This window comes from Gavia stellata, chromosome Z (genome assembly GCF_030936135.1).
Source record: "Gavia stellata isolate bGavSte3 chromosome Z, bGavSte3.hap2, whole genome shotgun sequence".
Lineage (NCBI taxonomy): Eukaryota > Metazoa > Chordata > Aves > Gaviiformes > Gaviidae > Gavia > Gavia stellata.
The window spans coordinates 23,865,857-23,987,752 of NC_082637.1; the positions used below are offsets into that span (position 1 = coordinate 23,865,857).

General features: G+C 39.3%; 1 protein-coding gene across 1 annotated transcript; it reads left to right on the top strand.

Annotated features, from left to right (window-relative positions):
* Positions 1-30,720: 30,720 nt before the first annotated feature.
* RNF180 (ring finger protein 180) lies at positions 30,721-112,591 on the top strand. Its single transcript, XM_059834219.1, has 6 exons — positions 30,721-30,822; positions 33,101-33,196; positions 36,817-37,752; positions 81,290-81,515; positions 86,306-86,431; positions 112,274-112,591. Exons 1-6 carry the CDS (start codon positions 30,721-30,723, stop codon positions 112,471-112,473), a joined length of 1,686 nt encoding a protein of 561 aa, XP_059690202.1. The 3' UTR covers positions 112,474-112,591.
* The last annotated feature ends 9,305 nt before the right edge of the window (positions 112,592-121,896 follow it).

A 121,896-nucleotide genomic window follows, 5' to 3' on the forward strand; every position in this document is an offset into this window, starting at 1 on the left:
CTAGTTTGAGTGACAAAATGCACTCACAGATGCATTTTAAGAAGCAGGATCAATGCTTTCACATTAGCAAATCCTGTGACTGAGAGCTGGCAACACTTTCTGTGATTAGTATGCAAAGATTTTGTTACAGTGAGCATCATCACTTCTGGTTGAGATTTGAGGAAAGGAGGTAAGCAGATTTGTGTATCAGCTGCTCTTAGGGTGCTCAGCCAGATGTCAAGGAGCTAAGGTCATTCTGGACGGCTACTCTGAAAGGGGGAATACGTGAACCTTACAAAGTGAGATTGCTACTAGGCCTTCATTATGCCAATGAACAAAATAATGTAGTTTGTCTTGTGTCACTTGATATACTGTAAGTTTAGTTAAGTGTGCCTGCCTACCAATTGCTGACACCAACTAGGAGGTAACAGCTCACTTCCACATTACTAAATTATCGTAGCCTCTAAAGCAGCATGAGCACATACAAACTGCCTAGGGGAAATGATCCGTAGTATATCACAAACTGGGCTGGGAAATTGTTTGGAACAGTGCAAGCTTGCGTGGGCCAAAAATATACTAGGAACCACACTAAAAATTTCACAGCATGTACAGTAGAAATTCAGTGCTCAGGAGAGTTTCCTTCCACTGTTCAATTTACTAGTATGTTTCAAAAAGACAACTGATTGTAACAGTGAAGTTCTTTTGCCCCTTAGAACTGTTTGAGGTAGTTTGCTTGGTTAAGCATTGGTATAATCTAGACAGTGATGGAAGTGCCTGTGTACATGAAATGTAATGGCTACATCTACTTCCTGTAACAGAATAACAACCATTAAGACAAGGGATGCATTAGGTAGTCATCACACTGAAAGAAAAATGGGATTGCTCATTGTTTTTCTCTGCAAGAAAGTGATATATACAATTTCAACCCTTGCATGAGCAATTTCCCACCATTTCTGTGCAATTGTAATAATAACTACATGGTAAACAGTGTCAAGAGCTTTTTTCAACATTCCTGTTCACACTTGTCAGGAGTTCCAGACAGTCAGCCAGTCTCTGATGAAGCAAAAGTTATCCAGAGTTTCCTCAAAATTTGCAGAAGATGGAAGAGGGAAAAAAGCCTAATCTGAAGCATCCTGAATTCTCAAAGAAATTCTGACCAAAAGAAAATGCCTGATATTAGAGAAGGCTAACTGACTTAAGTTTGTCCTTACGAGCCATGCCCTTGCTGCTTATCTGAAAGTTAAAAGCATTTGGGGCATTACTGCTAAAGCTGCATTTTAAAAAAAATCTTAGAGATTAAAAGGATGTACTCAGAATGCAAAAATTTTTATTCCCATCCACCTTCTAGAGTGTCTTCTAGTTCCATATGAGCCTGAGAATTCTCAAACAAGGAAAAAGTGGAACAAATGAGCTTTCTAGCAGAAACCTTCAAGGAGGAAAATACTGTCTTACTTAAGATGCTTTCAGTTTGGAAGTATACAAGACTTCTCAACAATGAGAAAACACTCTAAGAAAGATAAGCATAAAATGTTACGGAAATGTAATTCAACCAAACAGATTAATGGTCTATCTGTGCATTTTCAATATCTCTCAAATTTTTACCTAGTAACTAAACCTTCTCTCTTTCTCTTTTCAATTTTGTTTTGGTTTCTTGTTTTCTTACAAATTTCCCTATGTTTTCTGAGTTTCAAAGATTTCTATCAGGACTTGCTTAAATTTTGTGTGCTTAGCAGTTTTGCAGATCGGGCCTTTCAGATTCTACTTCCTCTATCTGCAGCTGTGGCTCTGTGCTTGAAACCTATGTGTGATCCAAATGAGAATGCAGATCAGTGATGTGGAACAAGAGTTCAGAGAAAAGAGTTGAAGTGCCTCATTTATGTCTGAGGTCTTAACCCTGGAGGCAAATGTAGATATTTGAAATACCAATACTGTCAATTAAGTTATATTCAGAGGTGAAAAATGAATCTGAAAGGACATTCCAGTGGACAACAAAGCATTAGGGATTGAGGGTGTTATGCCTCACTAACAGCACAATTGCCAGTTCCAGAATTTGAGGCACTGTAGACCTTACACTGTGGTACTTGCTCACCACTGGGGACTGCTGTCCTCCAGTTAATTGATCACAGTTAGCGAGGGTAGAAACAGAATAATTAAGCTTTGGAGATACTGATTCAGATTCCTTCTACAGAAACTGAGATTCTTCCACACGTTTCCAGTAGTCCAGCAGCAAATGCACAGGCGTGGAGCAGGCTTCTGGGGAAGGCAAGCAAATCACTGCCCCTTCTGAAGAGGTGGAAAATAGCTTCCTTCCAGTCTTGCTTTGCTGCATGGAACTGCAGCTCAAAAATAAGGACTTTTAATTGAAGTTTAGGAAAGTACAAAGCACTGAATTGACCTCATTTTGCACAGAGGTAAATCTTACTTATATGTAGAAGCAACTAAGTTAGGTTGCTGTGTAACACCTGGGACAAAAGGGCCCCACTGTGCAGACATCCCAGTTGCAAAAAATAGCCATGGCAAGGTGAAATACTAGCTAAAGAAGACAGTGCTGTGCTCTCATTCTGTTGCCTTTCACCTCTGTTTGCAGGCAGGGAGATTATTTTTAGAACCAACACCTTAGATATCTTCCATACACTGAGGAGGTTCAGACGGGCAAGCCTAGGTACAAGGCATATTTCAGCCCAGCTAATTTTATTACTAGATGGTGGAAAAATCCCTTTCAGCAGGGGCTAACAGGGTGGGTAATCTAGCTGTTTGTCATCTAGTAAGCAAGAAGGGAGTCTGTAAATCTTAGGGCAGATGGTAGATTTATGCTACAGTCTGTGTTCTTTTCATGGGATTTATTACCATATGTGCTGCTTCTATTTTACCATCCTTCTGTTTTGATTACTGATACAACTCTGTTTGAATGCACGAAGGATTAGGGCTCAGTGTAATGAATCCAAGTCAGGTTCCAAAAGAGCAATAACAGTGCACTCATTCTTAATGTAAAGATGGTACCAGATCAAAAGTTAAAATTGTAAGAAAGAAATTATCGAATTGATTTAGTTATCTAGTTTTTTATATGCTGTACCCTAAGATACGAATTCTCAAAGAAGGGGTTAAAGGCCACCATAAGCTTTTAAGAACATTAATGCTAAATTAGCATTAATTAGCATGAGTGTTAGCATTTAGCTACACACTCAAATCCATAAGACAGCTGGCAACTTCTGGAAGCCTTCTTAGGGAGACTGCTAGACAGGTGTCTCCTCTATGTCTCTTCATTCCTACCTGCGGTACTATTATTCCTGTTCTTCCACTCCCTTATACCCTTCCTGTCTCTTTCTTCATTTCAGGTAGTTGACTTCAACAGATGGGAGAAGAGCAGCCAAAAGGTAAAAACATACCTTTATTTCACTGAAGAAGTAAGGGCCTGTCACCAGGTTGCAGAATAAGAAAGAGAGTTAGTGTTCCTCACTGAAAGTCAGAAATATTTTTGCAATAAAAGCAGTGCAAAAGACATGTGATTTCAGTATCAATTCTAGAAGTTCGAGAAGAGGCTCTGTTTGACATCCTATGGCTCAGTGTTCTCCTGCATACCTTTATAATGAGGAAAAGGATGGCCAGCATCTAGCCCTTAAAAAACAACTACGGTTGTGGTGCTCCCTGTGTTGAGCTATAAGGTGCCCTAAGCCTGACCCATAAAAATCATCATCTTTCCTGGTTTTCATTTGGTTTAGTTTGGTTGAGGAAAAGGGGAATCTACCTTTTCAAGGATCTGTTTTGGGTTTTTCCCCCCATCAATATTCTGGAATGGAAGAGGTTCACTGCACACTATTGATGTCTCGTTATGGCCTTTTTCTATTCAGGGAAAAATCTGTGACTTCTGGACAGCCTAGAACAGCTAATAATCAAAGAGTTGTGTATTTATTTGTCCTGTTTGTTTATTGTGATATAAATACTAAAGTTATGGCAGACATGCTGGAGAGGGCAATCACAGCCCACTCAAATCTGTATATACTTTACACATGAAACCTGGCAGACCCAATAAGAGTCAGTAAATCCCCACTCGGAGCATCCATTACTGACAGACTTTACAGTTTGTATTTAAAATAGAAAGACACACTAGATACCAAGAGGTGCCAAAAGAAGGTTTATTCTTCAAGTTTCTTATATTTTTGAAGTTTAACATCTGAAAGCACTTGCCGTGCCACAGGGTCAATTCTAACAAAAATCAGTCAGAAACACAAGACCTCACCTAAAGTTCAGTTACCATCTATCAAGGCACTTTATAAATAAAGTTAACCTTTAAACAAATTACAGTAACAGAAATGGAAGCCACATTTCAGTGAAAGCCTACTGCAATGATGCTTGAGAAACTCTCGAGTATACATGTCTGCTCATACTCAGCACCATTCAGCAGCAGTACTAGCAATCATCATGCTAACTTTAAAGAAGCTAGCTCAGGAACCTTTCATAGTCTAGTCACAGTCACACAGCTCAGCAGAAGCTAAATTTAGCCTGGTAAATACCACTTCTTAACTCAATGCTGCTTTGAGTGGACAGCTCTTGATTCTCAGGCCAGGTTTGGTATACCTCTGCAGTTTAGAGCAAGTCATAATCTTTAATAGCCTGTAGAAAAGCACCCCAGTATGACCTGAAAAGTATACTGAGTGGAAGATACTGCCTGATCTAGGAGAGGGGACAAATTACTTTCTGAAACAGTTATGAAAAGGACAAACCTGAGTGCCAACCCTTATCACATCTTTGCATTGGAGAGTAAGATTTTTATTTAACTGGTATCCATGTGTGCAAATGTTTATTAAGCATATATTCATACATTCGTTAGTTCTCTCACATATTGAACCTCACTTTCTTAAACATTGCTCTCTTAGAGCTTTTAGAAACTACACAATTACTGTACTTTGGCAAACACATTGCTACCACATGACACTCCTACTAACAGTGGGCTCCTGGGCGATAAATAAAATTTGTAAGCTGACATATGAGTCAATATACAAAACAAGCAATAATATCCATCTTCATCTTTTTAAGCTACTGCAAGTTCTTTTCAAGGTAAATACTACTGGTAGTGAGCCAACAGCTAATTATACCAAATATAAAATGGTGGCTACAGAAACAGTGACAACGAATGCACCAAAGATTACTTTAGGTGAATGTCTAGAACAATGCATGCCAGAGCAAGGAAGGCTCTTTGGGGAGGAGGAATGGGGAAATAACACCTCTGCCAAAGGAAAATACCTATTTTTACTAGAAGTAGTTGCTCTTGGGAAGTTACAATTATAAACACTCTTTCCCCATTTCTTTCAGTAGGTTCCAATCTCTTTTGAAGCCTGCCAAAAGCATCTACCAAATGATAAGTTATTAACTCACAGAAAAAAACAGAGAAAAGACAATGTGCCAGTCATTTTGACTGTTCTGTTATCGTAAACCTGATGTCCTTTCAAAAACATAGAAAAAGCTGAATATATGCTTTTTAGTCAACTTGCATTAATGGTCTCTTCTACCACGTATTATTTTCCTTGGAAAAAGTACCTCCAGAATACAAATAATACCCGGTGAACTATGTATTTTGGAGGATATTTTGGAGACAGTTTGATGGTAAGACAATGGTGGGAGTTAACATACGTGATTAAAGTGTCATTGATATATCTGACATAAAAAAAAGATATTTCATTAGACAATTATCTAAAAGTTAATTAACCTTGGGGTGGTGCATGTAGAAGATGCTTTTTGATGCCCAAATATCAGTGAAAATTCCTATCATTGATGAAAATAGCACTGTGGGTGAAGATAAAGTAAGTAAGTATAGCAACATGTCTGAATAAATTCTCGGTCTTGTTCTCATAAATACTTAAGCCATTTATATCATGATATTGGAATGTTGTCTGCAGTCTGATGATGCCTCTTTTTAAAGAAGGTCAGCCTTCTGAAACACTGCTTGATTTTTTTCTGATCATATCAGTCAGTCAAAGATAAGCTATTAACCCTCCCTAGACACCTGTTCTCTCCAAACAGAAGGGACTGTCTCAAATTTTAAAAAAAGCTTAAAAATGACACTTGTTGGCAAAACATTTCTGAACATTCAGTTTGTCAGAAATACTCCTTCATATATTTAATATCATATTATGTCTTTCAAACCCCATATCTATACAAACAATTCACAAGAATTGGCTTCCTTAATTCTATATCAAAATAATCACAGCAGCTACAGCCAAAAATAGCTAGTGGGTCACCCATCAACCATCTCCTTGCCAATATTTAAGTTTGCTCTTGTGGATGTTACATGTTGACCAGACTCAATGACATAACATAGAAATCTTTATGTTAATGTTCATCATTTGAGAGTGCCAGTGCATACAGTCTTTGCCATTCCTTAATACTTCAGTTTTAATGTTTTTCACTGCTAACTTCAATCTCCTTTACCTTTTGAAATTTTAATTTTCTGTTAAAATCCGAATTACGTGTGTTCTAGTCAAGAAAATAAATTAATATGAAAACATTACCTAGTATCCCCTCCCTTTCTGAGGAGAATACAAATTTGGCTGATGTTATCAAACTGCTAACTCCAAGCCTTATTTTCAGATTGCAATAGACTGTTAAAATAAGAGCCACAGGTGTCCATCACTTGATTTAATGCTCCTATTTTATTAGATGACAATACCTGTATGACTTTGTTCATTGATGGTTCCCAGCTTGAGACGGGATTTTTAGGGCATTCTATCTCAGTGTGGTACTAAGCACAATAGGCCTCTCTCCCTCAGCTGCAGCTACTGTGAAATTACTATAATATTTTGCAATTAATTATGGTGAACAAGATGTTTGTGTATTCTCCCTTTGAATGTTATTACTAGATATCCTTAAAGTAGCTCCTAATGACCAAAGCTGTTCTGAGTTCTGTTGTGGCAGTTGCTGAACAAGTATATAGAAAGTAATTAAGCAATGTTGATAACTTTCAGGTGGATTTGCTGGGGCGGGGGGGGGGGGTCGTCCATCTTCTTTGTAATGAATTCTAGAAGCATTTCCATGTATGAAATGAGTAATTTACGTGCACAGCTTATAATATGTTTTTGATATATCGAGAACATGCTATCAAAACAGAGTAACCCCCTCTCAAGAAAGAAAAATATTCTTTCACTACCCATCCCAATGACAATAGTCTAGGTAAATATTACTTCGGCATTCGGCATAACCTAAAGATCAACAACAGTAAACCTCCTTTCTCACCCAAGTTTCAACAAATCTGTACATATTACTTACCCAGAACTCCACTGTGTGTGTTTTAGGTTGTGATTTACTATTGCCTATTGTTAACAAACTTTGTTACAGTATGCTTTCTGAAAATTACACACTATTTTATGATTTCCTTTTATCTTGTGATTTTATCTAAAATGGCATGCTATAACATTGCCAATCCATAAACTAAAATGTTATTTGAATCATTAACAAGGGACATTGAATGGTATTGTTCCTAGTATTGACTTTTTGTTGAATCCCGACACTTACCTCTGCACAATTAGTTTGAGTAATTATTCTTTTGCTCATAATAACCAAGCCCATTAATTTTGTTTCTAATCTAGAGGCACAAGAGGGCTGTTGCCCAGCAGCCCTATTTTTAATAGAACTGAAAATTAATTTCAGTAAATTATGGAAGGAAGGGAGGATACCAAACATAATCACAAGGTGGTTTGGGCCAGTTTAATTGCTGGGCTGTTATTCAGGTCAGTCCTCTTTGTCGGTACCTCTATTCACCCTTCTCTGTTTCCTGTAAAAACTGAGAGAAAGCAATAGCTAAAAACTTCAGCACAGTCCACACCTTTCTTAGAGCTCCTTACATCTGCTTGCAAAATGCTGATGGCTCATGGATAAGTCAACCTGCCTTTTCCATTCATTCCCAGGAATGTACTTCAGGAAAATCTTTAGAATCGTTAAGAACAAACATTCTGCAAAAACATCTAGAGATTTTTACCTTGTTACTTGCTCAGAACATACTGATTCAAATGAATTTCATAATGTTCCAGGCACTACCAGGGAATTAATTACTCACTACATAGGTCGGCTTTTATGACTTGTTTGCTTTTATCATTTGTTTACATCATTTCCATAGTTAGTGGTGAGATTTTTGTTAACCAATTAGCATTTCAGCAAGAAGATGTATCATTTCAGTTTATACTCTAATGAACCGATAAGAAAAATTACATGTTCCAGTAATGAAATAAATTTCCCTATTAAAGACTTAATCTCACTTCATCAATACTTGATTTGTAGCAATCGTGAAGATAAATATTGCCACCATTTATCAAAATTATTTCCTCAGTAATGTCTCACACTTCCAGTCAGCTAACCATTATTTCTGTATTCTTACCTCCTAAATCCCTCTAACTTTTTACTAGTTAACTAAGAATTGCAGCCCTCTCATGATAGATAGTGCTTTCTGTTTAGGCAGTTCACATGTTTTGGTTTAGCCATCTCTTTTTGTCACACATCTCCTCACAAGCTTTGTGTTTGTGCCTCTGCTGGCACTGGTGCTCGCTCGTTGGGGCTGGAGCCAGGGCATCCCTAACAGAGGGGTATTGACTGTGGAAATCACTCCCTCTGCTGGTCTTTGGAGCCTCTTGCTTTTACAGTTCACAATCTCAACCCAGCATTTACTAGATGGATCTCATCTACGGTTTTATCGTTTCCTAGCTGTTTGGTGGTCCACTGTCTGGAAGCACAGTCAGTACTTTTGCTTTATGTAAAGCAATCTCATAGGTATTTTTATAGTGAGCAAGAGATACTGTCCGCATGTTGCTGTTGAGCTCAGAATATGAAGAGAGAGATTAAATGGAAAGAGGAGATACTTAGTAAACAAATAAAAGAAGAAAAGCAGTGCCAGATAGAAAAAATACCGAATGCAAATAGGAAAAGGGTAGATAAAAACCAGAACACAAGAATATTAGCACCTTGACAAGATAAGAGGTACAAAAGATTGCAAAGGGGACAAAGAAAATGTTTTAAAACTATTACTATAGAAAAACTACACAGGCTAAGCATGTATCAAAAAGTGCATAAAAAAATGCAGTTAGGAGAAACATGGGAAATACAAAAAAACAATGGCAGATACCTAGAGATGGATTCTGTCGCTACTCCAAGCAGATGTTTTCTACAAGACAGTGTGAAAAAAGTATGTATCCTGTGTAGTGTAGGATTGTAACTGTGCAGAACCATCAGTTTAGATCGGGGCAGTACTACGCTTGATCATCGATGATTCAACCTCTTGGAAGATTATGGATAGCTGAAAATACCATTTTCCTGACATTTCTACTTTATTTTAAAAGTGTTATGTTAAAAAGATGCCAAAGCACACATCTGATTTCTCGTTAGAAGATGTCTGATTTCTCAGGTTAGAAGACATATGAACATGGTTCTTCACTATGAGGGTGGTGAGGCACTGGAACAGGTTGTCCAGAGAAGTTGTGGATGCCCCATCCCTTGGATTATTCAAGACCAGGCTGGATGGGGCTTTGAGCAACCTGGTCTAGTGGAAGGTGTCCCTGCCCATGGCAGGGGGGTTGGAACTAGATGATCTTTAAGGTCCCTTCCAACCCAAACCATTCTATGATTCTGTAATTCTATGATTATGGGCACGGGTCTGCTAATGGCATCTAGTTGTTCCTTCCCTTGGATGCAGAAATAGTATCTTTAGCTCTTTTGGTCAGTGATGTGGCACTTTAATGCTGCACCACAGGTGGGCTGCTTCAGGAGATATCTGTGTCTCAGGATCATTCAGAAGCATCCAGAGCAGTGACAGATGTGCTGCCTACACATGGTGATTAATCAGGAGCAGAAAACTGAAGGGAAGTGTGTGCCTAGGAGGGAGAACTTCAGTCCACAAGTCTCTCCAGCTGTTCTCCTGGAGCTCTCCAAGCACTAGCCCAAGCAGGCTTTCACTGCCAGCCTAAGAGAGGCGATACTCCAGGTGGGGAATGTGATTCTTTGACCCATCACTTAGCTTCTCCTTGGCACATTGCATGGCTGTGAGAACATGAAGAGCACAAAGGACTTTCTGACATTATTTAGATTCTTTTAGCCATCTGCTTAGATGCTTTAAAGACATAATTTCTCCCAATGTTTTAAATGAATCCCTGTTTTCAATAAAATACGAAAATATTTTCTTTCTCCTTTTTATTAATGCAGAATTACACTTTTAAGAATTCAGCTTTAAAGGACAGTAAAATGTTACTACATGCATTTCTACAGTCCTGTTAACTGGCCAGAGACTGTTGTAGCAAACTAAATTTGCTTGGAAAGTACTAACAGCTCTTATCACTTCACCTCACCTTACAATGTGTGAGAAGAACTAAATATTTTTGTGGAGGTATAGAAAGATTTTGCTACTCTTTATAAAATGAAAGAACAGCTTGTTATAATCCTTATTATTTACATTGCATATTAATTTACAATGATTTTGCTGTGCTGCACTTAGCATGAGGAACCACAGTCTCTCTTGTAAAGTGTAACACTGTTAATACAGAAATCCACAAATACTGTTTCTCATATGTCGTTAATATTAATAATCTAACCAAATGGGAAAAAAATGCATCAAAACAAAAACCTGAAACACACAATCACAGATCTTAGATTCCTGCAGCAGAGAAAAAGAGGGGCTGTAGCAAGTCTTCGGCACATTCTGAAACAGTGGTATCATGGACCAAAGGACAAAGCATTGGCTGAAGACTGACATTTAATATAAAATTATTAGATACCAACTGTATATTGCATTGCCACTGTTACACAGTAGCAGCATTTAAGAGTTCCAGTCACAGATCCAGTCTCTGTCACACTCATTCCGGAAGATACACCCAAAAAAATCACTGCAGCTGCCTCGAGGATTTTCAGTTTGAGTAACGTGAGTGGACTATCTGAGTGGATGTGGGAAGGGGGAGCTGCGTGTACTATTATGTTATAAAGAGTGTACAGATCATGTTGATTGTAGATTATGTTGTGAAGATTTTGTTTTTCATATTACTTTTGCTATGTCTTGACTGACTGAACATCTACTGTGACAAAAGAAATTTTATTGTTTTTAATTTGGGTAAAATAAGACAACTCAATAGGAAATTTTTTAAGAGGGAAAAACTATGGGAATAATTGAAAGGAAAAAAATCTCCTTTTAATTAAGTGGCTAACCTCCAATGCTTTATCTGTGAATGAATAATTCTTTTAAGCTTGATAATTTTAATAAATTAAAATTCTTAATGAGAAAAGACTCAGTTTCCCACCTTTTATTTGTACCTGGTATTTATGAACTCAAATATTTCTGGAGGCATTTAATCTGTCTAAGATCATAGAATCATAGAATCATAGCATAGTTTGGGTTGGAAGGGACCTTTAAAGGTCATCTAGTCCAACGCCCCCCTGCAATGAGCAGAGACATCTTCAACTACATCAGGTTGCTCAGAGCCCCATCGAACCTGACCTTCAATGTTTCCAAGAATGGGGCGACTACCACCTCTCTGGGCAACCTCTTCCAGTGTTTCACCACCCTCATCATAAAAAAATTCCTCCTATATCTAATCTGAATCTACCCTCTTCTAGTTTAAAACCGTTACCCCTTGTCCTATCACTACAGGCCCTACAAAAAAGCTTGTCCCCATCTTTCTTAGAAGCCCCCTTTAAGTATCGAAAGGCTGCAATAAGGTCTCCGTGGAGCCTTCTCTTCTCCAGGCTGAACAACCCCAACTCTCTCAGCCTTTCCTCATAGGAGAGGTGTTCCATCCCCCGATCATTTTTGTGGCCCTCCTCTGGACCCACTCCAACAGGTCCATGTCTTTCCTGTGCTTAGGACTCCAGAGTTGTATGCAGTACTCCACGTGGGGTATCATGAAAGCAGAGTAGAGGCGCAGAATCACATCCCTCGACCTGCTGGCCATGCTTCTTTTGATGCAGCCCAGGATATGGTTGGCTTTCTGGGCTGCGAGTTTACGTTACTGGTCCATGTCCAGCTTTTCATCCACCAGTACCCCCAAGTCCTTCTCTGCAGGGCTGCTCTCAGTCCCTTCATCCCCCAGCCTGTATTGATACTGGGTGTTACGTTGACCCAGGTACAGGACCTTGCACTTTGCCGTGTTGAATCTCATGAGGTTGACAAGCTTGTTCAGGTCCCTCTGGATGGCATCCTGTCCCTCAGGCGTGTCAACTGTAGCACTCAGCTTGGTGTCCTCTGCAAACTTGCTGAGGGTGCACTCAATCCCACTGTCTATGTCCCTGATGAAGTTATTCAACAGTATTGGTCCCAATATGGACCCCTGAGGGACACCACTCATCACTGATCTCCATCTGGACATTGAGCCATTGACCACTAGATGTGACCATCTAACCAATTCCTCATCCACCAAACAGTCTACCCATCAAATCCATGTCCTTCTGATTTAGAAAGAAGGATGTTGTGGGGGACTGTGTCAAAGGCCTTATGGAAGTCCAGATAGATGACATCCGTAGCTCTTCCCTTGTCCACTGATGTTGTCACTCCACCATAGAAGGCCACTATAGGTTGCTCAGGCAGGACTTGCCCTTGGTGAAGCCATGCTGGCTGTCTCGAATCACCTCCCTGTCCTTTATGTGCCTTAACATAGCTTCTAGGAGGATCTGTTCCATGATCTTCCCAGGCACAGAGGGGAGGCTGACAGGTCGGTAGTTCCCAGGTTCCTCCCTTCTACCCTTTTTAAAAATGGCTGCAATGTTTCCCTTTTTCCAGTCACTGGGGGCTTCACTTGACTGCCATGACTTTTCAGATATTATGGAGAGTGGCTTGGCAACTACATCAGCCAGTTCCCTCAGGACACTGGGATGTATCTCATCAGGTCCCATAGACTTGTGTATGTTCAGGCCCCTCAGGCATTCACGAACCTGTTCATCTCTTACAGTGGGAGAGGCTTTGTTCCCCCTGTCTTGTGGCCCATCCACTTGAGAGAGGTGTGGGAAGAGAGGCTGCCAGTGAAGACTGAGGCAAAAAAGTTGAGTACCTCAGCCTTCTCCTCGTCTGTTACCAGATGTGCTAACACATATTTCCCTGATGGATTTGTTTTCCCATGGTAGAATTCAGTAAGGTCTTTGGCTGATTACTGTGAAAAGAAAAATATTTTTTAGAAATACAGATTTGTCATAAAGAGGGCTCTGAGTTTAAATTCTCTTTTTTCCAGTAGAAAATCCAAATGTAAAACCCAAGACTATTTTTTTAAATAATGAGCTTCTCTCTTTTATTAAGGCTTGACACATACAGTAATTTGTTAGAGAACCTAGAGTGCCTGGATGTTTGTTTTATATCAAAGTTCATCTCACTGTACCAGTTTCCATATTTCAAAGTTAAAAAAATTGTTCTTTGTCCCCATAGAAAACACATACAAAAACATTTTATATGCCTGATGTGAGAATATGCCTTGCTACCATGTATAGAGGTTGCAGGAATTGTTTTCTTTTTCCTTTTTCCTTTTTCCTTCCTCTCCTCCTTCTCCCTTTCTTTTCCCCTCTCCTCTTCCTTCTTTTCATTTTCTTTCTCCTTTCCATTTTTTAAATTTATTTATTTTATGGTAATCCTGGTAATTAGGTCAAGTTTCATACAGAATGGGGAATGGCAGGAAACGTTTCTTGAAATTCAGTCTGCTATAGCTTTTCTACCTCATATCTTTTAAAGATTCTGCTGAACAGTGTCAAATATTCATCACCTGATCAGCTCGCTATAAATTCTGACATTTTTTTCATATTTGGAAAGTCTTGTGTTTAAACCATTATGACTGACTACTATTTATTTTGGGCTCATTCAACAGTACTGTGTCCTGACTGACAGGAAAGCACATTTATCACAGTGTGGAACATAAATGATGCATATGAACAGTCAACTCTACTGGACTAATGAAAGCTGTTTAATATCAGGATGCCGAGTACACTTTAAGTCTGGGTTTGGCAAAGTAACCAGCAGTCGGGGAAGTGAAGGCAGATGGAAATAGAACTTAACTGCAGACAACTGGTATCCTACAGAAGAACAGTGTGCTGCATGATCACATTTTCATTATTTTCTGTGGAATGATTTTTATCTGCAGATTTCTTCCCCCGTATAAACAGTAGTTATTTTTTCAGTGTCTTGTTACTCATTAGAAATTTTGACACTATGCAAAGTTCATAGCCTCAGCATAATTTAAGCTTCATGATTCAATTCCTGGGCATATTTTTTATTATATACACATAAGAGGGAAGTCAAGTATGATATCAAACTGCATTACAAGTTCTGCATCGCCTTTGCAACTGCTAGAAGTTGTCTCTGGGTCTAAGAATCCCAGGAAAGAGCTCACGTTGTTCCCAACTAAATCCTGACATACTTGGCCACTTAACAACTTAGGTTTCAAAACAGCAGTTCTTACTGATTTGTTGATCTAAAGGTGGATTTTGGATACCTTCTTCCAGAAATGATGTAATAGTTGATAGCTCTGAAGTGGGGAGGACAGTGTCCCTGTGCTCTCACTCCTGACGAGAAGGCAGGCAGAGGAGACAACAGGCCTTTGGGGGATGGCACAAGGACAGACCAGATGATGGTACATCTCACCGTGAGGGACAAGACCATCACAGCCTTTTTTTACACCAGTTACAGAGAGGCAGAGAAGTCTACGGTAACTTAATTACAGTGAGGTATTTCCATGTAATGTGTAAGGATAAGACAAGTCCCAGCAACTAGTATAGGAAATCTCAAAATAACTATTTCACAACTTTTTCAGTTTTCAAAAAGTGAAGCATAAAGTGGGCTTTCTTGAAAGAATACTCTTTGCATTAAGGAAAATCTAAAAAGTTAAGTTTATGTCTAGCTCCTGCAGTACCGACCTAGTGAGATGCTACAGAACTACTGAGAAGTGGCTGTCAAAGAATGCTGACTACAATGTGATGTTACTGTATTTTTCAATTCATGCATAAGGCTAGACAACACCGTAAGGTACATGGAGGCAGATGAAAAATGTAATCATTCCCATATTCCCTGAACTTAGAAACTAGCCCCTCTTTTATGGCTTGAATGTGTTCAATTGCAAGCAGAAGTTGCCTAGAGACGACATAGCTGAAGCATGACAGATGAGAAGAAGCCATTAGTAATCTTTACTGCCTAAGAAGCCATGTTAGGAAGTCTAAAAGCAAAGGCACAGTTTGCACAGAAAACATCCTGGATACTGCAGAAGCACAAATCTCACTTTCAGAGATTTGCAGAGAGATGTTCACTACAGGAAACTGATGCCCAAAAAGTTTTTCTCTGACTTTCTTTTTCTATTCATCATCCTTAAAAACTGAAATACTTGGGCAAATAAGAACAGCTACTTTTTAGGCATCTCAGATACACTTCAATGGAATATTAGGACTCCATTCAGCTGATGGTAAATAAGTTCCTAGAGCCATTTGAGATGCCCTCAGGTACTGAACGTGGCCTCCAGCTGCTGCTCCAGAGGGGCCATGTCGTATCTGCCAGTATCCTAAATACGTGAGCATTTTAAGTAGCACTGAAGACATATGTGTGGGTATCTCAATCGAGCCTTGCATCAAAATCATATAAAAGACTCAGAATACGAGCTTTCCACAGCCAAGCAGCTCTTAAAGTGCCTGCAGTTTATAATGTCCACATTTTGAACCACAAAATTTTCTAAATATTTAAGCCTAGTGTCTTGCTCAGAAACTGGGCACATAGCTTTGTCCTCAAGTCTGCTGTGGCTTAAGCCTGAAGTGGGCATGTGACTAAACCACGTCAAAGGCTGTAAGAGCGACTGCTCTGTTAGTTTGTAGCATAAGTGCTTCTACCTAAAGGGAGTTCAGCATCATGATAACAAGGGCGTATGTTCTTACTAGCTCTGGCAGCATTCTGCTCAGTGCTGGAACAGAGAATCACCCTTTAAGGAATATCACTCTTCACTGGCTCTGTGAGGCAGATATAGCTGCCCTGAATCACCTCACTAAAGCAGGGAGTTTCCTTTCAGCCCATCAGCACTTAATTTTGGCAACCAAAATGGTCACTTTAAGAAGTCCCTTTGTTGGGATAAACCAAAGTTTACATTTAAAAATTACAGAACGGTTTACATGGCAAAAGCAGTGAGGTAATGCTCAATTTATACAGAATGTGGTAACAGATAAATAACTAAAGTGAAAACATTGTTTACTGTAGCATCTTATTATATTACATATTTTAGATGTCTATATGACAAGAAGAGAATTTTGGATCTCTGTGAGATCTGGCAGGAGATTTCATAAGCATCGTATTTCAGTAATAGTAAAAATATTAAGCATAATCAGGCATGAGTGTAGGAGGTTCTTTTGACTACAACAAAAGAGTATTTGAACACAGTATCATGTTAGAAAAAATAAAGCTTCAAAGTCCTCTGCTTTTGCTTTTGTTATGCCGTCAAATTGCAAATACCAAGCACAACATAGCATTTGTCAGAGCAAAATTCTCAACTCAAAACTGTGAAATACAAACAAGTAACATAATTTTCCAAAAAGTAAAGCTAGACATTACCTCAGAGTTATTTCTGTCCTCAACTGAAACTGATATCTGAATGAGGATATCATCCTCTGAGCATAAGACAAGTAAGTATTTCATAATTGAACATTTTAATTATCTAACTTAAACTGGAACATGTATGTAAGCAAGCTAACTCTGAAGTAATTTAAAGATTTATTATATACCAAGTTTTTTAGTTGATACATTCCAGCAATTTAATAGGCTAAAAAGAGTTCAGAATGTCATTAATATAAAATAAAAAATAATTTAATACAACTGCAAAATCTGCGTAAATCATTATTTATGCAAAAATACCTTGTTCACAGTATATGTCCACTTAAACAGGTCTTATAAAATTCTGATCTGTTCTCAAGAAGAATGAGATACCTTAACCTAGGGTGTCTTCTACAATTAAAAACAGATTACATCATTTTTTTTAGCAGTCAGACAAGCTGCTTATTCTCTCTACTTCCTCTCTATTTAATATTTGTAAGGTATAAGATTAAATATATCAGGCATACATACATTTATATAAAAGAAAAACACTGCTTAAAAGCTAAACTGATTTAATTATCCTATACACAAGAAACAATTTTCAGTTTAACAGGGTAATGAATTTAATTCCATCTCTGACTGAGAACAAGCCTGTTACATGCGGGCATTAGCACTAATGAGTGAAAGAAACTTTCACTGCTTTCTACCAATTCCTAGTGAAAAAGTGAAACAGATAATTCTAGAAAGGGAATTAATTTCAGGCTGCTCTCATAAACTATATAATCCTGAAATAAAAAAATATTTGCAAAGATTTAAGTTAGACAATGGTAAAACACCAGATGATGCTGGAGTCTTATAAAAGCTAAAACTTCACGAAATAGAAATTACTGTGCAGAGCTGTTCAGAATGTTTGAAAGACAACAGCATTGAAAAAACCCAAACTCTTTTATATCCCTTCTGAAAGATATAAAAGATATAAAGATATTTTTACACTTCTTAGGAAATTTTATTTTTATGTACATATTAAGCACTGACAAGTGGGACAGGAAAATCAGGACTAAGCACACAGAGACACACTCAGTCACAAGGTAGCAAATTACCAGGATAATCTCCTTTACCCAGAAAGTGTAAGATTAAAAAAAAAAAAAAAAAAAGGGAAAACAAACCAGCCAGGAGTGTAGTAAGAGAGGGCTGGAAAGAACCTTCCATATCTTCAAGTCCCACCACCAACTGCTGTAAGCTTCATATCATACAGCTGTACTTCATCTTCAAATTAGTTGGTATTTTTCTCCAATACTTTTCTTAGAAAGCTCTTCCAGTAATATGCCTGGTGGAACAACTACAACTTTTCAATTTCCACCTTAAATTTCTTGATGGCCAATTTATACCTACTTTTTTACATACAACTTCTAGGCTATATAAGGCTGTCATAATCTTTTATTTCCTCACTGATGACCTATCAAGAAAAACTTTTCTGAGCGTTTATTTTACTGAACAAGAAAAGCTCTTTCTGTCTTCCCATAAGGCAGGCTCTCTCCATTTTGATCATCTTAGTATTACTTCTTTGTGTCTACTCTAGTCACAATTTCTTTCTTGAAAAATGGATTATTACAACTATCTGTATTATTTCAAATAAAAAATTACCAGAGCATTGATATTTCCCTGTATGTACTAGATATACATGCACAGTCCAGGTCAATTTGCCTTTTCAGAGCTACATCACACTGTCAATGCACAGACATCGTGTGACCCGTTAGTATACTCCAATACTTCTCCTCTTTATTGCTTCCATTTGATGAGTCCTCAGCTGATAACAGAAATTCTTGTCAGCAGTCTCCAAGTACATAACCTTGCACATTATTCCCCTGAACCTCATTCGTTTTCCACTTCTCTAATAGCCAATGTTGTAAAGTTCTTTCACGATATTCTTTGCGAGTTCTAATTCAGATGTGATTTGAACAGTTTTTATTCCTGCTCTACATTCTAAGAAATAATTTTATTTGCTGATCAGTATATTTTAATCCTTTTCCATTTTTTTCTATTCCTTGTAGGTGTTCATGTATTTCTGAAATCCTTCTTTAAGTAACTATCCATTTTGGTTTGGCATTATTTCTGAAAGTCTTTTTGTTGGTCGGATATAAATTCTTGGTATTTTAAATAAATTTAACTTCAATTTCAGATACCCTCTCCATTCAAATTCCCGAGCAGTTCAGACTGACTTAGTTATCACTACAGTTTATTTAGCTTATTTAAGCTCACTCTTCAAGTCAAGCACTTCACTTGAAGACATGTTTTTGTTTGTCTTTCCATTTAATCTAAACTGAATCAACTTAATTAAAACTCCTGATCAAAATTTACAATGACTGGCTTAACTGTAATGTCCTCCTTATTCACCTAAACTAAACATAAAATAGTACAAAACACTCTTCAAAGGGGTGCTAATGTATTTTTATCTGCTTAGTGTAAAACATTTAAGTTGGTCCTTGAAGATGCCTGAAATTCCCTTTCCCATGTGAGTTCTACAATTCTTTGGGCACAGGCATGTTCTCTTCCATCCCTTATAGTCCACAGATCATAAATTCTTTGAAGCTGTGCCACTGTGGAGAAAAAGAAAACACGCTTTTATCTTTAGCTGGGTAACTAGTATGTTCTCTGAAGTCACAGGAAATGTGGGATGAATACGCAAGTTGTAGAGAAAAGTGACCTTAGGTCTCTTTTCTGTATGAGTACTTTCACGTCTAGGAACTAGTTCCCAACAGGTGATAAACAGAACACATTGAATAAACATCACTGATCTTAGTCATTTGCAGAACGTGTCTTCTTTATGGCATTTTCTTTTATGCTACCTCAAGATAGTAGGATTCCTTGATCAGCAGGATTCTGAAGCACAGAGAGGATCCCTGCATTTAACACAGTTATGGATTCCATTCCAGGGAACAAGTGACCACAAGCTAAGAAAACGGTATTAAGAATTACTTAATTAGATCTAGTCCTAAGTGACTTAAAAAATGTTTTTCCTAGCTCTAATACAGCCTATGACCATAGGCAGCAATTTTAGACTGATCTGATTGTTTTTCAAAAAGAAGCAAAAGGAAAGCACATGATTCGTTAACTGATGGATATGCTGTACAGGCTTTAGATTTCTTATAGGAGTATGACGAGCTTTACAAATCAGATTTGGAACCTTAACTGCAAATAGAAACCATTATCTTCAAGGGAAAGGGGAAGAAATATCATTTTCTTACCATTTACTTTGTAATAGGAAAAGCTCTTCAATGATAAGTTACATTGAAAATCAGGGTCTATTTTTGAAAGGACAATAAAGTGCAGTGAAATGTTATGCTTTATGGTTATGGTAATGCCTAGTGTTACCAAAGTCTTTTCAACAATGAATCCTATAGCGAAGGGTGAAACATTGTGTTGCTTATTGGGCTTCTCCTAATACAATGCTGTTCAAGTATGCAAGCTGCTTAGAAAAAAAATAGGTAATGGCAACAATAAATTTGCTCCTGTGCCCCGTGTCAAGTCACGGAAGTTCTGCCCAACAGTTTCTATTTCTTCATTCATTTCTCCTAATGCTCCCCCTCTGACCATTTTTTAAGATACCTTCCTCCAGCACAAATGAAACCTTCTTAGTGATCATTTTACCCACTCTTAATCTTGCACAGACCAGCTGCCCTGTCCTCATCCTGTGACAAACACTCTCTATAAGATAAAAGATATAAGGTAATAATTCAGCTAACCAAACAGCTGAATGGCACATTCCCCTTGCTTAATAAAATCAAATATGCTGAACAAAATTCTCAAAATATAATCTTAGAGCAAGTAGCAAGGTTTTATTTCTCCTCATTCTATTTGCTGTTGCTGTGACTTGAGCCATACGGTGCCTTTCATTTCTTTCACCCATTGCTATCTTCACTGCTATTTCTCTTTAAGAACGGGATGGCATTAAATTCAAACAGTCCAACCCTACATCTTACTTAAGCAGAAGTAAATGAGATAACAAAATTTTAAAAGCATAAAAGCTCTCTCCCCTAATAGTTTCAATATCTTTTTATGTCAGAAGGTGAAGCCTTAAATCAGCAGCTAGTCATTTTAACCTGTATTTTATTTCCTCCATTCAGCTCCCTATTTTGCTTGTTTCTATATGCCTTTACCAATCAAGTTTGCTACAAAATGCCTTATAACCTGCAACTCTTTATGACTGATAAATAGTGCTTAAATAGTCCTTTCAGTTTAAAGTTGAGCATACATACCACACCAGAAATTATTTCAAAATAACAGTCTGCCTCTTCTACATGAAATTACTGTACAATCATGGCAGAGCAAACCAGAATTTAATTATTGTGAGCACCCTACTTGTGAACTTCTTTATGTAGACCTTCTTTACTGGATCTAATCAAGCAAGAAAAAGTAGCAATTAGCACATCTTACCAAATGTAAAAATCACTAAAAAGACCCTAACAATCCTGTCCTCAAAAATAAAAACAACAGCTTTTCTAAGCATGGAGTGGGAAAACAGTAAGACAGGAAAATGGTTCATCATAGCATAGGGTAATTGTGTTTTTTTAAAAAAAACCCACCACATCCAATTATAGTGTTTAAGCACAAACAAGTATAAAGTAATTTAGTTAGCTGTAATTACCAAAAAACATAAGGCTTTCTGAATGAATGTTGTTACATTGTTATTTAATATATTTGTATCACAACGTTGTTTGAGAACTTTTCACATGACTAGGACTCTAAATAGCATGAACTGAATAAACCTATACTCTCTCCCAAGAAAAAACAAACTAAAAAATTCTACTCTTACAAGGCAGTCTGTTAGAATAATAACAGGATAGCGAAGAGCAAAAATTAGCAAAAAATTCCGGTAAGTGAGGGCACTGAAAAAAAAATGGTGGTAGCGCACTCCTGCATCCATGAGAGCCCAAATCTTACAGTGAGTCCTACATCATCCAAGAGCTATCTGATAACAAAACCTTGTATTGACCTACAGGGAATGTACATTGAAATGCAAGAAAAATCACAGAAATTAGATATCATAAATGTAGGAGAAACAGTGATACAGAGGTTTCAGTGTTTCAAACCACCTCAACAGGCCAAAAAGCGGGCAGACTAAATTTTCTTTCCTTGCCAATCTTCCAGCCTTTCTTACGTTCACACTGCTCTAATAACTCTGGTCCCTTCCTGTGTTTGAAGCGGAGCAACTATCTGCTAATAAGCAGATTGTCAGCTACAAGCACATGTTAGCTCCTGATCAAGTCAGAGTATCATCACTAAAGTCCAAAATGCTGTTGAGGTGGAAACACAGCCCATCTAGTTTACCAGCTTTTGTTCACTACTGAGGTATAGATGCTCACCAGCAAGTGGCCCATGATGACACTCTCTGCTCTCTGTTGCCCACAGTCTTCAGAGCGGTATGCCTGCCTTTTCTCCCATGCAGCCCTGCATGATTTGCAGCAATTCATAGAATCATAGAATCATAGAATTGTTTAGGTTGGAAAAGACCTTTAAGATCATCAAGTCCAACTGTAAACCTAACCCTGCTAAGTTAACCACTAAACCATGTCCCTAAGCGCCTCATCCACATATCTTTTAAAAACCTCCAGGGGTGGTGACTCAACCACCTCCCTGGGCAGCCTGTTCCAATGTCTGACAACCCTTCCAGTGAAGAAATTTTTCCTAATATCCCATCTAAATCTCCCCTGATGCAACTTGAGGCCATTTTGTCTTGTCCTGTCACTTGGAAGAAGAGACCGACACCCAACTCTCTACAACCTCCTTTCAGGTAGATAGTTGTAGAGAGTGATAAGGTCTCCCCTCAGCCTCCTCTTCTCCAGACTGAACAGCCCCAGTTCCCTCATCTGCTCCTCCTAAGACTTCTGCTCCAGACCCCTCACCAGCTTCGTCGCCCTTCTCTGGACACGCTCCAGCAACTCCATGTCCTTCTTGTAGTGAGGGGCCCAAAACTGAACACAGGATTCGAGGTGCGGCCTCACCAGTGCCAAGTACGGAGGGATGATTACTTCCCTGCTCCTGCTGGCCACACTATTTCTGATACAGGCCAGGATGCTGTTCGCCTTCTTGGCCACCTGGGCACACTGCTGGCTCATATTCAGCCGGCTGTCAACCAACACCCCCAGGTCCTTTTCTGTGGGGCAGCTTTCCAGCCACTCATCTCCAAGCCTGTAGTGTTGCATGGGGTTGTTGTGACCCAAGTGAAGGACTCAGCACTTGGCCTTGTTGAACCTCACACAATTGGCCTTGACCCATCGATCCAGCCTGTCCAGATCCCTCTGCAGAACCTTCCTACCCTCAAGCAGATCAACACACCTTCCCAATTTGGTGTCACCTGCAAACTTGCTGAGGGAGCACTCAATCCCCTCATCCAGATCATTGATAAAGGTATTAAACAAAACTGGCCCCAATACTGAGCCCTGGGGAACACCACTTGTGACCAGCCGCCAACTGGATTTAACTCCATTCACCACAGCCCTTTGGGCCCAGCCGTCCAGCCAGTTTTATACCCAGCAAAGAGTTACCCATCCAAGCCATGAGCAGTCAGTTTCTCCAGGAGAATGCTGTGGGAAACGGTGTCAGAGGCTTTACTAAAGTCCAGGCAGACTGCATCCACAGTCTTTCCCTCGTCCACTAAGTGGGTCACATGGTCATAGAAGGAGATCAGGTTGGTCAGGCAGGACCTGCCTTTCATAAACCCAAGCTGACTGGGCCTGATTGCCTGGTTGTCCTGCACATGCCGCATGATGGCACTCAAGATGATCTGCTCCGCAATCTTCCCCAGCACCGAGGTCAGGCTGACAAGCCTGTAGTTGCCTGGATCCTCCTTCTGGCCCTTCTTGAAGATGGGCGTCACATTTGCTAACCTCCAGTCATCTGGGATCTCCCCGGTTAGCCACGACTGCTGGTAGATGATGGAAAGTGGCTTGGTGACCACTTCCACCAGCTCCCTCAGTACCCTCGGGTGGATCCCATCTGGTCTCACAGACTTATGGCTGTCTAAGTGGTGTAGCAGGTCGCTAACCATTTCCCCTTGGACTGTGGGAGCTTCATTCTGCTCCCCATGCCTGTCTTCCAGCTCAGGGGGCTGCGTAGCCACATAATAACTGGTCTCACTATTAAAGACTGAGGCAAAGAAAGCATTAAGTGCCTCAGCCTTTCCCTCATCCTTTGTCACTATGTTTCCCCCCGCATCCAGTAAAGGATGAAGATTCCCCCTAGTCCTCCTTTTCTTGTTAATGTATTTATAGAAACATTTTTCTGTTGTCTTTTACAGCTGCCACCAGGTTAAGTTCTAGCTGGGCTTTGGCCCTTCTGATTTTCTCCCTGCAAAACCTCACGACATCCTTGTAGTCCTCCTGAGTGGTCTGCACCTTCTTCCACAGGTCATAAAGTCTTTTCTTTTTCCTCAGTTCCACCCAAAGCTCTCTGCTCAGCCAGGCCGGTCTTCTTCCCCGCTGGCTCGTCTTCTGGCACATGGGGACTGCCTGCTCCTGCGCCTTTAAGAGTTCCTTCTTGAAGAGTGACCAGCTGTCCTCGACTCCTTTGCCCTTCAGGACCGCCTCCCAAGGGACTATGTCCACCAGGCTCCTAAGCAGGATGAAGCCAGCCCTCTGGAAGTCCAACGTAGCAGTTCTGCTGACCCCCCTCCTCACTTCTCTGACAATTGAAAACCCTTATAATTTCCTTCCACACAAAGGTTCACAAGCTTACTTCATTTTTCCCCCCATATTTCATTTAAAGTTTCCTCTTTGCTCTTGCTGCCTGTTAGAATAGTCAGGGGCTACTGATGACACCCTGCCCAGTATGTGATTGCTTGCTGGCACTCGTCAGGCACTCTGATGTCCCTCGCCCCACTTTTTGGCTGTAAGCTCTCTGGGTCTGGGCCTGCTCCTCGGGGCTGGACGAACATATGGTTTTTTGCCCCAATTTTATTGAAAAGTTTTCATTCCGTTCCCTGTAATTCACCACCGCGCCTCTTCACCCTTGTCACAGCTCGCCGCCGGGGCTGACCCCACCCCGGCTCCATCTCTGCCAGTCAGGACGCGAGAGGACGTGCCAGCCTCAGGCCTCGGCACGGCGCAGGCTGGCGCGGCCGCTGGCCTCTTCCCCGGCGACAGCACGGCCGGCCCCGCAGCCGGCCATGGGCCCGGCCTCCCGCGGGGACGAGGGACGCAGCAGCCGCCTGAGAGGACTGGCCTGCCCCAGGGTGACTTCCACGGCTGGCCGGGCCGGGCAGGCGCCGCGCTAGCGGAGCGCTTTCTGCCGCCGTTTGTCTCCCGTCTCTTCCCGTTCGCAGGAGCAGCTGCCGCTGCGCAACCCCTTCCCCGCCCGCCCGCTCGCCCCAGCGGCGTCGCCTCCTCCTGTCAGCCTCGCACGGCGCGGCCCGGTAAGCTGAGCGGGGCTGGAGGGGGGTGGGGCGGAGGGAGGTGCCGCCGCCGCCCGTTGGGCCGCGCCGGGCCCGGGGCTGGGGGGCAGCCCGGCAGCGCGGCGTTGGGGCGCGGGGCGAGCGCTGAAGTAAGTGCGGACACCTGCCTGGAGCTGGGGGGGCGGCGGGGCTGCCCGTGCCGGGGCGAGCCCAGCGCCTGCCTGAGGGGGCGCCGAAGCGCGGCGGCGACAGCCCCGACTTCTCAGAGTTAACTTAGCGGTGCCGCCGCTGCCGGCTGTCAGCGCCCGAGACGCCCCGGGAGCCCACCGGCCTGCGGGGCCGCGCGGGGCTGCCAGCCCAGCCCTCGCTGCGCCGCTCGGGGGGCGGCTGCCGGGCCCGCCGCCGCCCCTTCCCGCCCAGCCGGAGGCGCGTCCAGGAGGCGGTCGGTGCCCGGCCGCCGGGCGGGCTCGCCGCGGCTCCGCTGCCCTGCGGCGAGGCCTGGCTGGGCGCAGGAGGTGTCCGGGCACCGGCGCGGGTGGCCGGGGGCAGCTGCTGCGGCTGTGCTGCCTGGTGATTGCGGTCAGGAGCTCGTGTTGCGCTGGGACGTGGGCACCGTATTCCTGTTTGTTTAGTCCTTTATTTGTGCCACAGCTCATGTTTGTACATGCAAGAATATGAAGCGGGCAGTACTGGTCTGCGGGATCTCATGCAAGAAAGAGATTATGTGCGGATCCATGGTTTTCCATTGACCTGTTAGGTCTGTTCCCTGTCAAAGCAGTTTAAACGCTCCACATTCTCGTGTTAGATGTGGTAGACCTGTTGACTTCAGCAGCAGGCAGTAGGATTTTTTAGCAAGTTAAGCAATATGTTGCAAGTAACATTCTTTCCCATTTTTATGTTAACTGTAATTACATTGGCTACTCTTGCAACAAAAGAAAGAATATCGCACACTGGCCACCCTCTCTCATCAGCCAGTGGTCCACGATACGGAAGCTGATCACACAACAATAGCTGAACTGGTAGAACAGTTCATAACCGAGCAGGAGCTGGCACAGGAGCAGATGGCACAGCGCTTCATGCATCTTGCTTCTTTGGAGATCAGAAGCTAGCAGCAAGTTTTTATGGGTACCCGAATGCCTTCCACGATTGTTTCTCTGCCCAGTGAAGTGCCAGTTCCTCCCTTTCTGGGAGCAGGAATTTCTGGTATGGACACTTGTGGCTAGGACAGCTCATTGAGCTTCTCTGTCATCCTTCTTCAAAGCTGCCAATCATCTAATATTTTTTCAAGACTCCTGGTAACTAATGCTCAAGTTTCTGTGCCCTAATTTCTCGCTGCAACCTAATTATTATTGTAATCTTCATGGCTGCAGTGTTCTGGAGGGATCACAGGTGACTTGAACACACAGGCATTGAGAACTGCTTGTCCTGTTGTATTAATTTTCTTATTTTTATGCATTTGGGGATAAGGGCAAGCTAGTTGAAAAGAAATTCTAGACCAAGTTTTCAACAGAAATTTAGGGTTTTGTGTTTAGGTCTTCTCTTTGAACATTTCGGAATTTTTTCTTGGGGTTTTGCTTCATGTTTTCTAGCAGTCTTTTTGAAGAAGAAATGACCAAAGCTTAATACATTATACAGTCCGGAATGTATAAGAAACTTAGATCTAAATATTGAAGGGGACTTCCTACTAGTGAGAGGATGCCAGAAGGGAAAGTGTCCCATTCAAGGAGTGATGAATAACGAGGAAGCTGGTCGTCTTTGTACCATTTTTCTGACTGCTACATCTGCTGCTTGATACTTCACCTATTTTTTATTGTTTTCTTTGTGAATAGTTCCACTAGCTTTTTGTGGTGTTGCTCATAGGTTTTCCAGACAGGGTGGGAGGAGGGGAAAAAATACAATTCCTGTTTCCTCTTCCCTTAACATATTGATGAGCATGTACAAATCTGAATATCTTAAGGCTCTCATGCTGAAATTACTTAAAAATTGTTTCCTGCTGGGAAGTTGTTATTTAATCTTCCCGTGTTTCCTGCCCTTATAAATGTAAGAATCAACATTTTCAAATGGATCTAGTGAATTTTGTGTTAGTTCCCACCCTAGTAAGGCATTGTCCATTATTTTTTTCCCTTGAAAATTTATGTGATCTGTCTAGTCTACTCAGTGCTGGTAAAACTTCATTTTGAGTTCTGCATCCAGATTTGAACACTGCTGTGCAAGAATAGCTGACTCATTTGAAAGAGTTCACAAAATAGCAGTAACAGCTGGAGATCAAGAAAATGATCTGTGAAGAAAGAGGGAAAGAACTGGATTTATTTAGCCCAAAGACAAGTTTGAAGGGGACCTAATACATAATAAGTGTTTGAAGTTGTAAAATGTTCTTGCATGGAAGAAAAGGAGCTATTTTGTTCTCTGTATTCACAGTGAGTAAGGGAAGTTGCAAGAAAATTCAGGTTAGATGTTAGGGGAAAAGTTAAAATAATAGAAGATAAGATAATTAAATAGTTTGGGAAGGCTGTGAAATCTCCGTCAAAGGTCTGTAAGAGAACGTTAGACAAATGGTTTTCAAGAAAGGAAAATGAGACTCTGACTTGGGAAGGAAGTCTTAGGAACCTCTGCTCCTGGCTCTTCTGGGACACAATCATAGAAAAACATTTGAAGGACATAAAACAAGAGTCATGGAGGAGCGTAGGCTTTTTAACACTCAGATATATCTACATGCTATTTTGGAGACAAACATGAGCTCACACAAAGCAACTGATCTGAAAGAAGTACAGCCACAACAAACATGGCCCAGTGCCAAGCTGAAAAGGCTCACTGAGAGTGACACTATCTAGTTTCTGAGTGCCAAATTGCAATCTTTTATCTTTATGTTGGCATTTTTTGCTGAAAGACAAGCAAGGAGGGAACAAGATGCCTTTTAATAGTTTTAGATGCAGAACAAGACAAATAAAAATTTATTAAAATATATCCAGAACACTATGGTTAAACCGCATTTAACTATAAAAACACTTCAAAATCCTGTGTTTGTATGCTTTTATTTGAGTTCCAGTTGAAGTTACGTGCAAATCAAAATAAGAATGAATGCTTATGTGACAAATCAGAAATATCTCATTTGCTGTTTTCTAGAATCTTACATGCAGAAACCTCTGCAGTGTGTTAGTCTGCATTTGTAGCATTTCTTCTGTCCTCTGTAAGAAATGCAAAAGGCATGAATTTAGTACATGCAGAATTTTAATAGACCTCCAGGAATTTTCCTTTTTAAATTCTGCTAGGCCAGAAAAACACTTCAGCCTACTGTAATATAGTCTTAAAAAGTATTTGCGCTTTGAGGTGTTTTTTCCATGTAGTTCACTATCAGCATTCTTGGTTACACAAAATACAACCTGTGCTGTGCAGGTTATTTCATATATTAAATATTATACATTCATTTCTCTTAGGAAAGTGTATTTTTAAATGAAAAGTATATGCAGAACTAAGAAGAAACTTTTTAAGTGTATAAATAAAAAAAAGCTTTTATCTTGCAGTAAAACAGTGCTTGCTTGCTAGATATTGTTCAGGTGAGGGGGATGTTTACATCACTTCCAATGACAGTGATCCTTAGACAGCCTTTGTTTGCATGACTTGAACCTTGTCTTTTAAATATAGTAAGTGCATTTATCCATCAGTCCTTTCTCTGTTTGTTCAGAGGTCTGTCACCAATTGTTTTATGCCCCGCTCCAGTAAGCATCAGCAGCTTCAAATGCAGCAGCTGTTCAACAGATAGCAAAACAGCTTTTTCTATAACAGTTAGCATAAGGGGAACAGAATGTATACAGAGACTTAAATATATACCATTTGAATACACAGATACAGCATATAAGGTGTGCAAGATGTATATCACTAACTGTAGTACGTTTCAATAATGTGTTTTAGCAGATGGGGATATGGCTGTACCTGAAAAGCACATCTGCCTTATGCAAAAAGTCTTTCAGTCCTTCCTGGTTGGTCTTAGATTTGAGGTTCTCACTAAGCTGTTGTAAGATTAAATTAATTCTAGAAGTGTGTTATGAAATTGTGAAGAATAAATAAATTGGAACAGCTTTAAGTTGTTTGAATGATACAAACAAATTCATAACTGGTAATCATTCTTTCAATACCCTGTGAAGTCTAATGCTGCATATATCACAGCAAAGTGATACACACTGCTTGTAAAAATCTTTCAGAGCCTGAATTTACTTCTTTTTTTTTTAAAAAAAGTCATTCATAGAGAGGTCCAGCATTTTTATACATTCCACTTTTGAAATGTGTCTGGTACAGAAAGTAGCAGCACTGACGTAGCAAGGTTAATAAAAACTTGAGAGACATTCTGCTTAAGTCAAGGCGTTTAAGTTATCACATTTTTGTCATGAACAAGACAGGTTTCCAGCATAAATTCTGCCTTTTTTGTAAGTGTCTCTTCCATGATCTTTTGCTTGGCCATCTCAACATATGTTAAGACACGTTAATGGAATCTTAACAAAAATTAATTTTAATTTATTGTGACATTGCAAGAAAAGATTTAACGTTTGCCTTAATTCCACTTTCTAAGCTTAGCATGGATCTGGTTATTAAAAGCTGCATGTACACTTGAGCTAGGAGTCTAATGTATGCACACATTGTTTCTGTTCTTCCTTGTCAAACTGTACTTCAGACTCTTTACATATGTAGAAAAAATAGAAAATCTCCTGAAAGAAGACCTCAGATATAAATGAAAAATAACCTCTTTGTGTGTGTTTCATGGTCTTTGATTAATTCACAAAACAAGGCAGAAAAGGGAAAGGTAGAGATGGGGAAAATGCAAAAGTCTGTATGGCTCAATAAGCCAAACTGCTCTTCAGACAGCCTATACTGAAGACCTCAGAGTTTCTTTAGTTAGTGAAAACTAAGTAAAAATTAAATTGTTGAAATAATTGCAAAATCAGATGTATGGACTGTGGAAGAACAGAGATTCTTTTACTATTTTTAACTGTTAAAAGTTTTATGCCCCAGCTTCTCTGTCAGTAAGCGCTATGCGCTTTAGCACTGTGAGTAGACATAACCCTAGCATAGTGCTTGAGTTGACTGTGCAGATGTAAAATATTTTCTTATTTTTTTCATGTAGCTAGCACAAGGGGGTAAAAACAGAAGCAGGTAGGAAGAAGAGTTTGAGGACCTTTGCAGAAAGCATGGCGAAAAGGGAAGGCTTTGGAAACAGATTAGAGAAGACCAGAGAGACATCAGAACACAGCAGGGCACAAAGAGAGAAAAATATTTGCCTTGTCCTTCTGGGTGTCTTAATTTAGGTCTCTGTTTCACAAGGAGGTTGATTCAGGTCTGTGAAAAGCTCTGTTGCACCAATAGTACTGATCCTCCGACACAAAATAGTTTAAGGGAGCAAGCCTTCAGGGGCACACTGAGAAAACAGTCTTCTGTGTTTTTATGTCAGCATTCATTTTTGTTACATGGCATTGCATATAGGTGTATGTGTAGGATAGCAGTGACTTATTTTTATGGACATATTCTGAGAAAACTGGAGTTCTCTTGTCTTTTGTCTAAACATTGAGGGAGTTACGGGGTTTTTTAATTTGTTTTGTTGTTGTTGTTGCTTTCTAGTTCTATATACAGCCTGGAGATAAAACCAACTGTTTTGTTTTGCTATTTAAAACATCTAGGTGGTGTGCTATACAAGATCAGAGAATGTTTGTAAATAAAGTATTAGTCTCCTCTACAGTGAAGAGACTACTGATAGACTTCTGGATCGCAAGAGGAAAGCATGTGTGGTTTCAACAGGTGACTGAATTGTCTGTTTTGTGGTCTTTACAGATAGACATACAAAGCTGAAGAATCACAAGTTGAGATGAGTAACCAAGAGGTTGATGTTCTACATTGCTGGAGATGTAGAAAATACATAGCAAATTCTGTCTGCCTTGCAAAATGTCATGGAAAAGAACCATCTGAAGTACGTATATCATCTGGAGGGAGTTTGTAACTTTTTCCAGTGCCATTTGTTTTAAGTAAAGGAGAAGTATTAGACTTACCCTCACTTAGTAATTAATCTCCTGTGGAGATAAGTGCTAAAATACGGACAATTCCACAGAGAGTAATGTAAGCAGTAATGCTAGTGAAGCCAAGTAGACAGTGATCATCTTTATGTCCTGCAACACAAAGGATGGTATTCATGATACATTTGACTGCTAGCTTGTGTAGAATATAGTGTTACCATTTTTCATATAAAAATGGGTTCTGTTCTTGACAGTTTTAATGCAGTAATTTTTTGTTTTAATATCTCTTAACAGAGAACTCTTTGTTTCTAAGGTGTATTTTAAATACCGATATTAATTTCCACTGCAGTTGTTAACTGTGTGTCAAATATTCCTATATCAGAAACTTTTGCTTTTAATTTTGAAAATGTGAGGGATAGCCTGTGCACAAAAACAGATCAGAAGATTGGCCTACCCTGAGGAGAGGGATGCCCTGCCAGGCTAAAATACCACTTAGTAATTTACATCATCTTTATTAAAATAAACAGAAAAATAATCATACAGAATAAAACAGTGACAGAGTATTTCCTGCTGCTTTATAATGGCAGTTACTAATCATAAAGAATCTTTCCAAATATGCCAAGAAGACTGTGCTTACATCTTATGATCTTGAATCAAAGCAAAAAAGCAAATAGAAGGAAGGGTGTTGATAATTTTTATTAACATGCTAGAAATGCAACAACATTCTTTCTGGCACTGGAGAAGGGTATAACCAATAGAGGTAGAAACCAAATTATTGTTTTTTAAGATCCTGATATAATTAGTATTATTAATAAACCCCATTTTAATCATTCCGCTTACAGAGCTTTAGGTTCTGGAATTTTTTTCATACTTTACACTTGAGGAGTTTTTATGTTGTGCATGGTTTAAAGCATTTTTTTGGGAGTGTGTGTGGGGAAATTTCAACTCCTTTCATGGAAAAAATGTAGCGTAAAGAAGGAGGTATCTTTGTCCATGCCCCATGGTGGAGCTTTTAATTGCTAGTGGACATCCACCATTATTGTGCACAAGAATGAAGTAGCTCCTTCTCTAGTTATGTAGATAGCAGATAAAACCCCATATTTTAACGCTACTTACCGAAACATTGGGGGGCAAAGATTGTACTATGGGTAATGTTTTCAGTATGTTGGCTTTCCCTGACGAATTTTAGACCTTAAGTCAAAGACATAGCTGAAATATGACTAAAAGAGAAAAATCTTAGAACAAATCTTAAAACCAAATGTTGAAGTTACAAATGCAGTATAAACGCTTTAAATCAGAATTATATCCAAGTTGAAGTACAGGTACTCTCCACAGATAGGAGGAAGATGATAGCATAGACATGGCAAATGGATCTATCTGTCTGCTGTCATTACTTGGAGAATTTCTAAAGGCTTCTATGTTCTGTGTATAGCCCCAATTTCAGTTTTCAGTGTAATGAAACTTTTATTCCCATGAGTTTCATAACATAGCAGTCAGTGATTTTCCATATTCATAAATTTTAACAACTGATTTTAAGACTTTAACACTAACCAGAGTCTCCTTATATTTTTAGCGATCTTTATAACTTTACTGACATTCTAAACCATATTAAAAGATTTAATTACACTTGTGTCACTTCTGTGATAAAAAGTAGTTAGGTAATTGTTTTTATTTTAATATCAGTTAGTGAAATGCTACAGTTTTTTAGATTTTGTTTTCTATTCAGTTGGTCACATCATTGTAGTAAAAACTCAAAAGTTGCTAAGAGTCCCTGGTTTCTCTGCTAGTTATTCTAAGAAGCATTAGAAAATTAATTTAAATCTATTTGTGGCATAGTTGTGCAGTACTGACCACAGTCTTCATATAAACTAGAACTTAAGTTTCCCTGTCTTTACTGGAAAATTTTGACAGCTGATAGTGCTTTTGGAATCAGTTTCTGAATATACTTGGAAGGTCAGCAATTGCATACTTTCTGCTCTTGTAAACAAAACAAAACCACCTCCAAACACCTCCGTCTCCACAGTGGAGTCTCTCCAATGTCCTTAAATTTAGAAATAGAGAATAACTGATAGCATCTACCTGATTTTTAGCTTAAAGAATGCACCAACATCTTTGAGATTTATCATTTGTTAATAAAATATTTACTGCATTTGGGAAGCTGACTTCTGGCTATATTCAAACAAAAAAAGCATACATGAATGTTGAATATCAAGACAATAATTCTTTTTTTAACAGAGATCACAACCTTCAGCTGCTGCTCAGGCGTCTTGCAATGTATGGCATGTGAACTTAGAAGCCATTCCAGAGTGGGTGAAATGTGTCATTGAAAAGGTAGATCTTCTTTTGCTTGCATCTTTGTCATTCAAAATGTGAAATAAGTAAGGGGAACAAATTTCAAGGGGGCTTTTCTGCCAAGGTCCATGTATATTGCAGAGACCTTTTAACTGAGGGAATTTTTCTCAGTAACCTCTATCATCACCATTTACAGAGGCTTTTTTCCCTTTTAAATGTTTTTTTAATGTATGCACAAACCCTACAAGTGATACATTCTGTTCCTGCCCATTTATAGATGAATGTGTTTATGTTTGTCCAAATAACTGTCATGGGCACCTCTGCATATTTTGTCAATGCTTAAAATCATGTTAATTATGTAGGCTTTGGGTTTTGGTTTGTCTTGATCATCGTATCTTGCAGTACTAACACTTACGTTGACAGTGGCAGTAAGAAGCATGTTTCTCCATAAAACAGGACTGGGAGTTTGTTAAGAGATCAGTTGTTGGAATATGATGTGATGTCTTTTATATTTAACGTGCTATTATGTCATATGAATAGAAAGTAGTTACCTTCCTGCAAATTCAAAGATCTGATGACAAGCCGGTGTCACTGCTTTTGAGTTTTAACCACCCATTTGAAATTACAAACCATATCATAAGTTTCCTGTTGTACTGTTTGCTTCAGTTGAGTATTTTCTTTAAGTTATTTGAGGTCCAGATGCTAATGTTGTTGTAAAGATACAATAAGCAGAAAGACTGCTTTTCTTTTGCCCTACAGTTTTTCTCTGATGAGTCTTTGATTTTGAGAGACAAATGATATCTGCATTCCTTTCTGCTTAGACTTCGGTGTCTAAGTTTTACTATATTACAAGTAACCTCTGATCTAAGCACCCTGAAAATGGTACACAAAGAAAAAAATGTCATGACTGTAAAACTAAGCATTAAAAAATTAAGAAAATTTGTTTCATCTTCCATCATTTTTTTGCTCTATGTTTTATTTTGTTAAACATTAATTAAAATATTTTTTAAATTAATGATCTCTTATACTTCAGTAGTGCGTGACAGAATAGTGCATCTGTTTCAGAAACATTAATATTGGGGGTGTGTGTAAAAATTACTTGTGATGAGGTATTTCCCCACTTTACAGAATTGCCTAATCTTGAATGCCTGATCATAAGGATGCAGTTTTTTACAGTACTTTGCATGTTATGTTATTTCAATAAAATCAGATTTGGTATCGATACTAATATTATTTTTTTCACCTTTACCTCTAAATGGCCAGCCTTGTGCATTTGAAAGCCTAGAGGGTCAGGTTGGAGACTTGGGAAATACAAAACTCATAGACTGCTCAGAAAAGGTTCAACAGATTTGCTCAAGATTGCAGAGGAGCAATGCCCCTTTGGTGGCAGACGCAGAGAACACAATTCTCTATGAACACTTTCAATATCTTAGCGTTTATTTTGTCCTTTAATAACCGGGGAACTCTTGCCTCATTCACTGCTGACTTCTCTGGAAAGTTCCTGTGGGTTTATGGATAAAGGTGTGGGGTTTTTAGACAATTCTGACTTATTACCAGATTCTCCCGGGCTCTGAATAATTTTGTCATCATGTGCTATCTTCTCCTGTTTGACTCCTGAATCAAAGGCTAAATCATTTTACATACGCACAAAGTCCATTTGGAGGCTGTAAAAACCCACTGCTTCCCAGCCAGTTCTGTTTTGCCATCTGTCCCTGTTCTTAACCAATCTCATTGGGTTTCATGCACACATTAGTGTATAGATAATCTTCAATAATTATAAATATCTAGCTAGTGCTGCTAGTAACCTTTATTGACCTGCGTTTTCTTTTCCCAATCACTCATCACTTGTTTTAGCTTCTTTGGCTAACCCTTCCCAGTTTTTTCTCTTTATGCAGTCCATCATTAAATCTGTGTACCCTCAGCTCCTTTTCAGATCTTGCTGATTTTCCCTTTACCACCTCCTCTACTGGTAAGCTATTACTTCTTTTACTGAGTCAATGCTTCCACAGTCCATTGCTAAACTCTTGCTAAATCAGTCCCGGACTCCCTTGTGTTGTACCTCATCACCTGTGAACATAGGACATAGAGATGTCCTTTTTCTTCCCTACCGTCTCTTGCATTCCCATTTTTGCCGGGTTCCTAGCCTTAGTAGGGTATAGATATTGGAAAAGACAGCCTTCTTCCCTAACCTTCATGAATCACTCCTCCTCTCCATTTGGAGATCCAGGTTACTATTCCATAGTGCCTGATTGCCACAAAGACTTACTAAAGGCACTAGAAAGTGCTTTTCCATGAATTTTAGTGCCTAGCCCATGGCATCTGGGAAACGGAGTGTGAGAGATTACAGTAAATCTCTGAACCACCTTAATTCTTCTTTGGGAATGGCATATGCACTCATTGGTCAGCCTTATAAACTGAGAAAGACTGTGCATGTTCAAGGAATTTTCAGGGATTTGAAAGCATTTGGGCATATGTAAACTGAGAGGTTTATTTTCTCTAAGTTAAAAACATGTCCAGATTTAAACAGGTTCTCATAGATGCAATGAAAGGCACATCTTTGATACTTTGTGAAATTTTGAGGTTTTAACCCACAAGGCAGGAGTAAGTTTCTCAAAGAAGTACTTCCAGAACTTTTTCTAGCATTGCATGTGAAAAATAACCTTTTTTCTGCCTAGGTTTTTTTTTTTCTGAAACTGCAAAATCGGTTTTCCTGAAATTTTCTGAAGCTTTCAATCAGGCAAGCAGCAGTCATGGAATCATCTTCCCCAACTACCTTGCAACTGAAAGCAATGCTCTAACTAGAAATGTTGGGCAGCTTCTGTATTCATGGCTTAACCCCACTGTAGGCACACTAGTGAGTAATGTGTGACTGGAGTTGATAATGTTGTTTCTCATGTGAGCTTTGATCCTACAAACGCTTGCATAACTTTGATCCTCAAAAATGTTTCTGCTGACAGATTAATATATTTACTGAGAATACTAATAGTTGTGCAAATATGTAGGAGATTATAGATCTTTGATACATATTTTCTTTTGAAAAAGTGCCTTCAGGATTGAAATGAAATTCACAGAATAACAAATAATGAAAATAACCATCTCCTTATAGATAAAGGATTTGTCATGGTATCTGCACACAGATTATGTTGTAATACTACATACATTTGGTATACAAGTACCATTTCAAGCTTTCGTGGGGTAAGCAAAGTAAAAAGCTATATTCTCTTTGTAAGAAACCTCTTTCCACTGTACTTAGTATGCAAGAAAGGTATCAGCACTCAGAAGACTCAGCTGAGAAACTGTGCTTGCCAATTCCAGATTAACATGGTAAATTGATTTCGCTGCTTTAAAGGATCTAATGTTTTCATTAGTATTGCAGCATTATTCTATCTATGGACAAATTATAAACATATTTCAAAGCCCCTACATTTTGAAACGTGTGTTCCAGATTTCTTGGAATTAGTTATCACTGCAGCAAGCAGAGTTTTGACCACAACATTATTCATGGTGGATTTTCTTTCTGCTGTGAAGTGTCTTTTACTGTGTTAGAAAAACAAAAAGTAACCCTTTTATTAAAGGAGAGAAGTAACTCTAGTAATGATTTCTTAATAATTTATTTACAATTAATGTATTGGGTATTTTTTTTCTTTTCTTGTCAATAGGCACAGTGGACAATTGGAAAACTGCACTGTCCATTCTGTGACGCCTGCTTAGGGGGCTTTAACTTTGTTTGCAACACAAAATGTTCCTGTGGACAGTTAGTAAATATACATTTCTTCAAAAGTCAGACTGACTATCAGCCAGCTTTCTCTGTTAAATTGGCAAAATCATCAGGAAAACACTTACCTCTCCTCAAAATTAAGTCTGGTTTTAGCAAGGATACCTGTCGTGAAGTGGTAACTGCAACCTTGGAAATCAAAAATCAAGGGCTTTCATACATGGCCAGAAATAGATTAACAGAAGCACTTTGTCTGGAAGTAACAGCTCCCAGATTTGAGATGAAAAGTAAAAAACTTCCCTTAAAGGCATTAAATCAAAAAAGAATTATTTCTGCTTCCTATCCTGTGAGTGATGCATGCACTGTAAAACCTTTTCACAGAAGATCACGTAGTTTGGATTTAAATATCAGAGAGAGACTTGTTTTGTCACCCGCATTCTATGAAACTTGCGGTATGGGAACAATTTGCTGTGGCCAAAATGAAAATCCGCCTGTTTACCCACAAAGTGGCTTGCAGTTAGAGTCCAATAGGAAAGATGGTAGTTCTTTTCAGGACCTATATAGTTCCAGTGCTGACAAACTACAAAAAAGGTTTCGAGTTACTTCCTTCACTACATTACTACATAGAGAAACAGGAAGTGAGTGTGATTTTGAAGCTACTGGACAATCTTCTGGGAGTGCTATTGCTGATGGATCACCTTTTGTGATGAACCCTTCTTCACCTACAAGTGCTGTAGAAGAGGAACAGTACATCACACCTGTTGGTCTTGTGCAGCCTACAAGTATTTCCTTCAACCAAAAGCTGAATAAGAGAGAAAGAAACAAGTTGAAAAGCTTGAGGAGAAAACAAAGAAGGCGAGAACGGTGGCTACAGAAGCAAGTAGGTGTTTAAAGTTAATTATGCTACTTTTTTTTGTAAAGTTTGGCTTGCTTTTATGTATCATTCTGACTTTTCTTAATGCTGTCTCTTAATATTGGTTTAACGTGGTACTACTGTCTAGGGCCAGGTATCCTGCAAACAAAGATTTATGTCCTCTTCTTACAGGTAGTTTTTCTAATTCAACCCAATCAGGTTTTTTCTGTATAAAATCAAACCTTGGTGGGTATATATAACTAGTTTCTGTTGGCCTTCTTATTGTTTTGTGATGTAATAATAAATTTGAAGTGAGAAAAAAGACAGTAAAATTTAATCAGTGTGATTAAAGCAAAGCTAAACGTTCAAATCTTCTATGTGAGAAACTCTAGCATTTCAGGTTTTCCTAACTTTTAAGTAATGGCATTTTGAGTTAACTTTACAGTTAAGAAAAATTTATGTTTTAAAAGATGTTTGCATTTATTATTTATTAGAACACAAAAATTTTTTCTTTGAGTAAAGAACTTATTGTTGTTATTTGAAATACTAGTCTTTAGTAGGTAAATATTTTATCTACAAATCTAACAGAAACGTTACATATTCTTATCAATTATACAACCATGGTTTCCCTCTTCAAACCATCTAAAGCAGAACAGAATTAAAGACCATAGATGGTGATGCAATTTTTGGTGTTTGGGGAGGGCAGAAAGACAAGGAATATATCTTAAAATTAATAATACAGTTTTTGTTTGCTCTGAAATTCAGTAGAAAGACTATTGATATGTATGCCTTTAAAAGAAAATTTCTCATCATAAAATTCCTGCTACAAAATACTGTGTTGCCAGCAAGAGCAAACATACTAATGCTCATCAGAGAAGTAGTATTTAGTCAAGAAATCATTCCCACTTTGGGTAGGTATGTCATTGTGATGATCTTAGAATATTCCAGAGATGAAGTGTAGTGACATGTAAAGCTCATGTGAACCTTATTTCACTTTTTTTTTTAATGTGATTGCTTTACATTTTATAGTAGTCACATCTAATTTAATATTTATGCCTTACTGAAAAATACTAAGCTTATTTGAATGGACTATGGTTAGGTTAGATATTACATTGTTTTCATTGGTTTGCATTCAGTGCAATAGGTTATGTTATATAGGATCAATAGTTCATGTATGGATCTTTTGTTAGTCCTTTGGACCTAAATGATTTTCACCCTTAATATTCTGCTGTTCTTAAACAGTTCCACTCCACCCAGGCACCAAGTGACTTCCAGCTCTTTCCTACATACAGTCAACAGACCCTTTAGAATATAGTACAGAATTGAAGCAGAGCAGTGAATTCAGAGAGAGAGATACATAGAGATACATAGAGGCTGTCTCTCTCAATTAACTGTAAGAACCAGCTTGAAAATGTGATGGGTCTGGGACGTATTATGAGACTTTTCGCTATGGCATGCATATAGTCTTTCATCTTTGGGAAGGTTTTTTGATTTGTTTAAAAAGAGATTTAAATTGGCATTGTGATAGTTTGAAAACTTGTCCTTATTTTGTAAAATGCTTCTCTGAAACTGAGAGTAAAGAATTTTTCCAATTCTGGATGTCTTAATACTGAATACTTGTTTTCTAAGAAGTCTAAAGATTCTTAGGTGTGCAAGTCCCTAAAATGGCTTTAAAAATTCCAGGCCTCGTTGTTCTTGTTAAATGAAATGATGATGCAAAAGCACAGTATATATGAGCATTTGCACAGTTGTGTCATCTGCAGTCTCTCCAGCCACTTTAATCTTTGTTAGATGTTACTTCCAAGAATAAAATATTGTACAAATATTCCAAATCTGTGATAGCTAAGAAAGAAAAATACACTTTCAGATCTTTTTCTTGTTAAACCATGCTTAACCAATTCCTACACTATTTTTAAGTTTCATATAGCAAATGATAGACAGTTGTTAAATCTGGTGTGTCTAATCAGTAAGCATACAGTTTACAAAGTACAAAAAATTAAAAAACAAGTATGTAAAATAAATCATCTGGTTTTGAATAGTAGTTTTGGGGGCAAGATATTTTGGTTTGGCATTGGCATCTTTAACCTTGGTGAAAGTCTGTGATCATGGCATGGAATGTTTAAACGAGACTACTTCTCAGACTCTGTGTCAAGCAGCACACGTGGCTAGTGCAGCTGTGTTTCCCATCATTGTGGTATCATCCCAGGAAAACATGGATCTAGAAAATAGCATCCTCTGTACATTACATCCCTGTCACAAAAGGGGATGCTCCTCTGCCATGCAGTCCTTTTCGTGACTGCTCCCCTCTCTGTGCCAGTCTAGGTATCCTCCCTTTTCTTGCAGGTTCCACTTGCCATTCTTTTTCTTCAGCGTTCTGACACCCCTCCTTGTAAAAATGTGCATTTTGTTACAGTGGTACTAACAATAGGAAGCTGATCTGTGGTACTTTGTAACCATGGTTTGCAGCATACTTACCACATATGCTTAAGCAATCAGATAGTAAAACTTCCCAAAAAGAAAAAGCATAAACCGCTGAGTGGATGGAGCGAATGTCATAAATGGCAATGGCAAGTATTTCATTTAAGTGCTCTTTTAAGAAGTGCTTCAGTGCAGCAGAACCCTGATGTGAGGTGAATCTCTTCTAACCTCTCTCTGTTAAAGGTACTGTGCATCTCATTTTTATCTTTAATTAAAGCTTTTCTGAAGAGCAGTCTGAGAGAACAGACCTGTTCAGACTTTGGAATTTCTTTGTAAATGCATAGGCTGCTTCTCTAAGTTTATTTTGTAATGTGATAGTTTTATCTGTTAAACGTTTTTTCTGTCTTGCAGTAAGCCAAAATGTGCCCATAAAAGTTGCGTTGTGGCAGAATGCATTCTATTATGAAGTTGAAGTATATAAACTTTGGATTGTAAATAGGAGTGATTCTGTGAGCTCCTGACCTGCAGTTGCCCCCAGAGGCTGGCACTGATGCAGGCTCTGCGGTGTAGGTGGGGGACTGAGCTAGCCCGGTGACAGCAGAGGGACCCAAGCTTCCTCTCTCTGCTCTACAAGGAAAGCTCTTAAGGCCTGTGAGGGGGATACTTGCATTTTGTGTGTGTGCGCAAGTGTGCGCACACGTTCGTGTTCATGGGGGATTTTTCGGTTTCTGGTGTATTGTTAGGGCATGATAATAACTACTTAAGTCTAAGAATTGTCGGTATTAATAATGGTTCTTGTCATTGTTGCTATAGCTAAGAAGATGAAGTATTTCTGTTATAAATTCCCTTTTGTGTCTATCTTGTTATATGTTTGCATTTTTTGCTAATGTCTGAAGCTTGTAATAATTTTCTGAAAGATCTCAGACAGAAATAATACCATTTGTGGCTCCTCCAGTTTTATTTCATTTCTCTTCACAATCATTTTACATAGAGGAAGACTATGTAGCCAGCTTCAAAACTGCAGTATCTTCTTGGAAATGATCCTGATCCATCCGAAAAAAATTTATTGGCCTTTTTGCTTCATTTTATAACTTGACACATTACCAGTTCTTTTGTATCTTTTTTAAAACATGAAAGTTTTGTCTTACAAAGGTGACTAGTGGTCAGTTTCCATGAAATGAGTTTCCTTTCATGCTCCCAGTGTTAACCAGAACTCAGGATAAACAGGTGGGTGAGATATTGCATTGTTTATCCACACTGTCAGGTGCTGTTATCTTGCCCTACAGCCTTGAGTTTTCAAGTCCATACTGATGTTCTCTAGCAACTAACAGTCTTTTAGTGAAAGCGCTAGGCTTCAAAGGTTTAACTTGTGACCTCAGTTCACTTAATCTGTGCTTGTCTCTTTTTCCTGTGTGCATTGGTTCATAATTCTTTTTCTTGCACTGTCATATTTCTATTTAAACTGTAAATCCTTCAGGTGTCTCATCATGCGTTTATGTGCTTGGATTTCAGTCACTCTTTCTATGATGCTACTTGTAACAAGAATTATCCTCAGATTGCTTATGGATTCCTCAACTGGCTGTTGAAGGGCTAAAAGCATTATTTAGTGTTGGTACCAACGTAAAGCAGAAAGAGAAGGAAATGAAATTAAATCACAGCTGGAGGATGCAAGCGGCAACTACAAGGTCTCAGTTGTGACCTTTGTTAGGGAAATATGAGGCCTTGGAGAAGTTGCTTGAAGTAAGGGAAGAGGAGACACAGGGGAAAAGGGGCAGTCCTAATCCCATACACTGAGATCTGTACCAAAAGATACTAGATTTAATATGAAGTAATACACAGTTGCAGTGACTGACTAGCTGTGAATCCCCGGAATTAAGATTGAGGGATGCAATAGTGGGAGAGCATTTTGAATCTCTGCAGCTCATACTGTATCCACAGCAGCTTTCTCATTTACTTCCTTGAATGACTGTAAGAGAAATGAAGATCAAATATTAATATAAAACTTTCTAACTTGGGAAAGGTGGAAACTGTGATTTCAGTGTTCAAAACCACTCCTGCTCTGGATAAGTTCTCAAAATAACAGCAATTTTTGAATTCTGTACCGAACTGGTTGAACTTAGGTTTAAAGCACAATAAACTTTGAAATAAAGAAGACTGAAGTGCTTCTGTGTTAACATGCAGCTGCAGAGTTCACAGTCCCTGGCCTGATAAATTTATGATTTACTCTTTCTGAAATAGTAGTATTACACTGATGGTGCTAGAGCATTAATGATTTAACAGCCATTGAGCAGCAAGGCTGCAGGGTGTTACACTCGCATCTTGTTTATGGGCAAAGAAGAAACACACGTTGTGTATATAAAGCCAAGAATTTATTCTTCATGTAACTGAAATCTTCAGAGTGTGATTATTGTTAGTCCAGCTTAATTGTTAAAGAAAAAAGAAAGAATAATATTGCCATTGAGACTGTTATACGCACTCACTTGTTCCTCCCTGATTCCTGTGCTTCTGCCCACGGCGCTGCGCCTCGGGGTCTGCGGGCTGGCAGCAGACCTTGGGGTCTGGTCTTGGGGGGTGTTACTGCAGCTTGCGAGCCTCTGGAGTCCTTCGCTGGGAGCAATGTGATGTTCATGTTGATGATTTCTTTTTCTTTACCCCAGCATCCACTTGAAGTCATTTTTGTGTGTTTGGTAACACACTTTTATACCTTTGCTCTTTCTTCACTGGTCTGCATCTTCCTGCTACATCCAAATTACCTTATGTGATGCCTTTTATGTATTGAAGATACAGTTTCTTTGTTCTGTTTGTTACCCTTAAAACCAATTCTATCTGGGCCCAAGTCTGCATTTCTGTTACAGACCCCTGGGAAGTTGCTCATAGCTGTTGTGGTCTCCAGTGCCAACCCTGTGCCCCATCTCGTGTGATCCCATGCCTGTACTCCTCCATCTTGCATCCTGGGTCTCCATTTCTCAAGGTCTCTGCTATCTTTAGCAGGCCTGTATTTCTTTACACTACACCATTATATTAGAGTTGGAAATACCTCATTCTACATGGAATAACTGCTCTCAGTGGTTGTACCATACAAAGATAACAGAAGTAAAACAGATTAGCCACAGACATCTGGTCCATGAGAGAAACTGTTGTCAGAGCTAAACCAAGTAAAACCAGTGGCAGGCAGGGCAAGGGATGTTCAGCCAGAGCAAGCACGGACAGCCTTGGCCCTGAGGCCTCGCAAGTTCAGTACAAAGCTTGTGCCTGTTCCTAGCAGCGGCAACACTGCATTACAGGGCTATGTGGTTAGAAGTAAGAAGCAGTATCTTTTTTTAATTAGCTGGTACAAGGAGGGGAGAAATTTTGGGTATGAGGAACGTCTGAGCCAAAGCTTGTCTATCTTTGCTTCTGCTTTGGTTCTAATTGTTGTTACTACATGGTGACTTTTGTAATTAGGAGATTAATTCTGTCACTGATTATAAACTGGATTAACAGGAAGCTATTAAGAATGATGGATTCATGCCCAAATGCATGACTTACCTTCGTTAAATTGCAGTTGTGGTTTCTATGGAAGTTGTATCTGAGGGAAATAGCATGCAAAAGCTACTGGTTTCTGAGGTGCACCTGGAGCTCCTGTTGCAAGCCTTTAAACCTCAACACTTTAGAGTTTAACTACTTTTAGCTGCAGTCTTTTCACAGAATCACAGAACCACGGAATTATAGGGGTTGGAAGGGACCTCTGGAGATCATCTAGTCCAACCCCTGCCCGCCACAGCAGGTTCACCTAGAGCAGATTGCACAGGAATGCCTCCAGGCGAGTTTTGAATATCTCCAGAGAAGGAGACTCCACAACCTCTCTGGGCAGCCTGTTCCAGTGCTCTGCCACCCTCAAAGTAAAGAAGTTCCTTCACATGTTTAGATGGAACTTCCTATGATCAAGTTTGTGCCCATCACCTCTCGTCCTGTCACTGGGCACCACTGAAAAAAAGACTGGCTCCATCCTCCTGGCACCCACCCCTGAAGTATTTAGAAGAATTAATAAGATCCCGCCCTCAGTCTTCTCTTCGACAAAGTAAAAAGACCCAAGTCCCTCAGCCTTTCCTCGTAAGAAAGATGCTGTTATTTTTGATTACAGCTTTTGAGAGCGTTGTCTGACCTGACCTCTTCTACTGTTTTATGTCTTTTACAGAATTTGGTGTTAATAATAACCAGTGGGATAAACAGCCTCGCAAATTTGCCAGGGATTTGTCAGAAAGAAACTCTGTTTGTCTTCTGTCATGGATTGCATTGTAGACTACTTAACACTTCACTCATATGTTGGAAAATTACTCAGGGAGCTACCGGATAAATACAACGTGTCAGGATTGTCTCAGTGTATCTGTATATACTCTAAAATTTTTTATGATCATCTTGAAGCTAGAATATATAGACTGGAATATAGGGTAGCTACACTGTCATAATATAGCTTTACTGAAGGCCAAAATAGCTGGCTGTGCTGTGAATATATTCCTTCATTTAAGTGAAATATATATGAGTAAGCGGCTTGTCTGTAAGATACTTTCAGAATGTACAGATACTACAGAATAATCTCAGCATAGCAAAAATCTATGAGCTGTTGTGCATTAAGTGCCCATCTTGCAAAAGGGGGGATCATCTGCTACTTCATGTGTCAGGCCACCTTTGGTGGTTAGTACGCTAAGAAGAGGAAATGGTTTTCATTGACCTTTTTATGCTTTTCCAGCACCCTTGATAATGTGTAGTTTTTCTGAAGAGAGACACACGAAGTCTCCAAATGCAGCCACCTCTACCTGAAATAGTAATGTTGTACTGGTAGTGCTACAACCCTAAGGATCAACAGCTGGGGTAATGCGCCATGCCAGGGATAACATCCTGATCCATCCTCGCAGACATTGTATCTTGCTGAACAATATCAATACAGGAAAGAAACTAAGTCCAGTGAAGTGAGTTGCATATTTTATTGTTGACTGTCTGTCAAAAAAGTGGGCTTTTTTAATAAATAACATATGGATCATTGCTGCTGTTCTCAAGTTATATTGATTGCTATTCCAAGAAAATATTGATAAAGAGTGTAGAACTATTGAAATTCTGTATGCTTTTTTCTTGTAAAAACTGTAAGTATTAGAAACTATTATTTTAGTTTTTCCAGAAGGCCACAGACAACTTAGATCATAACAACTTATGAGACTTGCTGTCCCTCAGCTAAGAAAGACCATGATCCCATTCATGGAGGTAGGTTGCAATGGTGTGCAGTTAGGTGCATCCAATAATTTCAGTATGGATTCTTATTACACAGCTAGAGTGAAGAGCAGATTAAATTGCAGTTATATAAGATGACTCGTGGCAGATAAAAATCAAAGTTCAACAATGGTATGAGCAAGAATACAAGAGTACTTTCATATTTATGAGATGTACTGTGTATTACCAGAAGGACCACATCAAATACACAATAAGGAGAGAGTTTAAGATGAGACCTTACGTAAGAAAAGAATGTATTGTTATAAATTTTATAGAATTTTGTGCCCCAGGCCTGTAGTCCTTCACTTCTACAAATTGTTACCAACTCAGGACTAAAAATTTGAGTAAGTTTCATATTTCTGATTGGTTTTCATGGTACTGAACTGTCTGAATACATACAAACTGAGGTAAATTAAATGCTGCTTGCATGGAGATTTAAGTAGAGTGCAGGGCTTGGTTCTTCAAATTAAAAAATAAATTTTTTTCAGGAAAAAAGAAATTCCTAACACCTGGGAGAATTAAAGCTCCCCACCTTTTTTTTTTAAAGAACTATTTCTTCATGCTTTGTAGCGATCAATGTATCTATGAATGTTTTTCATTCATGACCCCCTTTTAAATTTTATGGTACCCAACTTCTAAGCATTTTTTTTTCCTGTCTGCATTTGGATCAAAATAATGCTATCTGAAAAGAATTTTTTTTTCTTCACATTTTTTCAACTATTTTAGGTAAAACTGTAGTCACTGAGAAGTAGAAGTCACTGTACACATCAAAAAGATGCCACACAAACAGAATAGAACAGAATAGATTTCATACACACTTACTGTTTCTGAAGTTGATAAGCAATCAGTGATTCTAGTAGGAAATGGGAAAATTAAAGTAGCAAATTAGTTATAATATATAGTACTGCAGAATACTGAAGATATGTCATATGGTACCTGTGTTTCAGAATTGAATGTAAGGAAAGATAGCATCTACTGTTACAGCTGAAGAAGTTGGAAGTCTTTTGGGCATATGAACATCTTTTTCACACCCAAAGTACAAGCTTATACCAATAAATTAGATAAAACAAAAGTTTCCTATGTTATGATCTAACACCCTTATGGCTGTAAAGCTGTGACAACATGTGTTTTTTAAAGCTAGCTATTGCTAAGGTTTTATTTGGTACAGTGTTTTTTCTGATATCATGTGCTTCCCTAATGCTTTATATCAACACTAAATTAAAGTGATTGTACATCAGAAGGGAAAGGTTTCCTATATAGATGACTTAGCTAAAAACATGCTTCACGTTTAAAACAATTTAGAATTATGGGGGACAGAATGTGTGGGGTTTTTTTTTTTTTTAATTTTCTTTTAAGAGTATATCAGCTTTTTGTGAAGATGCTAGAAATCTGTCAGGTCCCATTAGTAGTAATTTGCAATCAAGCTTCTAATTAGAATTATTTCACCTTTCATTTGAGCATTAGGAGATTTGATGTGTTGTTTCTAAAGACTGGAGATTGGACTATGAACAAGAAAACCTTTGGACATAGTGAACATGAAGAAGAGAAACATTCTGATTCAGTAATGATCTCACATTTTTGAAAATGCCATCAGTCAGAAAGAAATATACTCATCTTCATTAAGTAAGGCTTCCTCCCCATAGTCTTTATAAAAGAAATTCAACAGTTTGACAAAAGGGTAATCAAATCTTAATCTTTCATGGCTCAAAAAGTTGAAAAATTTTAAGTGATCTTATTTTCATATTTTGTATATCTCATTTTCTTCTACGTACAGAGTGCGGAGAGCTTGCACTACTTTTACTAGTCAATTTTTTATGATTATTAAAAGTATGTAGAATCAAATAAATATTAGACGTTATGAACACTTACTCAAAGAAATAAATCATTTGATGCTTCTCCCAACTTTTAATGGCATTATGTATTTCATTTCTGTTTTGTTCAATAGCTTTTAAAAGCCATTTTGAGTTCTGATTGTGATTTAGACTTTTTGCTAAAGTGCACTACTAATACAGATTCTGAAGCCATTTGCAAATAATTAGCTAGGAGTTTGAGAACTAAAATGTTATCTTACCTAAGGGAGACTGAGAGAAAGCAACTGGTAAAGAAAGATGAATCTCTAATTCTTCCATAAATGCAAAAATTTTAATTCATTGTTTGGTAAAAGCTGTATGAAGAAATGTCTAACAAAAAAAATTGGGATAAGAAAAAACAATTTTGTGGACTTTTAAAAAAATAAAATTAGAAGATCCAAATAGATCTAATTTATAATATCTCAGCTTTCATTTTCAGATCTAGAATTACAGTACAACTCTGAAATGCACTTTACTAAAAAAGTAAAACTCCAACTGTGTGCTCACTCCACTATTATTCTTGTCATTGTAGTTTTCATGCAAAGCGATCAACAGGTTAAGAAAATAAGTTATAGAAAGCTATTTAATTCATAAGAAACAGAGCAAAGAATATTAATTAAAACATAAAAAAGGGCTTGACTGCAGACATGGTGAAGGAAGAAAAAACATGAAATAGTGAAAGAAACCGTGCAACATAGCATGCGGCATTCAGTGGGCTCCCTGAATTGGAAAAAGTAGATGATTTTGGATCATTCTGACTGTTTTCCAATTGGATCTAGCAGAAGGTTTGTTTTAAAAAAAAAATGGCATGTATGATTAGAACGAAACATTACACCTGAGATTCTGGAAAAAGGTAAAAACTGTGTGCCAGTCATTCATATGGAAATAAACTTACATTCTTCCTTTTTGTGTGTTTCCTCAATATTTTTTACCCTCTTTGTTAATTTTAGCCACAATTCATGGTGTGGTAAGTTTTATCTTCAGATAATTGCTCATGTGTAGGAAATTTTAGGAAGGTAGGTAAACATAGGAGACTCCTAAGTGCTCTAATGTGGGAAATGCTGTACATGAACTTTGCAAAAGGAAAAAATACCAGTCATAAACCAAAAATCTGTAGAAACCAAGCCCCATCGTAGCAGACCTGCCAGCACTGGCACATGCAGAAGCAGCATGCCCTAGATAGGACCTGTTCTTCTTCAGTCAGATTAATTTGCTTATATTCCTCAAGTCTGATGCATACCAAACACACTTAACTTATCATACCTGTTAAAATCACCGAGACTTAATCTTGCACCTTACAGAAGCAGAAACTGCCAAGTATATTCTTCCTTCTTAGCAGCAGAGTTGGCAGATTTTCTATGGTTTAGAGAACTATTTGTTTGTCTTACTGACAACAGTAGAAAAGTAGGATTCTAGAATAGCGAAGAGAAAAATGTAGCATTGCATATGGACAATTGTATATGGTTTTTATTATCTGCATTTTTTCCAGGTGTTAAGTGGGTTCAGTGCTCAATCTCACTTGCTACAAAACAGGCAAGGCTGTATGAAAAGATATGTAAAGAGATTCTTTGAAGATTAGATGCAGGCAGACCTGGTAGTTCCTCTTGGCTGCATGACACAGCTTGAACTGTTAAATAGTACTCCCCTTGAGGTGAGTCCAAAATCCAGACTGACATGACAACGTCAATTGTGTTACAGTAAAGATGAATGCTGGTTTTGGTATACTAGCAAACTCAATTTTGGTTTTATGCAATAGAAAAAAATGCTGAACAGAAACAGATTTCTTCTGGATGATCAAATCTTTTCTACAGCGAACTACTAAACTGAAAAGCAGAACACCATTTTTGTAGTTGCTGTGGCAATATGTTATTGTTTCCCTCTGCAGCACAGCACAATCTGGTTTCTAAAGGTAAGCTGGTTTAGGAGGATATAAATAATGCATTAGAATTACTACTAGATGAATCTTTCTGGGTTGAAATCTGTTAATCTATGGAATATAGCCATATTTAGAATGGTATTAACCACTGTGTGGATGTCTGTCTTTTGGATTTCTTTTGTTCTAAAAGTATCCCAGTTCCCTTTTGCTGAAGTACAAATGTGGCATTGACTCGTGCACAGATACTATTTTTATACAGATCTATGAGTAGTCCTGAATTTTAGAGACATGCTGAAAAGTACAGTATGTGACCCACCACAGTGGGGACAGAATGTGATGAGGATCTCCTGGGATTAACATGATCTACTATTAGTACAATATAATCTTGCTTTTTAATGGAGAGCCACGGTAGGAGGTGATTGCTCAGCCAGAGTGATGAGATGGTATCCCAGTTGTTGTCCTCATGTTCTCTAGATGTAAATTCTGTAAAACATCTCTTGGGCAATAGTAGTGGAAGATCTTACTGAATTTTATCTCTAGCAGCACGTTATGTGAATTCTGTGCTTCACTTTATCTATACCACTATTTCATCACCTTCAGCTACAAAAATACATTTTTTCTCTTGCTTCTAACACAGATTTTGTTCAGCATTTTGAACCTCAACAAATCCAGTGATCTGGTTAGATGAGATTCAGAGCATCTGTTTATCTGCCCTAAGTTTCTCTACCTAATCTTCTCCCTGTGCTCTTGGCAGCAGTTTGTCTCTTTTTGCCCTTCCATGACTACACATGGTACCATATCAAAAGGCTTTGGACCACTGCAGTTGCTTCTTTAAAGTCTCATGTGTGTTTTCTCATCTTCTTATCTTCAATTTCTTATTTGCGCTTTAAGACAAGTTTTTTTCCTGCTTGTCTTCCATCAGTCTTCTGTAATTTTTCAAATATGAGTGTGCATGTTTTGTGCTGTATTTTTGCATGCAGTATGCTTTTTATCGTCATTTATTGCAGGTAGAGTTCAATTGTTCAAGTAATTCTTCATGAAAAGCAGGCAAAAAGTGGGATTTTGAGCACAGTGGAAGAAAACAATTCTTAAACCTCAAAATGGATACTGTAAAAAATGTTTGTCAGTATTTTCCTAGCCTTATAGGTGATGTATAGAATGTGTGCTAAAACAGTACGTTTTAGTGCCGTAGATATTGAAACCTTTGCAGCAAGACCCCTCAACTAGTAAACCATGGCCCAAATGTAGCTCACATGTCACCTTCTGCACTCCTTTGTGACCCAGAACAAAAGGTAGTGGAGCTGGAGTGCAAATGCATGTACCTTCCCTGCTTCTACTGTGCTTTGTTTTGAAGCTGGACTATAAAGAAGAAAGGGAAGGGGGGGTGAAGCGAAGCAGGCTCTCCAGAGGCTATGACTTCTTACATAAGAACAAGTGAAATCTAAGAAATAGAAAATAGAGATGATTATGGTTGGACTTGATGATCTTACAGGTCTTTCCCAACCTTAGTGATTCTGTGTGATTCTGTGAGATAAAGGGTGGTGCCTGTCAACTCACACTTATATTTGGGTGTTGAAGAAAGAGGCCAGGAAGTTGTGGGGGGATGTGGAACACACAGAATGGAGAGTGTCTTTTATTCACTTGGCTCTGTTTCTACTTTTAAGAAGGAGGTAAGTTAAGACATATTAGTAAAAAGCAAATTGTGGCCATTTCCATGGTTTATCCAAGAATATCCTCTGTATTTTCATATGATCCTAGAAATTCCTCTAAGGAAATCCCCCTAGACATTTTTCTGTTTAGTGTCAAATTTATTCAGAAAAACCCAGTGCTTTGTCAAAATTTTGTTTCAACAAAAATTTGTGCTGAAGTGCAAACTTCTTTTCAATGCCAATAGCTGGCCTCTCCTAATTTAGACCCTGTTGGTGCAAGATGCATCTTCTATGGGGCATTAATCTGGAAGCTCACTAGGAGTTCAAGGTACCTGTTAGTTTACAGGATGGTCCTTTTGACAAGCTTACTAACCAAGCTAGAGTTTTGGCACAAGACAGAGCAAAAGGTATGATACTTGTACTACCCTGAATCTTGTGCCCTTCTGCAGGGTTCCTACTAGCGACTTTGCTTAGGCTGTCTGAAGAACACGGGCCTGTCAGAATGGTGGACTGCCATGGTGGATTTGTGACTGAACCAGAACTTAACAGGAATTGCGTTTTGCTTTTGCCAAGCATGTGTAGCAAGGAAGGTATATGACTCGCCATGTCAGTGATATGCTGTTGCAACTTAGTTTTATGAATGACTTTCTGGACAGTTTGCACAGTTCTTTGTTCAAAATACCAACATAGTCAGAAACACATGGCAGTGCCAGAATATGCCAGCATCTAATTATCTTTTTAGTTTAAATAATGGTGTGAGTAGGCAATGTAGGCAGTGGTTTCATGTTGCAGTGGGTGAAAAGGAATCCCCATACAATTCTGGCCACAACTGTCTACCTCTCTTGTCTCATCTGACTCCACAGTGCCCCAATTCAGAGAGGGAAAAAAGGCAAAAACTAAATAGTTCTCTATTGATTTTTCTGCCACATCAGCTCATGCTGGGTTCAGTAGGTTGCTGCAGCCAGCATAAGAGTATAGTTGGAACTGTGTGGTTGGAGGTAAAGAAATGTTATCTGACAGATCAGCTGAGTTATAACATGAAAGCACGGCTTTATACTTACTATTTTTGCTAACTATTCATTTGCTTCATATTCTAACAATCCTGCTAGAAAATATGCCAATGTTAAGAGTTTTGGTCGTTTGCAGTCGTACTGCTTCCTGTCAGCAAATCATCTTCACTTGATGGATGTTTCTTATGATGGCTATAGCAATGTAATTATTCTCAGTGGAAACAGATGAGATGTTATCCAGCACTGATTTGCTGTGAATGGAATTAAGTTGAGGGCTAGTGCATAATCACAGTGTATTGATATCCTGACTCTATAATGTGAATATAAAAACTGATCCATCTTTTATCTTCATAAATTTTTAAGATGGACTTTTGTATCTGCTTTGAAGCTTTTGTTGCCTTACATATTCAATGTATTTAATAATTTGTACTTAAATAATGAATTATTCTAACCTAGCATGTCCACTGATACATTGCTTTGCAGTATAGTCAGGGAGTTTGTATTTTGGCTATATAGTATTTTTACACTGCTATAGAAATTACTGGGTTTAGGGGGTTTTTTGAGAAGGACTACTTTTTCAGCAGCAGAATCTGAAACGTTATTCAGAATGTTAAGAACTCTGAAAGTAAATGTTCTCCTATGTGATATATGAAATCTTAAAATGTTTGCAGGGACTGGGATGGGGAGGACCAGTACCGTGGAAAAAAGCATATGTTGATTCTTATTTAATTAAGATCAGCTTCAGTAACAGTGCAGTACCATTTATGTGGGGGAATTTGTAAAAGGTATTGATACAAATATATATTTATTTAATTCTGAATGGGCAAATCTGAGACCCTAGTTCCAGCTGTCTGTTCCACTTCTGTAATGAAAAGTAATTGGCAGTGATCATTTTACAGAGCACTTCTTAGGCACTAAGAACAGCCTGCCCATCTAGTTATGTACAACTCTCCACAAGGCACTGACCATATTCTTGGGTTAAAAAATGGGCATGGTAACAAATCGCAAAAGTACAATGCAAACTATGTATCTGGTGATTCCAGTGCTTCCTAAGAAACTAACGTATCTAATTCTGTGGGGTACATTTGAGTTTCCACCCAGTAATGCAAAAACAGTCTATAGGAGCATCCTACCTAGTAATTGTGCCTGGGTGACCTGCATGCTGATAACATTTGATAATCAAAGTCTGCAGATGTACCCTGAGGTTGAACTCAGTCCTCAGTTGATTCTAGGAAAGACAGATTTTCACTCTTCACGTTTGGCTCCTTACTTTTGTGCTAAATGTCGCCCGAGTGGACGTGACAGTACATCATAAACGTAATTACAATTAAGTACTCTCTACAAGTATTTTTAAAACTAATCTGAAATTACAGAAGTTACTGTATTTCTATAATTTTATAGCAGAAAAAACGTCCAGCCATATTTTAAAGAACTTCAGTCAGTGGCATTTTAATTTTATCTCTGTAGAAAATTTTTAGTGCCATGTTGGAATTTTTGAAAATGAAAAACATGCTCTGAAAAAGAGAATGTGTTCTGGGAATACTAGCATAACTTTACCTATTGCACCACCTCATTAATAACAATTATATTACACAGTAGCATGCTGTACTCTTGTATTCTATCAAGCAGTGAGAATGTTTTTCCTGCTGTGTTTTTTTTCTTAGGAATAAAAGATTTCCAAAACATGGTTGGTCCACTGCGGTAAGCACCATTGATAAATTAGCAAAAGGTATACAGCAAACTTATTTCAATGCTGCAGAGTTGCCATAGAATACTGCTCTAGCAATAATGCCAAATTACACTGATGCCAAGTATGTGGATACCAACAATTACATGATTGAAAGTAAAAGGTTTGCCAGTATATTAAGGCTACATCTTGTGCTTGATTCATTCCCTCCGTAAGGAGGACTTGGTTTAGCTTAGCTTCATTATACTGCATTAGGCATTCCTTCCAAAGCCTATAAAAATTATTTAGTATTCTTTTTTCCATAGTGTTGTTCTGGAAAAGAGTGCTCTATATCTAAACAATAGCCATCATCACAGATGATTTGTAGCCCACAAATTATGTTACTTCTTGAGGTACCTAAGCTTGCTTACGCTAGTCACAAATTGGAAGAAAGGACATCGCGTTCTGGAAGGACAGATATGAAGTTAAATGTACAAATGTACCAGTGTACAGTGTGCAGTCACACTAAATACACAGTGATGGTGCCTAAGAGCATAAGAACCATAAAAGCCCCACGTAAAAACTGCTATACTGTTTGTTTCAAATATTGCTAAACTCATACTAAAGCATTTGGTTTGTAAGCAACATTCTTAGTGTGTAGCTTTTCTGTAGAAGTGATTTGTAGCATTTGCAATGAAAGCATTAGGACGTAGAATATCCTAGCATCTTTATTTGTTTCAGAGAACTTCAGAAGCGTTTGATGCTTTTCAGTGTAGGTAAACTCAATAATCCATGCCTCAAGGGCATGCAGTTTGCTTTCAGTAATGATTCAGTGGAGGAGAACACCCAACTAGAAGAGTGAAGATCAGCAGAAGTAAAGAATAAAAATTGGAGAAATAAAATTAAATACTCAACACCTTGCATATGAACAAGCACATGACAAACTGAATTTAGTTAACAAAATTAGAAATAAGCAGTATATTCTTTACTCACTGTGGCTAAAATAGGTGCTATGGAGACCAATGTTAGGCAGTGCAGGGAGGTTACAGTGGGAGAAAAAGTTTTTAAAGACTCGTGGGAGGAAAAACGCATGCTGTGGTGAGGCTAGAAACACTGACAGACCAGGGGCTGTGAGATAAGATGGATTAGTTATGCTAATTCAAATATAAATTTGATCTGATGCAAAACTAAGCATGTCACGTTTTCCAGACAGAGTTTTTTCTTTGAGAATACTGAGCAAAGTGTAGGTACTTCATCTGGAGCACTAGGAATCCTGGGGTATTTCATGGGATGGAAATTATTAAAAACCCAAGTAAAATGGATTCTTCAACCATGTCGAAAAGGCACTTCGATTGTTGCATATATAATTTTTCTGCATCTGGCCTGACCAGTGCTGAACTCGTGTCCTATAAGCCTGTCTCAGGGAGCAGGATGAATTCTGCAGGTGTTCCTGAGTTCCTTTACTGTCCTCTCCAGCGTCAGAGGACAACTAGCGTGAATGCACTGAGGGCTACACACAAGTTGATTCCATGGTTTGCACTGTCAAGGAAGAGCACAATGCAGGACCATCTGAGAGCTTCTGTATGAATCAACCTGAATCCAAGCAGCGTCACTCAGGTGTCTTCACCATACATTCCTGTTTCTGGGTTCATCATGCAGAAGTATTTGAGCTAACATTGCACAGAATTGTCTCTGATGTGCTAAATTTATTTCTTCGCACTGTATGAAAGTGGCTAGACCGCTCATTTATCTAACACATGCTGAAAGCTTGCGATCAGCTTTCATGTGATTCTGGATCTGTCCTGTGAGACCCGCTAGATATAAATGACTGTGCAAAGAGCCACTTGTCTTTACGCTGATGACAGTTAATCACAACCCAAACAGACGTCCCAGAAACAGATACTTGCCCATGCAGAATGCAAGACTAGTCCATATCAGAATGGCAGCAGACAGCGGCTAGTGATTTTTCATAAGGTATTTCCAGTGTTACAGTGTTACAAAAGGTTAAATTTCAGGAAGCAATGATATGTTTGCTTTGCAGGGCATTTGGGATATTCTTGTTTTCTTACATAACCATCTTACCCAATTGCAAGAATTTTCTTTTACATACAAATATGTGTGTATATATGTAAGTATATGCCTGGTACAAACCACAAATCATCTCCGATTTGAAAGATCGTAATCTTATGAAGTATATTCTTCAGTTGGGTTAAAAGCTGCTGCATTGATTGTGGTGTTTTGGAGCAGTCTGAATTATTAATTTAGTTTTCATTTCATACATAAAATAGTTTTTAATTGATTATGTTATAAAAGATGATATATGCTTTCACAGAGCTGTTATCTGCATTTTAAAGATATTAATGGATATTTAATGTTAAGTATGCATAAATTAGTATGCCTAAAAACAAAGCATAGTCTGAAACTAAAAATCAGACTCGACAAAAGAACAGTTCTGTGAAAACAGTATTTTATAAAAATCAAAAGTACGTAAGAGGGTCTAGTTCAGGTAATAGATTTCAAATTTTAAGAGATGAGTTTTTTGCTGGCTAACTGTTACAAATTGCTTTGGAATAAGTAGTTTTGTTTGAAGCTTTAACTAATTGGCAAATAACCTTTGTCAGGGTGGGTAAAATGGATTCACATTTTACAGTAGCTGTCTAGAAACGCAGTTTCTGTTGGTAACATACATTTTTCTGCTCTACTGAAAACTGAGGTTAAAATGGATATGCTCAAACCTGGGAGAGTAGAGGTAATTATTGTGTTCTCTGAAGACTTTTGCTGGATTGTTGACCAGAATATCTCGATGCCTTGTATGAATTGTTCCAATTTTTAACTGAAATAAGTTAGGTTATAGTTGTTTTAAGAATTGTGTTAAGACTTTGGATTCTGGAAAGAATTCCAGCTCTATTACAAGGAACTATATCAGATTGCCGCATGGCAATTATAATGTGTACAGCTACACATTTTGTGAAAACAATAGTTGAGGATTTTTTTCCATTATAAAGTTCAGGATCTTGACCTGTAATCTCATTTGATATAAGTGAAGAACTAAATGGTAGTATCTGTTCTGTAAATGAGTGTAAGGAGAAAAATGAGACACCAGCATCTGTTTCAAGTTTGTGTGTGTACCTTTTAAACTTCTGTGAAGGCCTTTTGAAATACAGACCTAGAAAAGTGTATCATTCAGATTGTCAGATTATGTGCTCTTCTTGTAAACAGAGAAAATTAAATGTTCTTTTTGTGAAAAATAAGAGCAAAGTCATATTCTAAAGAAACTATTTTGTCAAAGGCAGTGTCTGAGGCCCTTTCTTTTCAAAGTATCATTCCTACCATGGCAGAGGTAGGAAAGATTTATTTTTTATACCATTGGATTTGAGTTTTTGAACCACGCTTAGGCACTTAGAAAGTCACCAAGCATTGGAAATCTACCACACCTAGCGATGAGGTAGGCAGAATGTTTTGGCATTAATTTCTCAGATTCTGGGTTGATGGGTCATCTTTGCACTCTTAGGAGTAACCTAATAACTAGATTTGGTGCCAGGAAGAAATTTTTCACACAAGTTGAACTGGTGAAAGCAGGTGTGTTGTACAGACCTCTGGACAAGTTCATAGTTTCCTTCCCAACATTATCTGTCATTGATTTCCTTCCTTTTAGTTTGCTGGCTTCTTGGTTTTGCTTTTGCCTTTTGGTGCAAACCTAAAACTTGTTTCAGGATGTTGGAATGGGGTTTAGGATCTGTGGCTGTGGAGAGGCAGTCTGTGGACCTCCTGTCTTAGTACTCACAATTCTAGAATAATGGGCTTAGTGATCCAGAGAGTCTTTCGGTCCTATATTGTATAATTCTAAGACCTTTTAGCCACTTCAGATCATACTTCCACCCTTCACTAGTTCAAATAGATCTAGGTCAGGCACTTAGACATACTGGGTACATTTGTAATTGCTGAAAGACAGCCAAGGAGTCATGCTCTGACCTGAAGCCTGGTGGCCCTGGTCCTGTCACTCTGCTTAGAGCTCACCTGCCCCCTGAGCATGCTGGTTGTGTCCATCCTGCAAACCATTTGGCTCTGGGTCAGAGCCCCAGATGGTGCCCTGCAGTCTGAAGATGTAATCAGGTCTTGGATGTCTCCTTTGTCAGGTCAAAGTGGCCATATATGCTACAGCATACCAGTGTGGTGATTTTTACAGCGTGAAACTATGAGTAGGTATTGCATGTCTAAGAGTATGGCCTGAGCCTATGGGATGGTATTTGGGATGCAAAACCTGAAGTTGTATAAAGGAAGATGTGTCATTCTCCACTTACACATATACCACAGTTCCTCCTGCAAAAATAATTTATTTTGTTAACTATTCATGATTACTATCTGTTCCCCTACCTGTAAGCTAATTCTGGCATAATTAATATAGGTATTCAGAATGCAGTGCTTCTAAGCACTTGTCACATGTGGAAGATACAATAGAATTTCACAGAATCATAGAATAATGGTTTCAGTTGGAAGGGACCTTAAAGATCATCTAGTTCCAACCCCCCTGCCATGGGTAGGGAAACCTTTCACTACATCAGCTTGCTCAAAGCCTCATCCAACCTGGCCTTGAACACTTCCAGGGAGGGGGCATCCACAACCTCTCTGGGCAACCTGTTCCAGTGTCTCACCACCCTCACAGTAAAGAATTTCTTCCTAATATCTAAACTAAATCTACCTTCTTTCAGTTTAAAACCGTTACCACTCATCCTATCACTACACTCCCTGATAAAGAGTCCCTCCACATCTTTCCTGTAGGCCCCCTTTAAGTATTGGAAGGCTGCTATAAGGTCTGGCCAGAGCCTTCCCTTCGTCAGGCTGAACAATCCCAAGCTCTCAACCTGTCCTCACATGGGAGGTGCTCCAGGCCTCTGATCATCTTTGTGGCCCTCCTCTGGACCCACTCCAACTGATTCGTGTCCTTCTTATGCTGGGGGCCCCAGAGCTGAACGCAGTGCTCCAGGTGGGGTCTCACCAGAGCAGAGTAGCGGGGCAGAATCTCCTCCCTTCACTTGCTGGCCACGCTTCTTTTGATGTGGCCCAGGATATGGCTAGCTTTCTGGGCTGCAAGCACACATTGCTGGCTCATATTCAGTTTTTCATCCACCAATACCCTCAAGTGCTTCTCCACAGAGCTGCTCTCAATCCACTCATCACCCAGCCTGTATCCGTGTCTGGGATTGCACTTGGCCTTGTTGAACTTCATTAAGTTCACATGGGCCCACCTCTCAAGCCTGTCCAGGTTCCTCTGGATGGCATCTCTTCTTGTCTAGAGTATCAACCACACCACTCAGCTTGGTGTCATCTGCAAACTTGCTGAGGGTGCACTCAATCCCACTGTCCATGTCCCCAGCAAAGATGTTAAATAATACTAGTCCCAATATGGACCCCTGAGGGGCACCACTCATCGCTGGTCTCCACCCACACATCGAGCTGTTGACCGCAACTCTTTTGAGTGCAGCCATGCAGCCAATTCCTTATCCACCAAGTGTTCATCTCTCAAATCCATGTCTCTCAATTTTAGAGACAGTATCAAATGCTGTGTGAGACAGTATCAAATGTTTTGACCTTTTTAGAACTGGTAATGACTTAGAAGTAATAATTTGATTTTGCAAATTAAACTAATTTTGCATTTTTGAATTCACTTTCTTAGATGCTGTCTAATCTTTTCAAAAGCTAATGTGAATGTTGTCTGTTGGCATCTTTATGGTGGCATTTTATGTTGATTATATACAGTCTTATCTAGTAAGCTTGTATATTTTGAAATGGGAGCACACATTGTATAAAGTGAGATGTTATATGGACTTCATTTTTGTTTAGGAAACTTATACTCCGTGTATAGTTTCAACTACTCTGAGTATTATTTTAGAAATACTTGGAAGTAATAAAGCATTCTTTATACTCAGGAGTTAACACATGCTGTTTTCTACCACTTACTTACAAAAATTACATTTGTAGTGTATAGTATGTCACTTCAGTCTGCCTTTTCCTGAATGTGGAAGTTTTCTCTGTAGTTTTCTATTGCAGCTATGCAAATATTGTGCAAAAGAATAGTTTTCACAATTTCTTGTCATTTTAAAAGGTGGACGATTATGTTTTTGAGTTACTGAATTAAGAACAGCATTTTGGGGTACTTATGACGACATTTTGTATAAAAATTATAGGAGTAAGATCTAACTGGATTTTACTACATTTTAGTAGGGCTTCTTACAAGATCTTTTAAAATAATACTTTAAAGCGCTTAGTGTGAAGTGGTCTCTTCTGGTATTTAAAAAATAGCTGTTGAAACTCAAAGTTTGAATGCCGTATTGTAAGGAGCAGTGTGAATGCACTGTGATTGCAGGCTAAAGAACCATTTAAAACTTGGGTACATCATTTACTTTAGTACACAGAGCAAAATCTATAATGCTTTCTTATATTCTTTAATTGTATAATTCTCCTCCACAATTACGCAACAGGTGACTTGGGTTTTGTTTGATGATACTTTTTTCTTTTTTAAAGAAAATTATTTTGTGATTTGTATGCCTGTTTGTTCCTGACAATATGCAGTCTTTGGAAGAATAATTATACACTTATTTAGCAATATCTGCTCAGTATCTTCAGGGCTGTGGTGGCCTGACCCCAGCCAGCAGCCAAACACCCACCCAGCCTCTCTCGCTCACTCCTCTGTCCCACAGGGTGGGGGAGAAATAGAAGGAAGGCAAGAAGACTCACGGATTGGGATAGTGACAATTTGATAGGGAAAGTAAAAGCTGTGTGCGCAAGCAAAGCAAAAAGAGGAATTTATTCGCTCCTTCCTATCAGCAGGCAGATGTCCAGCCGCTTCCTGGGAAGCCGGGCCTCAGCACACGTAATGGTTGCTTGCACAGAGAAATGTCATAACCACAAACATTCCACCTTCCCTGTCATTGCCCTGAGGATTTATTGCTGAGAGTGACATCCTGTGGTATGGGTCAGTTGTTTTGGCTATATCCACTCCCAACCTCAAGCCCCCCCAGCCTGCTTGCAGTGGAGGGGAGAAAGGAAGCATTGACACTGTGCAAACACTGTTCAGCAGTAGCCAAAACACTGGTATGTTACCAGCACTGTTCTGGCTACAGATGCAAAGCACAGCCAAACACAGATTGCTATGAAGAAATTTCCTTTTTCCTCTCATTGGTAATTGTTTTTTGACACACCTTCATGCTTTTCTGTGCATTTTCTTCCTAGCAGAATCTCCAGTTCCCAGCTGAGTCTGTTTCATTACCATTTCATACTCCATGTATCCACTAAATGATCTGTGGTTAAGTGACTAAAGTTGACAGTGATGGACTTCAGAGCTAAGTCTGCGCTCAGGCTTAAGAAGGGCAGAGTTCGCATCACTGAGTTTTTCTTTCAGGCTGTCTCCACCAGTTAAATTTTATTACTTTTGAAGGATTATCTGCAGAATGTGGGCTAAGAACTTCTTTTTAGTAACAAAATGTGGGGTACTGGAGGATTTGAATTTGTCATGTGCACTCGAAGTATTTGTGCTGGTCATACCCTTCACAAAGGCTTTATGTCAGATCTTCTGCTTGAGGGCTTTAGCTTGCATCCTTTAAGACCCAAACTAAAACCATAAAATGAAAAGTATGTAGCCTAACAAGTTTTATTCTTTTTAAGATGGGCAGGTCTTTGAGCAATATAAAAGTGAGCTTGGTTGCTCCAAACATGCCCTGCTTTTGCCTGAAGAGCTGACATAAGTACATCTAAAAATGGTCAGTTTATCAGCTACAAACTTACATTAAGGAGGCAACCAACCCAGCACAATCAAACTAAATGGCATTGGTTCGCTTTGTGTGCTTCGTTGTATTGGGTCTTTGTCTTTGCCTGTTATGTTTCCTCATTAGAAAAGACTTTTTCCATTCTGCTAAACTAGGACATAGGATGCTGCTCACATTAAGGAAATTAAAATTAGTAGCTAACATCGGAAGATTTCCAAGACCTCACTTGAGGGTCCTGAATTATGTGGGATGCTCTTGTGCAAGATCTGTCCTCTACTGAAGTCTAGTAAGATAATTTTGATACTTTCTCCTTTTTTCCCCCACTGTTTTACTAGATGCAAAGTAGGAAGTAGTGTCCTTTCTTACTGTCAGTATAGATAATTAAAAATAAAACCACCTTTAACTAACATGTTAATAGTAGTAGGCAGTATTAGAAACCTATTGAATTTTTCAAAAAGGGGAGATATATATATATATTCTGATATCAAACTAGAATACACTGCTTTGCCATGAAAATAATTTGCAGTTCATTTTGCATCATTTAGGGCAATGAGTCTGAAATAACCCTTTCTGATATTCCTTTTTTCCTTATGTATATTTTGAACTGTTCTTCACATGAAAACATTGCAAGCTGTGTGTTCCGGTTTGGTTATATTTCTACAAATTTCCAAACTCTTTTACATCTTCTTAGTGGCAGTCTTGCAAGGACTTTCAGACTGTCAGCACTGAAATTTTTGAGATGCCTTGTCTATTGATGATGAGTTGTTTTGTGTGTTGGCTACCATAGTCAGATTTGAGTATTCATCTTGTCATATATCTAAGTTGAGTCAAATGTGTAAAGTATAGGGCAGTGTATTCACTTCTGTAAATCTGGGTATCTTGAGACTTTTAATAAATGTATATGGTGGTTTTGCTGCATGAGCAGTTAAGCTTTTTAGATAAGGTGTACCAGTGCTAAGATAAATTCAAAAGCTTGAGATACATTTTAGATATGAGAAGATGAACATGTTTAAGGGGTTTTTTCTGGACTACATTTTGAAAAAAATTAAACCTTAAACAAGAATCTTGCCTGCATCTAAGGATCACAGATAATATTTTATGGTTATGTTGCTTTTGTTGAAAGATAAATAACTGCTAAGACTTACTTTGTGCTTCCATTTATATCATAAAATCAGTACATTTATAAATACAATTTTTTGTGTAATAGTTCTAAATGAATGCATGCTATACTGCTGTAATAAATTCCTACTAGCCTGCTTAGTCTTCTTATCTAATGCTGCAGAACAAAATCCTAGATCTGTCCAGGTGACTTTAATGGGACATTCGTTTCACCCTATTGTTTACCAAAGTGCCCAAAGTACTGTAGCTTTAAAATGCATTGTTGTAATTACAGAAGATTTTGTGCATTTTATAAATTTATACTTGCTGTTTGGTGAAGTTAAATCGCTTTGTTTCCTGTCGTCTCATCCTATGTTGTATTTCAGTTTTTCAATAAAAGAAATTAATTCTGTCCTATTAACTTACTTCCTTCATATCCTCTTGGGTCTTGAAAGACAGGGCCCATCAAGCTTTTGGAATTAGTGAAGAATCCCAATGGACATTGTCTCTGCTTCTTAACTATGAAAATGTTAATATGTAACATGGCTTTGAAGTGCATTCTCCTATAAGATGTTCTCCTAATATCTGAGAATGATTTTTTTGATTGACCCTAAAAAGTACTGTTTGACAGAAGCAGTACACTCCCAGTAAATTCAGCAACAACAAAAACAAAGCAGTGTGGAGCTTATTCCATTATTCCAAGTATACTTTTTTTTTTTTTAATTTAGTCTTTATTTGGCTGCTGGTTCTGTTTTACTAGTGAATTCTTGAGATACTGGCTAATTGGTTAGTTGTTATTTGCTTTAATTCCCTGTCCCTATGTGCTCAGTGTTACAGCCGGAAGTATGAGCATTGTTTTCAAATTGTATTTATTACTATTTTGTATCAGCTATATTTTCTTGCAGTGCTAAAATCAGGTTTATGCCCCGCCCCCCACCCCCCCCAGCCGGCAGCGCGAGCTCCGGGCGAGCGGCAGCTCGGACTCAGCGTGGGCGGGGACGGGAGCGGCGGCGGCCGAACCCCCCGCGTACAAGAGCAGCCCCCAGGGAGCGCGAGGGCGTGGCGCGTCAGAAGGGCGTGGCGCGTCAGTTTGCGCGTCAGTTTGCGCAGGGAAGGCGTGGGGGCAGGGCGCAGTCCTCCCCTCCTGGCTCTGAAGGCTCTCCTGACGAGTGGCCATCGCCCTCCCAGAAGAGGCCCAGCCATGGTCTCCACTCATCCGAAAGCCATCGCCAGAAGGAATGTGGCGACCCAGACGGAGCTCCCGCCCAGGCACGTGGCTGTCCAGGCCTCTGGCTGCCAGGAGTGCCTGAGCCTGTTGCTCATGCTGGAGGCCAGGGGAGGCCACACCTGTGTGCGGTGCGACCAGGTGAACGATCTGCTCAGCCTGGTGGCCGAGCTGGAAGAGGAAGTGGAGAGGCTGAGGAGTGTCAGGGAGTGCGAGAGGGAGATAGACTGGTGGAGCCATGCCCAACCGTCCCTGAGGGAAAGGCAGAGGACGGAGGCTCCAGGAGAAGCAGAGGCCCCCTTACCCTCTTGCCACCAGGCAGAAGGAGGGGACCTAGGAGGCGAAGGGGAATGGAAAAAGGTCCCTGCTTGGGGCAGCAGGCAAATCCCCTCCTGGCCTCCCTCATCTTCCCAGCTGCCCCTACACAACAGATATGGGGCTCTGGAACTTGAGGGCCAGGCTAACGAGGATATGGATGAAAGTCCTTCCAGGGGGCTGCCTAAGGCGAGACAGTCTGCCCCACGCATCACAACCACCTCTACTAAGACAAAAAGGAGGGTAAATGTCATCAGCGATTCCCTCCTGAGGGGAACAGAGGACCCAATATGCCCAACCCACAGGGAAGTCTGCTGCCTCCCTGGGACCCGGGTGAGAGAGGTCACGAGGAAACTCCCTGGTCTGGTACAGCCCACTGATTACTACCTGCTGTCGGTTTTGTAGGTTGGCAGCGATGAGGTTGAGCAAAGAAGCCTAAAAGTGATCAAGAGGGACTTCAGAGCACTGGGGAGATTGGTTGAGGCATCGGGAGCACAACTGGTGTTTTCCTCAATCCCTTCAGTGGTGTGGAGGAACGCTGAAAGGAACAGGAAAACGCATCTGGTTAACACGTGGCTCAGAGACTGGTGCCGTCAGAGGAATTTTGGTTTTTTTGACCATGGGGCGATTTACACGGCATCGGGCCTGCTGGCAGAAGATGGAGTTCAACTGTCGTCAAGGGGGAAAAGGATTCTCGCTCATGAGTTGGCAAGCCTCATCGAGAGGGCTTTAAACTAGATCTGAAGGGGGAAGGGGATGAAACCAGGCTGCCTAGAGATGAGCCTAGGGCCAGTGTGCCAATGTTGGGGGCAACATCGATAGCCCAGCTCAAGTGCAACTACTCCAATGCACGCAGCATGGGCAGCAAACAGGAGGAGCTGGAAGCCGTTGTGCAGCAGGACAGCTATGACATAGTTGCCATCACAGAAACATGGTGGGATGACTCGCATGGCTGGAGTGCTGCGATGGGTGGCTATGAGCTCTTCAGGAGGGATAGGCAAGGAAGGAGAGGCAGTGGGGTGGCTCTGTATGTTAGGGAGTGTTTTGATTGTGTAGAGCTCAACAACTGTGATGACAAGGTCGAGTGCTTATGGCTAAGGATGAGGGGGAAGGCAAACAAGGCAGATATCCTGCTGGGTGTCTGTTATAGACCACCCAACCACCCATTGCCTCAAGTTGTGCCAGGGGAGGTTCAGGCTGGATATTAGGAAAAATTTCTTTACTGAGAGAGTGGTGAGATACTGGAACAGGCTGCCCAGGGAAGTGGTGGAGTCACTGTGGGACATGGTTTAATGGGCATGGTGGTGTGAGTTGATGGTTGGACTTGATGATCTTCCAGGTCTTTTCCAACCTTAGTGATTCTGTGATTCTAGTTGACTGTAATTTTTTGTAACTCTTAGGGAGGTCAGTAAGTGAAATGGGATGCTCTGAACACCCTTGTAAAGGACCTTCAAGACTGACCTAACCAATCTGAATGATAGCTTCAGCAAAAGCTGATGAAGATTTCTGTGGCAATTTAATTAGCTATAGAGATTGTCACTATTTTAGGACTGAATTTATCTACTGAGGTTTTTCTAACCTGTTCATAGGTGATCTTTCACTACTCACTGTCATTTACCAAAGTATTCTTTTTCTTCTTGTAAGGAAGCTTTATCATTTTAATTATGTGTGCATGTAAGCAAAATGGGAAGGAAGAAAGTTAGTTGGGGCTATATTTAGAGATGAACATAGATGAAATGTATTCACCACATAAAATTACCAAGAAATTGGAATTCTTAAATTATAATAAACTTTTGGAAGTAGCTTCAGTTTCTGGAGATGATGTGATTAAAATACTGTAATAAACTTTCTGTTACAGTGTAATCACTTCACAAGGTTTGAAGCACATTTTCTTCTTACAAAGACATTATTTTATGAAAAGAATAATTTGTAGGTGAAAATGAGAACACTAAGACCGTTTCTATACAGGTCCCTTCATTAATGAAATATATTGCTGTTTTATATTTTGCTAGTAACGGAAGGATAAATTCCAAGTTAGCGTGCAGCATGAATGCAAATGTTACAAAAAAAACACAAAATACACCTGAATGAAAGAACACCCACAGTAGCAGAATCATAAGTTACTGCTAGGCACACGTCGTGGTTTACCCCAGCTGCCAACTAAGCCCCACAGAGCTGCTCGCTCACTCCCCCCTGGTGGGATGGGGGAGAGAATCAGAAGAGTAAAAGTGAGAAAACTTGTGGTTTGAGATAAAGACAGTTCAATAGGTAAAGCCAAAGCTGTACGCACAAGCAGAGCAAAACAAGGAATTCATTCACTACTTCCCATGGGCAGGCAGGTGTTCAGCCATCTCCAGGAAAGCAGGGCTCCATCACACGTAATGGTTACTTGGGAAGACAAACACCATCATTCCAAATGTCCCCTGCTTCCTTCATCTTCCCCCAGCTTTATATGCTGAGCATGATGTGAAATGGTATGGAATACCCCTTTGGTCAGTTGGGGTCAGCTGTCCCAGCTGTGTCCCCTCCCAACTTCTCGTGCACCCCCAGCCCACTCACTGGTGGGGTGCGGTGAGTAGCAGAAGAGGCCTTGACTCTGTGCAAGCCCTGCTCAGCAGTAACTAAAACATCTCTGTATTATTAACACCGTTTTCAGCACAAATCCAAAACATAGACCCATACTAGCTACTATGAAGAAAATTAACTACCCCAGCCAAAACCAGCACATTTTCTCAAAAATAAAAAACATTTGTTTCCACTGTCCTACACAGCTAGTCACAATGTGTATTAATTTTGTTAGAGCAAGAAGACGGATTCAGCTCCACCCTCCCATGAAAAAAGTAGCCTTTTGTGGCTGAGCATTGCAACAGCAGCGCTCCGTGGTAGCCCTTCCCCTGACTTGCCTTTTCATCTCACATCACCACTGAAGAGAGAGATGTGGGAGCCTGTCTTGAGGCAGGTCCCTTGTCCCATACCCTCTGAGTCACAGAAGATTAATTATGTTTGGTCGGCATCAGCTTGTAGCAGTGGATCTTGCCAAGAGTGAAACTCTAATGTTACGAGCAATGGATCACAGCTTAGTAACTGACAGTGAGGCTTCCTCTGGAAGATTGCTGTCCAAGATGTTTTAAGCAAGAAGAAGTCTAATTCTACCTCCTAAATATCGCCTGTATCAGAGTACCCTGAAATGCTGAGCAGAAGACAGGTTTTGTTATTTCCTCATCCAGCTCATTCTTTGCAAAACTTTTTCTGCCACTTCTATGTCATCTACAGGGCTATATTCCCTTTGCACAAAGACAACAGAAATTTTGTATTAAATTCCTGTGCAAATGTATTCAAGTGCTTGTTTCCTTTGCTAGTAAAACTTCGTCAGCAATGCAAGTAGAAAAGAAAATCTAGCATCACTCTTCTTTTGATTTTTTCAATCCAAATGTCTAGACTCGTAACAACATGTTGTTTAAACAGAAACTTATGGCACAATAATTAGCAGAGTAGCATGTGTATCATAAATAAAACGGTGTATAACAACTTTATGCCACTTAAAGAGGTGCCACATACCATGCCTAGCCCACTGCTAACAGGTGAAGAGATTTCTGTACAAGAGAAGGGGACAGCTGGCAGGGCTTGTCAAAATAGCTTGTCATCAGTCTGCTGCTTAAAATTCAGAAAGCTTCAATTTCTGGACCGCCCAGACCCTCTGTAAGGTTTATGTTTTAAACAAGTTATTGCAAAGGAAAAGGTGTTTGAGAAGTGACGGTCAAGGGTAAATGGTCTGGGTTTCTTTTTATCTGTATGCTCTCTCTTACACAGTTACTGATTCCTTTGAGGTCGCTTTCTTTTTGCTACTAATCCTATTTATAGTCAGTTACAGACTTTAGCACAGTAATTCTTAAATCTTTCTGTTGGTGAGTATGTTGCACCCACATTAATAGTTGCATCCTACTTCTTTAATCCAGGCAGAGAAATGTGAAATAGCAGATGTTCAGCTCGATTCTTCTATTTCAGATCCTGTCATTCCAAAGAAAAGCTTTAAACCCTCTGGATTATTTTGGGGGGGTGCATTTTGATATTCCGTTTCTGAGAAGCTTTGTGAGAGACTTCACTAGAAGGAAAATCTGCAGTATTAAACAGTAGCAGAGACAAAAGATTGAAATCATTGGAGGTCGTTATTCAGACCTCTCAAGGCTTTTGCGGGAAGGCTCACGAGAAATGTTGCCACCCTAAAATTTAAAATGGCCCTACCGTCTTTATAAATAACTTCTGGGGAAAATTAAGTAGGATGCAATATGCTGCTTATACAACACAGAAAATTCACGTCTTGCATAAAATAAAGTCTGGATGTTGCAATACCTGTTCAGGGAATGTAGTTTGCTCTGTATGAAAGGAAATATTTGTGGAAGTGTGTATGAAATTACTAATTATTACAGACATGTGCATGCGTGCCTACAAGATTTTTCACTTATGCTGAGAAATAAAAAACAAGCAATAATTTCTGCTCTGTTTATCAGACAGAAAAGATTTGAATAACAGCAGCTTAAATCAAGTATCTGCAAAGAGGAAGTATTTAGGTATCAGTGTACTGACAGCTGACCCCTTTGAAGCCATCCATGATCAGCACTTTCCAACTGAGGCATCTAATGGTTAAATTTGAGGAAAACAAGCTTTTGCACAGTTTGGATGACTTTGGATATGACTGAATAAAATACCAAAAAGACTGTAGTGCTTATTGCTGACAGCTGCCATCACAGAACCGTAATTTATGATAAAATTTCTGATAAATTGTCTAATAAAATATCATAAAGAATAAGAGATGAGGAGAGATTCGTTAATCAAATTGTGCGTCTAAATAATATTTGTCAGAAAAGCAATGTATGTTACTGCAGATCCACCTGGGATTTTTTTTAAACAGGGTAGGATCAAATTTCAATGTTACTCTCCAAAGGCTGCATGAAAAGAAGAAACAAAAGGGACATTTTTTTTTTTCTATTACTACATGAAGACATCTGAAACGTTTTTGTATTTTGGTGGTTTATTGTTTTAATTTTGCATTACAATGTCTACTACAGGTGGATTACAAACTGCAAGTTTTACTGAGTCAGACTAACTATGTAATCAAAATGGAGGAAAAGATCTTGCTTCTTGCTGTTGTTGATGACTCCTAGAGTCTTTAACATTAAATTACAAACACAAAATTGAATCATTTTTCTTTACAAAGTGTCATTTACAACTTAGAGAAAATGCACAGAAAGGCAATACAAGTTCTGTAGGAAATAAAAAATTTGTAATAATGGAAAATCTACTATCATTTTCCTGATTTTTTGAAGTAAAAACATGTATTTATGTATTTCAGTGATCTGTTTATTTGCATTTTAAGGAAAAACTGTATATAATTTTTTCAAGTCATCCCAGAACTGTATAAGAAGTGAATTCAAAGATTTGATTCTGATGAAGTTAGGATTACTCAGTAGTGATCTTACTAGGTAGAAAAAACTAAGCAACAGTGATGAAATCTGATTACCTTTCCCCTAAGTTTCTCAGTCATATTCTTCTTTGAAACCCTTTACTTGTCATTATTTTCCTTCAGTGTAAGTGAATGTTGTACTTAAAACACTGTTTAGAGATGGAGTCTATTTATGTAATCAGTAATTAAATTGAGTTCAAGAAACTTGGCCAAGATGATTTAAATAGGTGGCCTGATTGTTCTGAGCAAGATGATCACCCAGTTGCTCCATCCAGATAAGGAAACTTTTGAAAACTGGGACAATCATTTAATTGTCTAAATATAGTTTTAGGTTCCTAATTTTAGGACGACTTATTTTAAGCAATTCATCTCACTAGGTGAATCCTTCTTTTACTGGAGTATGTCACAAACTATGCCTCCATTGTGGAAACAGAGGGTACTTGCAGATTTGTAAATCCAGGGTGTCCTGTTTGTGTCTTGATTCTGGGGTGAGAGGTAGGCATGCCCCAGCCCAATGAAAAGGACATTGTGGGCACCCAGCCCAGACAGAAGGATGTCACATTTGACAGGTGCCCAGCTGAAGGGTCAGGGTTAGGCATACTGTAATGTGCATCCAGCTGAATACAGATAGAGACGCAGTTAATTTATCTGTGTTAAATACCTCTTTTGAGTCATAGTTGTGATGGTTCTTACCTAAATTCTCTTCTATCTATCTGATGAATAAAAGGCAAGAACGTTCTCACTTCTGCCCCAGCTTGCGCTGGAAATCTGTGTTACTACTCTATTAATAAAATTTGAGTGATCATGTAGCTGCCACAATTAATGACTGAAAGAAAGGTCATGCTTACGTAATACTACTAAGGAATTTGTGTAAAATTTATTTAAAGACATTTTCGAAAAAGCCTGTGATAAGTTCAGCAAACCCATCTTTCTGTCCGAAAAAGTAGTAAGTCTTCTATAACCATATCTAGCAGGCAGAAACTCTGTGTAACTCTCATTATGTTGATCTTTTGATAACTGTAGCAGACAAATCTATGCAGTTGCTGTAGACTGTACGAGCAGAGAGAACTGTAACTTGGAGCTGGCAAATCCCAGGAACAATGAGGCTTTGGTGGGAAGCTGTAGGAATCTGTAGATTGATGTTGTTATTAGTACAGCTGTGTTCCAGAAGTGGAGATGCATTGAGTTACAAACAGTTTGTAAATGCTGTTCAGAACAGGAGTGGACCTCCATCTCTGATCAGCACTCTTCCCATGTCATCTACTCCACTTTCTGCTGTATAGTGCTGGGGAAGAGACCTACTGTAATAACAAGAGTAGGTGTTCCACACAAAAGGGCCTCTTGTATGCTGTCTGTTAAGTTGGATTGTGTCATCTGTCACAGTAATTTGTTTTAGATTTATGCTGAATGACAAGAAGAATTTCAGATGCATTTTTTATATGCTATGACTATATTTATGCAAAGCTGCCAAAATATAACAGCACTGTTCCAGACATTCTTTTACAGACATTTTGTTATGAGTATTCTCCCTAACAGAGTAATAGTATATACATTCATGCAAAGCCTAGAAGTAGAATGGAAAAATACATGCATACATCTGTTATTTCAGTGCTGCAAATATCTTTATTAAAATTAAAAGATAAGCTATTTTTACAAGTATAACATTAATATTTCAGTTTATTGATTCTCTAACCCTTTATGTATGTGAATTGACAGGCCTCTGAATTTTTACCATGTAATAGAACAACTGCTAGGTTCTACTACAGAGCAGTTGTACTCTGGTTGTACTAGAGAGGAGGACTCTTCAGATGTAGATAGCAACTGCTTTGATCTAACTAACAGAGGCAGTCTTTGTGCTTGCAGCTTGTTTATTTCTTCAGGACTATAATTTAACCTTCCAGTCCAAATATGTGTGTAAACCTCAGCAGTACGTTTAACACACATGTTACTGCTGGTTCTTCATCATTTCCATTTCCAAAATGCAAAGGAGATCTGTAATACCAAGAGGAGGAACAATACTTCCCTTTTTTTCCCTACAACTTCTGTAAAAAAAGAAGTTGTAAAAAAAGAAGATGTTTTCTCTGCAGGGAATTCACACCAGAAGGGCTGACACAACCTTTTATCTGCTATTTAGGCATTGCATCAAGGCTTTAGGAGATTCATAGAAGTTTCTGCAGGCCTCTGGAAATGAATTTTCCTCCTATTTGTTTGAAATACTAGTTCCAATAAAGATGAATGATTATTAATATTTGCTTTATTGTTAGGTATAGTGACACTAATAGCTGTGCCTGGATGCTGTACTCTGCATATTTATTTTTGGCATGAAGCTTCATTTGCCAACTTAACTATAATGCTCACATCATTCTCTTAAATGCCTGAATAAATAAGGTGTGTGTTTTATTAAATGCAAAATAAAAATAAAAATAAAGATAGGTTTGTAACATGGCACTTGTTTCTTATATACTAGTTTAGGGGTGGGTATAAATATTAAAGCATTAAGCTGATTGTGGTTCAAGTACTTTGAGTAATATTTATTCAAGTGGCCTGTCTCTGAATTCATCTTGATAATTAAATTATTTTAATAGGAATAATACTTTATGATAAGTCAATGAAGTAGTTGCCGTGATCTTCAAGAGATCTTCATAAAAGCTGTGTTTACAGATGTTCCTTAAACAATAAATATGATTCTCCTAAGAGAAATTTCCAAGAGGGTAATAATATCTAGAGCTGCCAGTTTAGATGCATATTCCAAAAGCTTAAAGGCTCAATTACTTTATCGAAGGAACTGCAGGGATTAACCAAATTGCATAACAAAAAATGCTTAAATAATTTCAGACCCATCATAACAAGTAACTGAAATATATTATATAAGATGCTTGGAAAGAAAGGGGATGTGTGCATAATACCCGTATACAACATCTAGCACAAGGGATATTCAGTTCTGTGTGGCCTGTTTCAACCTGATTAAAACAGTATGAATCAGTAATACAATATAATAGTCATTATTCTAGTTCTGTGAAGTGTGTACAGGTATAAAAAGAAAATATATTGGATAATTTTCTTCTCCTTTATCTGTTTTTCTGAGTTTGTTTTTCACTTCTTCCACAAAGCAAGTCTTTATCTCCTGACATAAATAAGATTAAAGATCTGCTGAAGTGAAAATATTTCAGCGAGACAAATTGGTTAACTTGCCATGTATCGAGGCATTTTATAAATTTATTTTTCTCTGGGTACTCTAGTTATGTCCTCAAATTGTCCTTTTACTTAAAAGAAATCATATTAATAACGCTTTTAACTAATATTAAATAATGTTTGTCATTAACAGGCTACTGAGGTTATTACAGTTCTGTAACTCTCAATGAATCTCTAACCTGAAATTGAAAAAATGCTCTAAATAATGTTCATTAATTAATGTGATAATTAATGAAGGGTGTAAAAAGGACATGGTTCCTTGAACAATCAGATTAAATAAATATACCCTGTAAAACTTTAAATTCATTCTGAGTAAGTAATGTTTTTTATTGTTTCTTGGTAATAGTTTTAGGTCTATGGAAGTCAAACATTGTCAGATTGCCGTGATATTTTTTGAATACAACTACTTCTCCAGAAAAGAAGAATGCAGGCCAAACCTACTTAGACTCCAGTGAAGTGCCCATGTACGAGGATAAGCTTTGTGTTCTGCAGAGTGCTGAATTAATCGAGCCATTTCAGTGCTACTACTGTCTCTTAGTTAACTTCTATCTGCAGCTGGGCTGTAACAGTTATACACTGATAATGAGCCTCCTGTAGGCTTTGCACTCAGTGTCTTATACCTAGTCCATTTATTTACAGGCCATGAGATTAGCTATTTTGGAAAAAATAGTCCACATATGCAGCCTGTAAGTAGTGGAGAGTTTATCACGTTGATAATCCATTTAAATTGTTATTGTTCTCACTTCAAATTTGTGGTTTATTTTCAGTTTGAAGTGTTAATTGCATCTGTAAGATGTGGCATCTTATTAGTTCTTTTTATGGTAGATTTTAAAAAATCAAGTTGACTGAATTCCTTTGCCTTCAGGCTTTTATATGTTTTTGTTGCACTCTCTCTGGTTTTCAATGTCATACTTAAATTGTAGATGTTCAAACTTGGGTATGTTATTCTAGAAGAGATCTCAGTAACCACTTGTACAGAACTTCAGGAGAGCCTTTAAAAGCATTCTATGTAGGCAGCAAGAGAACAAATTCCTTTTGGGCAAGCACAAGCTATATTCTTCCAATGCTATTCTATATCCACATTTACCCTGTGGTTATGAAGGTGTCCTTGCATTAAATACTTGAAGAACTTTTTGACCTTACAAGGCTTCATAGAATTGGCCGGTTTTTTGTTTCCCTACATCTTCCATTGGTGAGGCCTCTGCTCTGCTGATGATGTGAATGGCTTCATCAAAGGGGCAACATCATATGAGTTAAATGAAATGCATCATTCCTTGGCTCTGAACACTTGACTTCTTGCTTACTTGTAATAAAGAATAGTTTCCAGTACAGCTGCTCCAGACGGTGTTGGTAAGCACTGAAGCAAGGCCCTATGTCCATGCATATCCATTGCTCAGCTCCTAGTTCCCAGTTACCCCAAGTGTTTCCATCTGGGATCAAAAAAATCATCTCCTTTCCTATCTCCTTCTTTATGCTTCAGCAGTATCTCCCAGCTAACTTTTCCAGGCCAGCATATGAGAAGACTTATTTATATTTCAGGGTGCACAACACAACGTCTTTTAACTCTTGACAAGAGTAATAACTCAGAGCAGTTCTCAAAGTTTTGTTGACTATGCGCAGCCTCCTCAGCACCTTTGATCCTTCCTCCGAACTGTGTCTTATTGCACCTGAACAAAAGAAAACAGTACTAGTACCAGCTCACATGTTAGGGTTTATAACTAAGAAGCATCATTTGCTCTCTATGAGCATCTCATCTTCAGGCTATTGGCTCACTGTTTTAATCTCTAGAATCTTTTCTGTAAGCTATCCAGTTTTTCTGCATGCATTTTAGTTTGTGGCTAACAGACTTGGACCTTCTAATGACTCACCAGTGATTTGTGCAAAGGCTGTCACCTAGTCAAGTCCAAACAGCACTGTGCAGAACTTCATGAGTTTATCATAGCTGAGTAGGTTGGCAATATTACAAAGTCACAGTAGGAAAGTACAAGAAATTTTAACACATGTTAGAGAAAATAAATTCAGCTAACCAGACAAGTTGTGATGAGTTGTAGTCAGGAAGTGCTGACATACTAAAATAATAGACTGGATAATAATCTTAGGTAGGAGTATGATAAACTCATAGTTATTGACCTGACCCTCTTTGTAGCATATGAAATGTTTGGATACAGTAAACATTAAAAACCTGATACTTAATTTTCTCAACTATGGCCTACACATAACAATTCAGTAAACTTTAACTAGATAAGAAATTTAACTTGCCTGTGTTGTTCACTATGAGATCATTCAGGATTAAGAAAAGATCGTAGTAATACTATTGTAGCTATCATTACCTAAAGATAGAAACAATTTGAGATTGATAAAGAGAAATTAGTATGTGTACATATATTTCATTAAACAAATCAAATAAAGCATATTTGATTTGGTAAACTGTTAGAGTGTGGAAAAAACAAAGTTTGGAGGGTCATAAAGTCTTTTCAGGTCTGAAAAGCAGTAGCCCTCATGCATAAACATGACCTCAGAACAACCTTTGATAACTCAGATAGAGAGGGAAAGGAAATTAGAGTATTAAGGAGTATATCTTCTCTGAGAAGCAGGAAGATAGGTAATTTATTTTCTCTGGAACATGGAAGAGGCTAACTAGAGGTTAGAGTGGAAATATCTGTTAAGAATATTCTGATTTTCACTTTCATTGTTTATTCTATTCATTCATTGTTGTCTCTTTACAGCCCCACATACAAAAAGTATAGGTGTCCTATCAGTAGTTGCCTTAGAAGCCTTGGTCTACAAAGCACATTATCACACAAGATGAACAACTCCACTGCCCTAATCTACTTCAAATGATACAGAATTAAAAAAAAAAATAAAATACACTGTTAGTTTTAAACAAAAGTTGTCTAGAAGCAGAATGAAGAAAATGTCCTTCAGTTGTTTCCCCTTGAGCAATTTATCCAACCCAAATAGAGGGTCTGAACAGAGGACGTGGCGGTAGGTAGCTCCAGAGAGCTGCTTAGGCTGCTTTGCTCTGCTTTGAAGTTTTTCTTGCCTTTGGATTTTTCTGACATGTTGTACGGGGAGAAATTCAGACTGCAGGGAGTTCAGACTGAATTATTGATTTGTACAGATATTTGGCATGGGCATTGGCACCTCTGTCTTATTATGATTTATATTTTTATATTTCACGCTTAGGTTTGCCAGACACCTGAAAAGATGTCTTTTTGCATTCATCATACCAGTTAGCCAAAACAGAGTGCTCAAAGGCATACAAAACCCACTAGACCTTATGGCCTGATTTGGAAGAACTTCTGCTAGTTTAGCTAGTAAAGATTTTTGGTAGGATTTTTCCTACTTTTTAAAATTGGACTTGAATTTGTTTCTGAGCCTTTGAAACTCCATAAAAAGTCACCAATTTAGTCTGCAGAAATGAGGCTAGATAAGTTCTGTTCAAAGCAACAAAGCACCTGCAGACTTTCCTATAGTGACAGCACTCATTTCAGTCTCTCCACCCAATCTAGCTGTCAATTTTTATGAAATTTTCAGGAAGCCAATACACCTGAGGTCACAACCCTTGAGTCAGATTTGGTTACAATTGAGTAACAGGTTCAAAAGCTGTTGTGATTGTTGTGTTGTTACTTGACAGATGGATAGACATGGCACTCCCATAAGCTGCATTTCTGTTGGAAATCAGGCTAAACCCACTGTTTATTTTTTTCCAGCAGCCACCAAGAAGTATTTATTCCTTTTTGATCCATTTCTGCACAAAACAGGATCTACAGTCATTCTTTAAATCTGTTTCAGACCTGGGGTGCATGACTGATTATATAGTATAACTGAAGGCTTAAAGACTATTTTAGAGCTGCAAATCATTGTAGATTTATTTATGTACAGCTTATGAATAGCATGGAACAGATTACTGAGAGGCAGCTTCCAAGAGAACAAAGGATAATATGCATACTGTGCTCTTTCAAAATGTGAGTTATGCAAATGTGCAACAAATCAGGTCTTCCTCCTGGTTTGTAAGGGTGAAAATGTGGCTTCTTGAGCCTCCCACACCACTGTTCCCCTTTTGAGGTACTGTTTGACATACCGTACGTGTAAGAGAACAGTGAAGGAGTTGCCTCTGCAAAGAGACTACAGTTTTGTCCACCTTTACATTAAGCATACAAGGACAGAAACAAATGTTTTCCTCTCCTAACCAGTCTATGTAACATCAAATGGAATAGGTATTCTGATCACCACATACACCAGTATCTTTTAGTAAGGAATTACTGAAAAAGATTATCATTGTCCAGTGGATTACGTAGTCACTGTTATGTTATGAGTGCAGTCTGGAATGGGATCTCCCCAGTTTTATGGCAAGGATGAATAACCTGTCTCTTTAAGAGAAATTTTGGATATATTTGGTGGGCCATACACTAATAATGCATCTGTCTTGTTTCCCCAGTCTCTGTTCCACAGGGCTCTCCATCACTCTTCCACATTTTGCACTGTCTTGTGCTATTTAATGCCCAGCCATTTCACAGTGCACATTACTACTGAGGCCAGCATCTCACACTGCTAGGTGTTTCTCTAGTCCTCCATACTGCACAGCACTGTGCTGCTTAGCACATCCCATCCCAGACTATACAGATAATTTCTCATTCTTAATACCACAACGTTGCAAAGCACTACCCTGAAAATGGCATGTCCATGCTGAATGGCTTATCCCTGACTCGGCTTTCACGCTAATTTCATTTAGATTGGGAAAAAGAGTCCATGGCATTCTTCTATTTTAACTCTTGGTTAATAGAAGAATGTAGCCCTATAAGGCATTTAGATTATTCTTCTGCTGTCATTTCAGGGCAATTTATTAGCACAATTATTATGCACCAATAGTAAGTCAACTACTAATTAACCTGGAGTTGTGTTTGCATTGACAAAGCATATCCAGGTATCTTTAGGCTTTCATTCTTCTGTTTAAAAAGTTAAATATATGGAAAACTTTCTCTAATGTTTACTTAACTTCAAGGCCTTTTAAAAAATCCACCTTTGATTATTAATCTTCTGTGGGTTTATATTTCTATGAAATACAGTTTTATGTATTGTTTCCAAGTTTTATTTCACATAGTTATCTTTGCAAGATAATCATTTGAAGTACAGAACTGACTTTTTTCTTGGTCATCATTCCCTTTAACTGTGGACTTTTTTGAGCTTACAAAGCATTCTAAATTGGCCGGTTTAAAATGAAGGGGTTTGCAAGTTTTTTTCATAGTTTGGCATCTTGGGGCAAATGTTGTATGTGCTTTATTTAGTTTTATCACTGTTCTGATCATACTCCCAGATTTTACTCTGAACCTCCTTTTACTGGTAGCATACATATAGAATCTTTTCTTGTTAGTATCTGCGTCCACTAGTTCTAGGTCTTTCACATGATTACAGGTAAATCTTATATTAAATATCATGTTATTCATGGGTGCATGTGTTTTCTCTGAATGTGGGATTGAAACAAATACTTTCATGTAGTCCAGCCAAACTGTGTTAGACTCCTTGTTAGTTAACGCTCTTTATAGGCTTTTCAGGCAGAAGTTGATCCTCTGTTCCTCTCTTTTGTTTTTTGTTAACATCCTTCTGCTGTCCAACCAGTGAAATATCAGGGGTTACCACGAGGTGATACAGTCAGTATTAGCAGTTCCCAAGCGACTTGGGAAGATGGAAACTTTTGAAGACTCTTACCTTTCTTCCATTTCTTTGGAGTAATTGTTTTGCTTTCAAGGTTTTCCTGTTAGTATTTGGCAATCTTTTACTCCCATCACTGTCCTTGATGTCTACATGGCCTCTCTCAATTTTGTCTGTACTACTATTCTGCAAGAACAATGTTCTGATTTATGCTTGTAAAGCTCTCAAACACCGAAGCTCTGGCGCTAGTTGGAACATACAGACACTGCTTAACTGCAAAGGAAAATAATGCCTGTTTAAATGATTGTGTATTAGCTTATTGCATAAGGAAGTTGCTCTGATCTTAGCTTCACAGTACTAAATGATGGCGTGTGCCTAGATGGGTCTTTTTGAGAAGGGGCGCAAAACTGTAGAAAAGACAGCTTTTCCTCTGATCCGCTAAGCAAATTACTCTTAACTAGAGTCTACTTTACACATTAGAATATCTTCTTTCTAATTGCAACTGGCTCTGAGATTCTCCTGTCTGTGCATCTTACCGTGATTACAAACCTATCTATCTCAGAACCAACTATTATCCTTGAGTCCTCAGCCATTTTGCCTCTAGCTCCATCATTTACTTAATTGGTTCATGCAAGATGTTTAACCTGCAGCCAGTGAGACAGGCAGCTCCTCTATACACGTTACTTATTTCCTTTCCGATCAGGGCTCATCAAAACCAAGCAAAAACTTGCTTCCCCCCTGCCCCCATCTTTTGATTTCATGCTATCTTTTAATTGTGATTTTTTATTTACATAGAATCATTTAGGTTGGAAAAGATCATCGAGTCCAACTGTTAACCTAACACTGCCAAGCCCACATGGCTGGGTTTGAGGGGGTTGTTATTGTCACAATGTATTAGTGTTTCCTAATTTCTGTTGAAGTCATGTCCACATATATTAAGATCAAACTACTTTCCTCACCTTCTGTGCCAAATTATTTTCCACTTTTTGTCAAAGAAATGGTATTATGATGCTTTCTTCATTCTAAAATTACCTAGCTGTAATCAACTCTCAATTACCTTTTGCCATTCCGTTCTCGTGTGGGTTGTCTGTGCTGTAAGTGTAGAGACAGTCTGGGTTAAACAGTGTGCCTGATTAGTTATAATACAGTGCTGCTTTAACACTCCTTCCTACAGCATGGAGCTAGAAGTAACAGTCCCAGTTGTTACTGTCTGGGACTAGCTTCTGTAGATGCTAGAGAAGCTAGAAGCTAGTCCCAGCCAAACCTACACTGGCTGCTTGTCAGTACAGCCTACTTGCCTCTGCAGTAAATTTCAGTACACATTGAAGTTTTCTGGGCCCATCTCAACTCTGGGAGAAAATCAAGCTGGAGTGATAAGTGCTGAGGTAAGTGCTACAAGAGCTACACAGTTACTGATGCTTAGGGTTGCACAAGAGCTTATGTGTGGACACGGTGCTAAATCCAAACTGTCTCCATCCGTTTGTGTCACAGCAGGCCAGAATTTATAAGCCTTCTTGGCACCTGATATTCTGGAAAGTGCGATGTGAAGGCTGAGCCGGACTGGCAGGACGAGTGCTTATCCAGAACTGATAAATTCTGGGTAAATACTTCTGTTCTGTATTTTTAAATGCATTCCACAGTACCCATGATGTTAGGGCTTATTCATTATTTGCAGTGTTCACTATCCCAGGTAGAAGAGGACTGACTATAATGAGAGACAACAGAAATCCAAACCAGTAAGCCATACACGTAATCATCTCTGAAACAGATCTAGAGACTCTCATCTCTACAGTAGGCACAAAATAACAATTGTCATTAATATTTGGTATACCAGTATCAGGCAGTGGTTGTCCGCCACAGCCTACGAGTGTCAAAAGTGGCCTGTGTAATATACAGCTAGTGGGTATGCAAATTAGATGAAAGTCAAGCAGCTGCTCGAGCACAGAGTAGTATTTATTGGATAGAAATGCATCAACAGATGTGCTTAATGTCAATGATAGGCGTCTGGAAGGACTTGCAGGACTAGCATTGCAGGACTAGCAAAGAGGTAGCTACAGAGCAGTGGTTTAGCAAGGGGCATGAGGGTATTAAGTAGGGATACTGGAGCTTGCAAGAAGTCACTGATACTACAAGGCAGCTTAGAATTAAGACACTTAAGCTGAGATCATTAGGCAAGGATTGGGAGTTCAGAACAAGGGGCATGAGAGAAGAGTTTTGACACTCAGCAGTGTCTGACACTCTCCTCTGTCTTAGTTCTTTCCTGGTGGGTCTCTTGGATATTGGGCTATGTTGCGTTCTGTTAGCTGTGAAACAGAGAGAATGGATAGAGGAGCTAGAGCAAGTCAATATCTCATGTGGCTCCCATAGAGATGAAAAAAAAAATTATTTTGTTTAAGCTAAAAACACCAGATGCCATTAGTGTAAGATCTTCAGGTTACATGGAAAGGTTTAGTCATGTTACAAGAGCAAAGCAGGAACCTGGCAATATACACAAGTTGTTACATTCATATAGCATGTACACCATTTGGGAAGTCCAACTGTGTCCCCCTACAAATATATCAATGCAAGGAAATTCGGAGCATACATGCTGGCAAAAACAAGATGTTAGGGGTTCCTAGGCTTCCTGCTCTAAGGTTTAGATTCTGCATTGTAGTAATAAACTTGTGGCGTGTTTTAAGCTGTGAGTCATTATTCTTGCTGAAACATGTCCTTCACAAATTACCTTTTAAAGGCCGAACAATCTACAGGTTATTTTTACATTTTTGTTTTGTTTTGTTTTGCCTTTCTTGGCAAAGTAACCAGGTATTTTGGTAATAAAGTTAAAAATAAATTGTTAAAATTCATTTTAAAAGAAGAAAGCTGATCGTAGTACAGTTTTACTCAGCCTTTTTGGTTTTGTTATTTCCTTCTTTTACTGTGTCATGATTTGTGTTCTCCTTTCCCACAGAGTGCTTGTTGTGACATTCCTGTCTTATCAGTGTGTTTCATCATCTCATTAAAAGTAACCTGTATTAAAAATTAAGAATTATCACCAGTGTGTACCAACTTCTTAGAGTGTTATTTAAAGTCACCTTCCTGACAATTGGTTTATCCAAAATAGTTATGAGTTGAGCTGTGAAAAGATGTTTTCTTTTTCTTCTTGCAGACTGCAAATGATAACCTGCATACAGATGATGAGCATGAACTTAGAGGAGATAAAGAAAGCTACCTCTGTGCAGTGTGCCTGGATGTTTATTTCAATCCTTACATGTGCTATCCGTGCCACCATATCTTTTGTGAACCTTGCTTAAGGATGCTTGCCAAAGACAATCCAGCCAGCACTCCATGTCCACTGTGTCGCACTACAATTGCCAGAGTCTTTTTCCAAACAGGTATAAAAATAAAAGCTTTTAGAATACAGAAAAATATTTGTACCTTTCTTTCCTGTATTTCTGGCCTGAGTAAATATGTAGTTAAAAGTATAGTAAAACCCTGCTAACGAAATATAATCATAAAAAGAAGAAAAAAAGAAACAATAGTATGCAATGGGCCACATCCAAAATGCATGCAGAGCAAAATTTGGTGATGTTAATCCACTGTGAGATTTTCTTTGCATTTAACTCTTCTAGGGCTATTCCATGCAGGCTTGCTTCAGTGGCAAAAAACTATTCTGGATCATATTTTAAAACTTTTTGATTTTTGAAGTGAGGGTCTGATATTTTGCATTTCTTTGGTTTCCTCTTGCTAAATAATCACAAACTCCAAACATAATAAACATTTTCTCAAAATATCCCACCAGAAAAGCATTTTTAACATTACTAACTTAGTGACCAAAAAAAAAAAAAAGGCATTTTTCTTGGTTTTATGGCTTTAATTTAGCTACAAGTGAAAATAAAGGCTGGTGAAACTATAGAATTCTCCTAACTAATCTTGTTTTTAAATTCTCCCTTCCTGGCCTCTTACACCCTCATCTCTAGTATTCCTGACTTCTAGCAGTAGGAAAACATGGTGGGTAAGGGGTGTTTGATGTCAGAACAGGTACAGGGGTAGAAGAGGGTAAGTAGTGCTGTAGACAGGATAGCTGGAACAGTATGAGTCACTCTTTTGTGCCTGGAGCTTAAAAAGGTAAATTCAAGCACCATGGATAAAACTGCACTATGATATCTGGAGCTAGGCCCTTTACAGCACTTAAAACCATGCATAGACAGGTCACAAAGTAATGGAAATGACTCAGCCATGCAGGAGTGTTTGTTTATTTTTGCACGCTGCAGAGTTCTTGCAGCGATCCTCTTTAAACTGGGAGAGTGCTGTAATGATGACAGATTGGGGATGCAGATTAAAGTATGATTTCACATTGATCAGCAGAGCTGCCCAGCTTCTAATTCTGGTTGTGCACAGACTCTTCCTCTGCACAGGCACAACTTTGTATAATTTGATGGCAGACCAGTTTGAGAAACTGACTGGGCTGAATAAGAACTCATTTGGGTGGGAAGGAGGCATTTTTCAGATAAACTAAATGCCCCAGGATGGCTCACTGGGGAGCTGCTGGTGGCCAGGGGTAGGGGCTGACTATGTCAGCAGAGAAAATGGATGGAAAGCTGCAGCCTGAGCACTCTGAGCACCCTGCCTGGCTGGTGTATAGAAGTTTCAAGCCATTTTCATTTCATTTGCTTAGTGTTTGATGCTCCTTTGGATTTGATATACAGATGAGGCGTGTTTCACCAATAGAGAATTACTTTTAGTTGTTTTAGAGCTATTTAAATTTTTAAAAAGCTATTTAACAGATTTGCTGCAATAAAATACTGCTGGGATAGCACAAAGAGAGAATATAGATGCTTGCTAAAATGTATTTGCAAAACTTTTCAACACATTTACAGTACTGTCATTTAAGTGAAGCATTGCCGGGATTATTTGTAGCCCTTAAGTACTTAATATACAATGTGTAAAAATACCTATGGGAGGGAATGAAGAAGAGGGAGACGGACTCTTCTCAGTGCTGCCCACTGACAGGACAAGAGGCAGTGGGCACAAAATGAAACACATGAAATTCCACCTGAACACAAGAAAACACTTTTTTCCTGTGAGGGTGGTCAAACAGGTTGCCCAGAGAGGCTGTGGAGTTTTCATCTGTGGACACACTCAAAACTCAACCAGACACGCTCCTGGGCAACCTGCTGTAGCTGATCCTGCTTGAGCAGGGTGGGTTGGACTAGTTGATCTCAAGGCATCCCTTCCAACCTAAGCCATTTTGTGAAAATATTAAAAAGGAATGTAGGTTTTTTGAGGAAAAGGATTTGTGTGGCTAAAGTGTAAATACAGTGTCATAAATATGTAAATAGTCTACTGTAAATAGAGAGCCATAACAGTCTATGAGATGTGTTTAGTGTTAAGAACTTCAGATGAGATAAATCCATACGGCCTTACAGCAGGTATTTGTATATTGCTATTCAGTATATAGCAATATATGCTTGACTTAGCAATATGTTTGAAAATAGGTACGCTAAACTTATTTGTTTTATCATACATATATTAATAAAAATATTTTGTAATTTCCCAGTGCATAACATATTGAGCAGCTTTTAAATCAACCAAGAAATACTGATGATGATATCATATCCTTAGAGAAATTAGTAAAATCAACACATTAAGGAAGATGGATGGTGCCAGACTAATGTAAAGGGTAGTAAATACTTTTTTTTATTCAGGACATTTATTAAGACTTTTAAAAGTTATGCTAAAGTCACTGCTGCTATAGCTTTGTGCAGCTAGCAAAGCAAACTTGCTAGCATTCTTTACATGTTTCTCTAATGCTACAGCTGGGATGTCTTATTTCCCTTACTAATTTATTCTGGATACTTCCTGCGGCTTTCCTTTTGTATAACTGCATTTTATTTTACAAGGATATCTCAAAAAGAAAACATCTAAGGATATATTTGGAAGTTCACTTTTTGGCTTGTACAGTTTTGCAAACTGAAGATATTGCAACAGAAGGATGTAACATGTCAAAAAAAGATGAAGGCTAACAGGTCAATTATCCACCAATTACGAAGAAAATGAGTGTTTAACCCAGACCTACAAAGCTGGGTGTGACCCACGAGGATACTTCCTCTGTCCTGTTGCCTTGATCAAGTGAGCCTTTTCCACTGGTTCCCTTGAGAGTGAGTTCCAGTCCAGATAGGTTGCTCTGATGGTGTCCACCGTGCACTCCCGTCTTTCTTAAAGGCTTTCTTAAAAGCCCTTCTCCCATCAGGATAAACTCACATCTGGTGAGATGATAGGGTGCCCAGGATACACCTACAACAACAGCTTTTGATCTGATTGCAGCAACCCACTTCACGTAACTGTCTTTTAAATGTCTCTGCTATCAGGGGAAAGAGTGAGCCAGGGACTGGCTTCTACACTCCCATTCATATAAAGTTTCGTTTATTTTAAGTGTTTCCAAGAAGGGCCAGATCTGGCACTCATGTACATAAATCCACCACTTCGGAGAAACACACATTCGGTGTAGTGGCTGTGCACGGGAGGTCCAGGCACATGGCAGGGAAAGGGCCACGTATGTACAGAAAGACAGGGGGTCTGGCCAGCCTGAAAGGGTCTTTCATTAAAAGCCTGACCAAGCAACCTTCTAAAAGCCAGTAATGCCTTTTCTGAAAAACAGGAATTGGATGCCTCACCAGAGGTTTCAGTGTTTAAATCTGGACAATAAAGTTGAAAGAACTGAGTCGATTTTTATGGCCTGTAGAAGGACACTAGAATATTCTGTGTTGTTTCTGTCAGAGTCAAGCAGAGTCTCATCAGAGGCTATTTCTCTGAATCCGGATAGTACTTAATCCAAGTATGTTCAGTAGCATATAAAGCTCTTATATAAAAATTAAAAACTTCTAGTGAAAAATACACAGCTTGTTCTTTTTACATTTAGGAGAGAAAATGGCCTCTTTCCCTTCACTGACAGAGGTTTATGGGTGCAGTAGCGCTGTTCTCACATAATGAGATAGAAGGATTTGGAGATTTCTGTACTCTATGTGTGTTGTGTAGCCTCATTCCACCTGCATTCTGACACGGTGAAGTACAGGATAATTTTTACAATAAGACCAGCATATTATTTTTGCTTCAAATCTGCTAATGCCTTCCTCTTACATAGAAAATGCTACTGCAATCAAAGGGCATTTGGAAATTTTTCTTCTTTCTGGAGTCTGCTCAGAAAAAGCTTAGCTCTCTCAAATTTGCCAGAGAAAAAGATTTGATCCTTTCATAAAACATTGATTATTGAAAAAGTATGTACAATTGCAATGAACCAGGTAAAGTGATAATACATCAGCTTTTTCAAAGATCTGTGAAGGGCCTTTTTCTTTCTTCTAAGTCACAGAAGGAATTATGGTAGCAGCCGCTATTATTAGTATTTATCTGGAGCCATGGTAGTTTGAAGGGCCAAAATGGGGGGTTTTGAATTTTTCCCTGTTAACTTCTGGCTTGGCAACTCTGTCTGTTATCAGCAGATCGCTTCTTTTCTGTGGTAAGAAAATATGTTTATTTTTAAATTGTTTTCCATTGTTGTATTGCTATGGATAGGTTAGTTTTGACAGTTTTGAGTTGCAGTCCATGCAGATATTTCCCCAAATTATATCCCAAGAAGCTGATGATTTCTTGAGATTAATAAGTTATTCCAACTCTTACTATGAGTCTTTAATCATTCTACAAATGTGTTCTTAATTCCTGTTAATCCACATCTAAAAAATCTCCAAAAAAATTTTCAGGCTCTTCCCCACTCCTTGCATTACTGACTGTTACTGAGTGATGGCGTTAAACAAAAAACAAGATGAATTGAGAATTAATACCACGGTCAGTTTGATAGACGTCATTTTCATTCATACAGGTCATCATAGTTTTGTAAGTTAAATAGCCTGATTTATTATGTACTTCATTTGGCTAGAATTTGACATCATATTTCCTAAATGTTTTTTTTTTCAGAGGAACAGAATCAAAACAGCATGTTTAAGACTTGTTCTTGCTATATCTGGAAATGCTTGAGTTTATGTTATTTTAAAACAATTTAAGAGATGTTATAATCAGAAAAAGGGTTACACAGTAGATAAGGCATTTTTATTTTGTAGTATAAACATATGCAAATTATTGCTATATTTACAGCATTGATGTATACATTCTTTCCCATTAATTCTTGTAGAACTGAACAACTCTACCAAATCTTTTTTCCCTATGGAATATTTGAAGTTAAAAGAAAACTTTCAAAAATCAAATTTTGCAAAATGGCCTCTACCAAGCTGCAAGAAAGCTTTCAGAGTTTTTGAAGGTAAGTTGTTTAATTTTTCCCTAAACTTCACTCAGTCTTGAGTATAATATTTGAAAATAAGTCTCTAGCTAATACATGCCATAGGCAATCAGAGGTGGATTATAATTAAAGTAGAGCTGAGTTAAACTCTGCTGGGTGACTCATACACAGTGCTCTGAATCTAAAGATAAACTACAAATTGTAAAAAGGCAATCTGTGTGTGTACCTTTTTATTTATTCTTAAATCTTTAATTTTTTGCACATTATCAGGATAATTGTATGTAGTTTCCTGCTTGGAAAAATTTGTGCCTGCATAGTGGAAAAAAGCAAATTGGTCTGGGAAAAAAGTTACTAGTTCTGAGTGTGGGCAATAAAGACTTCTCCAAAAAAAAAAAAAAAAAAAAAAAAAATCAGAATTGGTCTTTTATGAAAGAAGTCATATAAAAAAGTTGGAATAATACCATATATATTATTCTGTATTGCTTGTTTTATACATACAAAATGGAGTAAATGGTGTGGGTGTTTTAGTTTTGTTTTCTGCTTATGGAGAAAGCTTAGTCCTCTTGTTGCTACTTTAAGACTTAAACATTTTCATGGTTATTAATTGGTTGTTAACTGAGAAACATTTAAGTTAGACCACTGAAATGTGGGATTCACTGTTTACCCATGTTTCCCTCTTTTCAGTCTAATGACCGTTCTTCGCCAGGCCTCACCTACGTTTACTTACATGGTTACTTTCTGTAGTGCTGAGTCTTGCTAGCAGATATATTTTTCCTGTTTGTATGAACAGTATAGATTGCTTCTAAAAGTATGTGGAAAAGGTAAAACAGAACATCCTTTTTATATTTGTTTTGTGACTCTAACCAGGCCTTTCTACGGGTCAAATTTAATAAATTCCGGTCCTCCACTTGTAAAACTGTCACACAAGGTCATGATTTGATACTGAAAACAACAAGTGCTCCTAGTTATCAAAAATGCGCAGACTTGAGAAGTTTGAGGACTGGTAGATCATCTTTGGTATTACTCAGAGGGGAAGCTGTTGGCAGGAAAAACAAAGATGAGTATTTCTTTTCTCTAACAGCAGTTAATGTAGTGTGAATGTTGATGCTGAGCTTATGGGTTTATTGTAATACATTACTTCATGTATGTGACGTATTTCATGTACGTTCCATAGTGTCATATGAATTATGTCTTGCATAAATATAAAAAGCTACCATGCTGATCTTTGTACAAAACATAAATAATTAAAAGGAAGATCTGGAGAGGTCATACAGCTTCATTATTGTGCTACATGAAAATTGGGCTTGTCGTTCCACAAAGGTAGTTCAGAATGTTGGATTTACATGTGTCCAAAGGATAGCCTAAAAGTCCCACACCGAATGGGAACAGGATTAGATCTAGTTAATAGGAAACCCAAACCACATAGCTGTCTGGAACTTCGTCTTTGCCTTCTTAAATACAAGTGTCGCTCACATGTCTCTCTCTTCTGACTTTTTTTTGAATAAAAGCTACGGCGGGCCCCAGCCCGCTCCCCACCCCCCCACCCCCACCCCCCCCAGCCGGCTGCGCGAGCTCCTGACGAGCGGCAGCTCGGACTCAGCATGGGCGGGGACGGGAGCAGCGGAGTTCCAAAGCCCTCGCGTACAAGAGCAGCTCGCAGGGAGCGCGAGCAACCCGGAGCGCGGCGAACAGGGCGTGGCGCGTCAGAAGGGCGTGGCGTGTCAGTTTGCACAGGGAAGGCGTGGGGGCAGGGCGCAGTCCTCCCCTCCTGGCTCTGAAGGCTCTCTTGACGAGTGGTCATTGCCCTCCCAGAAGAGGCCCAGCTATGGTCTCCACTCATCCGAAAGCCATCGCCAGAAGGAATGTGGCGACCCAGACGGAGCTCCCGCCCAGGCACGTGGCTGTCCAGGCCTCTGGCTGCCAGGAGTGCCTGAGCCTGTTGCTGGTGCCGGAGGACCAGAAAGACAACGCGTGCGTGCGGTGCGACCAGGTGAACGATCTGCTCAGCCTGGTGGCCGAGCTGAAGGAGGAAGTGGAGAGGCTGAGGAGTGTCAGGGAGTGCGAGAGGGAGATAGACTGGTGGAGCCATGCCCTACCGTCCCTGAGGGAAAGACAGAGGACGGAGGCTCCAGGAGAAGCAGAGGCCCCCTTACCCTCTTGCCACCAGGCAGAAGGAGGGGACCTAGGAGGCGAAGGGGAAGGAAAAAGGTCCCTGCTCGGGGCAGCAGGCGAATCCCCTCCCGGCCTCCCTCACCTTCTCAGCTGCCCCTACATAACAGATATGGGGCTCTGGAAATTGAGGGCCAGGCTAAAGAGGACATGGACGAAAGTCCATCTGCGGGGCTGCCTAGGGCGAGACAGTCTGCCCCACGCATCACAACCACCTCTACCAAGACAAAAAGGAGGGTAATTGTTGTAGGCGATTCCCTCCTGAGGGGATCAGAGGGCCCAATATGCCGACCAGACCCAAACCACAGGGAAGCCTCCCTGGGGCCCGGGTGAGAGAGGTCACGAGGAAACTCCCTAGTCTGGTACAGCCCACCGATTACTACCCGCTGTTGGTTTTGCAGGTTGGCAGCGATGAGGTTGAGCAAAGAAGTGTGAAAGGGATGAAGAAGGACTTTAAAGCACTGGGGAGACTGGTCGAGGGATCAGGAGCACAGCTGGTGTTTTCCTCAATCCCTTCAGTGATGGGGAGGAATGCTGATAGGAATAAGAAAGCAAACCTGGTCAACGCGTGGCTCAGAGACTGGTGCCATTGGAGGAATTTTGGATTCTTTGACCATGGGGCGGTCTACACGGCACCGGGTCTGCTGAGTGCAGACGGTGTTCAGCTATCCTCAAGGGGGAAAAGGATCCTTGCTCGTAAGTTGGCAAGCCTCATCAAGAGGGCTTTAAACTAGATCTGAAGGGGGAAGGGGATGAAGCCAGGGTACCTAGAGATGAGCCTAGGGGTGGCATGCCTTTGTTGGGGGCAAGATCGATGGCCCAGCTCAAGTGCATCTATTCCAATGCACGCAGCATGGGCAGCAAACAGGAGAAGCTGGAAGCCATCGTGCAGCGCGACAGCTATGACGTGGTCGCCATCACAGAAACATGGTGGGACGACTCGCATGACTGGAGTGCTGCCATGGGTGGCTATAAACTCTTCAGGAGGGATAGGCAAGGAGGGAGAGGCGGTGGGGTGGCTCTGAACGTCAAGGAGTGCTTTGATTGTATAGAGCTCAATGATTGTGATGACAGGGTTGAATGCTTACGGGTAAGGATGAGGGGGAAGGCCAACAAGGCGGATATCCTGCTGGGGCTCTGTTATAGACCACCCAACCAGGGCGTAGAAGCCGATGAAGCGTTGTACAAGTGACTGGCAGAAGTCTCACAGTCGCAAGCCCTTGTTCTTGTGGGGGACTTCAACTTACTGGATGTCTGCTGGAAGTATAACACAGCCGAGAGGAAACAGTCCCGGAGGTTTCTGGAGTGTGTGGAAGATAACTTCCTGACGCAGCTGGTAAGGGAGCCTACCAGGGAAGGTGCCCTGCTTGACGTACTGTTTACGAACAGTGAGGGTCTGGTGGGAGAAGTGAAGGTCGGAGGCCGTCTTGGGCTTAGCGACCATGAAATGATATAGTTTTCAATTTTTAGCCAAGTAAGGAGGGGGGTCAGCAAAACTGCTACCATGGACTTCCGGAGGGCAGACTTTGCCCTGTTCAGGACACTGGTCGAGGGGGTCCCTTGGGAGACGGTCCTGAAGGGCAAAGGGGCCCAGGAAGGCTGGATGTTCTTTAAGAAGGAAATCTTAAAGGTGCAGGAGCACACAGTCCCCATGTGCCGTAAGAAGAGCTGTCGGGGAAAACGACTGGCCTGGCTGAACAAGGAGCTTATGCTGAGACTCAGGGGAAAAAAAGAAAATTTATCACCTCTGGAAGAAGGGGCAGGCAAGTGAAGAAGAATACAAGGACCTCATTAGGTCATGCAGAGAGGGAATTAGGAAGGCAAAAGCCCAGCTAGAGCTCAACCTGGCCACGGTCGTGAGGGACAACAAAAAAAGCTTCTATAAATACATTAACAACAAAAAGAGAGCCAAGGAGAATCTCCATCCTTTACTGGATGCGGCGGGGAACATTGTCACGAAGGATGAGGAAAAGGCTGAGGTACTTAATGCCTTCTTTGCCTCAGTCTTTAATAGCCAGACCAGGTATCCTTAGGGTATCCATCTCCCTGAGCTGGTAGACAGGGATGGAGAGCAAAATAAACTCCCCATGATCCAGGAGGAAGCAGTTAATGACCTGCTATGCCACCTGGACACTCACAAGTCTATGGGGCCTGATGGCATCCACCCAAGGGTGCTGAGGGAGCTGGCGGAGGAGCTTGCCAAGCCACTCTCCATCATTTATCAACAGTCCTGGTTAACGGGGGACGTCCCAGACGACTGGAGGCTTGCCAACGTGACGCCCATCTACAAGAAGGGCCAGAAGGAGGATCCGGGGAACTACAGGCCTGTCAGCCTGACCTCGGTGCCGGGGAAGATTATGGAGAGGCTCATCTTGAGGGTGCTCATGGGACACATGCAGGATAACCAAGGGATCAGGCCCAGCCAGCACGGGTTCATGAAGGGCAGGTCCTGCTTGACCAACCTGATCTCCTTCTATGACCAGGTGACCCGCCCAGTGGATGAGGGAAAGGCTGTGGATGTTGTCTACCTGGACTTCAGCAAAGCCTTTGGCACTGTTCCCCACAGTATTCTTCTGGAGAAGCTGGCGACTCATGGCTCAGACAGGTACACTCTTCGCTGGGTTAAAAACTGTCTGGATGGCCGAGCCCAGAGAGTTGTGGTGAATGGAGTTAAATCCAGTTGGCGGCCGGTCACAAGCAGAGTCCCCCAGGGCTCAGTTTTGGGGCCGGTCTTGTTTAATGTATTTATTGATGATCTGGATGAGGGGATTGAGTGCTCCCTCAGCAAGTTTGCAGATGACACCAAGTTGGGAGGGAGTGTTGATCTGCTGGAGGGTGGGAAGGCTCTGCAGAGGGATCTGGACAGGCTGGATCGATGGGCCCAGGTCAATTGGATGAAGTTCAACAAGACCAAGTGCCGGGTCCTGCACTTGGGTCACAACAACCCCATGCAACGCTACAGGCTTGGGGCCGAGTGGCTGGAAAGCTGCCCCGCAGAAAAGAACCTGGGGGTGCTGGTTGACAGCCGGCTGAATATGAGCCAGCAGTGTGCCCAGGTGGCCAAGAAGGCCAACGGCATCCTGGCTTGTATCAGAAATGGTGTGGCCAGCAGGAGCAGGGAGGTGATCGTGCCCCTGTACTCAGCGCTGGTGAGGCCACACCTCGAATCCTGTGTTTGGTTTTGGGCCCCTCACTACAAGAAGGACACTGAGGTGCTGGAGCGTGTCCAGAGAAGGGCAACAAAGCTGGTGAGGGGTCTGGAGCACAAGTCTTATGAGGAGCGGCTGAGGGAACTGGGGTTGTTCAGTCTGGAGAAGAGGAGGCTGAGGGGAGACCTTATCGCTCTCTACAACTACCTGAAAGGGGGTTGCAGAGAGGTGGGTGTTGGTCTCTTCTCCCAAGTGACTAGTGACAGGACTAGAGGAAATGGCCTCAAGTTGCACCAGGGGAGATTCAGGCTGGATATTAGGAAAAATTTCTTTACTGAGAGAGTGGTGTAACACTGGAACAGGCTGCCCATGGAGGTAGTGGAGTCACCCTCCTTGGAGGTATTCAAGGAGCGTGTGGTTGTGGCATTGTGGGATGTGGCTTGATGGGCATGGTGCTGTGTGGTGTGGGTGAGTTGTTTTGGTGAGGGTTGTGTTGTGTTTTGTGGTTTGTGGGTGGTGGGTTTTTTTTTTGTTTGGGTTTTTTTTGTTTGTTTTTTTTTATGGTTGGACTTGATGATCTTACAGGTCTTTTCCAACCTTAGTGATTCTGTGACTCTGTTTGTGTCAGTTCAAAATACAAGTGTATATTTTCTTCCTGAACTGATTTTTTGGGCTTACATGTAAATTGTGCTTGGCAGCATCTAAAGTTCCATAATTGGTTTTCTTAACTTTGCTTATATTCCCTGCCTCAGGAGGCTCCCAGGGACTTCACAGGCGTAGAAGACTGAGCATACTGGCAGCAAAAGACTTCTGACACCGTCATAGATGCCCTTGCAAATGCAAAACCTAATATCACTGATAGCGGTAGGGGAGAAGAGGAAGAGGCTACTTAGATTAATTTTTGTTTTATTAGGAAGGTAACAGCCTAATGAGATGTTAGAGTTGCAGAAGGCAAAATATAAAGAATGGGAAGAAGAACAGAGTGGGTACATGCGTAGAGTGACTGGAGTGAAAAGGGATATCATTCCAGTGCTTAGAAAGTGATGAAAACATGCAGTTTTGAATGTGAGAATCACAGAATCATTAAGCTTGGAAAAGCCCCGTAAGATCAAGTCCAACCATCAGCCAACACCACCATGCCCATTAAACTATGTCCACACGTTCCGTGAACACCTCCAGTGAGGGTGACTCCACCACTTCCCTGGGCAGCTTATTCCAGTGTGTCACCACTCTCCCAGTAAAGAAATTTTTCCTGATATCCAGCCTGAACCTCCACTGGTGCAACTTGAGGCCGTTTCCTCTTGTCCTATCTCTTATCACTTGGGAGAAGAGACCAACACCCACCTCTCTGCAACCCCCTTTCAGGTAGTTGTAGAGAGCGATAAGGTCTCCCCTCAGCCTCCTCTTCTCCAGACTGAACAACCCCAGCTCCCTCAGCCGCTCCTCATAAGACTTATGCTCCAGAACCCTCACCAGCTTTGTCGCCCTTCTCTGGACACGCTCCAGCAACTCAATGTCCTTCTTGTAGTGAGGGGCCCAAAACTGAACACAGTATTCGAGGTGCGGCCTCACCAGCGCCAAGTACAGGGGCACTATCACCTCCCTACTCCTGCTGGCCACACCATTTCTGATACAGGCCAGGATGCCGTTGGCCTTCTTGGCCACCTGGGCACACTGCTGGCTCATATTCAGCCGGCTGTCAACCAGCACCCCCAGGTCCTTTTCTGCGGGGCAGCTTTCCAGCCACTGTTCCCCAAGCCTGTAGCGTTGCATGGGGTTGTTGTGACCCAAGTGCAGAACCCGGCACTTGGCCTTCTTGAACCTCATGCAATTGGCCTTTACCCATCCATCCAGCCTGTCCAGATCCCTCTGCAGAGCCTTCCCACCCTCCAGCAGATCAACACTCCCTCCCAACTTGGTGTCGTCTGCAAACTTGCTGAGGGTGCACTCAATCCCCTCATCCAGATCATCGATAGAGATATTAAACAAGTGCGGCCCCAAAACTGAGCCCTGGGGGACTCTGCCTGTGACCGGCCGCCAACTGGATTTAACTCATTCTCCACAACTCTCTGGGCTCAGCCATCCAGCCAGTTTTTTACCCAGCGAAGAGTGCACCTGTCTGAGCCACTGCCTCTTTATAAGACAATACTGCATTGTCAAAGAAGAAATTCTGTGACCCTGTTAGAAGTGCATATATTCCTTTGTTTAGTTCATACCCAGCAGCTTCAGTGGTTACTGAGAATCCAGCAGCTCTTTTCAAGCTTCATATTATTCCAGTTTTCCATATGAAAAAAGTTCTTCCATAATATTATTTTAATACTCTGGACATAAAAATGGTGAACTTTGAACAGTAAACCACTCATTAGAGATGCTAATCCTGATAAAATCAGACCTCAGAATTACATTGGGGTGCAAGGAGAGAAAGATGGCTGTTGAGAAGCCTGGATTATATAGAAGATTCATCAGTTTGAACTAATTTCGACTTTTTCAAGATTACAGGACTGCTAGATAAAATCAAGCGTCCTTTCTTCTTCTTTACTTTTTTCCTGAAGTGATTCACTGAGCCAAACAGATTTTGTAATGAATATGTTAGTCTTCTTTCACATGAGAATTTCCACGAGGAATGTAAAATTATCTTTTAACTAAAAAAACCCCAAACATCCATAGCTTTTGAGTTTTTATACAAAAAGTAAGAAACCTCAGCACTGTAGGAATTCTGTGCTTTCAAGCTGATGAAAATTGCTCCAGCGTAGTTTGTCCTTATACTGCAGTGTATTTTTTTCCTCATAAACAATACATATTGCATTGCTCTGTATATGGTATGTTCTATTTGGTCAAGGACACGTTAATGATAAAATGGAAATGCTATTCAAGAATGAAAGCCAATCTTCTTTTACCATTCAGATTTTTAATATATATGAAAGTTAACAAGCTAATTTTAAATATTCCTTTAAAATGTCTTCTGTTTTATATGAGGTGAACAAAGATATTACATCAGTTATTGTTTTGAGTATGTGTAACTTTTAAAAAATGTAATTACACAATAGAAATAACATCTCAAATAACGGTTTCCTTAAATAGCTTTAAAAATAAATAAATAGTGTCATTTGAATAGGATAGTTAAATAGAAAATATGCTTGACTGGATCCTGTTATCATATATTTCTAGTTTAATAACAACATCAGTCTAGCCTTTGCACACCATTAAATTAGAGTTGCATTCTAGAAACACTGCACAGTCACAGAAAGTTCAAAAACTAAGGGTAAGTCTCCAAAAGTAATTTGATACCATAAATGTGGACTAAAATAAGTGATAAAGAGCATTTAAATTGAAAATATGATACTTAATTTGACAGTGGCTTTGGTGTAGTCAAGTGCAGGAATTAAAAAAACAGGCTGAGACAGTTAGTGCAGTGGGCCTAAAAGGGTTATTCCAAAAGCTTTTGCATAAATCTGAGATAGAAATGCACTGAAGATACCAGAGATACAGGACAGAGTAGTCAAGATAGTGACAGTTACATTGTAAAAGGGTGCTGACTATCTGCATGTAGAGAAAGATTGTAGATATGCCCGAAGGTAAGTACATAGCTAGGTGTTCAGAATGAGAAAGAGGGATTATGAAGCCTCTGAGTTACAGCCCTTGGTGACTCTTTCAAGATACAATTATTCCTAGGCTAATAGGAAATTCCCTCCAATTGTTTTAATGCTAACATTTTCATTTAAGGAATGGTGATTAAATTGAAAGTGGGAGAGCCTATTTAGAAATAGAGTAGTTCTTTTTTTCTGTTTGTTTTTTTTTTTTTTTAAATGCTTTGTCTAGGAAACATTTCCCTGATATTGCATACAATGAAATCTGCGCTAATTCTTTACTGATCTCATCTGTTTAGTGACTTAATAAAAAGCTATTGACTTCTGCATCAGTCAAGGATTCCAAGATACAGTGGTTTCAACGCCTGCTAATACCAGTGGAAATTCCCACCACCTCAGTAGGTCACATCTGCCATGTCCTTTTATGTAACCATTCTCTAGAGAAAAGGGTGCACAATATCCTACATATTTAAAAAAAAAAAAAAGTTGTGAAAGATTTTAATAATACCTGTTGATACATTTTTGTATCTCTCTGTCGTTGAAATTGGGGTACAACACTTTAAAATCCTCTTTCTTGATTCAAGATTCTTGTTATCGTGATTTCAGTTAGATAGGCAATAAAGGAAGGGTATGAAGAGCTGTGAAAATTTACAGCTATAAAATTACCTCAACTAGGTTTTAAGTTCATACTTCTGTGTTTGAAAAGTAGAAAAAATTGATACTGGTTTTTAAGTTTCTGATGTTGTGATCTCCTGAGAAGAGAAACAAGAGAAACAAGCTAGGTGTTACTGAAAATAGAAGGTGCAGCATTGATTTTGGCTATAAAGAGTAATGCTGGACTATAAAAAGTCTCTCAGAATAATCCTTATATTGAGCTATTTTTCCCAAGTCCTACTATTCCATCCTTCCTTATTGCACTTTTTTTCTTTCAGTTGATTTCCTTACTTCCTCATTTCTTTGTTTTAAGTTGTTTGTTCCTTTGTCATACTACTGAAGACTGCAGTTGTGGGACCATGCAGTGCTTCTTCACCAGAAGGCTTTCCTTTTTTAGCCAGGATCCATCAGATTCTTCAGTATAGCTTGTGGAATCACAAAAAGCTAATTTGCACACATGCATTTCTCACAAGATGCATTTACAGTCTAGAGTCTTCACAGTGAGTTTGCTGCCTGAAGGAGACACACATTACTGGGAAGTGTTGTCTTTGAGCATCTGTTATACGTATAGTACACTAAGACAGAAAACACAGAATCCAAGCACTGCTGGTTGAGTGTGTCTTAGGTCAGCTACACTGATGGCAACTTTGTCATTTTGCTGATTTGTCAGCACTTGGATCCTAACACTTGCACCCGTTTTCCTTGCCAACAAGTCCTTTCAGCTCCAACAGGTCACTGGTAAGAAACATAGGACTGATTTCTTGATTCCAAGGTCCCACTTGGGTCCCACGGAACAGCTGTGCTCTGACTAGCCTTCAAGCCTTCACTTCTGCACCTCACCAAGCAGAAGTGAATCTGAAACAAAACCAAAATCAAATGGAAGGGGAACTTTAAGGTACAAAGGTCAGTGCCACAGAGCTTCAGCCCTGTTAGCACTGCCACTTTCCGTCCCTGCTGTTTTGCCAACAGTGTTAGTACAAAGCATTGTGTAAGAATCAATAGATATTGTTGATTTTTTAAGCTGTTTTGCAGAGGCTGTTCTTTAGAGATTTCTTCAGAGCCACAGTCCCGTTGGAAAACACATTTCGTAGCCTTTTCCCAGTCCCGAAGACTGTATCCAGAGCTAGCCTGTGTAGGAGAGTGATATACCTCTCAGATATTATGGCTGTTCAGTCATCTCTATTGGTTCATCAGTGCAATGAAGGGAATCAAATTCTAGCTAATCTGTGTCATCTGGATTGCTTGTTTCCATTTAACCACGGCATTATAAGACTGCTGTACCAGGAATATTGATAGCTATAATTGCGTAACAGCAAGGACCATGAGAGCGTGGCCTTGGCAAAAAAGCATACTGTAGCCTTTTGCTGTATATTTCTTGACATATCCCCGAATGGATGTTAGATTGGCATCTTTAGCTCTGCTTAGGGAACCATGTGTTGATTCTGGCCGGTAAGACAAACTAAGAACATTTTAGATCTCTTACGTAGCCATGGTCCCACAGCTGTACTGGAGGGACCCAAATGAACTTGTAGGGGATTTAGAGGTATCATGCTTTTCACCCTGCAGCTTACAAATTCCAAAAGTCTTCTAAGAAGGTTCTTTTCTGAAGACGCTTGAAAAAACGTCCTTGTTCAGGATAAGAGGGAAAGTCCTCTCATCCATTAATAGCTGGTTAAAAGATACCAAACACAGGATGGAAATAAATGATTAATTTTTCTCACTGGAGGGACATTAGCAGTTTCGTCCTAGATGGGTACATGGTACAGTTTGTATTATCCAGTATATTTGTTACTAGAAGTGGAGGTGATAACATTTGCTTACAGTACTGAAATATTCAGGATAATAAAAATAATAAAAATGAAAGCCAAGTGCAAGCAGTGGCAGAAGACTGTCATGGTATTGAGTGATCTTCAGCAACGTTTACATTGTTTTCCTTTCATCGCAAAAGGGGGTAGTAAACTGGAAGGGTACAGAGAAGATAAATAGGAATGTCAGTTTAAAATTACTTCCTGATGAGGAATATATAAATAGGGTAGAACGCTTCAGCCAAAAGAAGAGATGACTAAAGAGGGAAGATGGTAGAGGTAATTAAAACCCTGAGGGGCATGGCAGAAGTGAATGGGCTGCTGTTATTCACTGTCTTATAATAAAAGAACTAGAGGACATTAAATAAAATTATTATTACCCCAGAGCATGGGTTCAAATAGTGGCAGATTCTTGGAAGAAAAATAGAGTAAAGTGTATTAAACTCGAAGATACCACATTTACCCACAGAGATCCTTGAACTGCAAGTCCCTGGGAACTGAGAGAGAATACCAGCAGAGTATTGCAATATGCTTGCCCTGTTATTATGTTCTTTCCTCACAATTCACCAATTCCTCATTGTTTGACCTTGTCAGAGAAAGAATGATAGGATAGGAAGACCTTTAGTTTACTCTTAGTATGCCTGTTCTTATGAGATATCCTACAATTTGATGACAATGGTGTCTTCTGTTAAAATTTTAACTTAAGCATCGTAAAAGGATTTTATGTATTTATTAAATAAGATTACATAAGTATTTATTATTTGCTCTCTAAAGACAGTTAAGAAGAATACATAATTCTAGTTAAACCACCCTAGGTAAACTTCGAATTACTAGCTTTTTGAAGTGGTGGTCTTTCATCACAGAATCTGTTTAGAGCATAAAAGATCTTTTGATCTTAATTTTTTGTGTTTTGTGTAAGATTCTGCTGAGACTAGTTCAGCTTATGACGAGTTTCTGTGAACAAGTGGAAGCAAAGATGCCTTATGTCTTCATCATTGGCAGGAATTAGCAAGTATCTTTCTAGGCATTTTAGTAGAAGTGGGGAATGATTCTTGCCAGCTATGCCAAATAGAATGGCAAAAAGATAGATTGTGGCCACTGAGCAATGACCAGTAAAATTGGTTATATTCCTAATTAGCTGTGAACTAATTATGCTTAGTAAAGGTTATGTTAGACATGCTTCCCCAGCACATTCCCCTGATCCACTTAGTACTGAAATGCATTGCACAGGAGAGCAGTTTGTACTGAAGTAGCCCCTGAAGAGTCTCAACTCTGCTTGTGTAAACACATCTTACCTTGAAAGTTAAGTTTGCCTCGTGTTCAGGCCTTTGATTTGATGCCTCATAGAAATCCCATTTACTATAAGAATAACTGTCGTGGTTTAAGCCCAGCCGGACTAATCACCACACAGCCGCTCACTCACTCCCCCCAGGTGGGGTGAGGGAGAGAACCAGAAGAGTAAAAGTGAGAAAACTCGTGGGCTGAGATAAAAACAGTTTAATAAGTAGAGCAAAAAAAACCGCATGGAGAAGCAAAGCAAAAGAAGGAATTCATTCACCACTTCCCGTCGGCAGGCAGGTGTTCAGCTATCTGCAGGGAAGCAGGGCTCTATCACGCGTAGCGGTTGCTCAGGAAGACAAACGCCATTACTCCGAATGTCCCCACCTTTCTTCTTCCTCCCCCAGCTTTATATGCTGAGCATGACATCATATGGTATGGAATATCCCTTTGGTCAGTTGGGGTCAGCTGTCCCGGCTGTGTCCCCTCCCAACTTCCCGTGCACCCCCAGCCCACTCGCTGGTGGGGTGGGGTGAGAAGCAGAAAAGGCCTTGGTGCTGTGTGAGCCCTGCTCAGCAGTAACTAAAACATCCCTGCTTTATCAACATTGTTTCCAGCACAAATCCAAAACACAGCCCCATACAATCCAAAACACAGCCCCATACTAGCTGCTATGAAGAAAGTTAACCCCATCCCAGCCAAAACCAGCACAATAACAAAGAAATTTTCACTGAGAATAGATTGTGGACATATCATTTGGCTTTATCACTATCAATGAATTAATAGAGAAGGAAGTAGGACGAACATGTACATTGTTTCTGCTACCCAACATGCATGTGATTTCTGATTCATAAGTCTGTACCAGTAACACAGATAGATCCACACCATTCCAAAATTCAGACGTGAACCTGAGTTCAGTTTGATCCTAGAGCACCTGTTGGGTAGAAAACTGCTAAGATTTCTGGAGGAATATGGTACTTGCATAGCATAATTATAAAAAAAGAGGCAACATTTTTTAGAAAAGGGAGAGTTTTGGAGACCCCTAAAAGAGGAAGCATGAAAGCACACAAGGTGTTGTGTGAGAATAATAAGCAAGAAAAGGTGATTGTATTTTTATTAGATCAGAGCCAGATTAAGCATACCTTCTCAAAGAAGCAAGAGGTGAGCAGCAGCACAGTCAAGTCAGGAGACTTTTGGTGAATACCTTAGTTGAGTAGATAAAGATGGATGTTTGAAATGGAGTCAGAAAAAGCCGGAGATAACCACCATTACACATTTAATGAAGGATTAAAGGAAGGATTTTTTTAACATTTGGTAAACATATTTTTTTAGTTTGAAATACCTTCTTTCTTGATAATCTTTTAAGTAACTTTTCTTTGTGAAAATTTATTTTAATTTTCTGTTGGACATATACGAAGGCTTCTCAGACAGCTCTTTCCATAAAACCTTGGTCAGTTTCCTAAAAACTGGTTAAGTACTGTCAGCATCAGAAAACTTTCAGTTCAGAAAAACTATGCCAGCTTTCCCAAGATATGGTCTTGTGCTTTGCATTTTTCATTCTCTGAAGGATTTAATATTTCTTTTGTTTGCTCAGATGGGAAGTAGGAGTTTCGGGGGTTGACGTTAGCTAAAGCCGAATATCAATTTGTTCAAAGACAATGGCATGGCTCAAGATAGGTCATTCACCAGTTTCTCTGGAGGAACTAAGGAAGGCATGTTGCCGGACAGCTAGATTTGCAAAAAAACTAAATGCTTTTTGTGGATATACACAGCCTTGTCTTACAGATGGGTGTGGTGAGGCCCTGGCATGCCTACCTTGTGTATTCGCTCTTACCTTTGCTGTCAAATTGACCCTGTCTTAAGACAAGTAGAGCCAATTCATTAGTTTATTTTTAAGAAAGTATTTGCATTACTGTTATCTTATGGTTTTCCACTAAAATTGGCTTAAAACATTAAAGCCTTAAGCACTGAAAGGTTTGCGGACAGCAGTGTGTAACAAAACTCTGCAAAGTTTTTGTTAAATGATCTTTAGTATTAAATTAATATATTTTTTAACAAAATATAGCAACCATGCAAGTCAAGAAATAAAGCATCTAAAGAGAATTGAGCAGTATGCCAAGTAGCATTCACACTAGAGACAAGCATCGGTATGAGAACCTTTTTAATGCTATTTTGAACTTATTCAGTCTTCTTGAGCTGTTATATTAAGCCTACCTATAAATATCAATAACTTTTGCCTCTGCGTATTTTGTACGGTAACAGTCTGAGCAATGGAACCTGAAGGGGTGTAAGTAGTTAGGGAGGAGTTGTAAGGAAGAATGAAACCAGAGGGAGGTGATGCCATTATAGCAATATGATACAAAAGGGTGAAGGCGGTTATGGTGATAATTCAGCAAGAGTTGCTGACAGCTGAAATATAGTATTTGGTCAGCTGGAGAGATGACAAGTGTAAAGAAAACATAAACTTGCAACATGATTTTTAGAAATGTTCAGTGATAAAAAGTAGGAACAACAGAAGAGGGTGTTGATGATGAATAGGGTTCAAGACAATAATAAGTAAGAGATTTAATGAAGAGACAGTGGAAGAGAAATTGAGAATAGATTAAAAATTAAAGAAAATTCATAGAGTCAGAATATTCTGAATACTTTTTAAGATTAATTTTTCATAGAGATTATTGGTGCACATACCATGGGAAGTTAAATACTTCAGGTTGCCATTTGAGATTCCCTGGTTTTCGTTGTCTGTGCTGTCATGGCAAGGAGAGTTGTCCACATATTAAATTCACTGTTAAGATAGGGTTTATCTACATGCAAATGTGAACAAAAATTATTGCAAATCCCCATCTTAAAGGCAAATGTATGAAAATTACCGTAACTATAATATGTATGTCATCAATATACATGTAGAAAACTTACCTTTAAAATTAAAGGAAGACATTTTATGGTCTAGAATCTATGCCAACTGTGCATTCATAGCCATCACATGATCTCACAGGAAGATCATGCAGCTTCATTTCTTGGTATCAGTCATCAAGACTATATGGATTGCAGTTAAAACAGGTATGGTGAAGGGGAGAGCAGTAAAAGAAGCCAATGTTTCATTTATTCAGAGAGCTAGTTTGCACCCTGAGAAACAAGGGTATGCAGTTCAATTACTGTGTATTATTTTTATTTCATCACCCTTAACTGAATTTTGAAATAAAGTTATTTTAAAGTAGGAGAGTAGGTTTTGCTATAAATCATTTTAAAAAGCTGTTATATGATGTCCTGACTCTTTGGGACTTAGCGTGTTATGGTTTAGGGGAAGAAAGAAAAAGCAAACAAATAAATCACTTGGTTACTTAAAAAAAAATCTGCTTGCAGACTGGCTATTAAAATTCCTTCATGGCTTCCACAGTCAAAGGATTTTTACATTGTGAAGTGTGAGATTAATTACTCCTGGTTTAGTACACATCCCAGCACTTAAACTAGCCAATTAGCTTGTATTTGCGAGTATTAATAATTATAGAATTATCACTGATGTTTGGACAGAGTATGTCTTCTAAGCTCATTCTGTCCTCCCACAGTCCTCTTGCTTCTTGATTCATTTACTTCTAGGGAAATAAACAGCCTGAGATAGAAAACATGAGTTGTAGTTTTGCTTTGAATTTATGAGAGGGACCGGGCACAGCAGTCATTGAATATTTCTCATAAAATTGGTAAATATATTTCATATTTAATAAATTAGTGAAAATGTTAGTTATGCAAAGTACTCTATGTAAAATTTGTATGCCTGCATTTAATGTGGCTTTATGGATTTTGTCATTCATTTTTAAAGCTTTCTCTTGTTTTCTTTTCCAATAACCTGATTCTTCGGTAAGATATACTAGCTAGCTTCATGGTTTATGTTTTAATCGGTAAAAGCTGAATTATTAGCAGCTATAAAATAGCAAGAGGTAACTGCCTTCACACATTTCTATTTGGCTATTTACTTAATATTCAGAATGTCATTGTTAATTTATGGCAGAGGTGCTATATTTATGTCTTAGGATTCAAACTAATGGTAGGAACATGCAAAAAACTTCAGTTATAAATAATCCTCACTGAAATCCAATGAGCTGTATTTGAATGGAAAAAAAAACCCTCATCTTTTTTTTCCTATCCAGAGTAAAACTGTTAGATCTCTTTGTCGAGTGTAAATATTTGTAGTTTTGATTGAATGAAATTTACAGTATTTCACAGAGGAAAAAAACTTCAAATGAGAAGCTGTGTCCTCTCTGTCCTGAAGGCCTGAGAGATGTTAATTACAGTGATTAACAATAAACGGTCCAAAGAAATGCTGAATTCAAGTACAGCTTTTATGTATTGATGTGTAGTATATAACCTTAAATTCTGCCTTTATTTTTGTTACGTATCTCTGTAGAAAAAGTCAGAGAATAGCTACAAAAGAAAGGAATAGATGATCATTTTTATAATCTTGAAAATAATATGGAAAGTTAGAGCAGTATGAAATAAATATTTGTAAGAACTGTAACTGCTACAAGAGCTTCTGTGAATTATTTTGGGGTTTTTTTTCTTCTTTTAATTGCTAAGTGATTTCTGGTTCATTTGTGTATATTCTCTTCCCAGATCCATGTAGGATTTATAAAGTTTTAAGAGAGTTGACATGATTCTTAGATATAAGTGCCAATATTTATGCTGATACTGATCAGCAAGAAGCATTATTTGCCTGGTGGGTGATTCTGTAGGACTGATTCTGCAGTTTTTATAAGGTTTTTGCTTTGACAGATGAGATGTATATCAGTTAGTGGCATTACCACATTTTGGGATTTCTGCATAGTTTTGTCTGTAGGATGATGTTCCTTTTCTTATGTCAAATGCCTTATGAAAGTCACAAAACTAAAAGCTAGTTGTAACAGTGGAGAACTGTGGTTCCTAACCACTCTGCCTTATAAAAAGGAGTGCCCCTTATGCAATCAAATCTTGTGTCCCATATGAAAGGATTCAGGACATGGCTTTGTCAGATTTTCACAGTAATCAGTTGCTTTTCTAGACTCTTTGCAGACAACATTCTTTGACATCTTGAAAAGCAGTTACTGTGTATTCCCCACTAAATTGCCTGCATGCTGCTGATTTGTTCATGTATAGTAGGACTCTGTATCGTATGACAGTGAGTTCAATAAATCACATTTTATGCATGTGCAAGTAATTGCTTACACACAATTTACCTCTCTGGGACTGTTGCAGATTTCAACATTTAAACCAAAAGTCCTCCAAAAGTCCTATAGCTAGTAAGACATACATGCTAGTGAATATAAAAATGGTTTCAGATAAGGATTATGTCCAGCTTAAGTACATTTTACATCCAGGTTTTCTAAAAGACTTGGATTTTGGGGATGGAAAAGGAATGGAGAGATGTTTAGGCCACCATGTAAGTTTATTCACACATGGATATAAGGTGCTGGCAGCCAGTGAGAGCCCACAGGTGAAATCAGAAGGGCAAGAGCAGAGAAATATTCAAAGAGAGCAGAGAGGGAGTGAGAGGAAGGTAGGAATCATAGAATCACAGAATCACTAAGGTTGGAAAAGACCTGGAAGATCATCAAGTCCAACCATCAACCCAACACCACCATGCCCATTAAACCATGTCCCGCAGTGCCACGTCCACACGTTCCTTGAACACCTCCACCTAAACCTCCCCTGGCGCAACTTGAGGCCATTTCCTCCACCCTGAGCCCGAGCTGCCGCTCCTCAGGAGCTCAATGTGCCGGCTCGGCAGGGGCGGGGTGGGGGGGGAGGCAGGCTGGGGCACCCTCGCTCTCCCTGCGCTTTCGCCTTCACGGTTTTGCCACTTTAGGAAGGGTCCCCCAGCGTGATTCTCTGCTCTGGAGGCCTTCGCCTCAGTGGCTAGGAGTAGGATGGCGAGGGAGGTTTGGGAAGATAATTGACGGTAATTGGACTTTTCAGTGGTGAAAGGCCTTGAAAGGTCATGGTAGAAGTTTTAGCATAGAAAAGCTGGAGGTTCTGGTGTGCATCCCGGGGCAAGAGGAGTTTGGAATTTGAGCGCTCTCTCCAGGAAAAAATGAGATTTTTACTTCTGAGACAATAGGTGTGTGGAGCTGAAATACCTAAGGCAGTAGGGCAGGGAGGTTCAAGCTTTTCATACAGGAGGAGAAGAAAAACTAAAACTCTGGGTCTGAGAAGGTTGGTGATTGGGTTCAGTGGCCTTGGTTTGGGGAAGGAGCTGGATGCTTTGGGGTCTTGAGTTTTGATGGAGGGCTTGAGGCTGAGTTAGAGCTTGGGACATGAGATCAGGCGTCAATAGGACATGCTTGCAGGCATTCACACAGGATAAGTGCCATCCTCTCATAAACCTCTCTAGCAATATAAAGTTTTTTCTTTGTTGGAAATACAGATCTCATAGCTCATTTTAACTAGCAAATCTTGCAATTTAGCTACTATATTAGCATAATCAGAATATGATGCCACACGATGTGTGTATGGGAGAAGGCTGCTGTTTATGCAAGAAGTTTGGGATGCTACCTTTTTTGTGAAAGCAGTAGAAAAACATTGTATCCTTGAAAAACGTACAGAATGTTGGGAAATTCTGGCCCGTTTCTCCACACTGTCATCAGGTCTGCAGATGACAATAAATTGGAGGACCACCTGGTAGACTCTGTGGCAGGGCTGCTATTCGGAGACACCAAGACAGTCTGAAGGAATGGGCTGAAACAGTAAAGAAGGTGCTTCAGAAAGTAAAGTCACTTTCAGCAGGGCATGTAAAAAGAAAACCAGACCAAGGTAGAAGATGGAAAATATGATCACAGAATCACAGAATCACTAAGGTTGGAAAAGACCCATAAGATCATCAAGTCATCACCAGCCAACACCACCATGCCCATTAAACCATGTCCCACAATGCCACGTCCACACGTTCCTTGAACACCTCCAGTGAGGGTGACTCCACCACTTCCCTGGGCAGCTTATTCCAGTGTGTCACCACTCTCTCAGTAAAGAAATTTTTCCTAATATCCAGACTGAACCTCCCCTGGTGCAACTTGAGGCCATTTCCTCTTGTCCTATCTCTTATCACTTGGGAGAAGAGACCAACACCCACCTCTCTGCAACCCCCTTTCAGGTAGTTGTAGAGAGCAATGAGGTCTCCCCTGAGCCTCCTCTTCTCCAGACTGAACAACCCCAGTTCCCTCAGCCGCTCCTCGTAAGACTTGTGCTCCAGACCCCTCACCAGCTTCGTCGCCCTTCTCTGGACATGCTCCAGCACCTCAGTGTCCTTCTTGTACTGAGGGGCCCAAAACTGAACACAGGATTCGAGGTGTGGCCTCACGAGCACTGAGTACAGCGGCACGATCACCTCCCTACTCCTGCTGGCCACACTATTTCTGATACAGGCCAGGATGCCGTTGGCCTTCTTGGCCACCTGGGCACACTGCTGGCTCATATTCAGCCGGCTGTCAATCAACACCCCCAGGTACTTTTCTGCAGCGCAGCTTTCCAGCCACTCTTCCCCAAGCCTGTAGCGTTGCCTGGGGTTGTTGCAACCAAAGTGCAGGACCCGGCACTTGTCCGGTTGTAAAAGAGCATCTAGCAAATTATATTGGATTGTTGTTGGAATCACACAGCAGTCGGTGTAGTTCAGAACATTCATATTTGATTTGGAAAAGTGATGCACATACAGCTGATAAAGTTCATTAGTGATACTAATCTGCAGATGACAATAAATTGGAGGACAGGTTGATAGACTCAGCAGCAGGGCTGCCATTCAGAGAGACCTAGTCAGGCTGGAGAAATGTGCTGAAAGGAACCTTGTGAAATTCAACAAGGACAAATGCTGAGTCCTGTACCTGGGAAGGAAGTGCCCCTGGCAATGAGACAGGTTGGGCACTGACAGCCTGGGGAGCAGCTCTCTGGAAGGGACCTGGGCGTCCTGATGGAGAGCAAGCTGCACATGAGCTGGCAGTGTGCCCTGGCAGCAAAGAAGGCCAACAGCATCCTGGGCTTTATGAACAGGAGCATGATGTATGAACAGCAGTGGATGAGGGAATTTTTCATCCCCTGCTATTCAGCAGACCACATCTAAAATACCGCAATTTTGCCCTGCCCCTCCCTCCCTCCCAGTGCAGGAAAGCCAGCAGTAAATTGAAGCAAGTTTAGCAGAGGGACATCAGGATGCTCAGGGGTCTGGAGCACCTGACCTATGAGGAGAGGCTGAGGGAACTGGCTTGTTCAGTCTGGAGAAGAGTAGGCTTTGCGGAGGATCTCCAGGCAGCCTTACCATACCTATAAGGACACCACCAAGAGGACCGACCAGCTGTTCACAGTGGTGCATGGCAGAAGGATGAGCAATAACAGATATGAGAGGTTCAGACTGCAAGTAAGAAAAACAGTTCCCTGTGAGGACAGTCAGGTGGTGGAGCAGTTGCCCACAGAGGCTATGCAATCCCCATAATACATAATATTCACTATGACGAGCTTTAAATTAGCTGTTGCCACTTAAGAAAAGAGATCTGGGTAATACTGTGATTAGTTTTCTGAAAACATTCAATGCACAGCCATAGCCAAAAGGTAAGCAGGAATTATTAGGATCACAACAAAAGGGAAAACATTATGTCATTGTCTAGCTTTGTGGTGATCCCACATCTCCGATTTTGCATATAATTTTAGATTACATCATCTCAAATAAGGATAAAGCAGGGTGAAGCATAATGCGGAAAGGAGGATCTGAAGTATGGAAGCTTTTCCATACAAAGGAAATTGACAAGTTTTTTGTTTGGAAAGGATATTAGAGAAGACAGATAAAAGAGGTCTGTAAAATTATGAATGGCATAAAGAAGTTTTAGGAAAGATTGTTCGCTGTCTCTCAGAGGCATTATTGCATTAGCAGTTATATCAGCCATAACAGATAGGGCAAAACAATTGGCGCTGAGGACCAGATGTCCACATTTGCATTTTAGGGAACAGGGGCCACTTACTTCCAATCCCAAGGGCTGAATGCCCATTAGTGGTTCAAGCATATTACTGGAACACATCAGAGCCCTTAGAGCTCACCTCCTGGTTTAGTTTCACCTGAAAAGAAATCAATTTAATTGCTCTAAGACTACTCTACCAGGGGACACAAAGCACATTAAGTGGAGGCAATATGTGATCTGATTCAAAAGTATGCACAGACACGTGTAAGGAAAGAAAATCCTATCAATGCCATTTTAACACATTGTTCTGAGCACAGCTTCCAAAGCACTGGGGTCCTAAGCTGCTGGTACTTGCAAGGGCACCTATGGGAAGGTGTCAGTCTGTACTTGCCTTTTCTCTTACAGTCTCTCAGTAGCTCTATCTATCTGCTGTAACTCATAATGAGAAAGAAGAGACTGCGTCAAAATGACCTTGGTACATCTGATTACCTGAGAACACTTGTTCTTACGTAATGTAATTCTACGTGAGCACTTATAATGTAAGTGGTTATTATAGCTTGCATATTATTCATTTGGGCATATTTTTAGAGTAAAATTTTCTATCTTATAGTCTTTAGTCATAGCAAAATGAGGTTAGTCAATTTATAAAATTGGGAGAATATTTTAAATTGTTTGTAGTCTTACTTTGAATATTGCTAGTACCTCTACAGGAGGTTGCAAAAACTTTGGCAGGGACGCATGAAACAGATGTGCCTATTGATGCTGTGGTGAAAATCCTTTTTGATTTGCACGCTTTGGTGGGTATAAAAGTGTGATTTGCACACAACATTGTTTTTGTTATCTAGTAACAGGTTTCCACGAACAGTCTGCCAGACTCCACTGGCACTGTGCATGCATATTCATGTCATTTGAGTGGAAGTTCTTGTTAAGAATATAGCAACACAGGCATGCACAAAGAAGTTAAGTAAAATGCATGTTTTAACAAATACATGCCTGTGCAGAAATTATTTAGGGACTGTATTCATCAAATAAGATAGGATTTCTTTGTAAAAAAGGAGCAAATACATTAGAAGTGATTTGAAGCTCCCTCAGCTCTTCTGTTTCATAATTCAAACCCCTGCTTCATGTTGCTGTACAGTTTTTGAGGAACTCTACAGCTCTCTTCTTTATCTGCAGATGGCTAGAATCAGACACAGAGGCATGGCTTATTTCCATTCTAGCTGGAGAGACAGACATCTGAAGGTATTTTTTGTGTCAGAATTTATTAAAGACAGTAGTCACAGTATGGATCATAGAGTCTGCAGTAACCTTTGTGCATGATCATACAGGGTTTCTAAATCTGATCCTTGGTTTCAGTACTGTACACAAGTTTATTTGGCAATGTACTTCAGGGAAAATAAACAGTTCTCATTCTTTATTAACCTCTGTTAAGTCCTAGAATTCAGTTTGCATGATAGTTGTACTATTGACATTGTCAGCTGAAGCTTAATCAATTTACAGATGGTGAAAAAGAGACTATTTCAGTAACGTAATTGAAATCTGTTCCACATAACTGGCTGTCAACTTTCAGTAGCTTTACTCACGCTCAGGGAAGCCGCAGGGATTACACCTGGTGTATAGTAAGCAGTTCCTGATGATATACATACCTTTAATACACCACCAACAATTTTTTCTGTGGCTTTCTACAGGAAGAGCAATGAGAGAATAGCCAGTTTCCTATACAGAAACTGCTGTTCTTGAATGTAGAATGATTACATTACAAAGCCTAATCTGTGATAAACTCCATGCAGGTTTGCTTAAGGTGAATTGCACAGACATACAAATCAAGGATAATATTTGTCCAAATTCTCTAAAAGGCAAGGACTACCAAGTCAAAACCAATGCAGGTACATGTTTGCATAATTCCCTGATTATCCCTGTGGACCCAAAAACAGCCTCTAGCATTTTGTGTTGGGTTTACTTTACGTATAGAAATAAATAAAAAGAAAGCACAGGTAGCAGTCTTGACTACGACCCTCCAGAGAGGATAATATACACTAAAATTCATATGTAAAAGGCAAAAAGTGAATGATACAGCATTAGTGACAAAATTTAATGCCATTTGCAAATTGAATTTTAGAAGTCGAACATAACATAAATTTAGGTTTCTATTTGACAATAATGTTTAAAAAGTCTTAGAAAAGAAATCAAGAAAAATACAGGGTTGAAATTGGGGTAAGTTTTTTAAATTAGCATTTTTCAAGTAAATTACATCCTGGCAGAAAGATATTTAAATAAGACTAACATTTTTCAGAATTTTGTTACTGAATTACTAGTTATTTTTTCAATAAACAAAGATACTGTTTTAAGTTAACGTAATCTAAAGTATAACATAAAGAATAAGGAGGTCCATATCATACTTTAAACAGATCTTCAGGATCTTTAAGCAGATGTGTAGCTCATGCACTTGCATAAAATTTTGTGGTATTATAATCTAAAACTCTTCAAGAGTAAATCCCTGGAATTTTTAACTTTTTTCCTAGAGTCAGTATAGCATATTTAGCTATACAACATGAAGATTTCATGTATAGTCTGCAAAATAAGATAAGTAATGTTAGGGAGATTCTAGTTTATACAGATCTAGAAACTTAGTATCTGTACATGACAAACTGATCCAAATTGCTATTAAAAATAAAAAATAAAAAGAAATGCAATGATATCATGATGTCTAACTATGAGTGATTCTCTAAAGGAAGAATTTCAGTGTCTCAGTAGTCCAGTCAAATTTCTAAATAAAGCAGTCATTAAACGAATGCAGGAGGACCATTTTACCTATGTAATTTGGAGACAAAAGGTCTCTGATGAACTATCTTAAAAAGGACACTAAAGAGAGAAAATATTTTTCTTCAGAAGGCATGGAAACAATTGTGCTATAAAAGTTCTGGGCAAAATATTAAGTCAGAAAAAAATACAAAGAAAAGGTCAATATCCACCAATGAAAAGGAAAAATACTGACATTGCAGCCAAGTTCTGTGTTAGAACACTTTTTTAAAATATATTTCTCAATTATCTCGAATAAGGTCTGAGAAGGTTAAAATGAAAATTAGTAGCGTGTGAACACGAATTATACACAATTATTTATTTTAGTTAAAAACAGAAGACTGAGGAACTTCAAGGAGGCTTAATTAAGCTGGACTAGAAGGCAGCATGGTGGTAGATCAAAAACGAGGAATGCACACAGTGGCACACTGGTGTGTAGTGGTGCACGCTGAAGGGTGCGCTTCCCACTCACCTTGACACTCCAAAAGCCATGATGTCAGTACAGAGGAGAAGAGTCTGGGCAGCTCAGCAAAGACCTGTCTTCCAAAATCAAAGAATGCATCACAAAGATTGAGTTACCTGAAAACAACAAAAATCCAGACCAGTACGACTGCATTCCCTCCTTGTCCTTCGTCTGACTGGGACAGATCTTCTGCCTTTGCAGCACAGCTCCCAGCCTCTTTCCTGTGCCACAACCTGCTCTCTATCACAGCTGCACAGGTGCTTCTCTGACCTCTTATCTTGACATATGCAAGAACTATGCTCCTGTAGTACTTCACTTACTTACTACATAGAGAAGTCAGGGGAAGAATGAAGAGGAAGGACCTTTTGGCAGAACCCCACACTCAGGCCATTCTTAGAGTCAGAGGATTTTTACTTCCACTTGAAATGATGGGTTTGCATCTGCCTATATATTTTTAATATATCATCAGTGTACAAACAGTAATTTAAAAATTATGTATCATACGGAGACATAATATTAAAGCAAGCAGGATTTATTTAGAAGAATGTTTTGAAAAAAAATCTCACATACTAGAAACAGGAATTCAAATGTATTTGTGCTGTTGAACTATGTGTGTACATATACGGATGTGTCTTGATTACTGAAAAATTCAGAAGAGTAGACTTAAGGAATCCAGAGATTAATTACTCAAAAGATTAATTACAGTATATGGAGCCTTTCACTTCTACATCACTGAACCAAATTCAGTGGAAGAAGGCACCGAACGAGAGGTGTTCATAGGTCTGCGTAACATAAGCAGATAACATTACTTTACTATAGTAGAGTGTGCCAACTCCAAACAAACAAATGTATTATTTTCCAGACATGGAAGACAGAGTTACTTTTTAAATCGTTCAAAATCAAGTCTACAGAGAGCTTCTTGTCCAACAGAGTGAGGAAACATAGCAGTGAAGTGTGAGATTTCCTGCTTCCATTTGTCCTGTAAATAACTGGGGAAGGAGGGTTAACTTTGCTTTTATAAAGATTTTTACCTCCTAGTCTGTTTTTCAGCAGGTTTTCGAAGACGCTCAGATACTGTAACAAGAAGGCATTTCCCACATGCTGCTCACAGGATGGACTACATAGACTTTGAGGATGATAGCCGTGGATGGCGGTTTGATATGGACATGGTGATAATCTACATTTATTCAGTCAACTGGGTAATAGGATTTATTGTGTTCTGTTTTCTTTGTTATTTCTTTTTCCCTTTTTAGTCTGTAGTAATCACAGTTAAGGAAAACAGCAGTCATGAGAACCACAATAATGTGAATAGAAAAAACTTGAAGAAGGCAAAATGGTTGTTTGATACTGCATTTTTATCATTCAGAATTGTAATAGACTGCGTCAAGCATGCTGTAAGGCTATTTGATACTTCTGCTATGTGTGAGTTTGGTTCCAAATATAATGTGAAATCCAGATCATACTTCATTCAGTGGATTTTTGCCTTGATTTTGGTGGGAACAGGATTTACCTCTAATGTATAAAATAATTACTCTGTAGAAATATAGAATACTGTTTGTTCTTAGGGGAGTTCTGTGTACTGCAACAGAATATGATCCGTAGAGTCATTTTGGGGTTCAACTCTATGTTGACACACTTTGCTCACTCATTGGTGCTTCAATTCCTCATACATAAAAGCAATAAAGATGCTTCCCATGTATCGTCAGATCTTTTGGGAACAGGAGATTATAAGCACTGCAGTGTTGCACCATGCATTATATAGACATTCATCAGAGCTATTTCAATGGTATAATACAAATCCTGGAAAATTTTGACAATTGAGAGAGCTGTCAGCATTCTACTGTGGAGATGTGCTGTTCTCAGTGCCTGAAATTTTGAGCCTGTTAACTGAAAGGAGAAATGATACTGCACAGTGAGCTGACAGTTCATCTTTTCAGCAAATGGCAATCAGAAAGAACCAACTAACAACCCCAAGTTCTGCACACTAAAGGCACCATTTTTGTGCAGATTCCCAGAGTAGCACTGTACCTTTTTGTACCCATCCAGATGAGTGTGTTTGCACCCAGCAAGACAGCTAATGGAGGGCAAGCAGCAGGCCTGCTGGCTATGACGCCGTGAGACACTAACCCTAGTAAATATTGGAGAAAGAAGCATTCTTCAGTGTAAGAAATCAGTATCATTATTAGATTGCTGTAACAATTTGAGGATACTCTGAAGTGTGGGCTCACCAGAACTATGTGTCTCCAGGGAGATCACGTAAGAGGACACAGTACTTACTTGCACCTTTCATGTGAAACAATTCTAAAGCACTTTATACTTATTCTATATAAAGATTGCTGAGTTACAGTACCAAACTGCAGCCTGTTCAGGAATCATTCCATATACTTGCTGCTTTACGCAATATTTTCAAATGAAAGTGAAAGCGCATCTATGAAATTATAGAAAGGATATTAGAAACTATTGCAGAAATCAAGTGCTGAAGAATGGTACAAGGTAGTTCAGGGGCTGACTTTTCAGGAAGGTACAAGGAAGTTTTAATTTCTAAGGGCATGACCCTGCAAAGTGCACTGTGGTTTCATCTAGAAAAGCACGTGAGTATATGTATGTAGTCCCTCTGGTATCAGAATTTGTGTGGGAGACCTGTGGTTTTTCAGTAGGTGGTGTACTCCCCTGTTCTAGCAGAGAACAAGGAGAAATGTGTTGTGGAAGGTGCCATCTGCCAAATGTGATGGAGTGGAATGAATTCAGGAGTTTTATTAAGCATGTGCTTATGCTTCTTTACTGGAGCAGGGCCAGCATGGTCAATCTCTTACAGGCTATAAAGTGATCAGGGCCAGAAACTTTCACTTAATCTGAAAAACAGCAGTAAATCAGCTACTAATATTTAGTTTTCTTACAGGCTGCATAAAATAATCTCTTTGATAATATATGTGTAGAATTAAAAATTACAAGTCTAACTACACTGATTGGACTAAATAACTTTTGACATATTTTTTAATATATGTAAACTTAGGAGACGTAGTAATTGAAATTCACCATCGCCATGTAGTCATGGTTATGTGACAGAAATGCATTTTCTGTAATTACAGTATATCTAGTTACTTTGTCTCTACCTAAAGTTGATTGGCTCTATTACTGGTGGCATTAGGCATAATGTTTTAAAAGCTTTAAGGTTGTAGTAAACCTCTTGGTGAATTTCCCTCTTTATATTGATACAAATAAGTATTTTAAAAGCTAGGGATTTTAGGTCATAGGCTCATGTTTTGCTACATGCAGATGTGTAGGTCTGTATGCTCAAATATTATCAATAATTTTAAACATTTTTCTCATCTATGCCAGGACTGGGATTCTAACTGCAATTTTTGTTTGTGTCTCTAATCTTACGAATTTAGTGCTCCTATCTCTGCAAAGAAAGGGGCTGATTCACCTGTTAAGCCAAAATTGCTTCTACCTTTTGATCTCAGAAAATACTAAAATAAAAAGATGTCATGAAAAATTACTTTAACTTAGCTGACATAGTCTGAAATTCCAGTAACCTTTTAATTTAAAATTATTTAACCAGGATATCTGATAAAGCAATGATGTCCTTAAATAAATATTCCAAAATACATTGAGACATAAGAAACATAACATACATCCTAACTAATTGTATACGAAATAGTTACTTACATAATTTTTAATCGCATGTTACCATGGTTTTATTCTGAAAAAGACAACAAAGGAGAGTAAATAATCCAATGTAATATTGGCCCCTTTTGTACATTTACAGCAAGAATTGATGACTGAGGGTGGCTGCATTTTCCTAAATTTATTAGGAATGACAATTTTGTATGGCATTTCTGACTATGTAATTCTACCTGTCTTCGAGCCTAAACAATAAACTGTTTCTTGGGCTATATTGTTTTACTTTATATTGATTGTTATTAATTCCAGGGAACAATTAGTTTTAAAAGATTACAAATGTACATAATGAAGGCTGTTGCAACTCTGAGAGACATCCTCCATAGGAAAACACCTAAAAGGCATAGAGTAGAGGTACTTTTTTTTGTCCTTTATTGCTTTTTTGAGGTACATACCTGTGTAAAAATACAATAACAATTCAAAGGCTTAAATTTTTTCCTTGAAGTCTGCCTGTAAAATGCTTTTGATATCTGTGGGAACAAGAGCAGGTCCTTGAAAGCAATTTTCTGGTTAAATTGATCCTGCTCTGCAAGCTTGTCTTTCTTATCTACAATGGTATTAAAATGTTTGCAATAAAATTTGAGTTGTTTGTAATATTTTGCAGTCATTTCACTAGACTTTGCTTGGTGGAATTAAATTTTAATATTTTTTTCAATCAATGTCTTGTTTGTTATCCGGTCTATTCTGTTTCTGCGTGGGGTGCAGCTAGGGCTTATTGAATTATTTACTACTGTGATTAACTTTTTTCGTACTAGCAGCCTTTTATTTGCTTCAGTACTTCCCAGGAAACTTTTGTTAGCTTTTGTCAGAAATCATCTTGGGGCAAGGTGTGGATCTTAACACATTCTGATAATGAACAATACTCAGTGCTGGTGCTGTTAGTCCAGACCGATTAGCTGTTGAAGGCAGCAGAAATCCAGGACAAGACTGCTAGGCTTTGACAGGCAAAGGGATTTTGTGCACACTTAGTGTATAAGTTTCTTGCCTAGCAGTGGCTATGTTTGTAGCTCTCCTACCTGCCAAAGGTCCAGTCATCTTGCTCCCTTCACACAATTTAAAAAAAAAATTCCCAAGCAATAGCTGCACAGGGAGTAGCCACTGTGAATTAGAACAGATTCTTTCATAGCTGCATACCAGCCCACAGAAGCTGAGATCTAAGTTAAGCCTTTACAAGTATACTACATACGCACCTGAAATATTTACTGTATGTCAACAACAGCATTACCACAGCTACTGACATTGAGATGGAAAAGGATGATGAAGAAGGAGAGTTTAGGTTTATTTTGTCATTTTTAGAGGAAAGTAGTGCTGATAACATGAAATTCTGGGAGGAAGAGTAGCTATTGGAGGTGGTAGAGTCACCCTCCCTGGAGATATTCAAGGAGCGTGTGGATGTGGCATTGTGGGATGTAGCTTGATGGACATGGTGCTGTGTGGTGTTGGGTGGGTTGTGGCTTCTTGTTGTTGTGTGGTGGGTTTTTGTTTTTGTTTTTGTTTTTCTTTTTCTTTTTTTTTTTTTTTTCCCCCCCCCCAGGTTGGACTTGATGATCTTACAGGTCTTTTCCAACCGTAGTGATTCTGTGATTCTGTGATATTGTAGCTATCATGTGACATGTAACTGTCTTGATGGTGTGTAGTGTTGCTTTTGTGGATGTGTTTTCAGTATCTTTTGTCCTTGGCAATCCTTACCACTTCATAACTCTGGGTGCACAGTCCCTCTGGGGAATTCCAGGTCTGTACAAGGGGAGTTCCAGGTGGATGGAAAAAACGAAGGTAGGGCATCGAGAGCATTGTGCTGGTGTTCAGCCCCACACCCAGGCAGATGCTGAGAGAAAGGAGGCAAGATATGCTGTGGAGTGCTCTGGGCTAGATGTGGAGCAAGACAACAAGCTCTCCTTAGAGATATCCTTTATTTAGCAGAAAGTGCTAAGACAGACAGTAATAGCAGACAGTGAGGTGGATTTAAAACTGCCTGAACAGCCAAGCTCGGAGGGTTTTGATCAGTGGCATGAAGTCTACCTGGAGGCAAGTAACTAGTGCTGTACCCCAGGGGTCAAAACTGGGTCCTATCCTGTTCATCACCTTAATTAATGATCTGGATGATGAGGCAGAGCACGCCCTCAGCAAGTTGCAGAGGACAAAACTGGGGGGAGTGGCTGATACACTGGAGGGTTGTGCTGCTGTCCAGTGGGACCTCAACAGGCTAGAGAAATGGACTGAAAGGAACCTCATGCAGTTCAACAAGGAGAAGTGCAAAGTCTTGTGCCTGGGAACAGCCCTATGCCCCAATACATGTTGGGGGTTACCCACCTGGAAACCAGCTCTGCAGAAAAGAACCTGGTGTACTGGTGGACACCAAGTTGAATATAAGCCAGCAATGCACCCTTGCGACAAGAAGGCTAATGGTATCCTGGGGTGCATTAGGCAGAGTGTGGCCAGCAGGTCAAGGGAGGTCATCGTTCCCCTCCACTCAGCACTGGTGAGGCTACACCTGGAGTGCTATGTCCAGTTCTGGACTCCCCTGAACAACAGAGATACAAAGCTACTAGAGAGAGTTCAGCAAAGGGCCACTAAGACGATTAAAAGACTGGAGCATCTGTCATATGAGTGATTCTGTGAAGTCATCACACAAGACTTACCAGGTTAATGACTAGAAAAAGTGGATTCTTCAATAATGGACAAATAAACCAAAGTTCTGAGTAGAACATCATGGTTTCCCTTAACAACACAAGGCAGTACAATGCTGGAAGAACTTGTCCCACATTTCTGTCCACTTCTGTTCTTTTCTATACCTATCTATAATTCTCTGGCTGCAACAATTCATTAAAATTTTTTTTCCTCTCACATCTTGAGTCAATACAGCCAATCTCTCTTTGGGTACCAGTTCAAACTTTAAGGGGTTATCTTTCCTCCTACTTACTGAAATCTGTGGTTGTTGCAGTCCTCTAATGGTAAAGTTCAGAAGAGTAGCAAGGAAAGAATCACAAGAAACCTAGTTGTATTATTCCAGTATGAGTCATCTTACTGTCAGAAATAGATATCCAGATTTTATTATTTAAGCTTTTTATTATTATTTAAATTTTAAAGTCTAAAACCTGATTTTTTTACAGGTAAAGGTTTGAATTCAATTTCCAAAAGCACCTCCTAATTTTGGGTACCTCAGTTTGACATTCCCAAAATGAGGCCTTCCTTCTAAAGGGACCTGATGCAGAACTGAAGGTGTTCAGGGGACATGTGAGGTGTTCAAGAAATGTGTCAGGTGTTCAAGGAATGTGTGGACGTGGCATTGTGGGACATGGTTTAGTGGGCATGGTGGTGTTGGGTTGATGGTTGAACTTGATGATCTTACAGGTCTTTTCCAACTGTAGTGATTCTGTGATTCTGTGATCACCATTCTACAAACTAGGTTTTTTAGGATTTCTTAAGTTGGGAGTCAAAGCCTGATAAACCTTAAATACACGTATTTATGAGGGACTTTGGCAGTGAACCAGATCCCAGCAGAATCAGTGGGAGCCATTGTTATAAAGATCTAGTTTCTTGTATACATCTGCAACGGGATTTTTGTCTTACAAACTTTGTCCATTACTGTAATGGAATGTAAAATATATTCTAATGGAATTTCTGAAATGAGTTTTCAGAATTTCTTGTGGCCCAAGCAAGTTCAAATTTTGTATTTACTTACCTTTGATTACCCCATGACTGAAAGTAAACTAAACCTCCAGTGTCTTAGACATGTTAGGATTTCTTTGTTGCTGTGATGTAATCCTGGAAAATAGATACTGTCAAAATGAACTTAATAAAATTACTTAGTGAAAAATAAGTTAAGTTAAAAATAACTTAGTAATAATCTATTTCATTTTCCAGCAAACATTTTCTTCGGTTGAAATATTTCTACATATCCAATAAGGCAGTAAAATGTAATCCTATTTGAAAGTACTTTCCAGTGTTATGCCCACAGGTTTGTTTGACATTTCAGATATATCTGTTAGCACTTCCTTTAATATTGTAGCAGCAGTCAGTATCCTCTGTGTACTTAACAAAGTAGTTTTTGAGTTTGAAAAATATTCTAGACCTCAGTACTACAGCATATCCCAACCAGATACTCCCCTGGCACCCATCAGCAATGCTGCCTTCCCTCAGCTACATTTTTAATGTCCATTCTACTCTATAAATTTGGAAAGACTCCTTCAGCTTCATGCCCTCGACATCTCAGTACTCATTTACAAGTGAAATAAAACTGTTCCTATGATTTCTAGATTGATGTTATACAAGTGATATATATCACTATGATACTGTATTAGTGATGGCTTATTTAAATTTGCAGTTTGGTTTTAGGATGAGAAAACTGCAGTAATTATATTCTGATTTTTCACTAGATATCATTTTAACTTAATCTATTTCATTTTCCATCAAACATTTACAACATTCTGTTGAAATATTTCTACATTTCCGGTAAGGCATTAAAATGTAATCAGGCAATCACTTAAAATATACTCCACATGTAATCTTTTATCCTCAAACAAGACGATGAAGCAGAAAAAGTAAATGCCACCAATAAAAAGGTCATGGTAAGTAATTTGTTATTGATACAAGCATTAAAAATTAATTATTTAAAATCCTTTTTTCTCTGTCATAAAAGAAATGAGTATTAAAATGCTAATCATGTAATGTACTCCACTCTTTCTGAGATGGAGAATGAAATTCAGATTGAGCAGAAGGGAAATCTCATGTAGCCTCACTGTATTACCTGTATAAAGTAAAGGATGTTAGATAATTGACATAAAAATCTAGATGACTGTCCTGTTCAATGAAAAGTGAAAAATAATACTTTAAAGAATCCTATGTAATCCCAATCTCCCTAAAACAATCCCTGATTTGGGGGTCTTAACTTTTCATATAATTAGGCTGCTGCCCAAGAAATACTGTTTAGACTTACAATCAAAGTGTGAAAATAACTGAAATTCACAAAAACCTGTCCTTAATCCATGCAGGTTATAAATCCTTGGGGATGTACATGATTCTAGAATTCATTACCAGTCATAGCATGGCATGTGCCTGAAAGACAACACATTCCAATTAGAAACATATGAGGTAAGAATGTGTTTGCCTTGCAGATGGCTCTAGCCAGCTAATGTATGCATTTCAGCTGTCAGAAGTTAAACTAGTTCTAAAACAATTCAAATTAGACTTCAGGGGAGGAAGAATATGATAATTTTCTTTTATATCTTATAAAGCAGAGAATGTTTGCAAGAATTTAATGTTACAGGAGATTTTTAACCCTATCTGGTTCCATCTTAAAGAACTGGACCCCACTTTTTATCTTTTTAAAGATTTGTGAGTTAAATGAACATAGAAGCTGATAATTAGCTCTATGGTCACAGATTTTACCAATGCATATAGTGCAATTCTACATGAACAGCAATTGCATGACCTACAAAATTGTATGATAGCTTTGTATTATGCTCACCTAGGACTTAAGGCTCCCATACTCATTTTTATTTGTCATCTAGACTGTGACTTAAATTCTAAACTATGAAAAATGACATAGTGGCACTAAACTACCAAGCTGTACTGGTATTTTTCTTTAATTCTGCTTAAAACAGGAATATAGTGTAATGATAACAATAGCATAAATCGAGATATCCTTCTCTTTCCTTATCTATTATTCCTAAAGTGCCATATTTTCAGAGTGATTTACAGGTCAAATTCTCATTATTTTTAATCTCTAAGAACAAGTTCTTCAGAGCTTTCATTTTCCATGCAAAGTCAAATAGCAACAATGCTCAATGTGCAAAGCACTTAGAGCTTCTCAAGAGAAAGGCACTTTCAGAAGCACAAGATGATACCCAAATGCAAGTATTACAGTGTTAATCCAACAGGTTAACACATATTTTGGCAACGGTAACTAAATTATCATTATTATCATAATTTAAATCAAATGACAGCCAAATTATACATGCATGGCTTGTGTAGATACTAACAATTCTTTGTTGACTTCAAAAAAAAAAAAAAAAAGCTGTTTTAGCATGTACTGCTTTACAGGAAGTTTAACATTAAAACTTTTTCAGGATTTGTCTGTGACCCACTGGTAAGAAGGAGATTTCTGGAAGATTCCCACTAGCTTCCACGTACTGCTTAGCTAAGTACCCTCAGCAGGAAAAGGAGAAAATGTCTAAACCTTTAAACAGTACAGATAGCAAGTTGCTTCAGGCAACAAAATATAAATCACAATGTGATTTATTAAACATTTTTCTGGTTTTTTACTCACAAGAAAGATGAGTTTATTTCACGTCTAAGCTTTTTAACAAATAGAAGTAAAGCAATCCAGTAGTTATTGCACAAACCTAAAAGTCAAGAAAGCTTTCTATTGTCAGCATCATCAGTGATCAACAATGTGATCATAGCAGTCATACAACTTTTTTTGTACGAAAGGATGCTTGTAAAGACTGTTGAACTGTCTCTTTGAAAAACACTATAAGCATAAGTCAGCATTATATTAGAAAAGCAGCGCAATTGGGATATATGGTGAATACAAAAAAAAAATCTTTAAATGTATTGAGATTACTCACTTTTTAGACATTAATAATGTGTAGATTTCAAAAGCAGGGTAACAAATTATTTCAAATGTAATGAATGGAATTATATTTCTAAAAAATCTTCAAATGCAACAAAAACTGTGATTCATTTCTGTTTCTTCCTGAAAGGTAAAGCAGTGAGTCAAACCACTGAACAGTAACTGAGTCACAGTGCCCCTAAAATCAAGGACTTGAAGGAGAAAATGTCAAGTCCTAGAAAAGACAGTCTTCCAAACAGGTAAGGATGAAGTCCTGATTCAGCAATGAAAGTTGTCCACCAGGCCCTTGTTTTTAACCTACTGTTATGGACAAATACAGTCTCTCACTGGTCCTTTTTCTGTACTGCTGCAACAGCCATACTGCACCTGAAATTGCTGTGCTCTACTCCCCTTTTAGTGCAGGAATCCTCACATGGACTAG

What these genes read in the sequence shown, in the direction of transcription:
- RNF180 (XM_059834219.1), top strand. Translation starts at nt 30,721, where the DNA reads ATGAGTAACCAAGAGGTTGATGTTCTACATTGCTGGAGATGTAGAAAA. An exon ending in ATGGAAAAGAACCATCTGAA is followed by an intron (nt 30,823 to 33,100) that starts GTACGTATATCA and finishes TTTTTTTAACAG; the next exon opens with AGATCACAACCTTCAGCTGC. An exon ending in AACGGTGGCTACAGAAGCAA is followed by an intron (nt 37,753 to 81,289) that starts GTAGGTGTTTAA and finishes TTCTTCTTGCAG; the next exon opens with ACTGCAAATGATAACCTGCA.